General features: G+C 35.4%; 1 protein-coding gene and 1 long non-coding RNA gene across 2 annotated transcripts; both read right to left on the bottom strand.

Annotated features, from left to right (window-relative positions):
* Positions 1-34,302: 34,302 nt before the first annotated feature.
* LOC149800476 (von Willebrand factor D and EGF domain-containing protein-like) lies at positions 34,303-117,768 on the bottom strand. The gene is made up of 18 exons (XM_089960101.1): positions 117,609-117,768; positions 115,365-115,385; positions 114,131-114,302; positions 113,320-113,434; positions 110,870-110,956; positions 56,645-57,055; positions 56,129-56,211; positions 54,991-55,054; positions 53,605-53,784; positions 52,633-52,826; positions 51,807-52,164; positions 51,021-51,173; positions 50,241-50,412; positions 49,415-49,602; positions 45,300-45,575; positions 44,642-44,750; positions 37,942-38,089; positions 34,303-36,738 (listed from the first exon to the last, which is right to left on the bottom strand). Exons 4-18 carry the CDS (start codon positions 113,419-113,421, stop codon positions 36,627-36,629), a joined length of 2,637 nt encoding a protein of 878 aa, XP_089816227.1. The 5' UTR covers positions 113,422-113,434; positions 114,131-114,302; positions 115,365-115,385; positions 117,609-117,768; the 3' UTR covers positions 34,303-36,626.
* Positions 66,042-87,606, bottom strand: LOC149800477 (uncharacterized). Its single transcript, XR_016421389.1, has 5 exons — positions 87,192-87,606; positions 86,567-86,688; positions 76,073-76,187; positions 66,605-66,711; positions 66,042-66,152 (listed from the first exon to the last, which is right to left on the bottom strand). It is a non-coding gene; the product is annotated as an uncharacterized LOC149800477 (long non-coding RNA).
* Positions 117,769-129,251: the final 11,483 nt, after the last annotated feature.

The following is a 129,251-nucleotide window of genomic DNA, read 5'->3' as shown; positions in this document are numbered from 1 at the left end:
TAGAGATGTGATTATATATATATATATATATATATATATATATATATATATATATATATATATATATATATATATATATATCGACAATGCAGTATTGTCTGCAGTGATATACTGCATCGATATACGTATTACTTCTTCAAGATGTCAATTAATAATGCATCGCGGGCGTTTCAGCACAACGACATAGAAACACATGACATATAAACGGAACTATTACTGTCGAACTTTGTGCTTCTTTACTAAAATGTAAACTTTACTTCCCTCAATACGATAAGTCGTAATAGTTACATGTTGAATCACTCGATCCTCTACTGAAATGCAAAGTATGGTAAAGCAATGATTGTCATCCTGAATGTTTTCTTTCTTTAAAACCAATTTCTCGTTTTATATTATTTATTTGTGTGCAATGTGTTTCAGATGTATGTATTCTAGTTTGGTATCAGTATCAAGGTGAGTGGACGCGGTAGTAGTGGTAGCAGTACAACGGCAGGAAAGGATAGTATTAGTAAAAATAGTAACCATTGTGGTAGTAGTTGAAAGAGGATTAGTATTAATCGTGGCAGTAATAGTTCAAAGAAGATTTCCACATATGAGGTCGGATAACTTGCTGAATGGTGGTATTTCCAAAAATGAAGTGTGGTAAGTTGGAGGATGGTGATGTAGTGTTGAATCAGATGATAATTTAATGAAAATCCCACACTCCCGTAAAACATTTTTCTTCATACTTGATTTTTATTCTGGCAATATAATAATCAGCTGTAATTGTAGTCACATATTAGTTTATTTGTTTCCTGTACCACACATCCAGTTAATTATATTAATTACAGGATCTTTCAATTACAAGATTGGTTTTTTCTTCTATTGGTGTAAGCATTTACATGCTTCTTGCCAGTTTCAATACAATACATTATTCGGGTGAATCACACCAATATTAATGTGCCTAACATTGTTGTAAGGCAATGTCATTCACTTTATACGTAAACAACTTTCTATTTTATTCATTGTTAAAAAAATCTCCGTATCTCAATGTGCGTATCCCATTTTCTAGTGAGGATCTTGTACCTTTATCCATTGTACAAAAATTCATTGCAAGTCCTATAGCAATGTGCTGAGCAAAATAGCAAAATAAGCGTTTTGATGAATACGATTTGCTCAAGTAAGAAAGAGAGAGAGAGAGAGGATGGGTAAACAAAATACAAAATCTTGATAAAAATGATCATGGAAAATGCCAAACATTATCAAAGAAAATATATGCATTAATCACTTCAGTAAGTGGCCATATACCCATTAACTAATTCTATTTCTGAGTTGTCAATATCTTACACCGCAACTGAAATATTCTTCACATTTATACCGTAGTTACGTGAAGTAAATGGTGTGTATCGAGAGGTAACACAATATAAACGGTTTATTATGACACCAATTTACATCTTGCATTAAAACGATGAGTTATTTGAACATCTTTCTACGAAGTGTTTAACGTGCTAATTTGAATCTCTCAGTAGAAAAAATACTTGACAAATATATTTTATTTTATTTACAACAGGAACTTATAACTCCTTGCCTACAATGACAGTATTTATACACATATATATGTCCGTGCATATTTCCATTTAACACCACACCTTCTCACCCCTATCACCACCCTCTCTCCAAAACCATCCATGTTTTTCTCAGGTCAAGTTAAGAGGGCACATACACATTGAATTGTTCTGGTGGTGTTTTACAAGATGGTGAAAAATTGGTACTGAAAATATATTAGTCCCCCTGTTGGTATATTTTAGATTAAAACTGCTTTATCAATGTCTTTCTCTGGTACATTTTTTCAGTAAGTTTCCAAACATAAGACGAATTGATTTGCGATTTAACCTGTTGTTTGTGCTCATTTTTAACCGACTATTATAGTCCTTACACAATATAATATGATTCACATATATTGGTGTATGTGTACCTAAAAAATAATTTTTAAAAAATCAAATATACACCAGCTCGGATATGAAAATTTATGTATATTTCTTTTTTAAAAATATCTTCTATGTTTTATATTACGCAAGATGATTTTTCAAACTTTGAAAGAATTTGTTTTTAAGATAGGCTCTAACTTTTTGAAGACATCATGTATAAACCATTGCCATCAAGGAGATTGAAATATTATGTCTGTAAATGAAACAACTTATAATCTAAAACCTAATTCAGTTGCATCAGATTACAGAAAATGCTATCTCTCTGATTTTGATTACAATGTAACAAATTTAACAGAAAGTAGAAGTATGCAAGAAAAAAAATTCTTACAAGAAGACAAAATCTATGACTTTTCTTTAAAATATTCAGCAGTCATTACATTAGCGTTCTGGTCAGTAATAAAGTCATAATTAGGAATAGACTGCAATTCATGCTTTCACAGTCAGCCTTTTTCAAGTATAATGCATTGTGAATTAATGGCTTCAAAGTTTATGTGAAGTTATAAAAAAAACACTGTCACCCTGACAACTCAAGAAATACCGAAACTACTCCAATCAAATAAATCGTTGCATTATTTTCCTTCTTTTTATCGTATCTATCTATATGTCTGTCTGTCAATCTATCTATCTAGCTAGCTTGCTAGCTTTCTGTCTGGAATACACTGAAACATTTTTGCATACCTGAACTGAGTTTCTTAAGAACATAGTAGTTAACAAAGGATCTATAAATAGATGCTTAACATTCATTAATACTAGTCTTAATCATAAGATTTAATGGCGTATATGGCTGAAATTTTCAGTGGCTGATGGGGTTTCAGCGTTTCTAGAATAGTTATGTAACTTCCTATTGGTTCGTTTAAGTCATATCAATAGGCTATTTTCACGGGAAATAAGTAGTGTTACTTGTCAGTTGGGGTCTATTGTCAAATATAGTCGCAATAGACGGTGTAATAATTGATTAATCAGATTCATTCCGAATTAGGAGTCATTCTCATTACTTATATTCCTGTTGTAAGTATGCATACATATTTATCTTGTACTTAGAAATTGTTTGAGAGGGAAAACACTTGTTTGGAAAGTTCAGTGGAGATAGAAAGTGCCCATAATTTTGACTATAATATTATTCTAGGATTGTTAAAACTTATTCTAAGAAATTCTAGACATGGCCATCTTGATAACATCATGGCTCTTGTCCTCTCACTTTTTATTTATAACTTTATAACTTTGTTTATTAAATTGACTGTTTTAAACAGTTTGTTGTTTGCTTTATTTTGTTACTTTGTTTACCAAAGTGCCTTAACTATATATGTAAATATATATATATATATATATATATATATATATATATATATATATATATATATATATATATAAAGATGAGCGCGTATTTGGTACCGCTCAAAGGTTAGGATCTAACACATTTCGTATGCGTTTGGAACGAATGCCAAATAGGACCAACATATGGTATCTATCCAAAGTCATTGTATATTTCGTTTGATATTAGGTTGAAACATATGGGAACAATTTACCAGCTTGCGCAAGGTTATTGTTACGAGGATATTTCCAGCACACGTCTTTACTTGTGAGTGACAACAATGTGCAGTCTAGAAGGTAACCATTGTTAGGCACTTACTTAGTTACGCTTCTATCATTCAAGCAGATTTAACCGTATTAATCCAGACAGCATCTAGGTTTAAAACTCGACATATTATACATTTTCAGCAATAGCGATTATTAGGACGAAAACGTTCTAAGTGTTTGTGTTGTTTGGTTTAAAAGCGTTTTGACTGTTTTCGAAGCTCTATGTCGTATGTTGACATACAAAATAGGAAATATGAAAAGTTAATTCGTTGCCAATATGGATTTTAAGGCCATTTATAGTGTATGTAACTCAGCTTTTTTAAAACCGATTAGTGAAAACAGATAATTTTAATACAAGTCCTTTAGGTTCAAATAGTATGTCTCTGTCTTTTTCTGCAATGCGATTTCAAAATTGCAGTTAAAAAAGCACATTGAAATAGAACTAAGAGCGCTTCACCTTCATAAAAGATGATGGAAATCTAAAATCAAAAAGAGCAAATAGAAAAACCAATGCAAATGAGAAAAGAGATGGAAGACAGAGAAATAGAAGAAATGTTAATGAAAATGCAAATTGGGAATGAAGAAAGAGAAATGCAAATGAAAATGTATATGCAACCGAAGAAGAAAAAGGCAAAGAGAAAAAGGAGAATAGGAAATGCAATTTTGATTAACAGAATTAGAACTATAAAGCAATCCCCACTATGTTCAGATTCTAAAACCACCAAAATTATTAGGTTATCACCTTTTCAGCAAAGGACGTAGACCAATAATAGAAAATGTACAATGGCCAAAAGAGCGATGGACTTTGTTATCACAAAGTGTAGTTATTAGCAAAGCTCGTGTTATCAGTATTTTAGTGTCAGTAGAAAACAGTCCTAGTTATGATGTAGTTATATATCGTTTCTTGAAGGGATATTCGTTGATATTTAATGCATATTGATAACGTCTTACGAAAAGAATAAAATAAACTGGTCAAACCCATGTCGAATGTGTATGGGAAAAATAACAACCTTTCATAGGTGGCATTTATCCAAAAATGTTGATAAAGACAATGATAACCTCAGGTAACTTGTATATGCTGAAGAGTTCAAGACTTACGTCTATAGTGGCGTAAAGACATAGTTTGATGAGCAAAAGTAGAAACTTTATAAAGTTTAGTTCGTACAGCTAATGATTATTCCTTGACTAACAAAACTTCATTTATCACTAAAATTTCCTTTCAATAACAAGTTGGTACAACACCCAGCTTAGTTGTTAGAAGTCTCGATATGAACCAACCTATGTTCATCAAAATTATGTTAAGACCGATCAGAACTCCTTATCTCTTCCTACGCTGACTTATTGCAAGAAAATATGGCGCATTATTTTTAATTTTTATAAGTTGAAGGCGCGTTAATTCTGATCTTTATCAGTTGAAAAAAGAATCTACCAAATAAGGAAAAAACTATTCCTAATGTTTTTATTTTTTAGAGGTCATTGTCTCTTTCATGCAATACATTTTTGGGGGGTAAAACAAATCCCATACTGATTTTATTGTGGAGCATTGTAAACCAATCATGTCAAAGAAATCTATGTCACTTACTGAAAATTCTGAAAAGCTTATCCCTATTAAAATATTAAGATAAACAGGAGTTTATGATATTCTTTGATTATTAGGTCCATTGCCTTTCTTTGAAAAGTATTTTGGTGCAAGTGTTCTTATCAAGGGAGTAGAGTGCGACTTTGTTAATGTTCATCCCTATTGTGTAAATTTGTCATCCGATTAGGCTCAGAAAGCGTGGAGTCGGAACTCTGTATTTTTTGCCCATTATGTTTATTCATTTAGTGCTATGCAATGAATTAGTTGGAGATATGGTTGTGGCTAATCCATTTGTAACTGACAAGCCTTGTTTGGATAAAAACAAGTTGATTCTGTTCACACAGATTTATACCAGGCTTATGCAGTTACTAGATCTATGTTAAAATAAGCTCCTAAAAATGATGCTGATGAGGAAAGTATTCCTTTAACTGACACATATATTGATTAGTCTTTTGATGAGGTCACTTTTGATCCTAGTAGTGGGCAATCAAAATGTTTTGATCTCAATGGCCCTCACTGTGTTACACATTCTCTTTATTCTAATCAAGGTGAGAGAAAGACAATAACTTGTTGACAAAAAAGAAATGATTTTGGTATCACTCGTGTGTTTTAGAGGTCTATTATCTCCTGCGTGTTTCTGAGGTCTGCTATCTCCTGTGTGTTTTGGAGGTCTGTTAGTGAACATGAAGCTAAAAAGTACCAGTTTGTTATTTTGTGAAAAATGGAATCATTAGCGCAAAATAAAGACCACATGTGTGACCCGCTGATGACAAGTGATTAGTGATGTGTCAGATTGTTCTACTACAAAAGAATAGTCTAAGTCTATCCCATGACACTTAGGTAGCCTATCAGCTTGGAGATAGTAAGACTTTTCACAAGTTTTGGAACCGTTTTTATTGGCCGAAAATTAAATGGAATGTCTATAAATACTTTAGATCCTATCACATTTTTCATGTGATAGGAAAGCCCTATCAGAGGATGCATACAGCCCATCTGCTACTGTATCCTGTGTTTGACGAACTGCAAACTACATCCTTTATTTGACAAACTGCAAACTATATCCTGTATTTGACGAACTGCAAACTATATCCTCTATTTGACAAACTGCAAACTATATCCTGTATTTGACGAACTGCAAACTATATCCTGTATTTGACGAATTGCAAACTGTACCCTGTATTTGACAAACTGAAAACTATATCCTGTATTTGACGAACTGCAAACTATATCCTGTATCTGACGAACTGCAAACTATATCCTGTATTTGACGAACTGCAAACTGTATCCTGTATTTGACGAACTGAAAACTATATCCTGTATTTGACGAACTGCAAACTATATCCTGTATTTGAGGAACTGCAAATTATATCCTGTATATGACGAACTGAAAACTATATCATATATTTCATGAAATGGAAATTATATCCTGCATTTGACGAAATGTAAACTACTTTCTGCATTTGAGGAACAGTTCGTACAATAGAAGTGGACTGTGATTTGATACCAAGTCAGGCAACTAATACTTGATGACGAAATTGGGTACGTCCGCGAGATTTTCAAAGGCAATTCCTTTATGGTATATTAATATTTAAAACATAATAAACGATTCGATAGCAATTTTTACACCTTATTTTGCCTTCCCAAATCTATCCAATCATATCAATGGTCAAATTTAATGTCATGAATTGGACTTCAGTTATGTATTAATTAGGCATACAATTAAAAAGTTCTGCCTATCACCTTGAAAGTGAAGAGGTGATTTCATCTGACTCTAAATTATATGATTCGGTCACATTGACTTGACATCCTGATGAATTTGCTTGACATTCGAATGAATTTGCCTTGACATCCGGATGAATTTGCCTTGAAATCCGCACGCATTTGCCTTGACATCCAGATGAATTTGCCCTGACATCCGGCTACATTTGCCTTCACACCTGGATAAATATGCCTTCAGACCTGGATTAATTTGCCTTGACACCTGGATAAATTTGACTTCACACTTGGATAAATTTGCCTTCACACCCAGATAAATAGGAATTAAAGTGTTCATTTGTATTGGTTAGCATTTAAGGAATCAGTTGAAGAATGCATACGTTTTAGTCCGTTTGAACTAGTTCTGGACTTATTGCATAAGGACAACCTAAGTTGTTAAATGAAAACGTTTTTCAACTGAGAATTCAGAGAGTAAGCTTATTGATTATGTTTCTGATCTCAAATATAAATTATCAGAGGCTTGCGAGGTATGAAGAATTACTTTAGTGATCTGTTGCTCGTGTCCATCCCACGAAGTTCTTCTATACAGGCTCAATGAGATGGTCCTTGTACAGTAAGAAAGAACGTAAGTCACATAAGTTACATCAATAACACAGCTAGAGGCCGAAACAGATCTTCTATATAAATATGTTAAAGGATTATGTTGACAGAGATAGCCCTGCTAGTCATACAGTCAATATAATTGTACTAATCCCACACAGTGAGAGCTTTAACGGTGACATACGAATTAAGCAATCTTCAGATTCTGGACAGAAACATTCAGCTCTAGAGCAACAGGAAAACAGTAAACTAAAATAGTCTTTGTGTCAATGTGAGCACCTGTTTCCAAGTGGTTCTACACTAACAAATACAATCTATTTTGACGATGAATTTGTAGATTGTACAACGGTGGAGATGCATCCTTCAATAATGAATCCCCCAAATTGGTTTGTTCAACAAAGGACATTCTATATTTGCTGGAGAATGATTTTATTTAACCAAGGGTCTAATTTGATGTCTGGAATATTCCAGCAAGTTATGTACGAATTGGGTATTATACAATTCAAATAGTATACCGATCACACTGAGAGCAAAGGAGCATATGAAAGAGTTCATCAAACTTTGATAACTGTGATTTTGCCATATTATTTGATTCGGGTAAATTTTGGGATGTAGGCTTTCATTTCCTATTGTTTGCTGTTAGGAAATCAGTTCAAGAATCTTTAGGGTTCATTCCCTTTGAACTAGGTTTTGGTCATAATGTGCGTAAACCACTGAAACGTTTAAAAGAGAAAATATTATTGATGAAAATGCTAGAATTGAACTCATCGATTTTGTTTCCAATTTTAAGCATAAGTTTCCAAAGGCTCGTGATATTGCAAGTGCTAATCACAATTCTACTCAGTCAAATTTGAAATTAAGGTATGACAAAACTACACAGTAACGGACTTTTAACCTGGTGATGGAGTTCTGGCTCTCTTGTCCATGCCACAAAATCCGCTTCAGACCAAGTATTATGGTCCCTACACTGTTGGAAAGAAAGTAAACTATTTAAAGTATATAATAAAGACTCGCGGGAGGCGGAAAAAAGCAGCTTTGTCACATAAATATGTTAAAGGAGTATACTGACAGAGACAGCCAGATTAATCATGCAATTAAATTAGTTTTACCTGTTCCATTCACTCAGGATTTAAGCGAAAAAATACCATCATACTCTATTGATTTTGGAGTGAGAAATCTTCAGAATTCAGAAATTATGAAAAATCTGGACCAGCCACTTTCACATTTACAACAACAAGAAAGAAATGAACGTAAACAGCTATAACTTGAATTACGTATTTCCAGATGTTTCTACAAGAACAAACAATATTTACCATGACGCTGAAATGGTAAATAACACACCTGTGAAACAACACCCGTACAGAATAAGCCATCTCAAACAGGAATATTTGAAAACATAAATTCAGTATTTGCTGGAAATTGATTTCATAGAGCCGAGTAAAAGCGACTGGAGTTTACAATGAATAATTTTTACGAAATGAAACAAAACTTTCCGCATGTTCACTGATTATAGAAACGTAAACTGTGTGACTAAAACAGATTTACTTCCACCACCAAGAATAAAATTGAAAATGCAAGATATGTCACTGAATTTGACATTCTGAAAGGATTTTGGCAAATTCCACAGACGGAAAAGGCAAATAAAATTTCGACATTCTTGACTACAGATGGACGTTATCAATATAAAGTAATACCTTTCGTTATGAAGGATTTGCCAAGTACTTTTCAACATTTAATGAACCTGATTAAGTTCGATATAGGTAAGTATGACTCTTACATCGATTATGTCATCATCTACAACGACACCTGGATGAACATTTAGCGACAATTCGCAAATTAATTGACAGACTCACTGATGCAAGGCTGACAATTAATTTATCCAAAAGTGAGATTAGTCGTGCTTGTGTATTTTATCTTGGACATATAGTGAGGCATGGACAAGTTAACCTTATAGATGCTTAGGTCAAGGCTATTTCTAAGTTCCATGTGTCTATCATTAAAATGTAACTTATGCGATTTCTGTTTGATACTATCGGTATTTTTGTTTCATTTTGTCCATAATAGATGAACCCCTGAAAAAAAAATGTATTCAGCAAGAAAACCAAGTTTCACTAGACTATAAAACAACTTTATATTTCTTCTGGAAGAATGAACTTTTGACCCACATCCTGGAACCAGTGTTACGTTTAAGTTAGTCTTATAACCGATGTTATGATAATAATTATATCAGTCATGACTTAACACTTGTGGTGTCAAGTTATTTTATGTTGAGCCCAGTTATGGCTGATTTTTTATTTTCTTCAAATTAGTGAAACTCAAGTGATTTCTTCCCCCTGGAAATACAACATTGCATTGATAATAATTCTTGGATAAAGACATTCCCTGGAAATTATACAGAATTCAAAGACTGGATTAATATTTTTTGTGATTCAACAAGCGTCTGTATACACATCAATACAACTCTGAATATTACAGACGTCATAGCCTTCCATCTTGGATTTTCATCGGGATTTGAGCCATATTCACTTAGAACTTTTCATTGATATGCCTTGCAATTTTTAATTCTTGGATTATGTTTGAATTTAATTACCGTAAGTTCTTTTTTTTTCTCATTTTCTCACTTTTTATTCTACGGAAATAAATTAGTTGTTAAATTTTACAAAGCTTGTTGTCTTTATTCTTATCTGTTACATTGTTAAGAGCATAGACTCGTAACACCACTCACGAAAAGATGCTTAAGAAATGTCAGCATTTGCAACTCCAGATGGACTTTTCAATATAAAGCAATGCAATTTGATATGAAAATTTCTCCTGCTACATTTTAGCGCTTAATGAATATTATAACATCCGATAGTTGGTGATGCTAGCACCTGGAAAGATTACATGGAAACCATTCCGAAATAATTTTCACCGAATGAGTCTGAGAAACTGAAATGTTACACAAAATGATAAACTTTAGCAGATATTATAGGATGACAAAGAAGCTGTACATAATCCCGGTCGCATAATAATTATCCTACCCATGCCACACTTTCAGTGATATAACACTTACTGCATTTGCTCACAACCCCATCTGTATTCTCCAAACCAGGAAAGAAAAAGTATCTTGCTGGATACGCCGCCTTAAAACATTGAAATCAAGCGGTTTAAACCAAGAGGACTAGAAAAAGGACAACCATGCACAAATACAATTATCTTTTGCAGCCGACACATTTTCTTCGAAATAATTCTCTAAATTTGCATAATAACCTGTGACTACTACAATAATGAAATATCCGGGATATAATCGTCTCTTACATAAATTTACATATAATATCAGATGTCGTTATGGTTCATCAGTTTCTTGGTCATATATATATGTATTCCATACTTAATTCAGCCTTGTTCAATAATCATCACATGTTGATAGTCTTTTAAATATGTAATTGTAAATCACCCTTATCTGTAGATTAATCTTTTATTTTAAATTTGTAAAATTGATCACCTTATTTGTTTTTAGATTTTATTCATTCGTTCTCGTTGATTACTAATTTAAGCAATATGTTATGATTCGTTCGAGTTATTAACTTTATCACTTTCTTTATGTCAGTTTCTTAACTTAGTGCACGTCATTTTGTTAAATCCATTGCTTTATTGTTTGCGCATGAGTTTGTTTTCAGATTTAAGCCTTGCCAGACACGTTATAAATAAACTTTGTTCCAGGATACAACCTTTGCACATCATTTAATAGTTCAGGACATTTAATGTATTCCCTTAATTCATCTAGCTACCATAGCTCAGTTCCGTTCATGACAGAACACAGTACAGCGAGATTCATGTTTGTTCTCTGATTACCGGCACTAATTGTTCAAAAGCATAATCTGCTCTCGCCTCATATAATTAACAAAAAGACCTTTGCAGAGTGAACTAATAATCACTACCTTGCCAAATGTTGGAAAGATGTACACACACGGTCAAGAACAAAATCCAAATGTTCGCTACTGTCATTCAAAAGTTACGAAACCGATTCGTATGTTATGAGAATTCCTATATTACGTATGTTATGAGAATTCCTATATTACGTATGTTATGAGAATTCCTATATTACGTATGTTATGAGAATTCCTATATTACGTATGTTATGAGAATTCCTATATTACGTATGTTATGAGAATTCCTATATTACGTATGTTATGAGAATTCCTATATTACGTATGTTATGAGAATTCCTATATTACGTATGTTATGAGAATTCCTATATTACGTATGTTATGAGAATTCCTATATTACGTATGTTATGAGAATTCCTATATTACGTATGTTATGAGAATTCATATATTACGGATGTTATGAGAATTCCTATATTACGTATGTTATGAGAATTCCTATATTACGTATGTTATGAGAATTCATATATTACGGATGTTATGAGAATTCCTATATTACGTATGTTATGAGAATTCCTATATTACGTATGTTATGAGAATTCCTATATTACGTATGTTATGGGAATTCCTATATTACGTATGTTATGAGAATTCCTATATTACGTATGTTATGAGAATTCCTATATTACGTATGTTATGAGAATTCCTATATTACGTATGTTATGAGAATTCCTATATTACGTATGTTATGAGAATTCCTATATTACGTATGTTATGAGAATTCCTATATTACGTATGTTATGAGAATTCATATATTACGGATGTTATGAGAATTCCTATATTACGTATGTTATGAGAATTCCTATATTACGTATGTTATGAGAATTCCTATATTACGTATGTTATGAGAATTCCTATATTACGTATGTTATGAGAATTCCTATATTACGTATGTTATGAGAATTCCTATATTACGTATGTTATGAGAATTCCTATATTACGTATGTTATGAGAATTCCTATATTACGGATGTTATGAGAATTCCTATATTACGTATGTTATGAGAATTCCTATATTACGTATGTTATGAGAATTCCTATATTACGTATGTTATGAGAATTCATATATTACGGATGTTATGAGAATTCCTATATTACGTATGTTATGAGAATTCCTATATTACGTATGTTATGAGAATTCCTATATTACGTATGTTATGAGAATTCCTATATTACGTATGTTATGAGAATTCCTATATTACGTATGTTATGAGAATTCCTATATTACGTATGTTATGAGAATTCCTATATTACGTATGTTATGAGAATTCCTATATTACGTATGTTATGAGAATTCCTATATTACGTATGTTATGAGAATTCCTATATTACGTATGTTATGAGAATTCCTATATTACGTATGTTATGAGAATTCCTATATTACGGATGTTATGAGAATTCCTATATTACGTATGTTATGAGAATTCCTATATTACGTATGTTATGAGAATTCCTATATTACGTATGTTATGAGAATTCCTATATTACGTATGTTATGAGAATTCCTATATTACGTATGTTATGAGAATTCCTATATTACGTATGTTATGAGAATTCCTATATTACGTATGTTATGAGAATTCCTATATTACGTATGTTATGAGAATTCCTATATTACGTATGCAAATGAATTAAACTACATTCACTTCTTGTCTTTCTTACACAATTTGCTAGTTAGTCATTTTGTGCATGGTTTCCTACATACCTAATTATAGTCGATTCCTAGCATACCTAATTCGTATTACAGATACAAAATTAATTCAAACAATTATCGTAATACTCTTATAAGATATTAATGTACAAAGTAATCAGAATACATGGATCTTATAACATTCGAAAGAAATAAATACAAACAATTATAGTAAGACTCATGTCAAAGAAAAACTTATTTAAAACAAAGATACGTAAATTTTAAAAAAATATATTCAGACTAATATCAGAGGAATAGTGTAAGAAACTATCATACATACTTTCAAGCAATTATATTCAGGCTTTTTCTCAAAGAAAACTGAATGAAACTAAAATCCGGTAACCTGTTCTCTCGCCACTATACATAATCGTCTCACAAGACATACAATAATCGTCCTTGGACCTTTTTACGAAAACATTCATCTCTATTTTACTCGTGTTTCTCTCAGAAAACTTGAACTAATTTTACATCGTAAGACACTTGTAAAACATGGCACTTGACATGAAAATACATTGCTAGTTGTTAACTTTGCCATTCAGCATCTTAGGTTCATTTATCCGCCAGTATTAACATGTATTGTATGCTCATTTATTTCTCCGTTATCTTTACATTATCAGGTCGTTCAATATTACCCGAAACTGAACTCTCGTGCAAATACACATATTGCATTTACGTGGATAAAGGGAATACTTTCTGTTACAAACAAACGATGTGCGTAGACGCAAGCACTTTTGATTCGCAAACAAATCATGTACACTCGCGTAGTAGGCGCTTTACGTTGTGGTTGTTTAAATTTATTTCGGAGTGAACACAAGCAGCTGTTTCGTAGTCTGCCACATCCCAGATGCGTTGGTACATTCCGTGTTATCTTTGTTGATACAATGTTTAGGATTAAACTAGCTATAACACGGACGCAAGAATGGGTCCTTACAAATGACATACACGTGACAAGTCATTTGCTGTCTTCTTTAATTGGTGATAAGAATGGCAAAACATATGGTTGCAGTTTTACACCCTGCATTTCCTCTAAATGTACTTTCTCAGTTCTGCAAATGCAAATTACATGAGCCATGTCATAGGTTTTCAATCTTGATTACACATTTCGAAATTGTACTGTAATTTTGAATATAAATACAAATGCATCCTCCTTACTGCACTCAAAATGAAATAAGCATTACATTCCATAGCATCTTTTTGATATTTGCAGTTGAAAGACTGCATAGTTTTCCCACATTATGATTTCAAACATTCAACGACAGAAACAGAAACACATTGGAGATGTCAAAACGCTTCTACCTGGCTTCTTCAATCCCATATATTTCATATGAAATTCTCACATATAAATCCAGTCCATAATCACGAATTTTCGTACAATCGAGAAAGAAAAAATATATATTCATTCCAGACCAAATGGAAAAGGTCTTGCAATTCGCATTCATTCACAATATGACTCCAATTTTCAATTTTAACTAGACACGCAATATTCGTTCGACATTTATGTCTAGCACGCGACAAAGTTCGAATTTAATTGGGTGGAATAATGTGCGCAGTAATAATGTTGTTGTGTAATGATGAATATGCGCTTGTGTATTTAGTTTGGAACGCGGCATAGATTCAGTTACTTTGTTTCTTGAATGTATTTTGTTAATATAATGATGCATTAGTTACAATAAGTTTTTTTTTAGCATATAATAAAAAGATCACTTCATTTGTCTGAGAAAATATGAAATCGTTTTGTCGAATGGATATACTGCACTCCCAAGGTCGTGCAGTATTTCTTTCGGAAAACTCGTTTATATTTTCCGATGCAAATGTAGTAACCTATAAATCCTTTCCCACTTTCCTTAATAATCCGATCTCCGCTGATCTTTATTTTTTATTTAAGCAGGTTCTGAAACATTTAAACCATTGGCATTCTTGACAAACAACCAAAGCTTTCCCTGCTAACTTTATACAGGTACATGACGGACCCTACTAAGAACAAATCATCCTCCAATATAAACATTAGTGTACCATATCCTTTCCCCCTGTCGTGAATTTATTTCCGTGCAGATCACATACGTCAACATAAAATGGCTAGATATCCCGTTGATAGTTATAACGTTCACTTAGTTATGCTACCAGGACAATCTAAAAAATGCATTCTGTGACACAAACTTACGACATTATCAGACAGCTAGCATGTATATATGCAAATACACCCAGATGTAAAGGTAAATAAGATCGAAACTGTTATTAAAGGGATAAACTGGTATTACTTGACCATGAATCCAAACATAGCTTATATACATTTCTCAGAAGGGTTAATGCAGTAAATTGTTACAGTAATATTTTTCTCCTAATTTATTTATCTGTTCTGTAGGGAAATTCATAATAAGAGAAAAGAAAATCATTAAAAACAATAATGGATGCAAATATTGTCAAATGGGTACAGAAAATAGTTGCTGTATAAAACTTATGATATGCAAACGTTGAATCTAGTAGCAAGGCCCACAGCAACGTCGTCATTTCATGGCCCACGGCAACGTCATCATTACTGATGGATAGAGCCATATGTTACCAAAGCCAATTGATAATAATAATAATAATAATAATAATAGTAATAATGAAGACTTTGTATAGCGCCTAATATGTGGAAGCTCTAAGCGCATTACAACATTAGACAACACCTATAAGATAAAATACAACATTCATAATGATATGATTACAAACAGATACACTATGAAATTAGAAAACATAAAAAATATGCTGAGAATATTTAAGGTTGGAAATATTATTAGGTCTTTAAGATTGTTCTTGCTGTCAAAATAAGTGAGTTTTGAGAGCACTCTTGAATGTGATCACTGTGTCTTTGTGTCTAAGTTCAGTGGACAGTTCATTCCACCTTGCATGGCCCTGGTATGCAAAATAACGCTGTCTATATGACTTTGTTTTCATAGTGGGAATAATGAGTATACGATTGTCAGAAGAGGTGCGTAAGTATCTTGCTGGTGTTTACACATTGGTGAGGTCGGATAGGTATGTTCGACTAGAGTCCGTCAGTGAAATTATATACAGTACAGCCTTTCTGTAAACTACTCTCAACCCAATTTCTTCATTATTCGCCTCACAAGGTATTAAAACCTCATAAAAATGTCTTTTAGCGTAATAAACTGAATAATCTACATCTTATTACCACAACTTGATTATTTTTTACTCTTTCATACTTGACACTGATTATCCATGTTAGTCAAAATAAACAGCAGTATCGGCTATCGATAGCTAAACTTTGTAACTTCTTTGAATGATTGATATGTACTCTTTCTGTACATGTAGCTGGATTAAAATCACACACACATTTGCACCGTAATATGATACAATAAAGTACTGGTATAAAAAGTGACTTTTTCAGATGGTTTATTATGACGCATATCTATGAATTACATTAGTGGGTGTTTTTAACAATTTTCTAGGAAGTGTTTAACGTGCCCAAATTGAATTTCCCAGTAGAATGAAACACTAAACCGAAACACAGCTGATGGTATTTAAAACAGGGATTTGTCCCTGCTTACATCGTGTGTGTATATATATCTTACTACATAAATTGTACATTTCTTTGTAGACCACACACCCCTACACCAAACCACTCAACAAAAAAGCCCATCCACTTGCTTTTGAAGTTACCCTAGTAGGAAGAGAGCTAACAGACTTTTAATGTGGCGTCTGCTTTGTTGTTAATTATTTATTATGGGTTTTCGGTTCAATTGTTTAAGCAATGATATCATCGTGGGATCGACAGGCAGGTCATGTCCTTTATGTCTTAACAATCTTGATTGTTAGACGGTATCACAATAGTAAATCACAATACAATGCAGACACTCCATAGTCTCGTAATAAAACTTAATTACATTAAGTTACATTAGAAGCTATCGGCTGTCGAATAGAACTCCCTTCCATACAGATAATGCATCCATAGCCGGCATTATATAGTCTTGTTTAGTTGAGGGTGGTTGCACGACGGAGAGTTTGTGTTTTGTTAACGGATGATGGTTGTGTAATTGATACATAGCTAAAAAGAAATATACAAAAATAAACAACATATGCGCAGCTTTCTTGTTTTATTTCTTATACTTTATATATCATGCTGGATGACATTTCAACCGTTAAAAGGAGATTTTAAAGATAAACTAATCTGTAAGTTTTTGAACATATTGTATTTACACCGAAAATTGTAATGCACTGTCATCATGCATATTTAAACATCATATGTATACCAATAAAACTGTTTCAAATCTAAAACTAAATCCGGGTGCATACGATGACCCAAGACTCGCACTCTGGATTATAATTGTTCATGTTTAGGAGGAGTTTAGTGATAAAAGAAAAACTCTCTCACATAACAGAAGACAAATACTATCTACTCTTTCTATGTACTGTGGGGCAGTCATTATATGTGCGTATTATGGAGGTGTTTTTTAGTAATAAAGTATTGAACCAGTCAGAATCAGCTTATGCTTTTGTAGTAAACTCTTTCAAAGTAGACTGTATTGCGGATCAATAAATATAAATTATAACTGCCGTCAAATGAATAACTGTTTTGGAATGTACATATGAATCTACGAAATTGCTCCACTATATAAGCATTTGCATTAATATTTTTTTTAAACCCGTATGCATTAGTTTGAACAGCACGTCAGCACAATAAGGACTATATGGTGTCACTCAAACGTTCATATCTAACAAGTTTAATAAGTATTTGGAACAGAACTAAATGCAAGAAGCATATAGCATCAATCTAAAGATATGGTAACAAAAAAATTAAAATGTGACTCATGTATGGAACTTGTATTCAAAAAGCTCAATAAATAACACTTTTTTGCAAAATTGTCAGTTTTATAGTAAATGAAGAGTTACTGTTTGGTTGTTATAGCTTTATTGCTGTTTTGTGACCTATATACAACGTTGAAGAAACGACAAAGGAAATATAGCCTGAGGAATAGCTTTCATTGCCAACATGGCGTACAGGATTATCAATATTGATTACAGTCTATATATGTTCCCATAAACATGCATGTATTTGCTATTGTTTTGTTGTTGTTGTAGTTGTTGTTGTTCAGTCGTAGAGCTGTTTATAACTTTCTTTCATAATGCAGGAATTCGTATATCAGAATTTTTCAATGAAATGGTTCGATCAAAATGTTTCGATTATTTTCAAAGTGCAAGGGAATTTTTATGTTATACATATATACAGATTATATCCCTCATTCCTAATTTATACTCCTCCAACAGTAATATTCCGCACCTTAGATTACATCACCTTCACCCCCTCTCTCCCTTTCTTTCTTTCTCTCTCTCTCTCTCTCTCTCTCTCTCTCTCTCTCTCTCTGTTATTTTGAGGACGAATTACGTATTCGGTATTCAAAGCATCAATGAAGGACTCCTCCTTTATGCGGCAACTTTAAAACACACGAAGCAGATAGTCATGTGAATTTATCAATTTTGTGACAATAGGAAGTTAACTCATTTGATTTGGCTATTATATATGTATAGGCAATTCCGTCAAACTCAAGCACTTTTTTGCTGTATATTTGACAAAATCCCAGTAAAATATCATATATTTGATTCAGGAATCATAATGGGTCAGACCTGGGCCATTCAGTTAGATTAAACAGGGTTAAGTCAGATATACATTATTTTGTGCTAATTTCAATGTCGAATCGTTGATAGCTGGGAGCCATGTGAAAACATCATTCCATTCAAATGAATGATTTGTCAAAGATACCATTTTTGTTGTGTGCGATACAGCGCCTGAGTTGTTGTACATAAATAAGTTTTTCCGTAAGAGACGACGAAGAACACTACATATTTAGTAGTACTAAAACGCATCAAAACTTTACGTTTTTGAAACATGATGATTTTCTAGAAAGTGACAGAAGTGCAAAAATAGTACATTACATCACTGCTACAAAATCTGCTCGAATGACATGGGTGTAACTACTTAAGTGGGCTTGCAATGGTTATCCGCTAGACTGAATACACTGGTCAACAGTGAAATCATTACTGACTTGAAAAGGCCCTAATCTGTAGTATTTTGGTGTGCCGAACACGAATATAACCGTGAAAAATTTGTATTGGCTCTCGTTTTGAAGATATTCATATACCTCATTTTCTATGTTTCACTGTGTAAATTTCTCCAGTAGGACTGCAGCAACATCCGGAATAATGATGTAACATTGCATAATACCATCATGCTCACATCATCCACAGTTGATTGCATCATTTTCTGATGCAATGCAATACTAATGCCATGCGGCTGCTGAAGTAAGTTGACGTCAGCAGTGTACTATACATGTGTAGGCCTATTATACTAATGCCAGGCGGCTGCTGAAGCTGACGTAAGCAGTGTACTATATAAAGCCCAATCAGATAGGTTCAGCATTTAAAATATTTTAGACGTTGTGCGAGACAGTTCAAGCTACTGTTACATAAAACTTATTATTTTATCCATTTACGTACAATAAAGAACAGTAATGCCTCGAAAGTGTGTTAATACCGCGGACAATTTTTGCTATATTTGTGGGGAAGTGACATTTGCCAACCAGAAGAAAAGTATCAATTCTCAAGTGAAGAAGGCATATCATCTTTACTTCGGATGCAAGGTTGGTGACCAAGACAAGCCTTGGGCTCCGCATATATGCTGTGCTACATGTACAACACAGCTTTCACAGTGGTTGAATTGCAAAAGGTCATCAATGCCGTTTGCAGTCCCAATGGTGTGGAGAGAGCCAAGCAACCACCTAAATGACTGTTACTTCTGCTTGGTTCCTCCTCTTTCCGGCGGAATAACGAAGCGAAAGAAGTCGAGAATAGTCTACCCAAACATTCCGTCTGCATTGAGACCAGTTCCACATGGTGAGGGACTTCCTATTCCAGAACCTCCAGCAGAATATTCTCTTGATTCATCTGACGAAGACAAAGGTGAGTCGACCTGTTCTTCTCCTGGTCCATCAGCATGCAGTGATCCAGATTTTCACTGTGGTGCATCATCAACCCCACACAGAATAACACAGGAAGAACTAAATGACCTGATTCGTGATTTGGACTTATCAAAGAACAAGGCAGAATTGCTAGGATCAAGACTCCAACAATGGAATCTTCTAGAAGAAGATGTCACAATTACTGCATATCGAAAGCGCCACCAGCAATTGGAGCCTTTCTTCAGAAAGGAAAGTAATCTGATATTCTGTTCCGATATTGAGGGCCTCATGAATGCTTTAAAAATCACTCATGACCCACAAGAATGGAGACTATTTGTGGACTCTTCGAAACTGAGTCTCAAGGCTGTGCTTTTGCACAATGGAAACATTCTTCCATCTATTCCAGTAGCGTATGCTGTCCACATGAAAGAGACATACGATAACTTAAGGCAGCTACTGAATTCCATTGAGTATAACAAGTACAGCTGGCACCTCTGTGGTGATTTGAAGGTAGTTGCCCTTTTAATGGGACTGCAGCAAGGATATACAAAATACATGTGTTTCTTATGCGAGTGGGATAGCCGAGCAAGGGAAATGCACTACATGAGGAAGGAATGGACTCACAGGCAGAATGTAGCCATTGGAGAGAAGAATATCCAACACCCAGCTCTGGTTGAGGCTCAGAAAATCTTGCTACCACCCCTTCACATCAAACTAGGTTTGATGAAGAACTTCGTGAAAGCCATTGACCGGACTTTGCCAGCATTCCGATACCTGCATGAAAAATTCCCTCGACTCAGCGAAGCAAAGATTAAAGAGGGAGTTTTTGTGGGTCCTCAGATTCGAGAGCTTTTCAAAGATGACCGGTTCAACAACTTGCTGGAAGGTGACGCGAAACAAGCATGGAATGCTTTTCGCCTAGTTTCTACAAACTTCCTCGGAAATGTTAGGGCAGAAAACTATAAGGAACTAGTAGAAGACATGTTGATGAAGTATAAGAAACTTGGCTGCAATATGTCTCTAAAGATTCACTTCCTTCATTCCCATTTGGATTTCTTTCCTAGCAACTGTGGTATTGTTAGTGATGAACACGGCGAACGTTTTCATCAAGATATCGCAACAATGGAACAAAGATACCAGGGAAAATGGTCCACTACAATGCTGGCTGACTACTGCTGGACACTCCTCAGAGATGCTCCCGAACAGCTGTACAAGAGACAGGCGAAGAAATCTAAGATGTAGTCAATGACTTGATTTTTTATAGGTAGGCTATTACAGTTGACCTTTTACTATTGGAATGCATTTCGTTATGTAAACATTAATTTCTTGCAGATTACAAAAAAACTAGAGCCAATTTTGCAATTTGACTGTCATATTCGTGTTCAGCACATAAAAATTGATAAGAATTGACTAATTTTATTTCAGTAACATGACTTTTGTAAAAATTTGTTGTCCAGTGATATTGTTGTCAAGCACTCGTAGGAAGTGTGTTGGCAGTATTCTGGTAACAATATTCATACACTAGGGTAAATTATTAAGTCTGCCTGTAGATATTTTGTTTTCACGCTGTATAATGGAAGTGTGTCAGCAATGTTCTCGTAATCCTACAGCCACACGAGATGCCATTTTCTTTTTATGAAATAAACTCCACCTTCTAAAACCTCGTTCACCGAATTGCGCATTACATAATTTAAATGGGGTCATCCTATGTAAAAAAAAAAAACCCAACCCCCCCCCCCCCAAAAAGAACCCCACATTACTGCTGCAACGGAAGAAGAGTGTAAAGAATCCTACCTTGCGTGGTGAAGCATGTTGTCAAGTCTGTGGGACAGACATTATCCCGCCCTCAAGTACTTGTTTATCAAATTCGGATGAAATGGGGCCATTGTGTTTAGGAAATATTGTTAATATTATCAAGTGTGCCTGACATACCAATATTGTTTGGTTAAAAAAAAAATAAAAAAAAAAAATAAAAAAAATAAAAAATCGCCGTCTCTATAAGCGACAGTTTCATGCAATACTACTCGTCGGCTGGTCAGAAATCCATTCAAGTTGGTGTTATTACGTAGAGAATTAAGGGACAATGAATCCATTCACTAACTGTCTATTTCAAAAAGCTCAAGGACTATCTCAAAATTAATGTTGCACAAGCTAAATGTCATAGACCTTCGTACGAAATGTAGAAATGTGGTTTAATGTGGGTGACGGTATTTGGTAAACATTTATTGGGATCACACAGGTTTTCCGCTACAAGACACCACTCAGAACGCGTTCGGGGCTTTCCGCCAGTGAACGAAAAGCTTATCATCACTCATCACAGTGGGTTATCTCTCTTTCTAAGCAATACCCGAATATTCCCAAGAGTAGACATACTACAGTAGCCACCAATAAATTATTTTTAAACATGAACTCGCTAAAAACACGGTTGAACAAGAGCTCGCATAAACACATTTGTTTTCTGCTGATCTTGTGTAAATAATTATATAAAGATATCATGACACATTTGACACAAATGGGTTCACTACCGAGCTAATCACACAACACCTGTGGGTGTCTGCTTAAGATTGGTGTTGCCTTATTTCGTAGGACCTCAAGACAACATTCGTTGAAAACTGAAGAATTCCTAAACATACACATATCACAAGTATTTTCCCTCAATGAGCACATTGTCATTCATTCACAAGACCCTTATTTTACATGTACATGTTTTATGTCTGAAATTTGCATATCAGACAGTGTTTTTAAACCGCATAACGGCAATTTATGTCACGAACCAGCACTACCAAAACACCAAGCACTAAGAATTTCTCTATATCGAATTTTCAAATATTTATACTTAGAGATATCCAGAGAATTCGTTATTTCAAGAAATTAGGTAGTGTCTATTTACGAAACTAATTCATGCTAACACAAAATCTCGTGAACACTGTACAATGTTAGAAGCAGCTGGTTAATTACTCGGCTTGAGAAATATCTTCAGAACACCGCCCCCCCCCCCCCTTAATCAACCAGCTTACTATAATATACATACAAGCATACATATTAACACACACAGACACACGCATATATATATATATATATATATATATATATATATATATATATATATATATATATATGGGTGTTATAAAGATCCAAGAGGTTTTTTCTCTGTCTCTCTCATGTGTAAACTCATAACAAGTATATCAGGGATTTGACCTTTAGTACATGTTCTTTACTTTTTATATTTTCAAGATCACCTACAGTAAATATACTAGTGCACGCATATACAAACATGTTGCCTTTAAGAAAAGTTTAATAAACGAATAGGAGGACATAATTGAACTTCTTATAATAATTTATGAGAAAAATAAATAGGAATAATCCCTAGCTGAGATATAATAAAGAATTACAGGATAATACATTGTGTCACGTGCCCAATTTGCACTCCATTCCTTGGATCGGTCACAATAAATACATTGTCGATGTTGTTTATGGACAAATCGATGCATTGTCGATGTTGTTTATGGAATAATCGATGCATTGTCGATGCTGTTTATGGACTAATCGATGCATTATCGATGTTGTTTATGGACTAATCGATGCATTGTCGATGTTGTTTATGGAATAATCGATGCAACGTCGATGCTGTTTATGGAGTAATCAATACATTGTCGATGCTGTTTATGGACTAATATATACATTGTCGATGTTGTTTATGGACTAATCGATGCATTGTCGATGTTGTTTATGGAATAATCGATGCATTGTCGATGTTGTTTATGGACTAATCGATACATTGTCGATGTTGTTTATGGACTAATCGATGCAGATTGGATTGACATTAAGATAATACTTTACGCATAGATCTGTATCAAATATCTCATCCATAACAGTTTGGAATACAGTTTGCTTCACATAGTGTGGAAACAAAACAGTTTGTAATTATGATTTCTACACTTAGTGAGGAAGAAAAACTGATATATTCGGGACTATACAGGTATACGGTAACAAACCTATATTTGTACCCGATTTAACGACGCCAGTTCTATTTATTTGATTGTTGGGAATTACTAGAAAGTATGTCATTATGAACGTAGCCGATACACACACGACGATTATAGAATAATTTAATAATTATATTTTGAAAGGTCTCGCGTTTAGTTATGTCAGAAGGGGTCATTATAGCTCAGTTGGTAGAGTGTCGGACGCGTTAGTAATACGATCCTGGTTCGATACCCGAGCAGGCTACTTCGGTATGTCCTAGCTTACTTTCCTATCCATGATATAGACAATAATGTTCTAAGATGTAAAAAGCTAAGCGTGAACAGCGTGAAACAAACTTGAACCTTGTAGAACTCGCTAAGCCAGCGAATTGTGTGCCATCACGTTAGAGACATCAAGGTTCGTTTTTGATATAATGGAGAATAAATACTTCCTGAATGACGTCATCAGCAGCCATATTTGTGGTATGCTGGCAGATTTACCGTTGAACTAATATGTTGTTTGGAAGTTGAAATAAACTTATTGAATATCAAGATGCTGTTACAAAACATACACAATTAAACATAATGCAAACCAAGCTTTGTGTTAATATCTATATTTTTAATTTATAAGTTAATTTTGCTTTAGTGTGCCTTGTTCAAAATGGCCAATTTCGGTGGTTGCGTATACTAGAAACTGCCGGGTTGCACTTCATCCAGGTCACATAATATGCTAGCGACCTTATCCGGAAGTATTTATAATCACCACTGAAGATCAGCAGTTAGGGCGTTATGTGACGAAACTATGTGTCTATATGTTTCTTTAAAGAATTCGAGTTATAGATCACTATTCAGCAGTTACTGACTACTGTACTATTAGCGTTATTGACCACGCAATCTCATTACTTAGCGGCATTAGACTCCTACATCTATTTGTGTACTATTAGCATTATAGACCACACATTCTCACTACTCAGCGGAATTAGACTGCTACTGCATCTGCTACTAGTAGCGTTAAAAACCGCCCAGTCTCACTATTTAGCTTCATTAGAGCGATACTGCATGTACGATTGTTTTATTAGAGCTACAGACCGCCCGATCTCGATATTTAGCGGCAATACACTTCTTATAGACAACGCAATCGCACTGTTTAGCGGCATTAGACTTCAGGTTCATCTATGTACTGCTTCTAATTCTATTAAAGATCGTTTGTTTCACAAACTTTGACAAACACTACCATCACCACGATCGCCACCATCAAATCAATGACAACGACGAAATCTTTAGCCACAACTAACACCACTACAAAACGTTTACTACTACTACTGCTAATATCAACATTACCACCTCTAAAACCACAAAATCAGCAACGACAACAGCAACATTGATAACTGTAACCACTTCTACTACTGCTAATATTACTTCTGTCACCATAACAACAACAACGACAACAACTATTACAACAATAACTACAACTAGTATAAACCCTCCTACGTATTCCACTGGGCTTACTTTTAGCACCGTCAGTACCACTACCGCAACAACACCACCATTACCACCACAACAACAACAAGAGCGATGCATAGCAAAGCTTCTACTAATACCAGCACCATCACCAACACAACAACACCAATAATAAGTACTGCTATCGCTATCATCCCAACGACAATAATCAAATGTAAACACACACACACACAAACACACACGGAGAAATCATGGAATTATCTATTTGCAAGTATCTACTTGCCACATTCTTTTACTCGATACAAAATGCAGAGTAAAGGCAATTCCTCTGTTAAAATCAAAATATATATTGATTATTAGAGTCATCCATACAGTGTAGCCTTTCACGTCCTCTTGGCAATGTTTCAAAACTAATTGGTGAACAATAACCATTACAAATCTTCAAAACCCATAATAAGTTTAAAACTTCCTTGTATTTATAACACCGAATTAAATCTCGTATAAATCAAAGACTATTATTGTTATCAAAAATGTAATATAAGATTTCTAACCCACATTAAGTCAATTCATCACTTCGTAATAAACTGATATTCTTTTTAATACTGAAATTGTGATATCAATAATTCACTATAATTTATATTGTTTACTAAAATGAATGTTTACCAATAAATGGATATACATGGTATCGTTATAGCTCTTATTTCAACTGTATTCCATACCTCGGCATAACCTCACAAATGTAGTTTACTACACAAGACTGCTTCACTAGCTTTGGAGCCAACGGAGTCGAACGTTGACAACAACAACAACAACACAAAAAGAGACAGAAAAATGATTATTTTTATCATCGCCGTTACATCGATGGACAGTTAAGAATCTCTCTCTGACACACATACACACACACGCGCGCGCGCACACACACACACACATACCTGTGTGGTAGAAATTCAATATACTTTTATGGGGAAACGGCGGACAAGCATATACAAATGATATAACAATTTTTATCTTTATGTCTAATCTTATATTGATCTTTGCGTGCACATTGCCAATATATTTTCACGGACAATTGAAAAACTATAATTTATACCAAGATAATCAACGATACCCAACTGGACTGAAATCACTCTCGGAGATAGAAAGATAGAAATATAGATAGATAGATAGATAATTAAATGAAGTGTAACTAATATAAATTGATGCAGAATTTCAAGATCTCTCTCTCTCTCTCTCTCTCTCTCTCTCTCTCCCATGATAATAATAATAATAATGATGAGGACTTTGTATAGCACCTAATCTTTAGCAGCTCTAAGCGCTTTACAACATTGGACAACACTTCCATGAAATTGGAAAACAGGTGTGCTCTGATCGTGATACTCTAAGTATGATCCGAGCAGCTGTGTTTTAAACTTTTTAAAGTTTCTGGATTAGACATTGAGATGAACCAGACAGAACTGAGTTACAATAGTCCAGTCTTGAAAGTACTAATGAACACACAAGTGTTGTAGTGGCATCAACTGAAAGATATTTGCGAATGGAGCTGATGCGTCTCAGTTCAAGATATGCAGCCTTGCATATGTTCATGACATGTTGATGTAATACGAGAGTACTGTCCAGCGTAACAGCTAGGTTTCGTACTGATTGTGTGAATTTAATGTTGGTGTTGCTGATATTTGTTGTTTCTACACACAAACAACACTGACTACATAGGTGCATTATAATTTATTAAATTTTCAATTTATTTCAGTTTTTGATCCCAGTATGTTCACCAAGACGTCAACAACAATTTCAGCAGAACTCTCAACTACTCGACCACCCAGAACAGACGGAGGAGGCATACCCATTTTAAAGGTATTTTAAGATTCACAACAACACTCTAGTTCTAGTTCAACATGTCTGAAACTGTCAACCAGGGTATGAGACTCAATGCATGTATTTACCAGGGTATGAGACTCAATGCATGTATTTTGTAGGGGAACATGAAATAGATCATTCCAAAGTATGATCTAACCCATCAGACTGATGTGGTTTGGCGATGTTAAGTACATCAACAGATTATGTTTTTTAGTGTCGAAACAATACGGATAAAGTGCATTGATCGAAGCTTGATTGGAAACAAAACCCCTTCTGTCGCAACTTCGACAAAAAAGTTTTAAAGTACGCTAATATATTTTAGATAGGCCAGTCAGAACATGTCATCTATTGTAAACCATACTGAATGCCTCGTGCTATGACGTCACAATGAAGGCTCCACGTATTGGAATACATTTAATGGTTTATCTTGCCCAGTTTAGTTTCAGGACGGCATTGTAACAGACCATTACAATCGATAATTTTAGCCAGAAACATTTATTCTAACAAAAAGTTGTTGATCACTCAACTATCATGAATGAATATATTTGGTTAAATCAAATTAGTATTAACATTTCCAACAATGAGTTATATTTTATTTAAAATCGACGTTGGTCCCAATATGACCACGTTGACGAACATTTTAGAAAACAAACCTACATCTAACCATCATTTCATACCATAAATTAATTAAATTGGAGGCAATAATTGTAATATAACAGCCTTCCATCAAGTGGCGATATTTTATTAGTTATAATTAGTTATTATATATGAAGTATCGCCACTGTTTTCAACAGCATGTTAAATCCAAGTATTGAAGACTTTTTGTCGTTTAAATGGAGCATTAGTAATTTCTAATGAATATCGGACATGCCATATCATACAGACAGATACACGAAGAGAGAGAGAGAGAAAACACTCTCGAATGTAAATAATGGTAACCTTTACTGCCCTCAAGCCCTTGGTTGTTATTACGTCATAATTTTTTCACCGATGTCACAGTGACTAGATGACATAGAATCGCCAAAAGCCAATCGCCTAAGCAATAGTCTATGTTTATTAAAGTCGAAAGATTTCTTCCTTTGCGTTTCAGTCAAAAGTTACAGAAATAACATTAAAAACTCAAAGTGCTTAATTTGTTTTTTGTGATTTTGTGCACCAAACATTTTGTAAGTAGATATTGCAAACACATCTGGCCCGGTTTCCCTCAGCCATAATTGTATCCGTCCTGGCAATATCACAACCAGTTCCAATTAGATCCAGAGGGTCTAAAAAGTTCTCCTCACATCCCAAAGATACAAAAGCATTCAAAGTAAAGACCTATCGGATATAAATAGTGGACATTATGGGCATCATTCAAGCACGTGTATTGGCTCTGTGGAAAAGGCAGAGTACGTTCCAATTGTTTCCATACCTATATTTTTCGCAATCATACCAGATATTCGTTCGCCAAAACCCTACCAATTTGAGAAGTACCACTAAGATTAGCTCTGGGTGGCATTCATATAATCAGATATATTCAATTTGCACCAGCTGAGACTTTGATGTTCCCTTTTTCACTCTTCTGTTTTTGGGTTCAAACAATGAACCCATCATTGTCACTTACCGCATTTGATTTCACAGTGAATACGTCAATGCAACGATACTGATAATATTCGATGGATAGAATAAACTGTCAATCAATAATAATACACCTAACTTGACCTGAGGTGATAAATATAGTCTGATTGAAACTGAAAACCAATTTAGTTTATCAGCCATATATAGTTACAGTCACGCATGGAAAAGTTTCGACATTTTGCCGTTTAAATTGGCTTTTAATATGTTTGATGGTAAATACACATCGCTTCTTTCGTTTTGCAGAGACTGGGGTACTCAGCTGGACGATAGCTGTTATTGCCGCTGTATCCATTACTATCGTTTGTCTTGTAGCGATTATCGTTGCCATCTTCAGGTGGGTTGTTTGAATTCAGGATCTTGCATTTATATGATACAGTTCCTTTGAGAGGCATTTTGTCGATTGCAAATATTTATATTCATTTAGTTTTTATATGTTACTTTCATTTAGAGGACATATCTCTATGAAGTTAACACGTTTTTAAAATTGTAGCATCTGCAGGTGCCTCTGATCCTTTCATAAATCTGAAGCCAATAGTAGATACAATTAAGAAATTTCAGTCATTCAGGGAATGCAGCACTATTGATTATTTCCCTGTGTCTACATCAAAAACTTGTCAAACATATCCGCACAAGCTAGAAACACCTGCGAATTTTATCAGACCAATAAGTATAGGAATGATGAATTTATTTTCATTTTTACATAAACGTATGCTTGTCAATATTTTGAATCATTTTCAAACATTATTTAGCTTCTTACACATATACTCTAAAACGAAACACTGTGTCTTTCTTGACGTGACCCATAATGTTGCAGCCGTTTAGTGGAGAAAATGAGTTTTACTGTCACAGTAGCACACGATGTTGTTAAATAACTTTATATTTGCAGTAGCACATACTTTAGTTGGATTGTAGATTACATTTTGTTTTGCTAATTGGCTCCTTTGGCCTGATTGGTCAAGTAGATTTCTTTCTCAGCAGCATTGTCTCGAATATTACTGGGACTGTATTTGGCCTAGTACGTGATATAAAGACAGATCTGGAATTTCAATTTCCCGACATTTCTCTAATTATTTGTTTAATTACTCATTGTCCAATTTATGGCCAAAAAGGCAGCAATACATTTAAATTTCTTACCTTTGATGTCTGATTGCATATACGTATGTTTGCTGCAGAAGTAATCCTACCGTTCGCTGTAAATCCCTACCTTGATATAAATGTTCAACGAATCTTACGGGGAGCTTACTTGATTTTGATACCTTATAATCAATGCATTCTATAAAATGCATGCTGCAAACGTTCACTTGTTAGCGAACACAACATGTATATTTATAATCATATTACAATGGAGACTTTCGTTTGACAAGATGTTTAGATCATCCAATTGTTAGCGGACCATTAAAAAAAGCCTGGGACTTGATTATGAACAAAAGCGTTATGAACTCTATACAGAACTGAGCAAACTGGATGACAGCAATATTTATTTTATATTTTGTGAAAAGACTCTTCTGTGAGGACGTGATAAGACTTGCCAAGCGCCGACTTCTGTTATCAGTGAGACATCCTGTGCCTAAGAGAATAAGCTCATGCAGTTTCAATCTGTGATGATTGAAGAGCCAAAGCAAGAGGTCACTTCTACTCAAAGATTTACAAAGAGTCATTCAAAAATACACTTCCAATAGGACTTGTGAAGAAACCCTCAACTTCTCCCCTCAAGAAAAATGTAAAGATTATTGTTCTGCCTGTCAAAACTCTGAAAGGACAATCGGGCTACAAATTATCGACAACGGGATAAAAGGATCCTCTAAGAAAGGAGAGGAGAGAAACAAACATAACGATACCTGTTATCATTATCAAGAGAAAGGACACTGATGTAAAAGGTGTCTCAAGAGAGTAAAAAAAAAAAAATAATGGAAGGAGAAAATTTAGGAGGAAGAAATATAGGAACTCATTACATCAAAATAAATTTAAAGCAAAACAACCTGAAGAAACTACTGAAGTGATAAACTTAAAGAACGAAAAACAGCAAATGAAGAAAAATGGAATTTGTCGGTGTTTGAAATTTCATTCAGCAAATACAAAATTTGTACCGAAAGCCCGGTCAAAATCACACAGAATCTTACAAAGGAGAGATTTTCAAAAACACTTTCATGAATCTTTCTCCTTGCCTATTGCTTTTTGAGTTAGCGATGCCTATTAAAACATGTTAATTAGAAATAATTGTTTTTGACGTTTTGTGCGGCTTTATTTGCATATTCTACTCTCCCTTGCACTATCACTGGGGCCCGAGTGGCCGAGTGGTCTAAAGCGCTCTTCGTTACGGATCATTGCCATCTCACATGTCTGCGGCGGTTCAAATCTAAGATTCAGCCAATGTGGGTATGTGAGAAAGCTTGCCATTAGCTTCTCGTGGGTCGGTAGTTCTTTCTGGGGCTTTCCCGGGTTCTTCCTCCATCATTAATACTGGCCGCCATGTATAGCCTATCGTGTGCTGAAAAATGGAGTTAAACCCCACAACAACAACAACAACCCTTCCTCTCTCTCTCTCTCTCTCTCTCTCTCTCTCTCTCTTATTATCCGTCTCTTTCAGACACACACATGTCATTCGTCTGATTGCCACTATTAAAGAATAAAATCGTTTCTCTTTGATAAGGTGAGGTATCTATTTATTGACCATATGTTTACATCCTTACGTACCTCTTTTCCGCCTTTTGACCTTATAACTTAACCGACATGCTCACCTACCAACTACATGTCTGTGTGCACCCGTACACGCATGTATCCAGCCATCTATTCATCCATCCATCCCTCCATACACGCAAGCGCGCAAGCACACATACATACATACATACATGCATGAATATATACATACATACATCGCTCCATCCATGCATACATACGCACGTACACATGCATGCAGGCACACACACAGACATACATACATGCATACATCTATACATACATACATACATAAACGAACGCGCACACACCTACACACATACACACATCCATTCCTCTATCCATCCATCCGGTCATGCATACATACGCACACACACACGCATGCACACACACACACACACACATGCATACATACATTACGCACGCGCACACACATGCACACATCCATTCATCGATCCATCCATCCGGTCATACATACATACGCATGCAGACACACACATATACATACATACCTACACACATACATACATACATACATACATCGCTCCACGCACGCACGCGCGCACACACACATACACACAGACACACCCATCGATCCATCTATGCATACATACGCACGTACACATGCATGCAGGCACACATACATACATACATACATACATACATGCATACATACATACATACATACATACATGCATACATACATTCATACATACATACATACATGTATGCATACATTCATACATACATATGTTTCCCGAATTTTAAATACTGTCACATATGGAGAATTTAAAAATGGGCATTTGGGGGTGAAAGTGGATGTTAAACCTATGGGCGCTTTTAACATTAGAAGCCAAAGATCCCCACTGGTAAATTTCAGTTAGAAACCAGTGGGCCATTCTCATCTTAAATTCTTATCACTTTGATTAAATTCAGATTTACACTATCCTAAGCGATGATCTGACAGCGACCGCTTAGGGGGCGCTCACCAGTTATTATGTACTTTTGAGAGAGTGATATATAATGTGAAGCTGTTTGCATTTAAAACATGCACAATGGAGAGAATAGTGGCATACCTCTATTCTACATTAATGTAATGTGGATGATATTTCTTTGGATATTGTACTTTTGGAAATTGTACATGATTTAAGCACACTGCTAACTAAAATGACTGCTCCCTTGCGCTAAAAATCAGCCTGAATTAATCTAAAGTACACTATCCATAGCAGCTATTAAAATAGGGAAAATGAATTTTGCCCGACTAGACAATATCAGCTTCTGATAGTGCAATGAACGAATTACCAAATGTATAAAATGTGAAAAAAGTTATCGGCTCTTTTGTTCATACAATTTACCTCTGAAGTTCAGGAAGTGAAAATGACCAAGCAGAACTAGCATTTTTTTTAAATGTGCACATCTGGAGTAAGGCCAAGCTATATACTCTATAACCTATATTACACCCACAAATCATACATCAACATAAAGGGAATTAAAGGGTCTTTGAATTATACCTAAGATATGCAAGGTCTTTTTTAAATAGACAGTATAACCAGTGAGGAAAGCCGGGGAAATTCTTTCTCTTTAAAATCCTAACCTTATGCAAATTACGAAACTGTAGAGCACCACCTTAGGGTTCATGTTCTAGTGGCTTTTGAATTAGCCAAGGCAAATGCAGCTTTTAGATATCTGAAAGTGAATCAAATCGTTCAGCACACATTGATGCCCTTCAGCCATACTGCTCAGTCTCCCAAACTCGGTTGGCTGAAACAATCAGTGAATATTGTAATAACATATGTCACCAGAACATGACCCCTAAGTGGTCGTGATAAGTTCAATGCATGACAGTGGTGATCAGATTTTCATCTGATTTAGCTCTCATTATCCCCAGACAATCATCAGAAGTAACATTTATGGATACTTTTAATATTATAAACTATACGTCCCAAAATGGCGAATTATTACTGAGAGACTATTTACAAGTTTATAAAAGAAGAAAATTTTGAAGTTCTTAATATACATAATATGGCTGATTGTTGGAAAGTATTCAGCCAAAATAAGAACTGGAGTAAGGGGCTAGAGTGTCAGTTTTAGTGTCATATTTGAAATAGCCTCACTTTTAAATCTTTATAGGGGTCAAACAGTCGCAAATTGCTACTTTGTAACATTTCCCGCAAAACCGTACCCAGTAACATGCAAAAGCATCTCTCTCTCTCTCTCTCTCTCTCGTTATCTGTTCATTAGGCCCACATTTTGTTTCTTTCGAAATGATGCAGACATCTATGTATTTTAGGTCTGTATTTTACTCCAACTTGAAAAGAGATACGCTGAATTTTACAAACAGTCTAAACAACTTTAATTTGGATCAAAAGTGACTAATGAAGAAATAAAAGTACATCGTAAAAGCATTTTCACTGCCCAAAAAAATCTCTCCATTCAATAAACAAGAAAACAAATAAAACAGCCGTCTGTATGAATAGTTATAATCTAAGGTTGCATGATATTGGCCACGCTGCCTGAGTTAAAACCATAATATGTGTCCCTTGACACTTAATATATTTGGTAACACAATGTACTGAAAGCGAATCAGTGAAAGTGAAAATCGTTCACGCCAAATAACTACAATTTCACTCATCTTTATATATTTAGGACATACTATGTAACATAAAATAGTAATCAGTGCTAAGGTCGTCTAATTTAGAATCGCCACAACAGCAATATCTTCACTCCGCGCATCGAGTAAACTAATGGTTAAGTCATTGCTATGATTGACAATTTGCAAGATTTGTCATGAACTAATTAATGGAAAATTGCTAGACTTGATACTGAATTTTTTTAAAATGTCAATTTTCCTCTTGCCGAAAGAATCCCCCCACCCCCGAAACTAAATGGCTACCTAACGTTAATTGATTATGCCCTATAATTCACACATCTTGTCTAAAAGAGGATGTTCGTTTGGATCTCAATCGCACCACTATAATATTGATAATCGTTGATTGTGTTGCGATCTATATAGGCTTAGACAAGAAAGAGCAATACGAACAAGTTTTGTAAATTTAAAATAATAATTTATTTTCCTAAAATACAACGTGAAAGAATTAAAGATACAACGTGAAAGAATTAAAGATAACTTGCAGTATGGCGAGAATTCCTAAAATCATATCAATTCCAATAGATCCATGTAATCCAAATACGATCAAAGCTTTCACAGTGACTCCGTACAACTATTAATCTAAAAAGTCTATAAATGTTTCACAGCAAATCCGTACAGCTCTTAATATATCTCAAACAGTCGTTAAACATAAATGTTACAACGCATTAATTCCAACAAATGGTTATATTAAATAATGAATTTATCCTCTCACTATTCTTTCAAGACCAGTAAAAATGTCAGAATAAGAATTCTGCCGAATAATTCACCTATATTGTTAAATAACACACGATTGCCAGAACGTGATACAAAATTGTTGAAAATTACTGTAATAAATATTTTGAAATATAGATAGCAGTAGCAGGGGTCACGGGGTTTACTTTTAGATAATCAGGAACAAAGCCAGTCTGACCTTTTAGCAGTAACAATGTTCTTGTTAAATCACCTGACTTTTATTTGCGCTGGTACATCACATAGACCTTGGAATAACATGCATGAAATCGTACTAAGCACAATAGTATAACTCTTCTTTAAAAATATAAAACAACCATGTTAGAGTATTAGCAATAAAATGGCATCCACTAAATGACCCTTACGGAGACAATTATTATTGAAATAATATACATAATAAAGCTATACATAACAATTATTATCATTTAGTGTGCTTAGAATACGGCCAAGATAATAAGCATATTATACTAAACGCGTCTAACATTTCTAACGAAAAAAGTGTAAACAATATATGTTTCTTGTGGATATCGGATATCTAATTTTTGTACAACAAGATTTTGAGCCTACTGGTGGGGAATAAATAAAAAGAGTACGAAATAATTTGAAATGCACCCTTAGGTTAGACAACGGATATAACTGCTTAATTTTGTACTAGGGATTCAAATAAGCATAAGTTGGGAAAATAGTTACTAATATAGGCGATCTCGAGGATGCATCTTAACTCTCGCTCGGCAGTTCAACATACCCTTCTAAATGCACACAAACAAATGATATTTACCTTACAAGTTCACTTTCTCACAAGCTATCTGACGTTATTTATTTTGATGTGGAGGGCTCAGATTCCAACACAATTCACAAATGAACAGAACCTTAACATTAACAAAAGAAACACTGCAACATGCTGGCCCTGACAAATCTGTTAATAACGTGTCCGAGGGGAAAAAAATTGTTAAAAGTGTCTATGAGAGTGAACATGCATTTGAAATATTATAAGAAATACTCTCCAGAGATACTGACCAAAGTTAAAGAACTACATGTACAATATATTTTCATAGTCAGCTTTCTGCAAAGTGCTGATAGGAAGAGAATACAAATATTAATATATTTTACAATACATGTTGTACCGAAATCTCATGACAAAAGTTGGTGAGAACATAAACAGTAAATGTTGTCAACCTAAATCACAAGCCTCTGTAATATTTCCATTTTTCATACAAACATGTAACCTCTTCACTACTCATTTCAAAGAATAGCACATTCAAAAATAAAAATCGCAACTATTATCTTCTTAAACAATGCTCCCACACACAAAATATAATGAAACAAAGTTCATCAAGGCAATAATATTGCCTCTGATACTGATTTGGATACAACTTGACAGTATTGTGGTAGCTTATTCTACCTTTACATTTCAGTTTTACGTTTGCTATGATAGGTCTGAATCTATACTTATAGGGAGCAAAACCAGCTTCAACCAATCTCACGAGTGAACGTTTGTCCTCGGAAATCGTCCAGTAAGGTACAGGTGCACAGCAAGGATATATTTTACAGGCTTTGCTAAAAAGCATTTTATTACTGACATCAATATGATCAATGTCATTTTGAACTTTTTAGTTGATCATATGTATTAGGCAGATGACGTTTCAATCAATAGGTCGAAAATAAATCAATATTGTATCTGGCGCAGACAGCAGGCTGATGATGGTCTTTCGTTCGGAGCCGAAATTCTTTCCATGAACATTTCAGTATTGGTTTCGGATTCGGTATAGTCTCCAATTCTAAAGATAGCAAAATACATGGTATATATATATATATATATATATATATATATATATATATATATATATATATATATATATATATATATATATATATATCCGACTTTCTGAGAAAGTGATTTAAGAAGGCAGACAAAAATACAAATACTTTCATTTTAAGTCATCCTACAACCTTGAAATTGATAAATATAATTGAAAATAACTGCTTCTATTAATTCAGCTTGTATAGTTTCAATTCTCAACTACATATCGTATTAAAATACTACAACTTGCATAATTTGACGCATCTGAAATTGTATGTGTCAGAAAGTCTATGTCTTTCCTTTCTTCTTGATGTGGAATTATATATTAAGGTTATTTAAATGCCACCGTGGAGGTCAAAAAGATCTTTATTTTGTTTTAGAAAGGCATTTTTAGTTGAGTAGTAGCGCATGCTAATGTGTTAAGTATTTGTATTCCTTTGTAAGACAGAGGCATCCTAAGATGTTTAAGAGAACAGCTGTTTTATGTTTCAAGTTTACGTATTTTCTCAAGCCCAATAGATATTTTCTCGTTTGTTGAGTAAGTGTGGGTTATACTTACTGACACTCTTTCATAAATGTCTTCCCCGGGTGATGGCATACGATTAAAATGGTTTCCTGTCTATTGTATCAATAGCGTAGCTAGTTAATGGTAGGCTTGAGAATCAACACTTCCTTTTATTATCAGCAAGCTTTCTAATGTTAACATAATGTCTTTAAAATATAATGTAGGTCTAATATCCCAAATTTAATTACGGTGTAAGATTAAAACTTAAACAAAATTGATACAATAATTAACATTAACTCTGAAAATTCGACTACTATAAGGTACTGTTTTTTTATTTGGGGTTGGGTGGGTATGCAATGTCTTTCTTTTCAGCTGAGATGTATTATTTGATTTTGCCTATTGATAAGTATTTATCAAATAACATAATGGATATAATAAAGGCTTGATTTGATATAAACAAAAGCAATACGTATTTCTACATATTGACACATGGAAATTGTGAAGAAAACACGCCAGGCCCCCAATCTAGAACATTAAATTGTTGGTCCGAAATATATTGGAGGGATCCCGTGGTAAGTATCACGGTATGTTGAGAAACATAATCGAGCAGTATTCTGCTGGAATAATAAGTTATAAGCAAGGATGATAACCTATTTTGTCAAAAATAGTACTCACATTTGTGTCTTTTTTAGGCAATGTCGCATCACGATAACGAGTATTATAAGACCTAAAAGAACCGTTACAGTAGGCACAACAATTATCACAATAGAGGGATTATCTTCTTTTTGCTTGGGATTATTGCTGGGACTATCGCCTGGACAGGCTGAAAAAATACAAAGAAAACATATAGTCATGAAATGTGTTGTATTTAGTTTTCATACGAATTTGCAGTGAGTGGAAGAAAAGATGCATACATTATATCATCGCTGCTGAACAAATATTAACAGACCAAAGGTAATTTATATGTGCTTACATTTCTAATTAGCAATGGTTATAATAATTTAATTTTGTTAGACAGATACAAACTTTAATCACAGTGAAGCAGAATATTCCACTATTTGGTAATCGTCTTTAATTACTTTTCTGTGATTCAAAATATTGGTCGATATTGTTGCCAGCGAAATTATATTGGCTTGGTTTATCAGTATCAAGATTATATAACACTACATAAAGAGTCGTGGAGAAGTAGATGGTAGTATTATGTTGGTATAACAAATTACGAGTCAAATTATTTCTGTTGTCAACATTAGTCCCATGTCAAGGCTAACAATAGAGTTATGTATATCTATATTATGTGCTTCATTTTGTATTCATTAGTGTAGATTATATAGGGCATTTAGTAGGCAACATATTAAATAGCTAATTTTGTACATTGTGGATTTGTACTTTGGGATGAGATCATTTCATTTGAGTAATCATGTTTTGTGATATTTTGACCTTGGAAGGCAAAGACGTAACCTTCCTAATGAATGTAATGATATTTCATTTCAGGTCATTGGATTGCCCCTAGGAATCCTGACTCACTTAATTCTGGCAACCTTCGGCCTTGTTACGAAATTGTATCTTAGTTTTTTTTTTTTGTATGTTAGGTAGTGAATAACAGTAGTAGTATTATTCATATCTTAAACATCCTTATTTCAAATAGTCATTTAATCATGTTACATCTTCGCTTGCGAGGATTTATATATTTTAATTATTCATTGGAATTGAATGGTGCTCATAAAGCTTTAAGATTAGCTATATTGGAAATACTGTGAATGTTTTAAAGACGTCTTCGATTATATCATTGTGATACATCAAGACTGTTAGTATATCAACATAATTCAAAGACAGTGTTGATGCTCTAGTTGTTGTTGTAGGGTTTAACGCCATTTTTCAGAACAAGATAGGCTATACGTGGCGGCCAGTATAACTGGTGGAGGAACAACCTTGGAAAACCCCGGGAAGAACCACCGACCCACGAGAAGCCACTGGTAAATTTACGAGCGTATACACCTTAGCCGAGCCTGAGACTCGAACCCACACAGACAGAGGCGAGATGACAGTGACCCAAAACGTTGAGCGCTTTAGACCACTCGGCCACTCTGGGCCCCCTTAAAGATACTGACACATCAGTTCAATATAATGAATTTTATTCGGAACACAATACTGTAAGTAATTTTTAAATTTTCACCTTGTATTCTAGGCAGATAAATTATTTGTTGAATTTTATAAAATTGTTTGGTTTCGCTTTTTTGTTATTTAGTTTAAGACCATGTATTCGTGACAACAATGAAGATGACACCAACAATTGTTACAAGTTTCAATATTTGACAATCTTCTAACTATCGATCCATCCATCTCTCTCTCTCTCTCTCTCTCTCTCTCTCTCTCTCTCTCTATATATATATATATATATATATATATATATATATATATATATATATATATATATATATATACATATACATATACATATCTATCTATCTATCTATCCACCTACCTACCTACCGATCGGGGGCCCCGAGTGGCCGAGTGGTCTAAAGCGCTCTCCGTTACGGATCATTGCCACCTCACCTCTGTCTGCGTGGGTTCGAGTCTCGGATTCAACCAATATGGGTATGTGAGAAAGTTTGTCAGTAGCTTCTCGTAGGTCGGTGGTTCTTTCCGGGGTTTTCCCGGGTTCTTCCTCCACCATTAATACTGGCCGCCATGTATAGCATATCGTGTGCTGAAAAATGGCGTTAAACCCTACAAGAACAACCTACCAATCGATCTCTCTAAAAAACGATCAAACAAAGAATCACGCTGTCGGTTATTTCCTTGATATTAGAACATAATAGAATGACTGCAGGATATATTTTTTCTTTCAAAAAGCACAGACTTGTTGCGTTGCAACAAATACACGTGAAGCACCGTTTCTTGTAAGATAGTCGAATGCCGCTCGAAATCCATGCATTCTCCAAAACACATTCTTGCAAAATCTTGTAAGATGCTTTTGACTGAGTGTTATAAATTAAGTTTGCAGATCAACTATGAATGAGTAGACTTTATTGTATGAGTTCCAAATACACACTGATTTCAGTGGTCGTAACACCTTTTGCAAAGGTTTGCAGGTATTTTCCGCACCTAAAATTTCCCTACCGTTTCTGTGTGTTTAAATCGCCATTCGGACCCTTTTTCTGTTTCTTACCGTTTCTAACCCTATACCAGTTATCTCTTTTGTTTTCCTTGGAGTTTCGTACCATAACATTTCAAGATACTTTCTCAGGATGTCGCCGTCTGTAGATATTTCAGTTCGGTTTAATGCTTTGAGTCAGTTTAACAAAGTTTATCGATTCCTCGCAAACTTTTTACACACCATTCAGATCGTGTCTATATTATTGGGTCATTATACCGTTTCTCATTGTACCGTACTGTCTCGTATATGTCCCTTCAGTTCTGATTGCTTTTGTGAATCGTACTGCCTCGTTTTCGAATCGCTTATAACGTTTTTGTGCCATGAGCATAATGTATAATTAATAGTAGTTGAATAAATAAGTTACAAGTTCTACAACTGAACAATCATTCTAGCTGATTAACGATGTGTATATCCAGCTCTTCTAAACCAAGTTAAGTAACAATTTGCTCTCTGAAGAAGGTTGCAAACAAGACAGCCCCTTCGTAGACCATTCAATCAAAAAGTTTGGCCCGTTTTCCATTGCCCTTTTAGTAACGTTTGTTGGCGGAAAAATTAACAAAATTAACAAAAAGTTAACAAAATTAGTGTTAGATCCGCTGCTTTTAGCTTAAAATGCCTGTTTTTATTACATTTTTGAGAAGCTTGCATTTGTGCAAAAAATGTATGACCAAGTTATGGCGAGTTAAAAAAAGCGCTGTAAAGCTAATAATAAAGAGCACTCCTCAAACACACACACACACACACACACACACACACACAGAGACAGACACACACACGTGTACATGTTTGTAGACATGTTAGCTGATTAGTTCCGTTATATTTCTTTAAATGCTTTATGGTTCTCTTGTTCTTTTTTGACAGAATAATTTCTCAGAGCTAATAAATGATGGCATGCTAGACCACTTTGATACCTGTTGTATAATGTTGTATCATAGTACTTGCTCCATTGTGTAAGTCTTAGTCTGAAAGGCTTTATAAACCCACTCCACAGCCCACTCCACAGCCCACTCCACGCACACATGCACCGAAACATTTAAACAGAAGAGAATGGTGGAACTGATATGAAAGATGATTTACAAAGGAGAATGAAACTAATTTTACTGACTGATCATTCAGGTCAATTACGTAGTTGAATCAGATTAGTTTTGATGAGACAATATCATTTGAAACCTAAGAATCAGATTGAGCTAGTCAACTTTACATACTATGGTTGGCCTCTCCTAATTCTCCACTGTGAGGCTCATGAATAATAATATATATTATATTATAAATACACACCAGAGAGAACGTTAAGTTATATTCCTGGATTGTACAGGAGAATGCTTGATAATAGATAGAAATAACATTTCAATACAAAAATTATTATCAAAAAGGATAGATAATTTTTAATTCGTACTCTACGGAGGTTTGAACCTAGGTCCGCGGGTAAACGGCACCCATCGCTTTGCCTGAAAGCGCAATTCAATAATCTATGACGACTAAGCACACATTACAATAAAATACCGTGAGTATTATCAAACATTCTTCTGTAGAATCTATGGATAGCACTTCCGTTCTGTTTGGTGGATATTCGTAATTCTCTATAATCAATCCGATTAAGTGGCATTATTTTAGGGTGATGTATGCATTGTCGTGATGGGATATTGACTGGTACGTGCAGGCAAGGCGATGTGCCATTTACCTGCGGACCTGGCTTTGAATAGGGTTAGAGTACGAATTAAAAATTGTCTAACCTGTTGGAGAGTATGGTGGTGCTATGGGAAGAACATGGATGAACACTCCTATTCTTTAAAATATTGCATCATATTGAATTCTGACACTTACAGCCATAAGCCTAAATATGATTTTAAGGAACATACTGGATGTTTGACAATTATGGCAGAAACATTTGTTTAAATATATGATCATTCGAATTTGCATATGGTCTATAGTGACCTAAATGTTACGCTATACGGACTAAGAGAAGATGCCAGTGTCGACGCTCTTTCCTCTTCTAAATCATCGTGGTTTAAATCTTAGAAAACCACACCTAACAAGTTAATCGGATTTCTAGACCTATTTTACACATGGTGTGCAGTTCATATGTACGAGCATGTCAACAAGTTACTGAAATATGCCGATAGATTAATTCATGAAATCATAGTAGTAATTTCTTTAGATTCAAGACATTCTCCTCGCCACTTCAATTTCGTGAATGAGTATTTCAATTTGTGTGAAATAAATGTATTGGAATTAAGTCACAGTAAAAAAAAAAGTATGGAGAAAACAACCCAAACTTGGGTAACAGACCATTTACCCATATTATACAAGTTTAACCTCAATTTTTTTTTGTTGTTTAAAACCAGAAGTGATGCGAGGAAAGAGAAAACCAACAAACGGATATACATTATCTTGCATGAACGGATAATGGTACAATTCAAAGTCCCACCCACATATTTAAGCAGGAAAAAAAAACCCAGGCACTCAATAAAGTGCGTTATACCTTGCATATTACGCAATAGCAGAGTTTGCAAATGAGCACATTTCATTACATTGCATGATTTTCGTGGCTTTATAGAATTGGTAATAATAATAATAATAATAATAATGAGGACTTTGTATAGCGCCTAATCTTTAGAAGCTCTAAGCGCTTTACAACATTAGACAACACCTATAAGTAAGATAAAAAACATATAATGATATGATTACAAAAACAAACACAATGAAATTAGTAAACAAAAAAAACATACTGAAAATATTTAAGGTAGGAAACATTATGAGGTCTTTAAGTTTGGTCTTGCAGTCGAAATAAGTGAGTTTTGAGAAAACTCTTGAATGGGATCACTGTGTATTTGTGCCTAAGTTCAGTGGGCAATTCATTCCACGTTGCTGGGCCCTGGTATGCAAAAGAGCGTTGTCCATATGACTGTTTTCATAGCGGGAATAATGAGTATACGATTGTCAGAAGAGGAGCGTAAGTATCCTGCTGGTGTGTACACATGGGTGAGGTCGGATAGGTATGTTGGACTAGAGTCCGTCAGTGAAACGTAGCACAGAGAACAAATTTTGTATTTGATTATGGATCGAATGGAGAGCTAGTTTATGGTACAGAGCAGTGGGAAGCTGTGCTCTGATCGTGGTGCTGAGTTACAATAGTCAAGTCTTGAAAGTACTAATGAACAAACACGTGTTTTAGTGGCATCAACTGAAAGATATCTGCGAAATGAGCTGATGCGTCTCAGCTCAAGATATGCAGCCTTGCATATGTTCATGACATGTTGGTGTAATGTGAGAGTACTGTCCAGAGTAACTCCTAGGTTTCGTACTGACTGTGTGACTTTAATGTTGGTGTTGCTGATATTTATTCTTTAAGTTAAAGGATGTGAATGAGAAAGTCTCTGTGTTGTGATCAGAATGGCTTCAGTTTTATCATCATTCATCTGCAGCTTGTTACATGCCATCCATGATTACAAATCGGAAATGCACCTCTCTACGCCTTGGATGGTAGCATCAACTTCAGTTGGGTGGCTAGATTTGTATATTTGGGTGTCATCAGCGTATAGTTAGTGAGACACTGGATGATGATATATGACACTTGAGAGCGGCTGAGTGTATAGAATGAAGAGAACATGTCCAAGAACAGACCCCTCTAACAAGATAGATCAAGTGGGCTGCAGTGTATTCCATTTCCAGATACAGTTTGTGTCCTGTTGACCAAGTAGGACTTGAGCCACAGTAAGGCTGTATCATGAATGCCAAATACATGCTGGAGACGTTGAAGTAATATATCATGGTATATGGTGTCAAATGCTGCAGACAAATCAAGGAGGGTGAGGACTGTAATATTTCCGCTATCCAAAATCAGAGAGAATGTCATTAACTACTTTTAGAAGAGTAGTTTCAGTACTTTGCAAGGGCGATATGCAGATTGTATATTGCTAAAAAGATTGTTTGAATTCAGATGAGATACAAACTGGGATAGAACAACCTTTTCTATGATTTTTTTATATGAATGGGAGATTAGAAACTGGGCGGTAGTTCTTTAAATCGTTATGGTCTAGTGTTGGTTTCTTCAGCAGAGGCTTTACAATGACAGTTTTGAAAAATGATGGGGATTTTCCTGATGTATTAATAACATCAGTTAGCGAAGGCAATACTGGATCTACGCTCTCAAGCAGCAGTGATGTTGGAATTGTATCAAGTTCACACTAATTTAAGAAACAAAAGTGAACTCACCATTCGACCATTGATATTTATTGTCCATCGGGTTGCAAATGTTGCAAACGTTGGAAGCATCTTTCTCACCAGTGGAATAACAGACATCTGCTATAAAGCACTTGTTTACCTATGACATAAGATTGCATTCTCTTGAATGATTAGTTTACAATGCAAAGGCCATTTCATTATAAACGATATGAAATGAATACAAATGTTTTGTTTCATACTCTTTCAATAACCTGTATATAATCTATAAGACTGAGTGTATTATTCTTACAATATATATCGAATGTAAAGACCGTGCTCCCTATCAAAAGAATGGATATTCGTCTAAATCGGAGTATTTTGTTATTGTTTGTTTTAAATCTAGAATAAAAGTTTTTTTCTCACACTATTTATAACTTAACACTAAATCTGATTTAGATGCGTCGATTACGTTATTACATTGTCTTGGCTCGGTGCATGTGAACCAAGAGTACTACTACTACTACTACTACTACTACTACTAATAATAATAATAATAATTCATCTTCAACATAAAAACTCAGCAGCGTTCGGTGTTTCGCGATAGTATTACCTTGATTATTATAACGTCATATTTACTGAATTAGAGTAAAACAATGTAAACTTTCAAAGTATCCACGGATTTGCAAATTATAACGACATTTATAAATACCATTAGTGAAATGGAAACTTCCATGGATGTTATTGACACTTCTTGGCACTCTGAGTTGTATTCATAGAAAGATCTCTCTGTTCCATACGTTTGGTTATCGTTGGACAGGGACATTGTTATGCCTCTCGCAGCAACATCCCATGTATTGGTGTGCGCAAGTGCCTTTGCTTCATTTGTGCATAAGATTGATTTAATATAGGCAACGAATACATTTTCAACGTCTACGTCCAGTTGCACCTTTCCGCCGACGGTATGTTTAGAACCATCAACTGCTATCTAATTGTAAAAAAGGATAAACATGTTTAAAAGTATTGAGCGTTTGTGAACAGCCGGAGGTCTTTCTTTCATGTGCTGTTCCTAATAAAATATTACACTATACGTTACTTTATAGTTTAGATAATAGTGTTTCCATACAATATTGTCGATAAAAGCTCTCCAGAGACAAAATATTAAAGCCGTATTCCTTCTCTAAAGCTTGATATCTCAAATCTATAACAGCGCCCTATTAGAAGATAATTTTATCTTTACCTTTAGAATAATTTATCTACCTTATTATTGTATTTACTTAGTTACATTCATAACTATTCGTACTGGCGACAGTATAAGATCAGCAGCTGACAATCTTCTCTTTTATCAGATGCTTCTGGTACGCAAATGTGTAGCCAGTTTTGTACAATGATAGCAATTCAATTATTTTTTATGAAGCATCACATTCATTAGAATAAAATTTGTATCAAATCGAATATGTGAAGAACTGAGATTTGCTGCGATGAGAAGTGACCAGCAGACCTAATACATTCACTCTAGTAGTATGAATAGGATCGTTTATATTTTGGTGGCTGAGATAGCACAGTTTCTTCTAAACCCCATGAATTTTATATCAATCATAAGCGTATACTTGCACACCTGTGCATTGTAATCCCTGAAATGTACCAAACAGCGTCCATGTAAGAATGCAGTTATGTGGGACAAAATACAACCGATCTATATTATTAACCAATAAAATACTACTTAAATACATGTCATTGAGATTGCGACACAGAAAATACAAAGTACGGGGCTTGTTTTAGATATTTATATAAGTTTTCGCTTTAAAAAGAATTATCTCAACTTCTACTGTCTGTAAATAAACTATTCTTTCCCTCGCTTAGTTTTGTGTCCTTGTGCGGTGTTAAGCTGTTAATTTTACTTCAGCGTTGTATACCTCAGACAACGCTCTATCGTTTTAGCGTGCTAATGCAATGTGGCCATGCTGGTTTTGAGATAATATTGACACATTAGGGTGGCCCCAACTGCTTATTCCTATTTTGCCTTCAGCCAGATTATATCTGCGTATAACAGGGTTGGTTTTCACGTATAAATACATCAACAAGTGGAATAAAATCACAATGAATTTAGTATCACCTGTCGGCTGGTCCAAATCATAGCGTGCAACTTCAGCGATCAGAATCCACACATTGTAATACTGTATGTAATAGTGAAATTGAATCTTAAACACAAATGCCAAAGACCATTAAAACGTTTCAGGCTCATTTATCCTATTTGTATCTTTTCTTCCATTATTTGCTAATATTAAACGAACCTTCGGCCAAATAAGTTTTGAATGCGTATGACCTAAATGTAGTATTCCATTGATCTAATATTTAATTCACCCAGACGTTTATACAAATTAAACTTGGATACTTGTAACTGATGAGCCTTTGGTGTAGCCTCAGTAGTACGGTGACGGCAAGCTTGTTCACGAACATATGCAGCAGCTTTGGTAGCAATATCAGCTACAATACGACGACGATATTGTTCATGCTCTAATATCTAATAGTGTAGGCATGTCAGTTTTTGTCCTCCAAATGACACTTGATTATTACGCGTACGCACAAATTGTTTTAGTTGTTGTACTATCGTCGCTGCATTTAAAACCAGCAGTAGTTGATCATGGGTAACAAGTTGTGGTTCATTCGAGCGGTGCTAATATGCAAGTATTTCATCTTGTCTACTACAACTTGGTATTCGAATACAACGCACACACGCGTGCTGCCTTACGCGTGCTGTCTTGTCTTAATTACACTCGGCACTGTTATATAAAGGAAATCTTTCCTTAATTGTAAATCACGTCAAAATTCATTTCAGTAATTCAGTCTACCGTTTCATCTTTTTTGTCAACGTTGCAGGTGTTTATACAACATATGAGCTGGCAAATTTTCGTCATAGGGATCGATAAGATTTCCTAACAGATTACCTGATTTGATTCTGATATCGCATCTAAGTTATAGTTGAGGACCTATATCCACACGTCATGCGAGGAAATATGTTTAATAGTTTTCATATTGGCAAGATCTGCAGCAATGTTCACGATTTCCAAGGCACACACCATTTGCATGATTGTGTCCCAATGCCATTGATCTTTTTATATACGAAACCTTGAGTCTTGAAATGATTTAATCTTGCATCATTTTCTTATTTTATCCTTTACCTATTGTGGTATAAAAGAAAACATTTCATAATCTAGCATATAGCAGTAGATTTTACCGCCATATACGTTACTTTATTCCACTTAAGACGGTTAATGCTAAATTTAACTAGGCTTTGCTAACTAAATACGTTCATCCTCTCGTTCCGGGAGAAATATTTTAAGTCAAACTCAGATATAACTTCGTTCAGTATATATTTTCATCGGTTTGAATGCAAACCCAAACGAGCCCCTAGCGTGACAAACGACGCAGTAGAAGGCCCACAGGTTATTCAAACCAATTGCATCTCAATGATGCCCTCCTTGTAAGTTTAATAAAGAGCAGCCTTACACCATCGATTGACCTTCAATTTGTATGTGCAACCAACTCACAAGATATCCCATTTGTGAAGCATTATTTACATCCATATATACTCGAGAGATTACTTTCCTGGCCTGATGCTCTAAGTCTCTCAGACACTATCAAAACTTAACAAGGAAATGACAAATTTCATACTTGAAGTTAAAGGCTGATTTGAAAAATGCGTGCGCAGTCACCTCATAATTACCCAATATAAAAGTAACGCCACTTTGAAATAATATTACATGACTTATTATTACGTATCTATACATAGCCTGAAGAACGGTATTAGTATATTATTTTGGTCTTATAATTATCTCTGTTTTTCAAATATGTGGTAGTTCTTTCGTCACTTAAATAACTGGAGTAGCTCTTATACTGGCGAATACTGATTTCGGTTAACTATTGTATAACGACAAAAAATAAATTGGCTTTACACAAAAGGCATTCCGGAATTACTACACTGATTTTATTAAGTCATGACATTATTATTTCTCTTTTAAATGGCAAAAAAATAAAAATAAAAAAACAAATAAGCTAGCATTTTATTTATTCGATCTCCATGTCTAGTGACTAAAATCAGAGCGGAGTTTTTATGCCCGGTATAAATATGGATCCACCTGCGTCTTATCAACAACTTCTTAGATAACAGGAAACTATACTAAAGTTCATAAGTTGAATCTGTAATACACTCACACACAAAGGTTTTGTCTGTAATACCACCCGACAAAACATTTGGTATTCAAAATTAGTGGTATAACATCAGTTCTTTTGGTTACTGAGACATGTCAACAGTCTTTTACCCAACATGACCATCCTCTTGCACGTGTGTCTGAAGGTAACTTTCACGAATTACAGCTCACAGTTTTGTACACATAAGCTTGCGATTAAAACGATAAAATTGGGATATTTAGAAAGAGCCGAGAAATTTAGCCACTGTAATCTAAACACTAAATAATGATTAAAATATTTGAAATCAGCATTCACAATAATTCAGCGGTTTGCCAAAATAGGAGCTGCAGTGAATCTTGTCATGACAACGTCATACAAATATTTTCTTCATATTTACACAATATAGACTGAACACCTGCCGAATAAAGTTATCAAGCAAACACGCTAGATTTGTAATGTGTCTAATTTCAAAACAATATTTTCTGTCAGACATTTGAAATTAATATATATATACATGTATTAAAAAATCAGTATAGAAAATGTTATAATGTCTGCTAATTTCGAGCTAATGAAGAGTTCCGGAAACAACCACGACGATCTAAGATGGTTAATAAATAATTACACATAATTACTTACCTCCAATATCTGTACTTGAGCTTTAGTATGTCCGCGTCCGAAACCATCACCATAGAGCTTGATGCGACAACAGTCATCAACAAGAGGAGAACATATGCCCCCTCCTAAAATATCAGTTATTTCAGGAGCATCACTCAGAGATTGTGAACAATCCTGGAGAATATATCCTTCAAAGCAATAACACGTGCCTACAATGAAGATACATAAATTCAGTGTTTTTGTGAAAAAATAAAATTGATATAGCCATTGTCATAACTCAGGATGATTTAAGATAGATTTCACAAATAAAATGAATGATACGTTTCCTTCATCCGCAGCGTCTCTAAATGCTATACATTACACTATTGTTTTCTCGAATGACTGTACAAGAAAAGGAAGTAGACGACGTATCATGGATTTATTATGCACATTATAAACAAATTTGAAAGCATTGACGCAGATGCGTTTCAAGCGTTCATTAAATTAATTCTTTACGCCATAAAGGGTGATTATTGACCTTTGCCTGTCATATTATTAAGTGCTATCTGATATGGAATAACTTGCAAATTATTCATTTCATTTGTTGTTAAAATTTGGTAGTCATCAATTGAGACATTATCCAGCTAAAGACTTTATCAAACAAGCCTGACGACAGTCACTTCAAATTGTTCACAATGTTATCTATTGCTTTAATGGCTTCCATTTGCTAATTATACCACCCATATTTGATCAGGTTCATCGACATTTAATACTTCTGCATTCGTCTCACTTCAGGAAAGTATGATGTATCATATAATAATTTAAAATAGCAAGTTTGTTTTGAAATAAGATAATGAAAACCTGTTACCATGTTTGCACTGTCCGTGGCCGCTGCAATTCTTAGCACATGATACTTCTTGAAATTCCAGCACAGCAGTCACATTTTCTTGTCTAAACGCGACATCGTTTTGAATGATGTTGTCAACTTGTCTTGTTACTGACTCTATGTGCACACTAGTATAATAGGTCTCACCTGTGAGCTGAATGAAAAGAAACAAAATTTAATGATGATAGATGTACATCAAAATGTCACAACTATCAACATTATTAGCTAATGAAATATCTCCCTGATTTACCTCTAAGTACATTACAACCTTATGACGTTGTCTAAAATTGATTCTGAATTTGCACACACTGCTGCAGGTTTCGACACTTGTCGCGATTGATTTTATGGTTCAATACTTTGTATTCATATCCATTATTTGCAACCGATTTTGTAAAATTGAAATGAATTATATACTACATTTCTTGCAACTATTTTGTTTTTATATTTTCTGAAAATCTAAACGTTTGTACCATGTCAATATTTAATGACGTATCTTAACAATCTTTTCTCGTTGTTTCGTATGTTGCGTGGCAAAGTTCCAAGTTAGCTACTGGAATCAATAGAATAATAATGTAAAAAGACTTATTTGATTTTTCCTTCAACTTGTATCTATTTATTTTATAGAATCCGACCCAAAATATCCCAAAACTTAAGCTTTCAACGTCAAGAAAACTCCCTCTTTAAGTATAATTTATAGCAAGACATTTAGAAGACAAACGTTCTCAAAGGTAAAAATTGTATGCACCAAACCGTGATACGTACCATTATGTCCTGAACACACAGGGATATTGCACTCACTATGATGTCATCGGTGGTTAAAGGTAAATTGTCCTTCATCGTCACTACTGCAGAATTCTGAAACTCCTTTTCACAATATGTTTGGGCTTCCTCTTCTGTGTAACGCGATGAAGAACGCTGTAAATATATTGTATTTTCGATGATTTAGCTTACGTAAATTCTTTTAATCCTAATTACATCGAAGATTTAAATATGAATGGAATGCCAAGGTATTCATGTAATATATATTGTTCTACAAACAAACACACAATAATTAACAGTAAATGTGTCTTCGTAAATTTGTTTCTTTATTTAAACATTTTATGAAACTACAGCTGAAGCGGATTTAAGATTTCATATAGCATAAGGCTTAATGTCATCTATCACAGTGAAAGTAGTTACGTTATAAACATCTAATTGTTCGTATTCCACACTATTCAAGCAGGGATTTTGTATTGTGGTTTTACTGATAAAAATAGAGTTCAAGGCTTTTTATCTTTCACGTTTATTGTTTAAGACGTAATATCAATAGTCGTAATTTTATTTCAAAGTGTAACATAAAAATACAAGTATTTATGAACTCGTACCTTCCGTAAACAATGTAACGTCAGGGAAAACACGTTTGTATATGCAATCTTGCATGTTTCAAGTAAATTATCATGTGTATTTCTAAATCTTTTAATGTGTGATGTATAATTCACTCCAAGATGAATACAATATCGATAGCTACCATCAAATGACAAAAATGTAAACTATTTCTGTGAAGCCTACCTGTACAATATTATTTTCAGAGGAAGGAACCTCTTCTGGTGACATTGTGAACAGTCGTTGTATTTCTTTCCAGTGCGACCGCTCCGTCTGCCTAGTGGTTAGAGTGTCCGCCTCAGAAGATCTCTTAGTCATTTTCGGGCATGCATTTACAAGTCTCCTTCCTTTGTATGTAGCTTCGTTCTTGCATGACTGATATTGACTTGCGGAGCAGACAGTCACCGTTGAATCCTCCGCTGCATTGTTTGAGCTATTTGTAACATTACTAGCGATTGGGCAAATGCAGAATTTTTCCATTTCGTCCCAGATGACTTGCTTATGGTTAGCAGGGTTGAGAAATGAATCATTTGAATACTTAATTCTAAAAAAAACGAAAGTTTATCCATCACAGTTTAATCTGAAACTTGACAAAGAATACCTTAGTTGGTACTAATCAGGAAGATTCTATGCAACAGGGTAAATATTACAATCGCAGCACATTTACGTTTCCCCTAGGAAGAGTAGAAATGGCCTTATGAATATAATAACTGGTAGAACTATAAATTATACTACTTTACCTCCTGCTATTATTAGCAATATTACCTCTACTACTTGTACCAAATTCACTATAAACCTATTATCTATATTGCAACGTAGTTAATTTTCGATTTGTGATACCTTTGCTAATACTCCAATGTGTAGCCATTTTGTGTAACCTTTATAATTTTCATTGTACCTCTGAATATAAAGCCTGATTTTGAATCTGACATTAAAAGTGTTTTCATTGATAAATATATGACGTCAAAAATATTGTAAAATAAATCAAGAAATATTTTATTGCAATTCTTACCTCCACTTGTCCACAAAATTGCTGATCGATAAACCATCAAAATCATCCAATGAGTTTCCATTAAATTTCCCACACATTCCTGCTACTGAATTCAGATCTCTTACGGCGAGGTATATGTAGACATCCATTGTATTATGAAAAACGGGATGAGTGTGTATTGTAAGGGCAACTTTGGTTCCAATGGGCATGTAAATCTGCAAAAAATAAAAAACGTTTCTTCATTCTCAATTAAGTATGAAAGTTTGACAGATGTGTGACGCGAGAAAGAGGTTAAATATTGACTTTAAAATGAATGTTGCATATCAAAAAAATTCTAATATCACCTTCGTTTTTTATTTTAATTTTTCAATAAAACACTTTAAATTGATATATCTACTGATGTTATCACTATGCAAGTAACTGACAAACATTTTCTGCATCTGATACCGGGAATACTTGTGTCACCATTTTTTGCCAGACTATCAGGATTGTATCCTTCCTTTACATTTTGAATTTTCAGGAGATGCTAAACCAAATTGTAAATTATGGAAATTCACTATCTAAAATCGAACAACCTTCAGAATCAAATTCATTAGTATAATAAAGTATTTATGCAACAAAATTTAGTTTTGCTTTTGGTTTGTCCTTTAGACACTCATATGTAAACCTTTAACCCTTTTTCTATTGGAATCAGATATAGGCAGGTGGTATAGTGTCTATAACGCAAGACGAAGTAACAAAGAAACTGAAGAGAATGTTATGTATTCACGCAGAATTTGTCAAGTGATTTTTTTTAGACAGCTGAAAGAGGGGAAACAATCATATATATGTTTGATAAAACTGAACCAAATTGTATTTACAATGTTATTAAGGAAGCTTGCACTATCGTGTCTCAAAAGCTGAAAGATACTGAAAGTGTCAAAGCAGATAAAAAAAGCAAATTTTACAATAAAGGCAGGATAATTACAATGTGTCAATATTCCCTCCATTTACCTCAATATTGTGCTCCGTTACTTCCCGCACATCCAGGATGTCAACATTATTACAGGACACAAAACTAGCAAACCGTTTACCGTTGCAAAGATTTACAATGTACATGTCACCACCAGCTCGTACTGATACGGCACAAACACAAGTTGCAACACCATTGCAATACGTTGTTTTTATCTGGACCTACAATTGTCACAAGAATACTTAACGAGTTATAAAACATCAGATTGTAGAAACGGCGATAAAAATAGAATGATAGCTTTCATAGTAGGGGGACAAGTAAATAAATGAACATCTACGTAAACATTTTCCTTTTGTCCAATGAATGTGACCTATTAATGTACGTTTTAAAAATATTTGCAGATGCTTAAAACATCATCTACGCTAGCCAAAGTTCAGATATTATGAATTAAGTCTTCAATAATCCTAAAAGTTCTATCGCAACTTCAAAGCATAGATTGTTCCGAATGAGCTCTAAGCTTGAATATGTTGATGTACCAACAGTCTTGATGCATCATAATGTTATAATCCAGAATGTCTATTAATAAATTCAAAAAAAATCTCAGAATTGTGTTTAAGTCCAAACAGACAATGCGCACCTTTTAAATCCAGTAAATATTTTAAATAAATTATACGTCTCAAATTATATCTTTACTCAAGCAAAAGCGATTACTCAGACTGATATTAAAATACGAACGAATAATTCGTTTACCTCAGACTTATATAGCAACATAAAACACAATATAATAACTAGGATTTAAGTCTCAAGTTCGCTATTTAAAACATTCTAGTTGTTATTTATAAGGCCAGACAATGAACTCAGATATCAGTAAACAAATAATAAGACACGAGATTAGTCAGGTAAGCTCAAACTATACTCTTAATTAAGGAAAAAGCTCATTACAAATTAAATATACGCCTCACATACTGTTTTTTTTTTGCATTTAGAGCACTGGTATACAATTTTACACTATATATTTGTCAAAGGCAATTTGATAAAGTATGCTTCAGAAACACGTTGCAGCCATTTTCTCCGAGTTAAACTCCAGTTTCGTCGTTATGTGTACCTAGCCGGTTCCACAAAACTATCAACTTCAGATTGAATTTTTCAGAAGAAGGTAATTATGTCTTGGAAAGTACAAGTTTGCAAAGAAAGAGCTAAACGTCTAAGTAGAAAAGCTAATATTTATATTATAAAACACGTTGACTGAATTTAATAGAAGATGGACTGTCACAAACTTCGAATCTTTAAATGCACTAGTGGTGGGCATGGTGGAAAACGATTTTTTTTTAACTTAACCGATTCTTTTTTAAAACCATATACAGCTTATTAAATATATTAAATGTAATAGAAAGCATGTGGCATATTGAATTCGTTTTCACACTTACTTCTTGTTTGTTCTGGATGTTTCTATATAGAACATATTCGCCTGGTTGATGATGGTCATATATGCTGAACAATAAAAATTAACAGTTTTAAGAGTTATAAGAAATGTCTGGAAATGCATATATATATATATATATATATATATATATATATATATATATATATATATATATATACAGAGAGAGAGAGAGAGAGAGAGAGAGAGAGAGAGAGAGAGAGAATTATAAATATACACCAGACAGAATGGAAAGTGTTATCCGTGGATTCCTATAGAAGAATGCTTGATAATGGTCGGCATAATTAATATTTTAATACAAAAAATACTATCGTACAGATTAGATAATTTTCAATTCGTACTCTACTGAGATTCGAATCCAGGTCCGTGGGTAAATGGCACCCATCGCATTGCCTGAACACACGTGCCCATATTCCCTCACGATTAAGCCTTAATATGATTGGTATTTCAAATCTGAATATGTACATTACTAAATCTTAAAAAAAAATGTACATAAGGCAAAGAAACAGCATATAAAGAAACATATGATGTTAGCAGAGCAGTTGGAATATTACAAGGTGTCTTTTAGTTTGATTTCTGCATGTTTGTATACATTGACTATATAGACGAAAATAATTTAGCGCTATCCTTTGCATATTGAATTAAAAGGAGAGAGAGAGAGAGAGGAGAGAAGGGACTGTAAGACTGTTTTTCAGTTTCTACACAGTATTTTCAAATAGGAGAAAATCAGAAACACTTAGGGGGAAATCATTCTTAATAGTAGCTGCTTCACAGGTTCATGCCGATCACACTATTTAATTTGTATCATCTTCAGGTTTGTTTCCATTCAAGCTGATATGTTTCGTATTTTTCTCACTGACTTAAAAACGTCTTAAAATCTATGACACAAGAAATATATTAGAATCTTTGAATATTTTGTCAAGTACCGGGACATTATGTATATAAAAATATTATTTTGCCCAGCAATTCGAAATTAATACAAAGTCAGCTTAATACGGCGCGTTTGATAACAGGACATAAATCGTTGAATCGTTTCAGTAGAACTACGCACTATTAGTGTATGAAGTGTAGTGTATATCTTGTATTATAATTGTGTGGTGGAAGACCTTTGCTGTCATACTCACGATCCGTCTGCAGTCTTCATATGTGGATCCACACGTGCATAGCAAATCTTTCGCTCCCATACTTTATTATTATGAACTATCACCTGCTGAGTGAAACATACAGTTCCATTCATAAATTTGCCATGTTTCTAACTTATAAATGACGGTTGTATGTGTTTTCAGAGCAGAATTATACTATATAAAATAATGATTATATCCGATTTAAGTCGAAAGCATCAAATCAAATTTCTTTTAAATGTATTGAATTTTTTCAAAGAAGAAACTTTCAAGACAGTCTTCAGAATTTATTAAATATATTTACATGTAGTATTTGATTTTAAATATTGTTATAACAAATGAAGTGTACATCGATAAATGTTTTATCAAAATTAATTAAAACTATCTGGATGATTGCATGGCTATAAATTATGTTGTTTTTTTTAAAATTTATTTATCATTCAGAATTCCAAATTTATACTGACTGATCGATTTCGATTTATGCACTAAAATGGCAGTTACAATGGTTCAACTACTTACAGTAACATAATCCAGAGTATAGTTTTTTAATAATTCATGTCCGCTTGCAATGCTATCCGTCTTTAAAGTTATCTTGAATGTATCTGACACTCCAGGTATGTATTGGTCATCATTTTTGGTGGTAACTTTCATGCTAATATTTGCAATTTTGTTTTTCCATTCAGAGCCCGGGTATGTTGTAGCTGTAAAAGTCGTTCCACTTGTTTGGCATCTTTGGCTGTCTTTAACCGTTACAGTTGAACTATATGGATCGCATTTTCCCTCTTTCGGGTCGTACATAATAATAGGCAATAAACAATCCTTAACTGTGACAGTTCTGTTTTCTTGTGTTGTACAACCTGGCGGAATAGTTATGTCGAAGTAAATCATAGTGGTCTCACCTTTATTCATGTTGATTACTGGATTCAGAATCTGAAAAAAAAAATTTGTTATCATCGATCTAAATGTAGATCTTTACAAGGATGGCATACATCTCAGAAGAATCGCCAAATAGGTACCAAGGCTATATGATTCCTAAAGAAGGTTACATATTATGAACTTGTTATTATTATGCAATAGAGTTTAATTGCATTTTATCAACCGAAAAAGTATCAGAATATAATATTAGTCTCAATATATAATAATATCAAATAGTTTAAAGAAATACTCTTAATGTATGCGAGTTTCACTATATGTCGCCAGAGAACATACACTGTGCTGACGTTGAATTACACTCCACCCGAACAACGCATTATTTATTTTCTCTTATTTGGTTATGGACATATGCAAATGCCATCTTTGGACTATTTTAATATGTTCTTTTCTTATCGCTTTTAAAAAAATATGCGTCTCTTTGAGTGTTTATGTTCTTGTGATACATTTAACCATTTCCTAAAGTAACGTTATAAACGTCACACCTATCTTAGAAGAAATGCGCGTTAGCGTCTGTGCTACATGCAGAACATAAGATGCAATTCTCTACGAAGCTAATTGGTGCATATTCCTGACCACTAGTATTACGTTTTTTATATACTAAACTTTTCTGCGCACGTCTATCATTATTTTATTTTTAGTAATAACGGAAGTTTTCTTTTTTATTTTGTTTCTGCTTCCAAACACGTTGATACAATGTTCGTCAACTCAAAACCACGAGAATTGATGCCGTCGAAATTGTATCAATCCCCATCAAGAAGAAACAAATTCTCCTATGTCCTAAAAGACCAAACTATCACATTAGACAAACAGTTATTTAAATCTGATTCATGATTGCAAAACCAGTCTGTTTATTACCATAGCATTTGATCAGTCTTCCGCTACAATGCCCGTTATATAAGAAGATTGTATTAAGTCATTTTCTCGAAACCGAGTCAGCATGTATTCTCCTACAATTTTAATGCGAAGACGTCATGAACAATTTGGTTAGAAAGACTCTGCTCACAGAATTTAATTTTATACAGAACGTAGGAACTGCTATGTTACATATGTGGTTCCCAAGTTCCATCACTATTCGGCAAACGAGGCAAGGTCGTGGTGTTTCCTCAAATTAAGAACATGGGTGTAGAAAGCACACGAATAAATACAGCTTAGAAAGCAAACACACTTATATATATATATATATATATATATATATATATATATATATATATATATACACGTTTTAGGTGCGTTGTGGGCAGTCATCCCGAAAGTGGGTTTACGGGAAGGACATGATATAGTTTACATTTCAAATCAAAATACATATACATAGGTTGTATTTCTTACATAGTAATTATGTATATGTTGAAAATAAGTATATACACTTATGTTATAGTCCTATTCATGTTTTCGGTTCGTGGGCAGATATATATATTTCATGGGCAGTTTTGACCTTTAGGTTGAAGATGACAAAGTAACTGCCCAAAAATACGTTCACGAAGAACAAACATATAGCATTCTGCCCGTGAATACGGCCATAGGAACAATATATAGCGTACTGCCCACGAATACGTTCACAAGTAACAAATATATAGCATGACTTTCCGGTGTGCGCGCGCAAAATGGTTGTCAAGACACGACGATAAACATTAATCTATTAAGGCATCCTTTGCAATGGCCAGCGTACATATAGCGGACGTGAGGTTCGTTTTTCACAGCTTGTTTGAAATAAATGGATGATTATATATCCAGTGTAACAACTTGTCTTGACAGCTTATGGATGCTAATGTTTGACATTTATTGTGAAGATGATTGTTCACTGCTTGTTGATGAATTCGTAGCTTCTGTTAATCGATGCTATAGCTCAATTTAACTGTCATACACTGATATGTTTAAGTCTGCTTGCACAGTTAACTATGCAGAGTTATGGAAATATAACAAATTGGTTTTAATAACTTTCAGAGTTTGTTTTACTATTACTCAATATTTGTTTCAAGTACTATAAAGGCTGTGATAGGTTGGGTGGCTTAGATTACAAATCAGGCCCTTCTCACTTGGGGGTGGGGGGTGGGTACTGCCCATTATGAATATTACTGGTCCTAGATGTCCAACCTGATATTTATGACATATAGGTTCAACATCTTACTGCCAGCAGAAATGGTGTTCTGTAGTATTTTTCCCAGTCAATAGTTTATGGATATATTATGTCATGTACTATGCTTGTTTAATTCTCTCATCTCAGTTCTGACGTTACCATTGAATGCTATAATGTTCCCAGACATCCGGTATTCTTGGTTATTAAAATTATATATATACACAGATAACTGAAGGTGAGTTCTCATTATTCCCTAACAATTGTAATTAGTGGGGCTGTAGCAATTGATGGTCTGAGAATTCAAGTTAACTGGTTCAAAACTTGGGTAAACAACAAACTGTTTTCTTCCTTTGACAGGCATCATAAAGTTTTGCATCCTTGTCTCTCTGATGACTGTGGTACACAAGTTACAGACTTTGCCTTAGAATGAGCCTGATTTTTGATACTTGTTACTGAATGGGGTGGGGTAGGGAAGTAACAAAATTATTAAAGGTGGAATGTATGCAAACCATGCTGGAAATAGATATGTGCCAGCAACTGCAACATGTAAGCTTCAATCAATTTGGAAACTATAAGCTTTATCCTGTAAATATTAACAGTTCACACCCTGTATAAAAGGTGATTTTGTGTTTGATTAACTGGAACTGTTAATTTATTATGTTAAGGAATTTATTGTTTTAACCCTAGTAAATGTAATATAATTAGGTCAAAAGTTCCAGTTTGTTTATTGTTTCCAGAGTTGATTATTGTAACTGGAAGAACCTGTTTCTAAGTGTTAAATGAAACGAAAGAGATATTGTTTACTCAAGTGATATAAAATAAAAGTTTAAAATGAACTGAAAGAAATATTGTTTATTCAAGTGATACAAAATAAATGCAAAAGTGTATATTCATTAAGAAGTGTATTGTCAATTGCAAATAAATGAAGATTTATCTTATTTTGTTCTTTACTTGTGTACAAAATTATACCTGGATTGGGCAATAATTACTTGGACTCCATTTGGAAAAGAAAAATCTATATGTCCTAAATACCTAATGTTCATATCATAATGCTCTTTTAATGGATGATTATGCTTTTCAGCTGACGTTACCATATTGCCAAGTGAACTAATAGTATGGCCTTCGGTGTGGCCCACTAATCACATTTGTAAATGAATTATGCATACAATAGAGAAATAGCTCTTAAAATATCTTATGAGTTGAACAATCTGTGTACACAAATAAACTTGAAGCAAATCTTTGAACTTGTATGCCACACGTGCAAGTGAATTGGTGGTTTTCATATGTAACTTGTGTACTCTTATGGCTTTTGTCTATATTACTTTTAGCCATTTCTATTCACACACCAGAACACAACCTTTTTTGTCTGATTCAGGTACTAATGCAAAACTTATTTCAGCTGTAACTGAAGTATACAGAATTTTTCCTGACGTTGAGGCCTACTGTGTAGACAGTATAGCTGTAAGTCATCAAATCAAATGGAAGACAACAGTGTGCAGTTGAAGAAAATGATATATACCCAGTACCATTTAGAGTTATCTTAAAGAAAAGTCACAATGCACACTGATACAAGTAGTTTTAGAAAATGCATTTGTTCCACATACATTTTAACTTAACCCAAAAGTTCAGTCTCTTGCCTAAAATTCAATCAGATGTATGCATTTATTCCATAAAACACAAAGATATAATGAACCAAATCATTTTCATTATTGAGTTAGGTAGTAGGCTATGTTAAAGAGTGCAATCACTTTATCGATTTTTTTTTCCATTACATTTTTATTTATTATAAAATGACATTTCTTAGTGGAGTGCTAGCAACTGTAACTTGAGGAATATTTTGTACATGCTGGCCTAAGTGTCATGAATATACTGTGCTACATTTTGCTTTATTAGGTATAATACTATCATGAGACTTGCTTGATTAAATCCTGAATTTGTCAGTTACACTTACAAGTCCACTGGTAGAATTTAAAATCTGTGACAGTTTGGGAACTTTTTTTGCAGTAACTGCAAATCACTTTGCCTTCACAGTCAATGAATTCAAGCCATTGATAATTGTCAAACCATTGTGACTGAAAATGTGATTGTCTCTTAGTTGTGTCCTATTTGATAATTTTGCTGCCACAGAGTCTGGATTGTGTCTCTGAAGAAATAGTTCATCTAGACTCTGTTGCAGTATTACATTTTATATGTCCAATTTAATGAATTTTCTTTCTTTGAATCATTCTTATGTCATAACTTGCGAAAATAGTTTAGTTAACAATATTTATTCAAACAGAAAAGATAACCTCACTTGACAAATCATCCTACTAAAGTGATCATGGCATACACTTTTATCTTTGAAATTCAAATATTGCCCACTCGTTAATTAACATAACTAATATTGCACATTGAAGGTGATCATATGTATCATCAGTTTTAAAAAAATAAAGACATAATACTATCATTTAATCACTGCATACAGGAAACAGACACTTGTGTCTGTAAAATGCCTTTCATTGGATTACTTTGGTTTATTAAAACCAAACAGCAATCCACTCAGGATTTTCTAGGATAGATACAGAGAATATATTATGGTCATTCAGAACGCTATCAATACATCAGACCAGATTGTTTTTATTATTATTTAGGCAAAATAACTTAGTAAGTCAGATGGCAAACATGAGGATGGTGATAGGTTATGTGGAATTTGCATTGAATCATCTGATCCCAGAAGATTTGATACAATGTCACTGGCTGTGGTAATCATCAAGTGCAGTTGCACGGCACCATAAGACTTATCAAGATACCATAAGCTAGAAAGATGAAGAAAAAGAAAAACGATGACCCAAAGACAAATCCTGCAAACTGTGTGCAAAAATGATTCCACAGATTATAGATGAAAACTTTACTATATTTAGCTTCAAGATATTAATAAATTTGGATTACTTCCTCCAGTCTGCTACAGTAATTCATGCCCATTGCACTCATAAATTGATTATAGTCCTTGCAGTATTTTGTGTGGGCCACAATATTTTAATTGATGCAGCTGATGCTCCATTCTTCAGTTCAGTGTTGATTCAAACATAGCAATGTCCCTTTGGGATGTGTGCATAAATAAAGAATGCCTGTCCCTTCATTACCACACTTGTTGAATTTATCGTGTCTCTCTGAAAACTGTACCATGTGAGAAAGAATTTTATAAACAAACTGGACATAAGTATTGCTAGACATATACTCAGACCTGAGACTTCATAAAAGACTGCTTACTTGTGAGGCATTATTAGTGCTAGGGCTTGAGGTAATAACTTGCTATATGTTTGGTAAGGCAAAATAAGGGGCCTTATGACTTAAATTGAAACTGTGAAAAAACAAAAGGTTCAAATGCAATAAACTTTTGTTTTTCCTCATTTGTTATATTACAGTGCCATGAAAGGTCATTTCTTTTATCTTTTTAATCCCTTGCCAATTTTAAGTCATCATCACTAACCAAGTCTCTAAATCAATTCTTGGCATATTTAGCTAAAATGGTGTCTACTGTTCCATTATATCATTGATTGTTTAGCTTGCTTGTATGGAGCTTAACACAATTTTTCAGGACATCATAGACTTTACATGGCAGCCAACATATTTATTGGAAGAAATCAACACACATAACGCTACTGGCAAGCTTTCTCATATACACACATTGGTTGGACTAGAGAGAGTTGATTAGTGATGTGTATGCCTAGACCATTCTATAATCCAGGGCCCCATGATTGAATACAGCTTAAAGAAATTAACCCTAATTCAATTTCCTTGTTGCATTTAAATCATAACACCCACCATGCAAAGTGACACATGTCTCAAGATTTTCAAATTTGTATATGTTTTGCAACTTTTAATTCTGAGTTGATGCATGTGGATGTGGAAATTCAGTTACTGAATACTTAGCTACTTATATAAGGAGCTCTCACACTGGTAAAAGCATGCAATTGGGATTGTATTTGCAAGAGGGCAATTAATTGTTCAAAATACTGTTTTAGCTAACTACATATGCGAAGGGTTGATGTATAAAAAAGAGGATCAAGAAATCCTAGCTGGTAAAGATAATTGTATCCAACTTGACAGAAAGTGAGAAGGCCTTTTAATTTTGTACAGCAGTTTCATTAAGGAACCAACTATAATACCATTAGAAGTTTATGAGCAGCAAAAACCACATTTAGGACCAACTAGACATCAAAACCATATGCATAGTTCCATTTACGGCCAACCAGACATCAAATAGGTCATCTAGTGAAAGCACAATGTCAAAATGACCAGCCATCTAGGAGAAGTAGCAAGGAAGGGGTTTTCCAGATGCCCAGTAAAACAGCCATATTGGAGGTTAGATTGGCACTATTTTCATTTACGTCCAACTAGACATAAGAAGTCTTTCACTGATATGACGATTCATTCAGGAGAAGTAGTTATACCAAGATTTTCAGGATGGCCACATTGGTGGCCTTATAGGATGTCTGTACAGCACCATAATTCTCATTCAGGACCTGCTAGACATCAACATAAGTATTTTGTACACATGCTGACACGCTGACACAATTATCCATTCAGAAGTAGCGATAAAAAGTTTCTTAATATGGCTACTGTGGCAACCACATTGTATGTGTGAGTGGCACCATCTTGTTTTTTCTTCCAGATATTTTCACACAAATATCATATTTAAAGATAACATGAATTCATACAAGATCTTGTCAGTTTATTTCATAACAGACTTTTCCCTCATATTAATATAATCTTTTGAAAACATTTATACATTATAGTTCTAGAAATTTTTCATGCTCTCAGAAACTATTAAAATCACAGCAGAAAGTGTTATGTTATATCTTTATTCAGCACTGAAAAATATTTATGAACTCTTAAAGTTTTTTCCCCTATATTAACTTAATTTAATGAAGATTTTCAGACTATAACCTTTCCATTGGATTTATTTTTTCAAACATGGCGTAAAAAGTATGTTATAGTAACCAATTTTTACATTGCCTTCACCATTGCAGAAATCTCTATAATCAATTTCCTAGTAAAGAAAAGCCAAGAAAATAAATGGACAGTTAATATTCACTTCAGGATCACAGACCTGAGGCAAATATGTCATTGTTAAATCAAACATTTTTATTGTGTTTCCTTATACCTAAATATATATATATACTTGCTGTTACTCTAAACGAAGGCTGGTGATCCAGTTGATAACCTTTTGGGGGTTTTAAGGATGTCTTTAAAATTAAGGCCTTAAAAATGTTGAGATCTTATATTAAAAATGACAATTTGAGCCTTGCAGATTCATGTCCACAGGTGCCCAAATAAAATAAAAAGGGGGGGGGGTGCAAGGGGCAAGCTTGTTGGTGTGTTATAAAATAACTGACTTATCATCGGTGTGCTGACAGGTGATGTGTAATTAAATCACTGTTGTAATATTAATAATGAGTGAGTCTGCACAAAGGAATTTCATACAGCTAAACTAGCTCAACAACTAGAGGCAATTAAGAAATATATCCACATTCGTGATTCTGTCAAATGGCAGATACAACAGCATCAGGAAGCTCAAGTAGCATTTACAGAAGGTAAAGAGCCGCTATACTTGTTATCTTTTTAGGGATGTGCTTGGATTTTGCCCTCAAGCTGGAGCAGTCATAGGATATATAATAAATTGCCACGGTCGGAATTTATCCCCAAGCTGGGGTAATCGATGGGTAAAGTCTTATCCACAGTCGGGGTTTTATTCAAGCTTCAGGTGCAAGTTTTTGTGCATCTCCATGCCCTTGCATAAAACACAGTTACACGTTTTTTTATATAGATATTTTTCAGTTGTAGACAGGAATAATAAGTATTTGCGAGTGTTTGAAATGAATGGGTTCATTATGAATTGAGTGGCACTACATTTCAAAAGCAAAACTGGATTGAAATGCAAGAACTGTAGTACGGAATTAGTGTTGGTTCTGGATCGTAGAATGGAATTGTGTGTGTGTGATTGGATTTTTAACGTAGCTTGAATAATTTTTCAGTCATATTGCTACGATGTCTGCAGTGTGGCAGTTTATAGTGATGTATAGCACTGGTGCATCATGCTGCAAACATGTAGTATGATGTTGCACCCAGTCACATTATCCTGACACCAGGCCGATCAGTCCTAACACTAACCTCTTAATGCTGAGCGTCTAGCGAGGTAGCTGTTAATACCATTTTTGTAAGTCTTTGGTATGACTTGGCTGGGGTTTGAACCCATGACCTCCCGCTTCTGAGGCGGACGCTCTAACCACTAGGACACCGGAGTGGTCAGAATGGAATTGTAACAATTACAATGGAAGCAATTTGTATTATGCTTGTTGGGGCATTCCTCACTGATGGCTGTCAGTGACATCATCATGGGAATGTGTAACAGCCACATTTTGTAAGAACAAGGTGTAGTTGGTGAACAATACAGACACTTTTCTGCCATTTCCACTGGCATCATCTCATATGATGTTATTTAAAAAAACTTCCTACAACATACTCACAACATATAAAACCTATATGCAAATCTGATGAAAGCTGCTTGTGTTTCTGAAACACATATTCCATACTGGTGGCAAGAATGTCCAAATCTACATTACAAAAATGAAAACATTACCATCCATCTAGGAGTTGCAAATGTATGAAATCCTCTTGTTGGGTAGTTTTACTAACAGGCTTTACAGCAGGGCCTTCCATTAGATTTAAATGTGGCAGGTAAGTTGACAAAGTAGGGTGGGGGGTTGGGGGGACCTACCCCAATGGGGATAATTCATTTTTTTTTTTAAAGTAGCATGGTGTAAAGTAAAAGTAGATGGGCTGATAAGGAATCCACTGAATTTACAGACTAAAGGTTCAGACATTTGTTTTTAAGAGAAAAATGAAAGAAGGAAACAATACAACAGATATTTTAATATGACTTTAATGTTTATTTTCTAGATTTAATTAAGATTATGAATCAGAATCAGTCTCCAACTCCACTGTAAAGTTTATCTATTACTTCTTCTGCTCAGGCACCTGCAAATTAAAACAAAATTGTAATGCTTAAATAAAGTCATATCATCTCAGCACTAGTTACATATGCAGAAGTCATGTTAATCAGCATTATAAAAATGTATGAAATTTTCTTCACTGCACTTGTGCTTCCCTTACTATCGTTAAGCCATGATACAAGATAACTTTGCACTTACTTGTCATTTCTGGCAAGTGGATGGTGCAATCAATTTGCACAAAGATGAATTTATTTCATCCAAATATTTCATGTGAATAAAAATTCCAAATGGAGGCACTTGTCCGATCAGACAAGATATATGCATATTGTAGTTAGCTGGACTCTAGCTCTGATAGTCCTGGGCAATAGGATAAGCTGATTTTGTTATCAGTTTAGAAATGCATCCGCTTTGCAAATACTATGCTTTAAAAGATGAAACTGAATCCAATATTGATGAAATAAGAGTCATTTGGATTACCTTGTTTTTTATCATTCTGCGTTGGTTGGGTGCATATTTGAGGGTCTCTGATATGGTCTCTTCCATTCCATTTGCCTTTGCTTTGCCATTAGTTTTCAAGCAGGCTTCTGCATGAGTAATACAATGTTTTAAAATAAGTTTCACAACAAAGGATGCATTGCATTTTTCTAAATGCCAGCAATAATCAATGGAATATTTTTAAAACATGTACTTTGAAATGTGTCTCAAGTTACTTTATCAATTCATTTAAAAATCTCTGGCAAGTCACATGAAAAACACAATTTAAATCAAGCCATACTTACTTATCAAAGACTTTCTCATTCACATCCTTTACCTCACACAATAAATATCAGCAACACCAACATTAAATTCACACAATCAGTACAAAACCTAGGTGTTACTCTGGACAGTACTCTCACATTGCACCAACATGTCATGAACATATGCAAGGCTGCGTATCTTGAGCTGAGACGCATCAGCTCCATTCTCAGATATCTTTCAGTTGATGCCACTAAAACACTTGTGTGTTTATTACTGCTTTCAAGACTGGACTATGGTAACTCAATTCTGTCTGGTTCATCTTAATATCTACTGCAGAGACTTCAAAAAGTTCAAAACATAGCTGCTTGGATCATACTTAGAGTACCACAATCAGAGCACACCTCCCCGCTGCTCTGTACCCAACACTGGCTATCCATTCGATCCAGAATCAAACACAACATTAGTTCTCTGTGCTACGTTTCATTGACAGACTCTAGTCCAACATACCTATCCGACCTCACCTATGTGTACACACAAGCAAGATACTTACACTCCTCTTCCGACAATCATATACTCATTATTCTCACTATGAAAACAAAGTCACATGGACAGCATTCTTTTGCATACCAGGGCCCAGCAACATGGAATGAATTGCCCACTGAACTTAGACACAAAGACGCAGTGATCCCATTCAAGAGTGCTCTCAAAACTACTTATTCTGACTACAAAAACAAACTTAATGACTTAATAATGTTAACTACCTTAAATATTCTCAGCATGTTTTTTATGTTTTCTAATTTCATGGTGTTTGTTTTTGTAATCATATCATTGTGTATGTTTTTATGTTGTCTAATGTTGCAAAGCGCTTAGAGCTTCTAAAGATTAGGCGCTATACAAAGTCCTCATTATTATTATTATTATATTTAGCTTGGATGAATATTTTTTAAATCAGTGGCCATAACTAAAAGATGGGATTTTGTTTTATGATCATAAAAGTATGTTGGACACCATCCATGATGTACAATGCTGTCTGACATTTCTATGCACCTAAGGTTTCCATCTCAAATATTAAAGCAAAATGCATACCGAATTTGACAGATTGATGAAAATAAAAAAAAGCAATGCTTACCATTTGAAAAGAGGCAATTGTCACTAGAATATTCTATTCAAAATGATATTAATTTTGGACACAGGGGATACCACCCCCATGTTTTCCTGACTCGTGATATGTCGGCCTATTCTGTGCACAGCTTTAAAAGATGTAATGTTTATCCATCGAGCTATAGAAATGAAATACATTTACTGTAGACTGTTTCTGTCAGCAGTTAAGTTGAGTAATTAGGTCAGGTTTATAGCTAGTTTACAAAATTCAATGTAGAATGCCAATAAATGACAAGATATATTTTTGCAAACTAAAGTGATCTTGAAAAAAGATTAGTAAAGTTTAACATTTTATAAAAAATAAGCTATTATGTGGAAAAGAAACAACAATGAAATAGGATGCAATGTGTTTACGTCTAGTTTTGGAAGGTACCGTCATAATTGTACCGTAGTTTAATGGGTGGAAAGGCCATTGAAAGGTAAGGGCAGTGCGGAGACCATCGAGTATGTTCCAGAATAGCTGAATCTTTGTAGATACATAGATCCATTCGTAACTTCAGTCCGCAAGCAAAACACTGTACTTCGTATCCCAATCCTGACTCGGGTCCGAAGTAGACAAATCCTGTTCTAGCTAAAACATACGAAGAAGGTAATCCTTCCCTATCCGTAGGCCATTTTTGAAACGTGTCCAATCGACGGGCACAATCACAATAGTCAGGTAAGAAGACTGGAAAATGGTAGGGTTTGAACTTGGAGTTCTCACTGGATTTCTCACTCGATTCTTGCTGCGGCGAAGTCATCCTTCTGGTGGGTGGCTATCCTCTTACAACCAATGTTTTATACCGACATGTCCATACGGCAAAGTAAAGTGGGTGGGAAGCCGCACTCGCTTCTGCTACACGATTTGATAGACTTTTTCCAAGGGTCGACTGACGATGTGGTGTGTGGGTAAACGTACAATCTTGTTGGGTTGATAGGTGGTCACTTTCTCTAGACTGCAAGGCTTCTTTCAATATGCCAAAGTTGACCACTCGACTGGTACGATAATTCAGAGTAAGTCCTTTCACTTTACACTTCGTGTGCACTTCTCCTTGTTTGTCCCAGTATTCGTAGCCGTAATTTTTGGGACCACCACTAACGAAACTTAGAATCTTGTCATCGGGGTGCTTGTCTGTCCAGGCTCCTAAACGGTCTCCTTCGATGTCAGGGTGCTGTTGACTCGGGTGATCGATATAAATGCAACTGTCCATGTCAAAGTACAAGACACGTTCCCCTAACAGTTCTAAAGCTTCGTACAATTTTAAGCGAGCATGAGCTGTCATGTAAGCTGCAATGATGACATTTCCAAAGGGGTCATCTTCTACAAAGTTCAGATCTTCTTCGTAATTCACCAAGATCAAATCCTCACGAACGACGTCCACGTGTTTCATGAATTTGGCTTTGTCATGAATCATCTGAAAGTAGCGGGAAGGTTCGGTCAAATACTCCGTCTTGGGTAAACACGGTCATTGTGCCATTTTACCCCACAAGCAATTTAACATCACTTTGGCAAACGATCGCCTGCCTTCGTTTTTCTCAATGTGATTTAAAGTAATGCCTTCTTGTGCCCAGAATTTCTCTCTGAATGTCTTTTGGTCTTCGGGAGTGTGACACCAGGACAGATAGCCACTGGCTTCTTGCTCAGTTTCAAAAAGGCATCCACGTAGTCTGCGAAAATGCCTTTCTGTGTGGGGTCACCCTTGTGGAATTATTGTGTCTTGGGAAAGTGGCAAATTTCGTACACTTCTAACAGTTGGTATCCCATGTTCAGAGCTTTGAACAATTCTACGCTGACCCATGTCCCCGTCAAGGCCCGTTCTTCCTGGGTGTGATGACAAGGTTGATCTTGGTTGCACGTTTCAGCACAAGTACGGCACAAAGGAAACACAAGTTTGCCTTGGCAATGGCGAGGTAAGACGGGATGGTATAGGTTCGTGGGAGGCAAAACTTTGCACTTGATCAAGCCTTCGTATTGTCGAATGTTTTTTAGGTCGATGTGTTCGGTGAACAATTGTGGGTGCCCTGCAGGAAAGCAACAATATTTGCACACATAGGGATACAGTGAACACACGTCCAAGTATTTGATTTCTTCTCCTTTCTCTTCGTCAGCTTGGTACAGCAAACAGGTGGCATTGGTCCTTCCTCCGTACAAACTATTACTTGGGTTCAGGGGGTCCATGAACTGGTAACTTTCCATGAGGCGTTTAAACTCAGGATCGGTGTTCAAACGGTGATTGTATTTGTGTTCCCACATTTCCACCACTTGCTATCCTTCCTGTTCTAACTTTAGGCGTGGCTGACAAATGGCCTGGTACAAGTCTTCCATGGTTCGTTGTAAGAACTGATTTTTAGTGCCGCGGTCAGGGTAACAGACGGGACATCCGTGAAATAAGCAACCGTTAAACTCGTACATGATCTTGGGGTTTTCTAAGTCCCAGCCATTGACCGAATGCATTCCGATGATCTTTCGCCCTGTCCGTTGCGGGCATGCTGAATCCATTTGTCTTCCTTGTCGCACAAGTAATGCAACCAGCATGGGGCTTTGACCGAGTATTGACGTTTGACATAGTTGGTCGTTTGAGGACTGATGACAGCCACAGTGTTTTCAAGCATGAATCGTTGTCGGTAGACTAAGGAACACGCTTTGGCAATGGTGCAAGCCTCTTTTAAATGATCAACCCCTCCGTGTTCCATGAACAGTTCTCGAAATTTTCCACAGCATCGCCGTAAAATGTCCATGTTGGAACGACGATACTTTAGCATTTCTTCCTGAAAGTCGAAAGGGTCGGAGGCGTGAGCCTGGTACCAAGCGTAGAAAGTTTCTCGTTCAGTACGCATGTTGTCAGGGTCGTAATAGTGAGCCTGAGGCAAATGGGGTAGAACGGCGTGTTGATTGGCTTCTGTATTGAAAAAGTGTGGAAAGTACCCTTTAGCCATTTCTGTCATTCCAAACATTTTAGGCATTCGACTCAAAGGCATGGCTAAGTAGCTCATCGAATCTTTAAACTGCACTTGTCCCACTTGCATGAAAATGATTTTGGCTCCGTTCAAAGTGATTTTAGGACGCTCGATGCCACGTTCCATATAACATCTCAAAAGAAACTGTCCATCGTATCCGGAGAAATTGTGAGCCATCACCGTGGCATGGTGATGACAATCTCCATAATAATGTTCGATGTCCTCTTGGCTCCACGTCTTGTCGATGGGGTCTAAGACCCATTGTGTGAAATCGGCTAGTGTGTTCAGTCCTTGAAAGATTTTTTCACGCCCTCCAGGAATCTTACTGCAGTGAGGGCAATAACTCAAGATAGGTTCTTGAATCACTTCTCGCACGCTCAATGAGCCACGCAGAAATTAGGAATGTGAATACTGGTCTCTTGCATGCATTCGAAATCGAAAAAGATGAAATTGCCTTTCTTCTTCTTGTGACCATCCTCTTTCTCTGGTTGGGATTGGTATTTTTGTATGTAGCATTGGTGTTCCAAGTCCACAATGCAGTGACAAATGTGACATTTTTTCTTTCCTGAACATACCTGTGCCTTGGTACTGTTGATACATAGACCTTGTCCACACATTGGGCACAATCTCAGGAGTTGACAAGCACATTTCTTCTGTGAACCTTGCATCTTCAGATGTTGTTGGTAACAGGCAGGGCTGACAAATGTGCGCAGACAAGCAGGACAATGCACTGGTTCTTGCCCTTCGCTCAGACAGGGTTGAGAGGCCAAACATCCTGAGCATTTCGATCCACAATGTTTGTGTTGCTCTCGATTATTATAACCATCATAAGTCACATTTCTCACAGTAATATTTGTATCCCAGGAATCCAGTGATAGTGGTAATGGTATCGAAATGGTCATCGTGATGATAGAGGTGAATGTATTTTCCATCCTTAAAGTCTTTCCCTCGAAACAACAGAGACCCGCGCACTTCTTGAGGGTGCACTTTCAAGGTGTATCGTGGAGCTAGGGCATCTTGCAATTTTTGCATCTCAGGAATGCCACAGGATGTGTCTTTGGACAGGCATGCTTGTTGTAACAGAAGTTCTGCTTCATTTCGTTGTTTGGCTCGGTTCGATTTTCGAATGTTCTCCCAGGCTCTTTTCCATTCTACCGTGTCGTTCTTGTCGGCATAGGTTCATCCCACCACGATGGCTCGGGCTAAACACATGTGGTCTTGAAAATTGTTAATTTGGACAAGACTTGTTTTGGTAATGCGAAGGTTGTTGACCAATAAGGTCTTTCTGCATTGTCCGGTCCCTTGAGGAGGAGAGACGTGGGTCATGTCCAGTGTGGCTTTTCCATCGGTGATGTCAAACTGGTCATTAGATTGTTGCACGTGTTGAATCTTGTCCATGACTTTGGAAGTGGTCAATTCTGCAGGGCTGCTAAACTCGATCCAAACAGGGGATTTCAAGCCATCATGTTGTATGGAAAGTCTCAAGCGATCATCTTCTTTGGGTTGACATTGTCGCTTGAGTGTGGTGAGCAAAGAATCCCACATGTCGGTGATGAACCCTTTTGCTTTCTCTAACAGTACTTCAGACTTGAAATCTTTAAACTTCACTGTGTATTTGTAAGCCGTAGTTCTAAATTTTCTAGAGGGACGCTTTTCCGTCTCTCGAATGTCATAGTACTTTTCAGGGTTGACTAAGGGTGGTAAACTTTGTTTAGAGGGTTTGGATTCTGGTTCACTCATGTCCTCTTCAAAATCACTGGCATGAATTTGTGCCAAGACTTCAGCCCTAGTACGAGGCGATAGATCACGTTTCTGCCTCTTACTTTCTTCTTCTTTCTTCTCAAATGAATTGGATCATTTCATCTCGATAGCAAAAAGTCAAATGACTAAAGTTTAAACACCATGGATTAATTTATAGTCATAGCAGACCAGCGTATATAAAGGGTATGTGTCTTGTCCTTTCACTATTCATTTCACTCTCAAACTGAGCACAACAATGGAAGAGACTACCAAGATCGAACGTTTCATCAGAGCTTTGCGAGGGGTCATTAGAAAATTCTCTTCAGACCAGCCGAGGGACTACTCTCCTTCCTTTCAAGATAAAAGTCAAGATACTTGCTATATCTGTCAGAAGAAAGGGCATTGGTCTTCAGAGTGTCCAGACCGTCAAAAAAGAAAAAAAAGGGGTTAGAAGAGACAAAAGTCAAGATACCTGTTATTATTGTCAAGAAAAAGGACATTGGTCACCAGACTGCCCAAAAAAGAAACAAGAGGAGTCAGAAGAATAGAGGGATTCTTCAGAGGAAGAGGAAGAAGAAGAGGAAGAAAACAGACAGGTGAAGAAAAAGAAACAGGAGAAGAAAAGAAGGGAAGAAAGTGAAGAGGAAGAGGAGGAAAGGACTATGACGGTGAAGAAATTAAAAAAACAGAAAGTGAACAATGAGACAGAATAAGTCTATGAACTTTTTAAAGTGCTCTGTTGTGAATTGTGAATTGTAAATATTTATAAAAGAATAAATTAATTATAAAAGGTAAGTGTCTTTGGGTTTTGATTTTAAAATAAGAACCTACACTCACGCACACTCATACACAGACAGGTACTATTGGGTAAAATGGTTTTTATTAGTTATTGGCAATTGAAAGCCTATCTCTTTTCGAGAGACGTGGATGGCCCTGAAAAGGGCCTTTTTTGGTGTAAGGGGTGAGTTTAAACAATCAACTTTAACTGTCTTAAGCCTTTGCCATGGCCAAGGCCTACTTCTGGACTGCGTACTGTTGATGATGATTTCGTTGAAATCACTAAGGATGGTGCAGTAGGCGTAGTCACAGGGTTGGAGTGTTTAGCTTGGGAAGGTCGTATTCTCTTCGGCCGTAATAAAGAAGTCTGATACATCTGTTTCAGACTTCTTAACTAAAATGTCTAACAGTACCGTGACCGTTTGATTTTGACACCCTTGTTTCTTTGCTGCTGCGTCTTCTTCTTGTTGTTTTTTTCTTACCTCTTCTTCTTGCTGCTGTTGCTGTAGGAGAAAAGCTTGTTCCACTTCCTTTTGCTGTTGTATAAATTTCTCCAATTCTTCTTTCTGTCTCTGTCTAAAATTTTCCATGTGCGGTAATGAAGGAGAAGGTGACGAAGGTTCAGGAACAAATTCTTGCAAGGTAAAAAAATCCACAAAATCCCAATTCACCTCTTCTGAAAGTAAGTCTGGGTTCCCTTGGGTAGTCTCCACCATCAGTGCACCCAAACTGATCGTTTTCTGAGTTTCCGTCATGTTGAAAAACTGTCGCTTAGATTGACTACGCACAGGCGCTAGCGAATCTATATAGACTATGTGACGTCACAGACTGCTCTCTTCGGATTGGACGTGGGCTGACTGAATTTTGTAACGTGTGTTTGGATTGGTCAACAAACTCAATCCGTTTCAATCCTTCCTCCCCCTATAAATAAGTACAGTTCACTGCATTCCTTCACCTGTTACTCAGCACCCCAACATGTGGACCGATGTACAATCTTCAACGCTTGTGTCTTCGATGATGTTCCGGACGGACATATCAATGTATGTCCGATCCAACTGGACAGTTATCCACAGGACAGACACCAGCCTGTGGATGCGAAGAATCTTATGTGGAGCATCAAGGATGCCTCAAAAGAGTCTTAATCTATGGTCCTGCAGTCAGGCACAGCCTAAGGTCAAGAAGAAGATGTCACAGATGCCCTTTATGTTAAGGGTATATTAACATAAAACCAAAGGCCCTTTTCAGGGCCATTCCTATCTCTTGAAAAGATCTTGACTTTCAATTGCCTACCCCTTTTTTTATTTTTTTGTTTAAAAAAATAATAAAAAAATAGAGACCCCTCCCTGTTTCAATTTTCGCCTGTTCCATTTTCATAGACCCATCAGGTCGGGACCTTATTAAAATAGGGTCCCGACCCTGTTCCATTTCCCCTAGTCCCAAGACAGTCCCACGATTTATTCCCCATGTTCAATTTCCCTTGTCCCTAGAGTGAATAGTTTTTTTTCTTTCTCCCATGTTAAATTCCCCTTGTCCCTAGAATGGATATTTTTTTTTTTCTCCCATGTTAAATTACATAGTCCCCAGAGTGGATATACCCTTTTTAACATGGAAGTTCCCTAGTCCCTAGACCGTCCCTATTCACTACTACCATTGTCATTACCAGCCTGAAACCCAATTTAATGCCATTTGTATAAATTCATTTCAAATAAATATTATGATATAGTTGAAGTGTAAAGTCAAGCAAGTATTCTGTTTGCAGATTTTACATTTTAGATATTATAGTAAAGTCATATTTTCTCTTGTTTAGTAAACTTTATTGCAACTGGTTCCAAAATAGTAAATCTTATTTAATGTTCATTCACCAGAATAGGTATTAATACAATCCCGAATTAACTGTATGGTACTAAAATATACCCTGATCTTGTGTGAGATTGTAATATACAGAACTATACCTCAAGACAACAATAATATATTGAATTTATATTGTATCAAGACTGTCATGGTTATGAACTCCAACTTTATTCAGGTTTTTTCATAATAAATGATCATCTTGTGCTATGGTTGAAAAGAAATCAAAGTTCAGTTTAACTCCATTCTCTCCACATTTGTAAGTTGTTAAGAGGCATACTCATCCTCAGTGTTATAGTAAAATGTAATCTTATTTGGATCAATCTTGGTGGTGTAATATATGAATGGAGAAAGAATATTATCATCCAGATTAAAATATGTTTTATTCAGACTCTACTAAAATTTTTAGTTGGATATGGGTTACGGAGCCTGATGTGTACGAACAAGGCAATGTGTACCATGACCTTTTTAATTTAACATTTTAAACTCCTGCAGAAGAAAGAGATTTTTTAGATCCATTAATCTGTATTAACAAAAACATTTCTTCAGTATGATTTTCAATTACTTAGTATTGACAAAACTCATATTTTAAAGTTGTTGTTTTTTTGTGTTTGGTTTGGCCTTTTATGGTAAACCAACACAAGTAAGTTATTTAGTGCCAAGGCACTTTAAGTATAGTGCCTTGCCCAAGGACACACCATGGTAGCTAACCCAGGTTGGTCTGATGGTAGAATTTGAACCTACCTTATTTCACAGGTCCAGAAAGCTAACCACTGAGCCACTACAGCTCCCCATCTTATAGTGGAATGCTGGTATACTTTATGATCAAGAAGGATGGGTTGGGGTATGCATGTTGCATCTGAAAAAAGTGATGGAATTTTTGTTTACATAATATTTTAGTCATACAATATGAATCATTTTCTATAGATTTAAGATGTATCAGATCAAGTTAAGAAAAATCATATATTCTGTTTCCTGGGAATGTACTAAAATTCACTGTTATTGTTTGATTTTTTGGTAGTAAGCTTACTTGGTATTTTTTTCTTTTTAACTTGAATACCTAATTTGTTAACATCCTATTCTAAATCTTCAGAGTTCTGTCTATTAAGTGACAACTGTTGATACATGTAGGGAAGTTTTTGTTTATATCTTTTGATTTTTGTGATTCTGGAAGTTGCAGTATTTGTTGTTGTATTATAACCATTTCAGTAATTTAATGAATGCAGAGTATACTGCTCTATAAATGAAATTTAAGTGAAAATAATGTAAAAGTATGTTTCACTGCAAATATAAATTGTTTAAAATAATATATCATTTATCATATGACTATTCAATTGTGGTAACTAGTATTCCATCCAATATCTATATATTAAAATATGTCTTTTCATACAGCTGGTGATCATTTAGATACAAGTCCAATTGAACATAATCAAATTATCAATGCAGGTGTTTTTATTAGTAGTAGTATTGCAAGTATAAGTGTTAGTATTAAGATTTCATATACAGGTATGATAAGTGTATCATAATGTTTAAATGATGCTCCTTGTTACAACATAAAATATGTTCATTGAAACAAATGGTTCACTGGTAAATTGGCAGCAAAGGTCTTCACTGAATTATGTTGCATAAACTATTTTACAATAAAACATATATGATGCATCTCAATTATGATGAATGTGAGGAGGAGGATTAATAATAATGCAATTTAAGTTATCTTCATAACATAAGTTCTAGCAGATGTGTAATTTTTATGTGGTTCATCATCAGTTTGAAACTGGTCTGTGATTTCTGGATCTGGACATACCTGGTCCCCTGCTGTTGTGCTGCTATGGTCTTTACAGTTCATTAGGATATCAGTTACACTTGGTTTACATTTAGAACCCCATGGGATGGAATGCCCAGTTTGAAACTGAGAGAATGGTTAATTATCCATAATATAACTCCTGCAGTTATTATTAGGTTTGATATCAAGGTCTTTCTTTAAAAGCTTTTCAACTCAGGTTCTGTTCTACCATACAGATAAATAAAGTCAAATTCAAGGCTTTCAGATTTGTCCAGTTTGTTTCATGTGTTGCAGCAGACAGACTGTATATTGCCACTGTACCATATAAATATCAGTGCTTAGTCTGCTCTCAGTTGCTGTGGTTTGATTAGTTACAAGTTTCATCACATGTGACTAATTATTGACCAATGTAATGAAATTTGTATAATTAGAAGGCTGTATTTAAAAACTCTAAAGATCTTAAAAAGAAAATTGGATCGGGGTAAGTAAAACCTTTTACTTTGACCATTTGGCTAGAAAATAATTTTCAATAAGTTTAAATTGGATAATAGTAATATAATAATTAATTACACAAATCAGAATAAAAGCTATTTGCATATCCCCTTACAGCTGTTGCTTTTTCATAGTACTAAGTAGAATAAAGTATAGTTAAGACAGATAAAGAAATATCCCGTCATATATACCTTACATCAAATAAAGAAACTCAAGATGGATAACAACAAAATTAATGTCACATCATCAAATAGTTATCTCAGCTGCCTGGTCAACCTAAAGGCAGATAAACTAAGGCAAACTTACTCCGAAGCAGTCTCATCCCCCCTAAGAGAAAAACGACAGATACAGTTCTTAACGCCAATTTTCAACTCGACCCCAACTGACTCGATGAGTAGACTCTACCTGTCACCAAGCGTAAACGAGAATGTGGACAATCTACCGAGTAACCGCAAAACTACATCCGACATGAGTACCCAAACTGAGGAACAATACTCAACAAGCACAAAAACAACCCAGACCACGCTGGTTAAAAACACTAGCAGCCAGGGGACTCAAACTGAGAACCTACTAGATGAAACAGAACGCCCTCACCCTACCACAAATAAAGCAGTCACACACGACTCAACAAAAGGTAAGAATAATAGGAAAACCAAATCCCAAATACCAGTTAGAAAGAATAAGGAACACACTAACTGTCAATACAAGACCCAGCAAGCCGGTTATGGACAACGAAACAAAGTCAGCTAAAGAGACAAACACCAGGGGAAAAAAGACCAGTCTGCAAAATATCCAAAACAAGAAACACCCCGCTGAACTGACTCTCTTCGTCAAGGGAGTAAATTCCAAAATAACGAAGTTAGCCTTTAAAACCATAGCATGGCAATTGAACAAACATCACCAAGGAGAATTCACGCTTAAAAGCACTAGAGACGACTTGCTGATAATCAAATGCACCACTGAACAACAGATTGCCAAATATATGGAAATTGAAAGAATAGGCCAAATAAATGTTCAGGTCACTAGACACAACAGAACAAAACAACACATAGACCCAAACCCCCCAAAAACACACAACAAAGGAGTCATATACGTATCAACTCAAAATAAAACCAATGAAATAGTAGACTACATAAGGAGTAAAGGACAGGAAGTAGAGAAAGCAATCCGCCTAAAAACAAGAAGGGGAAAGGATAGCACTGCAGTGGTACTCTTTTTTAAGGGCGCCACCCCAGAAACTATCAAAATAGCCGAAAAACTCGAGGCTAAAAAAATTTTTGCTTTCAAAAACAAACCACAGTTCTGTGGCAACTGCAAAAATTGGGGGCATTACTCTAAGAGTTGCGGAAACCTATTCCGGTGCAATCAATGTGGTCTTCACCACCCAGACCGGAAAACATGTAGCGCCACCAATCAGCACTGCGCTAACTGTAGTGGTAACCACAAACCAAACCACGCAGAATGCCCCAGGGCTCTTAGAGAAGCCCTAATAGTCGAATATATGATCTCCCATGGGGTAAACTATAAGCAGGCCAAAACAAAAATCAGGATACCAAAAACAAAATAAATAGGTAGCACCCTCACTGGTAGGAAACACGCATAAAATGAAAACAACAGTAAATTAAACAAACTATTAAGACTTTTTGCACTAGAGATGGATTCCAGAGCAGAAATCAAAATATGGCAATGGAACGCACGCGGCCTTAGGGCCCACGCTGACCAACTAAATAACAAAATACTTGAACAGGAAAGAAAACCAGATGTTATATGCATACAGGACACCCACCTAAATGATACCTCACGTATCCCAAACATCATAGGCTACAACACCAAATACCTAAAGCATCAATCCCCCACAGCAAGAGGAGGGGGGTTAGCAACCTTTGTTAGAGATGGAATTACATCAGAAATGCATAAATTAACAGATAGTAGACCGCCCAATGACTTCGAAATACAGATAGTCAAAATAACCGCTCAAACTAAGCAGGTACTAATCGTTAACCTCTATGAAACAAATGAGCAGCGCAATTTAAGTGCAGACGAAACAATCAAAATGATTAAAGACTGTGGAGAATGGGTGGTAATATGCGGGGACTTCAATGCGCACAATGAACTATGGGGGAGTCAAAAGACGGACATTAAAGGAAAAATTGTAGAAAAATGGGCACAAAAATGCAACTTAGTTTTTCTAAACAACGGAATGCACACCCGGATAGATGACAGAACAGGCCACACATCAGCAATAGACCTATCTCTATGCACACCAAGATTAGCAGGCATTTCTGATTGGCAAGTTGATGAAAGCGACCCTATGGGAAGTGACCATTACCTTATAAATATAGAAATACAAATTAGAATACCTCAAAATAAAGCGTCCTTCACACCAAGATGGAAATACGAACAGGCCAACTGGATTAGGTTCAAACAGATAGGTGACTCAATCAACCCAGAAACCATATATCACCGGGACATTGACACCTTTAATGACAAATTAATAGAAACCATTAACACAATGGCCCAAGAAACAATTCCTAAAACTAAAGGAGTAGCACCCAAACCCACGGTGCCCTGGTGGAATAATGAATGTAAAATAGCAATTAAAGAGAAAAAAAGAGCTCTAAACAAATTCAAAAGAACTAAAAATAATAGGGACTTTAACTACTACAAGGAAAAGGAAAAAACTGCCAAACAAACTATTATGATAGCTAAACAAAACTCATGGAGAGAATTCTGCTCAAAACTAGATATTAACACAAAATCGAAGGAGGTGTGGCAAAGAATTAAAAAAATGAGAGGCAAAACTAAATCAATAACCCCCAACATACCTGGACAAAACAACAAACATAAGGCAGAATTATTCGCAAACTATTTCGCCAACATGTGTAGCAATACCAACTTAGAGGATAAGTTTAAAAATCATAAAAGGCAATTTGAGGAAAGCAACTCTGACAACATAAAGGAAGCAGGAAATAATGACGGCCCACTAAACCTTCCGTTTACAGAAGCCGAATGGAGAAAGGCCCTCGCCGGCAAAAAGACCACATCCCCCGGGGAGGACACTTTGGGGTATGAAATGTACAAGAACCTACCCAAAAAACTTGTCACAATTGCACTTAACCTCATTAATAAAATATGGGAAACCGGTACCATACCTATAAGATGGAAAAAGGCAGTAGTGGTCCCGATTCTTAAGCCTGGAAAACCCTCAAGCGATATAAAATCATACAGGCCCATATCACTAACAGACAATATATGTAAAATAATTGAAATTATGGTAAACAACAGGCTGAAATACCATTTAGAAAGCAAAGGACTACTAGCTAATACACAGAGCGGGTTTCGCAACTACCGAAGCACAATAGACCAACTCATGAGACTAGAAACCGCTGTCAAATTAGCATCTAGAGAAAAATTTTAAAAATCCAGATATGTTACAGCCATCTTCTTAGACATGGAAAAAGTATATGATCTAATGTGGACTAAGGGACTGATAAGTAAACTTAAACCATACGGAAGAACTGGCAATATATACAAATTTATTGCTAACTTCCTAACCGATAGAAAGATACAAGTCAGACTAGGACAAGACTACTCCGAACGATACAAACTGGAAAATGCCACGCCACAATGAAGCGTAATCAGCCCAACTTTATTTAATATAATGATAAACGACCTGGAAACAGCGGTAAAACCCAACCACCTTGACTTATCCCAATTCGCCGATGACAGCGCCGTATGGAAAACTGGCAACCCGGCCAGCAGAGAAACGACCAAGCACTTACAAAAAGGACTAAACGATATAGGAAATTGGACAGATAAATGGGGATTTAAATTGTCACCTCTAAAAACAGTAGGCATAGTTTCCCCCCACCCACTCCAAACTTAACCCTAAAGGGGGTACCCATCAAATTCGAAAAACAAGCGACACTCCTAGGTATGGTATTCGACCACGAACTCACGTGGGCAGCTCATATCCAAGAACTCGTAACGAAGTGCAAACGAGACATCAACCTCCACAGAAACCTCAGAGGGGTGAATTGGGGGGGTTGATCAAAAAACACTCGTTACCCTATATAGAGCACTTATAAGAGCAAAATTGGACTACGGTTGCCAGGTATATGGAGCGGCGAACGCCACGTTACTAAAGAAACTAGACACAGTCCAATCAAAAGCGCTAAGGGTATGCACCGGCGTCCTAAATGGTACCCCCACACAAGATATCTTAATAATAGTAGGAGAACCCCCGCTAGACCTAAGGCGGAAGGAATTGATGCTGCGATACTCGACTCGAATATCAATACACCAACCCAACCACCTCACGCTACAAGCCCTCTTAGCATGCGACAAACCATTCGATACAAAAGGAAAAAATAAAAAATACCTAGTGGGAAAATAATTATAGAATTAAAAAGGAAATTTCAAATCGCAAATATCAACCCAGAAAAAATAAGGTACTACCCAGACCCCCCGTGGACCTGTCCCACACCACAAATAGATCTTAGCTTACGTAAACTAGGACAAAAACAAAATGACCCGATAGGACTAAGAGCATCAATACTAACGTACATTGACAACAAATACGAGACATACACGCAAATCTTCGCAGATGGATCAAAAACCAAAAATCCAAATAAAACTGCAGCAGGGATAGTGATCCCAAAATTAGATGTCACCGTTGGAAAAAGACTCCCAGACCAATGCGCTATATACACGGTAGAATTCATGGCAATACTAATGGCATTAACATACGTCAAAACATACCCCACAACTAAGGCAGTCATTCTAAGCGACTCTTACAGTGTACTACAATCGTTAGCAACGGACCAATCCAAGAGCAGACCTAATATGATTAATCATGCAAGATCGCTACTTAAAGAGATTGAAAAAAACAACAAACACGTTGAATTCGTATGGATACCCTCTCACATCCATAATCCCAGGCAATGACAAAGCAGATGCAGAAGCAAAAAACGCCACAAACGAACCAAAAGCCCAAAATATAGCATACAGCGTCACTGAAATCAATAACATGGGACAAGATCAATGACATGTGGCAAGAGCTATGGGAAAAATCGGATGCAAACAGTCTAATACACACGATGATGAAAAAAGTAAGTAGAAAAGTCGAAAGTCCGACCTTCAAAAATCCATACGATATAACAATAATAAATAGAATAAGAACAGGTAAAACACTATTGGCAGGATGCGCAGGGAAACACATAAAAAGGGGACCAACTGAAAACTGCCCCTACTGCCCAACTCCAGAAACAATCGCACACTTAATAAATATATGCCCCAAATACAACCAGGAAAGGGCCGAACTAAAATCTCAACAGGAACAAATAGGAGAACGGTGGACATACCCGGAGTTACTTGTGGCAAAAAACAATAACATAGGAATGACCTATAATAACATCATGACATTCATTAACAAAATAGGCAAAAGGGGACAAATCTAAACCGAATGAAGGGTTGGGTATAAAGAGAGACCATGTAAAGAAATTAAAACCAATAAACCTAAAAGATCGAACCAAAAAAGAAAAAAACCAATCAAAATATTACAAATCACTGTTTGGGAATTGTGACGGCCGGCTCGGGCTAGTGGGTTCACAGACTGACACCGCCGCTCATAACCCGAACAATAAAAACCAGATAAGGACGAATATTACAAAATCACTGTTTTGGAATTATAATGGCATGCTAGGCCCCGTAGGTTCAAAAAAAAAAAAAAAATATAAAAAAATAAAAATAAAAAAAATATACATTAAAATAAATCACAAATAGCTAAGCTAAACAAAAATAACAGGTAAATAGCCAAGTGGTCAAAGCGAAGGGAAACAAAGGCAATCAAACCACCTCCCTCGAAGAAAACATCTCACGGCGAACATGGCAGTATCAAAAGGACGAGAAGACCAAAACAGAAACGGACACGGGATAAGGCAGAAAGAGCTGAAATAAAGAAGAGCAGGAAAAGGCACAGAATGAAGTTAAACGTCCTAAGGCAGTAAAAGAAGAAAGAACAGGACACTTGCAGACCTTGGGGAATGAAGGCAGAAACAATGAAAAGAGTATGCCTCAAATAATCAAACCACCCCCACCCCCCAGTATGAAAAGAATTGCCTTCCCGAAATCAAACAAAATAAATAAGGCCACCCCCCCCCACATCTACTTATAAGTGTGAATGAGAAAGTGAGCGTGAATGTGTGTTGTCGGGATATGTGGGAAAAGCAGAAAAACGAACAAAAATGTCTATAGCCATCACACAAATATAGCATACACACTCCCTACCCACCTTTTTTTTCTTTTCTTTTCTTTTTTTTTTTCTTTTTTACAAACAAATTTTACCACATAGGGCTTTCATTCTGACCCACGAAAGCCCTCTTTTGACCAACAACTTACTGGCCCTGAAACACACTGATTGGTTTAAAGCCACACGTACGAAATACTTAACCAAATTGAGATCTCCAAAACAAAATAAAGGGCTACTAAAAGCCTACTAGATGTGAAAAAATTTCCGGAAAATTCAAGTACGCAAAGTACACAAAATTTAATAGACCTTACAAAAGATAGGAAAATTCACAACTCAGGAATATCTGAAGCGTATGTGACAATCACATGTTTGGCAAGATAGTACAGGAATAGCCCAATAAATATAGGGAACTGGGCATTGATTGCAACGAAAATTTAATAATACTGCTGCTGGTGTGCTTCGGTTACTGCCTGAAATAAGAGAGGAAGGAGATGCAGGATGCAGAAACAGACCACCAACGGAGTACAACGATGGAGAAGGTTGCAGCGACGAGAGCCTGGGCGGGACCTTTTGGGGCACCTGGGCTTCGGCTTGCTTGCTTGGGGGCATTGTATAAGTTAATCGCTAAATTCAAAAAGTACACAAACGTGTACAAACTAAACAGTCGCACATACCGAAAGGTGCACGTGACTTTAATCCAATGAATGAATGAAATGTGTGCTAGAGGGTAGGGTTAGCAGTTATACTCCCAATTATGTTTGTGATGAGCAAAAGCAGCTGCACAAATTTGAGCTTTTAGTTTGGTTCTGGTAGGGTCAAAGGATGCAGGTACATTTTACATTAATTTTTTACTAGAAATAGCTATTTTCAATATTTTTCTGCGACAAGGCAACTAAAAGAATCAGTATGTGCCTTATGCATGAATAAAGTTCACTAGTACTATAACAAATTAGCATACTTTTCATCACCCCTCTACCATCAAGATTTTTTTATATTTACCTCTGTAGCAGACACAAATAAAAGTCGGCAGCTCATTTGCAGACTAAGTTACGCATATGATCTCCAATGCTCATCTAACTGTGACAGGCAGTCACCAACAAGCCAACCTATTTCCATGCCTAACTCGAAGTAAATCTGAACCACATTATAGATTTAGCTTATGTGTAAATTTATAAATGCTAGGCTTGTGATAATTAGGTTCATGCCTTCTACCTTAAAAATTAGAGGGATGTCAAAATACGAAACTATCCAGTGAGACCTATGATGTTAATTTTAATCCCTATGGGATTTGTGACATAAAAAACCCAAATGCTTTATGTATTAAAAGGTAACTAATGGGGGCAGGATCTGCAGTGAATCAATGGTTAGTATGCTAGACTCCTGATAAAAATGTTTGTGTTAAAATCCTGTTATCAAGTCAACCAGGTTACCTACTGCAATGTACCCTTGCCTTACTCCAATTCCCTCAGTACTCAGTAAACAACTAGTGTTGCTGTACATAACAAAACCAGTCCATATTGATTTTACATATTTTACTAAATCCTGACAAAAATAATTCTCTAAATAAAGAATGATTAATATGTGATGGTCTCGCATGTAATCAAACTCTTCCAAGCTTTTAATGATATGAACCGATTTATCAATGTTTATCAAATTTGCATGAAAAACTATTTCTTATTTGTCATCAAATATGTTCAATGTTTTGATCATATAAGCATTTCTGCTACATTAAATCAAAATAATCTTTTTGTCAGATATAGAGCCCTTATAGTATTTGCAAGGTCAACCAATCAGATGCAGAATTTGAGTTTAATATGAATGAATATTTTTTTTACAAAATTGCTCTTTTGCTATATCTTGATGAAATAAATCTATTCACCAAGTCTGATGAAATTAATGAGAAATAGTTTTAAGAGCAGTAGCAAGAATGGCTAGTGAGATGTAGAACCACCACATTATATGCATAGATTTTGCTTATAGCCTCAGACATACAAGCAAATAATTAAACAAGTCAGATCTAAATTGGATCATAAACACTGTTGTGCAAATCATAAGAAACTCTGCCAATCGGATGCAAGGTCACTTCACTACCATACCTTTATCACACTCATAATAAGCATCATTGTGAAACTTGACTCTATAAGCCCAATGGCCAAGCATGATCAAACTTGAATCAGCAGTAGTGGTTATAACCTCATGTATTTGTATGCATCTTCACTTCTTCAATCTAGATCTCATTTATATAAGCATGTATTCTACGTTTAGTAAAAACTGCACTACATGTATAAATATTGCATGCGGTGGTAACATACTCAGATGAAAGATCACCTTATTATTATTAATGGTTAACACTCATCAAACTTCAAGGACAACTTAATGATTTTAGCCTATATTGTGAAAGTATGGCTTTTAGGCTGGTTAAAAAACTCAACTAATCTTATACATGATCACATGTATATACTTGGATTTTCCTCATTATTAGATTTATCCAAGATGTTGATTTAAGCCCAAAACCAAGTTTTATATAAACAAATTGATCAGAACTATGGACTCCAAAGTAGCTAATTTCTTACTGTTGAAAGACAGAAGGGGATGTGAAATAAATAACACACTCTGGACCATTACATAAACCCACTTAGCCTTTTGACCAGTTGAGATAAAATATCAACAATAATGTTAAATAAGATTGATAAATTATGTTTTCTCACATTACCTCTAGCCCTTTTCAACATGGATGGTATTTTTCTTCCACATATGTCAGCTCTTAATTAGTGGCCCTTTCCCATCATGAATGTTGTAGGTGAAACTCTCAGAATTAGGCTTTTTAATTTATATCTGTAGAAGAAAAAAACTATTGGTCTGCATATATCAATGTCACCATTTCTGTATTAGATTAAAATACCATATGTGTGTGTGTGTGTGTGTGTGTTAATTTTAGAATTTAAGCAAACTTGTCTCCATGTGTTTATTTTAAAACTGATGATGATAACACATAACAGGTTCAATGGATAAAATGTTATTTCTTACTTCTTACAACTGCTCATTATATCTGAATTTACATTCAATGTTTGTTTTAATTAACATATTTGGGATATTGGGCAAATTATTTATTTTGTAGTTTATCATTATATCATTTACCAGTCTTTTATCATTCAAATATGTAATATAGTACCATTATACTGACTTCATATTCTATATGATATCCCAGCAATACATATTAAGCAGATAAGTGCAAATAAAAATGTTCAGAATGTAAAATTTACTCCAAGCTCAAAGAAGATCAGCAAAAGATAATATCCAACAAATTACCAAACAAAAAGCGAAGTTAACGCAGTTACCTTTATTATGATGTCTCCAACACCAACGGTACTGTACAGCTACGTCTTCTGAGTTTTACCGTCATCTTGTCTTTCAAACCAGAATTAATTTCTTGAGCTCTTACAAAATGAAGAAACTTTTAAATACTATAATTTAAGCAGATTCTTTACATGCCATCAGATAAATTATGGCACAGTGTTATGTCTGTCAGCAAAACGCAACTTCACATTTGGACGGCGCGCTGTGTGGGCATCGCCGACACAGCAACTGACATGAATTCTCTATTAGCAGACAATGATTCGGAATAAATCCTTCGCAAATCTAACATTCTCGATTTTTCATAGTTCCACTTTTCACTGTTGCATCTGTTTGATTGTACAATTGCTAATGATGTTCAATGAATCAACTTCAATTCATCTGCTGTCTGAAATCCCGGTTCAGTTGGTATTTTCTTCCGCGCATGATGCCGTGTAAATAAAAGATACGGTCGACATTCAAAGTGGTTTAGGTTAATTTATTATTTTTCTTTATTAAGGTCATTTGCAGAAAGTGTTTCGCTAGGGTGAGAAAAAAAAATATAACAAAAAGAAAACTTTCTTTTCCAACGCTAATACTGTATATATTTCAATTTGTGATTGATGCTATAAATAAAAAAAAATGATAATAAAGCATTTTAGCCCGTGGCTTCGGCACGGCACTCGTTTTTGTGGGTTTTTTAAAATGTTGTTAGTGTTGTTTTGGGGTTGTTTTTTGTGTGTGTACCACACTAAAAAACATACCAGGTATTAGGCCTAACGTAGGAAAAGAAATTATCCTCTATTTATTACTATTCTTACTGTCAAATGACGCAAAAGTGATCAAATTGCTATTAAGATTTTGTTTTGTATAACACTTACCGCTCGTTTTCCTCGAGATAAAGCAGCCACTTCAAAATGATTATAAAATCTGTGACAGATGAAAAACGTGGTTTAAATAATTCGTAATCGCCTGCCTTAAAATACTGTAGGAATTTGCTAATGTATTTCATGGCCCTCGTTTGAATAGATACCAACGATCATGTATATCGACCAAATTTTGTATATTCCTGCCCACAATCATGTATTTTGTATTAAACCGTATATTACACGAGCGCTCTGTGGCAAACTCGGGGAGGGGGGGGGGGGCGGGTCTCTATTATACCCAGAGGCGTAGCTATGATATTTTGCGCCCGGGGACGAACTATAAAATTGGCGCCCCAGCCCCCTCCCCGTTTAATCACATTTTTGAATATTACCCTTGTTTACTTATTATAATGTAACGTTGTAAGCCTCATTTTGGCGCCCCTGTACCTTGGCGCCCGGGGACATATGTACTCCCCTTCCCCCCCCCCCCCCCCCCCCAGCTACGCCTCTGATTATACCTGCTGTATCAGTTGAGAAATATATTGAACAGATCAGGCCCCAATACTCTCGCTCTGAAAAACATTAAAATAATTATATGCAGAATATCGGTAGGTCTCCCTCTTGCCAAAAATGTCAGCACCATATATATTTTGCAAGTAATGTAATGGGTATAATAACACACACACACACACACACACACACACTTTTTTTTTTGGGGGGGGGGGCAACGGACAGATGCCCCCATTTCCCCAAAAAAATAAAAAGTATTTTATATTTGTGTATTTCCCCCTCAGATGTGTTCTACGTTTTATTAAAACAAAATTTTATATAAAAAATTTAGTTTTTAGAATTTTTGATGGGGTATTTATGTTTCCATAGTGTTATCTAAAGGGTTGTTCGTCCGAGTCTGGTTTCCCTCACCTTGCTCGAAGTTCATTCCCTTGAAATGTTTTGTAACCTTTGCTATATGTCGCCTAGGTCTCAGTGTTTGCTATATGTAATGGTGTTATATTGTGTGTATGCTATATTTTCTTTATGTTTGAGACAGCAAGTATAGATCAAATATCTTTCCCAGTTGTATTTCTTCCTTTATGATGTTATATTGTATCTTTTAATTTGTTTTATGGTTTTCTAATTTTGACGATGGAATGGTGTACTATTTAGATTTTGTTTAAAAAAATAATTTCCTATTTTATTATTCGAGTGATAATATGTGTCGTTCCTCATAATAGTCTTTAAAGATGTTGATAGGTAGGTTACGCTCGATCCAAGGTTCACGCTTCTTTATTCTCTATGTGTTTTTCCTGGGTCGCGTTAGGCCTCCTTTATTTAGTTTATCTGATTATGCTTTATTGAAAGATCCAAACGTATTTATGAGACCACATTATTCTATAGTGGTCAACCATGCAGTGCGGGAGAAGTTAGTAGGGTTTTAAACTAAGTGTTATACAGTATGTATTTGTGTCTTTATTTTGTCTGTTTATGTTCTACATTGGGTGTTTTCAAAGACTCATGATGGGCCTATGCACTTCACTGAGCCCTGTGACTTAGCCCCATGATGTCATCGCCATTTACTCCCCCCTTATATTTTCCCTGTATCCCTTCTTATATATGTCTTTAGAATTTTCTTTCAGAGAAAGAAGAAAAAAAATTAAATTACAAAATTCTTTTATTTTTTTCTTTCTTCCTTTCTTCCCTTTTCTCTTTTAAAAAAAAAAAAGTTATATGGGTTTCTTTGAAATATTTGAAATAGAATTTGAAATTTTCTTTGAAATATGGCTGTTGTGGGGTGCGAGGAGGGGGTATGGGTATGGCATCAGCTCGCAATTGCGCTACGCGACCCTTCGGTCTGTAATACCTATTCCTCCCTCCCCCTCTCTCCCCCAATTCCAACATCAATTGCGTTATATCAACCTGACGGTAAGTATCTATTCGTCGTAAGACGTACTGAGTTCTTGTTGTGGTTAATATTCTTATTTTTACCACGTATCTTATTTAAAAATCTTTATCACCTGTCCACAGGATATCATCGTAGTTACTATATAGTCTATACATTTTAGAACGATTTTGTTTTCGTAGTCTAAATCTATGAATAAAATGTTATTTTTGTTATACTTATATTTTTTGCAAATTTTCATTATTAACTTTATCCTATTATGTTTAGTTTTATCACATTGGACAATCGTATGTAGTTTGGTGAAGTTCGCTGTTTTACATAAAGGGCATTTCGGCATTATCCTCAGCATACGATGTTTGATTGTTTCTTCGCCTGTTAGCCAGGTGTTGTGCAGGTATTTAAAAATTATACTTTGTGTTTTGACAGATCTTATTTTCCCCAATTTTTCCAATTTTTTTGTCCAATTTACACCCTCAGTTGTCCTGCTCTACTCTACATTTTATATTTTTGGTTACCTCCTCCCTAATCCAAGCGTGACTTTTACTTATTAAATTTTGCATAAATCTGTTTTGTCTCTATATTTTAAAATTAGTTCTCATATGTTTGCGTGGCACTTCGATTTTTTTATATTAATTTGTTATTTTTGTATATCTCTGGTCGGTTTCTCAAGGTGAAGCCGAACCAGTAGATGTACGGTGCTTCTCACGCTGTAGCCGGGTCTGAGTGCATTTTTTTTTTTAATCTATTGATTATGTTAGTTAATTATAGTAGTAGAGGGCTCGGCAACCCCAAGCCCCCTCTACTTTTGGCCCTATATAATGTCTCTTTTTTTACATGATGCATTTTATGATTCCATATATAATCTATTATTTCGTTGTCTGTTTTGTTTAAAATTGTATTATCCATATCTATGGATTTAATTATGTAGTTAATATTTGAGTATAAATAAGTCTTGGCCACTTGGGCCCGCTCCATGATAGGTAATGGCGCCATGGCCAGATTTTCACATTTTCTCTTATTTTATTGATAATATGTTCATAATTTTCTACAGCTTCTTTTTTTTATTACCAAAGTAAACCCCTAGAGCCTTTACAGTGTCTCTCAGTAAGTGTGTGTGTGTGGGGGGGGGGGGGGGCGATAATCCAGGGTGGTTGCCCCTCCAGTTAACTATTTTTAAGATTTCGTGCTTGTTGTGGTTTATTTTGGAACCCGACGCTTATAGCATTTCCCCTCTCTTCTAAAGATGTTGCAATCATATGCATGTTAGAGCATTTTTTAATTCTTTTTTAGGTTTGGTATTTGTATGCCTTGTATAATCAGGGGCGGATTAAGGCTCACTGGTGCCCTAAGCACTGACAAATCTTGGCGCGCCCCTCTTTTCCACGTACACCTGAGAAGATAACCCTAGGGTGTACCATGATCAAGAAACAGAACATCATGATCAATTTGCACTAGTTGTATCAGTTTTTTTTACAAATCTTCATTCTTTTTTCTTTCTTTCTTTTCACCCTTTTCTCAACTTTGTGGTGCCCCCTTTGGCCCTGGTGTCCTATGCACGTGCTTAGTCTGCTTAATGGTTAATACGCCCCTGCTTGCACATCTGGGTTGTTTCTTATCGTGTGACGTAGGATTTATATTGCCATTACGTATTCTAGCATTGATAGTGGACATCCTTGTATCACTGATCGTTGTATTTCAAATTCTTTCGTGCATTTCCCGTTTAATTATCCCAGTGTGTAGGATTTTGGTCCATTTTGGAAATTGGGTCCGAAACCAAATTTTTTAAAAACATTCTTTATACAGTTTTGTTCAAATCAGTCGAAAGCTTTCTCCTGGTCGAAGAGTACCATAGCACTCATCATACCAGTTTCATTTATGTAGTTAATTATAGTTTTAATGTTTAAAATATTGTTTTGTATATCCCTCCCCCACAAGTTTGATTTACATTAATTATCTTGTTTATCCTACCCTTTACTGTATTTGTTAAAATCCTACTTAAAATCTTATAGTCCGTGTTTAAAAGTGATATAGGCCTCCAGTTTTTAATCTCGTCTCTATTCCCTTTCCCTTTGTATATAATTGTGATAACTCCCTCCCTCATAGATTTAGTCATTTTATTTTTACTTAAAACTATATTATTATACAAAGCGTTTAAGATCGGCGTCAGTTCACCGTGGAACTTTTGGTAGAATTCCACGATGAGTCCATCTTTCCCTGGTGACTTTTGTGAGTGTTGATATACTTTTTGTGATTTCTTCATCTGAGATGACATCATCACATTGGTCTCTATGTACTGCTGATGTCATCTCACAGTCGACATTTTTTAAGTAGCTGTCGATTGTGCTGAAGTATATGTTCTGTGTGGTGTGTGGTGTATAGTTCTTTATAATATTTGGAAATATTATTTAGGATATCTTCTTTTACAGTATGGGTTACATTGTTTATTTTGATATTGTTTAAAATTGTATCGCCCCCTTTTCTAAATTCTTCTCGCTTATATACGTTTTTTGCCTCGTTGTAGATCTTTGTAAATTTTCCCGCCCTTATTATTCTCCCCTGATTTTCGTCTTCTTCAACGATTTTAATTTTGTCTGTCAATCGTTTTTTTTTTTTCTTTCTCCATCGTCGTTTGTTGTTTTGCTTAGTTCTAATTTGAGTTCGTGTTTGTCTTTTTTTTCTGGGGTTTTTCCGCCCTCTATTTGAGTACTGAATATTTATTCCTTTTATTTTGTTTTTTAAAACATCCCAATCAATTATTATATTACTATTTTCTTCATTTTTGACGGTTTCAATTTCTTTTTTTAATTATTATTTCGACATATTCTTTGTCATTTAAAATCTTATTATTTAGTTTCCATAGTCCTGACCCACATTTTTCTATTTTTTTCATTTTTAGGTCAATAGTGAGCATGAAATGGTCTGATAGCTTTTGGTTGGTTATTGCAGTATTAATATATATTAATGGATCATAAAAATTTCCGTAAAATTTATCAATCCTGCTAGACTGGTTTAATTTATAGTTACCCAGTTGAAATCTCCCCCTATGATTAGATTTTCCATCGAATATTGTTGTAGGTAGGTGTATAAGTTTTCTTTAAAATTAGTTTCTTATTTCTATTAGCTGGCATGTACACATTTATAATATGCCAATTAAACATTTTAACACGTAGCAACCGTCCCTTAAAAAATTCCCCCCTCCTCAAACCTTTCCCAGCTTTTTAAAAATATTATTGTTGCAACCAACTCTAATATCATTATTTGCAAAATTGTTGCATATCTTTATTGCGTTAAGTTTGTCTTCTACTAAAATTTCGAACTCTGGCTTAATTCTATAGTGTGTTTCTTGTATCATTATTACACCAAAGTTTGTTTCTTTGGCTACTTTGTCTGCTTTCGCTTTGTCTATCCCATTGCTGTTGATAGTAGCGATCCGGAAATTTGTTTCTTCCATTTTTGCTTTACTCCCAGGTGCCGCATCACTTTTATATAGAATTTAATTGTATATATTTCAGTTAAAGTTATTATATTCCATTTGTTTTTGTACACACACACCAGCACGCTCGACAAAGAGCGCTTCAGTAATATACAGTTTGATACATCCTACATGGTAGTGGGCAGGAATACATATATTGGTCGTTATCCTTCTCGACCGAAGTAGTAACATTGTTCCAATGCTAACACTCGACGTCCTCGATTTGTGCTTCATCGTATTTGCAGTCTATACACTTAAAGTTACAATGGAAAAGTGTACATGAACATATTTATACCATAGACAGAGCCTTGAAGTACTACTTTTTTCGGTCTAAAACTGTCCCCAAAAAAAAAGAAAAAAAACCCAGCATGTAATAGTTCATTTCGATACAGTTGCACAGAGCATTTGACGTTCATTTTGATGTCAATATATATTGATATCGATTAAGTGCGATTTGTTTTCACAGCTGCTTTATTGCTGGTAGTGCTTCTGTTTTCAAGTTCGATATATAATATACCCATGGAGCAGTAGTAATACAGAAATCAGAACAACAGCCATCATCATCATCATCGGGAGTATTATTATCGTATATGTTGGTCACATCGATGATCATTAATAAAAAACGGTTGAAATATGAACAATATTCCATCTCTTCAAATAGCAAATAACTAAGCAAAGTGTGTGTGTGTGTGTGTGTGTGTGTAATTTTTAACGTAGCTTTAAAAAAAAATGCAATCATATCGCTACCATGTCTGCATTGTGACAGTTTATAATGATGTCTAGCAATGTGGCATCATGCCACAAACATACAGCATTTTGTCCCACCCAATCACATTATCCTCACACCAATATCTTAATGATGGGCGCCAAAAGAGGCAGCTGCTAGTACCATTTTTATGTCTTTAGTGTGATTCGGCAGGGGTTTGAATCCGCGACCTCTCGCATCCAAGGCGGACGCTCTGTACAGACACTGCACCACCTGAGCGATCGCTTAGCAAAGAATGTACGATACTGTTTCCTGTTGTTCATAACAACTCGACCTGGAGACCCACCTGACGGAAAATGAAAGCGCATTATAACGTTATAATATACGAATCCGGAATTTTTTTTTGATTATTATAATTTTCAAGAAAGTTAGTGCCTTTTAGCATTTGACAAAGTGTGCTTGCAGTTGCATACTAAGGGGAGGGGGAGTTTACAACATACTTCGATGCTGACTACTGATTTGAAGCATAAAATTAAAACTAAACAACAGCATAACATGTTTATATATCTTATTAAATACGTCTTCATTTGTCTTTCCGTGCGCCAAAATGCCTTCCTACACGAACATGTTCCATATAGGTAAATAAGTTGTACCAATCGTAAACAACCACCGATTTCGACATATATGATATCAATTTATAGGTTTCTCATCAGTTTAAATCGATCTGTGCAAAAAAAAAAAAAAAAAAAAAAAAAAAAATAATTAAAAAAAATGTGTGAAAATGAATAATAAAAAAGTTGCCATTTGCGACTCATTGTCGCTTGCGATTTTACCCATCTTCGTATCCTTGATGCTTCCATCCTTCCCGTTTAGGGATGGTAGCACCTACTTGGATGCTAATACTATAGATTTGAAGCATATAATTAAAGCTGTACAACAGTAAATAATATGTTTATGTATCTTCTTATTAAGTACGTCTTCATAATGTATGTTCGTGCGCCCAATGCCTTCCTCTACGAACGGTTTCGATATACACGAATAAGTCATACCAATAGTAAATAAACACCGATTTTGACAAATTTCATATTAATATATAGGTTTCTCATCTGTCAAACTCGATCTGTGCCAACAGACATGTGTGAACATGCAGAATACAAAAAAGTGTACTTTTTACTGAATATTGGGTTCGACTTTACTGATCTTCATATCCTTGCTACGTTCATATACCGTTCCCGTTCTGCGATGGTAGCACATACGTCCATGCTAATACTATAGATCTGAAGCATAGAATTAAAGCTGTACATAATTATAAAATATGTGTATGTATCTTATTAAGCACGTCTTTATCTGTCTTTCCGTGTGCCTACATCTGACCTATACGAAAGTTTTCCATATGGGCGAATAAGTCATACCAATCGCAAAGAACGATTTTGACACGTTTGATATCAGTTGATAAATTTTTATCAGTCTAAATAGATCTGTGCCAATATAAATGGGTGAAAATGCAAAATAGAAAAGTTGGTATTTTTCACTCAGTATCGCTTGCAACGTTACCGGTCATCGTATCCTTGCTACGTCCATCTGCCATTCCCGTTTTGCGATCGTATCACATTTTTTCGATGCTAATTCTATAAACCTGACACATATAATAAAAGCTGTTCAACGGTAAATAATGTGTATGCGTCTTATGAAGTACGTCTTCATTTGTACGTCCTTGCGTTTAGTGCCTTCCTAACCGAATATTTTCCATATAGGCGAATAAGTCATACCAATCGCAAACAACCAACGATGTTGACAAGTTTGATATCAATTGATACGTTTCTCATGATTCTGAGTCGATCTCTGCCAATAGACATGTGTGAAAATGCAAAATAAAAAAGATTGTTCTTTTTACTGAATATCGGGTGCGACATTACCGATCTTCATATCCTTGGTACGTGAAACTACCATTGCCGTTTTGCGATTGTACCACATATTTCGATACTAATACTATAAATTTGAAGAATATAATTAAAGCTGTACAACAGTAAATAATATGTGTGTGTATCTTATTAAGTACGTCTTCATTTGTCTGTCTTTTCTCCTAATGTCTTCTATACGATCGTTTAACAAACAGGTGAATAAGTCATTACAATAGTAATAAACACCGATTTAGCAAAATTTGATATCAATTGTTAGGTTTCTCGTCAGTCTAAATCGATATGTGCCAACAGAAATGTGTGAAAATGAAAATAAAATAGTTTGTATTTTTGACTCGATATCGGTTGCGACTTATACGTGCCTCTACCATTGCAGTTTGCCACGGTACCACATATTTCAATTTTAATGTTATAGATCTCAAACATATAAGGAAAGCTATACAACAATATATAATATGTGTATGCATCTTATAAAGTACATCTTTGTGTGTCTGTATGTCCGCTCAATGTCTTCCTCAATGAGCGTTTTCCATATAGGCAAATAAGTTATAACATTAGTAATTTTTTAAAAACGCGATTTAGACGAATTTGATATCAATTGATAGGTTTCTCATCAGTCTAAATTGATCTGTGAAATATATAAATGTGTGAAAATGCAAGTAAAAAAGTTGATATTTTTTACTTGGTGTCGCTTGCGATATTACGGATCATCAACGGATCATCATATTCTATATTCTACCTACGTGCCTCTACCCTTGCCGCTTTGAGATGGTACCATATAATTCGATGATAATCATTTGAATGTTAGTGCTCCTAGATCTTTACAACACGAACGTTTATCTTAGAGTCGAATAAGTCATACCAATCGTAAGCACACACAGATTTTGACAAATCTGGTATTATTTGGTAGGTTTCTCATCAGTCTAAATTGATCTATGCCTACAGAAATGTGTGAAAATGCAACCTAGAAAAGTTTATATATTTTACCCAGTATCCTTTGCGACTTTACCATTACCAATCTTCATATCCTTGTTACGTGCCTCTAGTATTGCTGTTTTGCGATGGTATCACATACCTCGATGCTGATACTAGTGATATGAAGCATATACTTAAGCAATAAAACAGTAAAATTTATGTGTATGTATCTTATTAAGTACATCTTCATTTCTCTGTCCGTGCGCCTATATCCGTGCAACATGATCGTTTTCTATAAGGCTAAATATGTCATGTTAATCGTAAAAAAAGCTACAAAGATTTGGACCTATTTGATATCCAGTCATTGGTTTCTCATTAGTCTAAAACGACCCGTGTCAATATAAATGTGTGAAAATGCTACCTTGAAAGTTGCCTTTTTTGTCTCGGTATTGCTTGCGACTTACCGATCTTCATATCTTTGCTACCCGCTTCTACCCTTGCCGTTTTTTGATGGTTTGTATATAACCAAATAAGTCATGCCAATTGTAAAGAACCACCGATGTTAACACATTTGATATTAGTTTATAGGTTTCTCATCCTCCAAATCTTTCTGTTTTTAAGAAACGTTTTTCTAATTCAACTAACGGGTCATCACGCTAAAATTACGCTACTGACAAATGTCACCTTAATATCCTACATACTAAACTTAGACAAGCAGGTAGTCTCCTGAAATCCGACCTTTACATGGTGAATTTAGTTAACTCTTTCACGTGTGCATGTGCTTATGATAATGAAGAAGTTGAACACTTTGTCTATTGCCCCTTACCTAATGCCAAAGATCCCAGCTCTTTCGCTCTACCTTTCAATACACTTCTTGGTTAAGTCTAGCTTTATCATTGAAAAGTGACGTGACTACTCACCTACAATAAGATGTCTTTCTGCTTGTGTGATGACCCGTTAGTTAAATTAGAGAAACGTTTCTTAAAAATAGAAAGATTTGGAGGATTTCGGATATCATCAGGCAGAGAGTTCTAAAGACGAATCGTATATGGTAAAAGGTCGTGTGAAAATATAAAGTTTGGTTGAGATTGGTGTGATACTTTGAGAGTAACGTAGACGATAATTAGATGCCTCATATCTCCTTTGTGGAAGAAGTTCGTTTAAATAGTTAGGTACTTGAGTATTTATAATCGAATACATAATGTATAATCTCTTCCTTTTCCTTCGTTGTGCAAACCAAGCAGTTTCCGCATAAAGAGACTATCTAGAAGAATTAATGGGTATAGATCTGGAACGATCCGTGCATCTTCCATCTGATTTTCCCCCCTTTATTCTGATCTTTCCGAATCTTCAATAGAACAATTATCCCAGACTCCAGAAGTATATTCTAAGGTTGGACTTATGAATAGTGTATATAATTTAGCTGAAGTCAACAATTAGTCTGCATTTAGACGGTAGTGTTTTATCTCCTTTCTTATACATCGGTATGTCATACGCTAGCTTGCACTGTGTTAGGAACACGCTGGCTGGGAGTGATTTATTTAAATGTATTTGCAATGGAACATACATTTCTTCAACTATACTTGTACAAGTTTATTACTTATTGGATTGGTTCCAGCGGTTTTGTTTAGGTCAAGACTAGTTACTACATCTATAATTTCTTGTTTATATATAATGATGGCAGAAATAAAAGTTTCATTTCTAACTTCAAAATGCGGTAACTGTTTATCATAATTTTTTAAACGTGTAACATATCAAACTTCCGAGTTCAACAGGTCGCACTTCTCCTGATCACTTGTTGCAAATTTAGATGATCATTTCGTACGTTTCAGTGGAGGTAATAGGTTCCATGTCTTTGTAGAATGTACTTGTTATCTCATTATTTTCCAATAAGGTCGAGGATTTGATCCGATGGCAGGGGTTGAACCTGCATCCTTTCGGTCGCAGGTCTGAGACGCTAACCACTGAGCCAATGTTGCTCCTCTTAAGATTAATATACCCATATGATATTTTCCAGTATCATACGTAACTATATGATACGTTTAATAACACCCAGTAACTCAGCAAATGCCGGCATGACGACATATGAATTGAAGGTGTAATGACGAATGTAATTTAAAGTCAATTATGTAACCTATTTTTATGCTTTTTATTGAATATCATTTCTGTCATGTGATACACATAACATAATCTTACATTTAAGTTTATTTAAAATGAAATTTATGAAATTCGTTAAATAGTTTCAATCTTTTGCGACTCTCGTGAAAAGATCCTTCATTGCTGTTCATATAATTTTACATGTCATTATATTTCTTTATTGATTTGCACTTTGGTTACAAAAGAGACAACTTTTGCAATTTAAAACTTATTTCATCTATACTACACTAGTATAGCTCATGAAATGAAGGCAGTTTACTTGGCCTCTAATTCATCTATAGGGAATGATACCTGCGGGAGACTGCTCTATCTGACCAGTGTGTAACTATGGAAACGGTAATTTAGTGACCTCTTCTCCAGCCTCGAGCTTTAGGTTAAGACTGAAATTCGCTGTCTTATGTAATGTTCTGTATCTGTAGTTTAAAGCTGGGAGAATTATACAAAGAGAATAGCAAGTAAACCCTTCTGTAAATGGAGCAAACTCGCACTTTTACACTGTAAAACTAATTTATCTTACAATCATTTATGAATAATTAAAAATTACTGAGTAGTAACTAAGAATATATAAATTCTTTAGATGGAGACCCAAATTTCATTTTTTAAATTATCGTATTTTTTATGTTTACTTTCCAGATACATTTTTAAAAAAATTCTCAAGAAAATATGAAATCTGACAAAAGATAACGAAAGTCTTATTATTTTGATTTTTTGTAAAGAGCAAAGAAAGAAAACTATTAATGACATAAGCTTTCATCATGACATATACACACTAGCCTCCACAGAAGTACCTTTATGACAGTACGGTTAAAATAGAAATAAATATGCATATACAGTTGTAAACTTTCCCGATTTATGACTAAACATTTATACTGTGATAGGGTATTCTTAGTAAGTAAAATGTGTATTATACAATGAATGAATAGGAGGTATTCGATGAATGGACTGCACGCATTTCAGGTGCAGTGGCTACTCAAGATTATTTACTGATGCACAAACTAGTTATAGTTGTCATACTGGTTGTCATTCCAGGGATACTGACAGTCAGTGATTTCCACCTTGTAAAATCTTTCCTCTAGGGCGGACAATAATAATAGTTTCTGAAGCTGATTTTATTAGCAATGGTTTGCAAAATAACAACAAATATCCTTGTGTTTTATCAACTCATTATGGTTCCGCTGCTTTGGTAGAACAAAAAGGAATGTTCTTTATTGTTTTATGAATTTTATGCCCTGTGACAATGGCCAACATTTTGTAGGTCACGATCACTTTGGCATAAACTTATTTTATGCATGGCAGTTGGAAACTACGAAAATCTTCTTAGAGGCGAGCTGTATAATCGGCAGTTACATTGTTATTCTGAAAGAGTTCTGATAACTAAATAAATAAGTAAATAAATAAAAACACCATCTTTTATCATTAAAAGTTGCCAAGTGTTGTTTATACATTGTACGTGGCGTAATTCGTAAGTTTACTCGGCATATTTTCAACTCGGTAACGCCTGGTAACGGTCATACTTTTACCTAAATATGTGGGTCCTTTGAGAGCATCGTAAATGTATGGAGGAAAAGAAATAATTGTATTTTATGCTCATCTCAAAAGATTTGTTTGTATTTCTGCGAAATAGTCATGCCTAACCAGATAATAGCACAGACCCCCCCCCCCACCACTGTAACTACAAAGCCTTGAGCAAGTGCGAAGTTACCAGTTAATTTTATTGTTTGTTTCTATTTTTCAAGTTGTCTTCGTGTGTGCGCGCGTAAATTGAAAGCTTGTTATTACCAGTCAATATCGTCAATCATATTTGCTCCATTATTCCATGCAGATAAGAAAGGAACTAATTTTGTGTTGAATTTGTGCCCCCCCCCCCCCCCCATCCCACCCCGCCCCGGCACGGTACAATAAACAAACACTTGATTGAAAATAAAATAAAAGAAACTAACCTTGCATTGTTATAATGTATTCCTTCTTTTTTCATCATGCGAAATTTACAGAACAAAATATATCAACGAACTCCGTAAATGTAGCGGATGCCGGCATGCGTATGCATCCTTACTGTGTGTGTATCGCTAATGTCAGAAAAAAAAATATCGCAAAAGAGACGAAAATATCACCAGATTGCTTGAAGGCGCCTGCCATTCACGCATGATAAGTTTCAAGGTGCAAACGGACCAAGATTATATTGTATCCAGGTTAACTATACGACGATATCTCGCAAATAAAAAAAAAAAATCATTATTTTAAAGAACATACAATGTGAGTGCAAATGATAATCTTTCGCAGGTATGAGTTACGAAAGTATCATGGGGGGGGGGGGCACCAGACAGATGACCCCCACCACACAAAAAATAAAGTGTTTTCATGTACTCTTGTATACCCCAAGATGTGTGTGCTTGTTTAAAGTTTAAAAAAGGAATTTTGATCAAACTTTTAGTTTATAATTAGTCCTAGTGTTTTCTAAAGGGTAGTAGTCTGAAACATGGGTCTTATTCCCATTTTCAGATTTCATATCCTTGATTTTTAGTGATCTTTGTCAAGAATTTTCTATGTTCCGTGTATGCTATGTGTATCAATGCTATGGTGTGTGTATGCTATATAGTCTGTGTGTAGGGACAGCAATACTATGTCAAATTTGTCTCTGTTGTCTTAATATATATTTTTCTATGGACTTTTCAAATTTATTTGTTTGTCCTGGTATAAATTTAGTTGCTTTTGAATTAATTTGCAATTTAGAATTCCGGCGAGATGAACGGTATACTACCATTTGAAATTAAAATAAAACCTTTTGTTTTATGTGATTGACTATGGTGTGGTGTTTCTCACATTAAAGTCTATTTTCAAAATGAGGTAGGCTGTATTCGAGTCAGGGTCCGCACTTTCTTTCTTTATTTATTTGTGTTTCTCCCGATTCGAGTTAGGCCTCCTCTCTAGTATTTAATTTATAATGTAAAAGAAGTAAATATCCAACCCAAAACCCCTTAGGAAGCTTTATACATTTACTGGTTTGGTTTTAGCATGAAAAACATAAGTGACATCTACAAAAATAATAAACTGGTAAAAAGACTAGAAACAACAAGGACCTTTAGAAGTATAAAGGAACTTTTATGTAAATATAGGGAAAATGAGGAACTTTGGGGAATTGAAACTAAGGAAACATATAATTGGATAAGGGAAAATTTAACCTCTAAAATTAAAAATAAAGTAGAGGAGGAAATATCTCGGTTAATTGGGACAGACCTTAGAGGTACTGGACCAACATCGGCTCTCCAAAAATACAAAGCTTGATATTCAGATATCTACACGACATATGCATACATGTAAATTATCTCATGTGCAAATGTGCGAACTTCACAAAATATCATGCGATGGCACAGTGCGAGTTTAGGAAACAAGACAGGATACAATTAATTATGGAGATATCCAAGAAATAAAAATACAGAAGAAACCAAGTTTTATATCAAGACGGCAACTTTAACAAAACTTTAATAGGAAAAATAACAGATAACATAACTAAAACCATGATGGCGTGTGACCAAGTCATAAACATAAAAAAAATGAATAGGCAAATGTTTTTGTAATCCTTTCAAATTAATTAGAAAAAAGAACTTCTAGGAAGATTTGTGAATGGGAGGGACGGGGCTGCAAAGGGTGAAAAGAAGGGGAGGGAGATGGGGCAATGGATAATCTCCCCTTAAAGGGGACCATCACAAAGTGAACCCTTGCCCTCATACCCCCACCCCGGATTGGAATCTGCTGTAGCCGCCACCCTTTTAGATTCTTATAAATTTTCCTAAACAGCTTCAGTTTCTTTTTATTATCCATTACAATTAAAATTAAACAATTAAATAGACTTTAATTATATTACGTAAACTATCACAAATCCTAATTATCGGGACAGAGAAACTATATGGGAAAAGAACGAGATAATGACGTCATGGGGCTATGAAAGAGTCGGGAAAAACACCACATATAGGAAACTTTACATACATACACGAAAACAAAGGATCTAATAAGTCTCTCTTCTAATTCTATTTGCTCAAAATGTGCAGCTCTCGCACTGCACGGTAAATCCCCACTGTGTGTGTGTATGTGTGTGTGTGTGTGTGTGTGTGGGAAGAACAACCATTTTTAGAGATTTTGGCAGAAATCCAATAAATAATTTGAGACGGCCTAACTCTAGGTGGGAGAAATACAAGCAAATAAAAAAGTGTATGGACTCCAACTCGAGTACAGCGGATTTCAATTTACAAATCCAATATGTGAATAATGACACAATATATTTGCACACAGAACACATTAAGTTTTTTTTTCTTAATTAAATTATAATACACCGTTACTTAGCCAAAATTCAAAAATATATTAAATAAATAAAAATAAACCTTTTCTTGATCCGATTATAAGGTCCTAAGATTACTGGGGAGATTTGGGAAAAAATAAAGGCTATCCCAACATGGAAGCAAAATATAGCATACACAAACTATAGCATATATATATATAGCACACACGGGATATAGGCAACCTCTAGCCAAGGTCAACCAAGAGTATAGCGAAGGGATTTCAAGTCAGGTGATGGAAAGATAGAAACCTATTCGGAAAAACAACCCTATAGATAAAACTAGGTTTTAAAAGAAATACCCCGTTAAAAAGGAGAATTAAATTTTTTTGACCTAAATTCTTTTGCATAATATAAAACATACAACACATGGGGGTGGTGGTGGATAAATACACATAAAACACTATAATGTTTTGGAAAAGTGGGGTGGGGGGTCTGTCTGGTGCCGGCCCCCCCCCCCCCCCCCCAGTACTTCGTCTTGTGGGGATAAATGTACGTCATTTCCTGCTGGCGTCCTCTATAGGTGGAAAATCGTATCTAAGTAACAGTGATGTATACTTTTATTTCGAGAAATTAAATTATTTTTTCTGTACACTTTATAGGTTTTTTTTGGTTCTTTTTGTTAAAGTATAACTACTTTTAATCATGTTATGCAAATCTGATGTATAAAGAAAAATGTTGGTGCATGGCCGGTAACTTTTATACGTCATGGCAACGGAAAATAAATTCTGCGCATGCGCATTTTGTGTGGGAGCACCAAAAAAAAACCCACACAAAAACAAGCAATCTACTAAAACAAGCCATTACGTGAGAACTTGGCCTGAAAAGAGCAAATATAGGTACTATAAAATATTGCTAGTCTCGGATTTGACAAGCCTTAGTTTTTTATGCTGATGAAACATTTTTCAGTAGAATTTTTGTTCCTACAGTTTAAATGCCTAATTTTACTGTTTATAATCATACATGTTCAAATGTACTGGTCACATATAACAATATCGTCGAAATATTAACTGATACCATGCTGGATTTATATAGAATGTCTAAATAATCATAAAACTAAAGGTGTAATTGATTATAACCAATATATATTTTTTGCAATAACAAGATAATGAGATCCGAACATTGACCAAACAGTACTTAGAGAAATTCAATATCGATTAGTTCATCCTCAACCTCCAACTGATATACTTTATTGCAAGGGGTAAATGGTACCGTATTGAAAGACGTGTTAGGAAAAAGATACCGTTGTTAAAGAATATCCTGACCGACTGAGATCTTAACATCGTACATCATAGCTGCAAACAGTGCAAGCCAATATACACATTTGCATTATGCTCACGCAAGAAATATTGTATCAACCAAATGGGTTTCTTGACCGAGCGATGTCAAGCCCTTGCGCGAATCCCGCTACGAGTCATAGGTTTCCCCGATTCAAAGGAATCCTGTACAACTACTTCTGCAAACTGGAAAGTCCAACGCGTCCAATCTATCAGTAATGTTACTCTAATTAATACATGACCACAAATCCCAACTTCCCAATTGTATGTCAATGTCACAACTGCAAAGCTTCTCTTCGTTAACTTTCCGTAACTTACCGCCAGTATTTCACGCCGTGAAACTACACAACTCAACAACCTAATACAGGGAACCGTTTTTACTACGCCACCTTAGGCCTTTTAAATCATGATTTTTAGCTTCATTTCGCCTGTAACTTTGTAACATATTTACCACCACAGCAACAATAAATGGCGCCCGCCGACGGCGGAACAGTCCTTTTCTGTTGATTCCATTGTATAATTTACCAATCTCCAGTCATAAATACTGCACCTGGAGTCACACGATCAATTCACGCAATTAGATTTGAATAGGGACTACTGAGTGACAGGGATACTCATGCGGCTCTTACCTGAATTCACCAAAAGTAAACCATGTCATCTTGAAACTCACTTACACTTCACTCCGTAACGTTTGCCCCTAGTAATTGGCTAATTATTTTGGTCTAAAGACTATAATCCCAGCACCGACTTCCCATATTCAAGCAAGTATATAAGGAATCCTTAAAATGGAGAGCGGTAAACAAATGCGCATACTCCAAAATATATTACAATATTATACATACCTTGGAATTTTATTAACTATTTTTGTTTACATATTTTCATTGTACTCGTGGATGGGTAATGTGATTTTGCGTTCTGCCTTGCTTATAAAATGTATTGTCTTTGGTCAACAAAAGTTGATTTAGAGAGGATAAGAAAAGAAGTTTTGTTAAACGATGATGGAATTAAATAAACACTGGGGACAATATCGTACGTTGCACATAAATCGCAGAGATTAATTGAGATTTTGCTTAACGGTCAATCAGTCCGCACTCGAAGTAGGGAAATAAGCGAATAGTGCAAAAGCCGACCATTGTCTGATAATCGACGTACATCTGCCACAGCCATATATTGTAAAAATCCCATTACTACAGGTAAAAAAGAATTAACTACAACTGCTTCTTTGGGGCGTCATGTGTGACCAGTGTATATTAGTACTGTGTTAGAAAAATATTGCGACAAACCAAAGTAAAGAAAACAGTCACTTTTATCAATCAGTCCATATCGTTTTACAAATTATACTGAATAACTGACTTCAGTAGAACTCAGAAGAATGTATTCCTGTAAGCACATCACGATTGCGGTGTTTGTACATTTATATAAAGTGGGATCATTTTACAAGCAAAGTATACATTTAAAAATTAACACTACAAATGAGACAACGCTTAAGTACATACGGATTATAATCGTGAGATGGCAAAGAATGGTTCATATGTTGAGAGGTAACCAATACACCAACAAAATAAGAGTTTGTAAGAACATCTTATTTCCTTCTTAGATATACTTAGCCATAATGCAAATTGTTTCCTAATATGAAACATGTAAACATATTCCGACCATGCTGGAAACAAAAATAGTAAATTTAATTTAGTTCAGCGTAAACTGTAAGTTAGTTCTTTCCTTTTGGCATGGTGTCTGAATAAAAAAGTATATTTCTCAAATTTGCTAACCACTACACTGTCATTATGTAATTAGATACCTAATTGATGTACCATGGTTGTATACATATATCTATAAATATATATAGTTTTGTGGACATGTACGGTTGAATAATACCATCCCGTGTTTGTGTAGGGAAATGCGTACATCACAATCGCACTCGTAAATTTGAATCAATACCATCTCATGAATGGTTAGGGGCCGTCCATTTAGTATGTACGCATAGAAGGGTGGGGTGGGGGTAACCCAAATGCATAGGCTTGAGCATGGAGGTATACTGATAATATATGTACGCATTTAAAGGGGGGGGGGGGCGCTGAAACCTCGAAAATAAGTTGTATAATACGTAACCTGTTCGACTTGGTTCAGTAGGCTTTTGCATTTTAGCGGACATAAGACAAACTTGTCCCACCCAGTCACACTATCCTGACACCAGGCCGACTAATCCGAACACTAACCTCTTAATGATCGGCACCAAAAGAGGCAGCTGCTAGTACCATTTTTATGTCTTTAGTATGATTCGGCCGGGGTTTGAATACGCGACCCCTCGCATCCGAGGCGGACGCTCTATAGACACATTGCACCATCGGAGAAGTCGCTTAGTAAAGAATGTACGATACTGGTTCCTGTTTTTCATGACAACTCGACCTGGAGACCTACCTGATGGAAAATGAAGGCGCATTATAAGGTTATAATATACGAGTCCATAAATACATAAATATTTTTTAAATTATAATTTTCGAGCAATTAGTGTCTCTTAGCATTTAACAAAGTCTGCTTGCAGTAGCGTACTAAGGGGAGGGGGGTTACAACATACTTCGATGCTAATACTACTGATTTCAAGCATAAAATTAAAGCTAAACAACAGCATATAACATGTTTACATATATTATTAAGTACGTCTTCATTTGTCTTTCCGTGCGCCAAATACCTTCCAACACAAAGATTTTCCATATAGGTAAATTAGTTGTACCAATCTTAAACAACCATATATTTCGACATATATAATATCAATGTATAGGTTTCTCATCAGTTTAAATCGATCTGTGCCAAAAAAAGTCGAGAAAATTAATAACAAAAAAGTTGGTATTTATGACTCATTATTGCTTGCGACTTTACCGATCTTCATATCCTTGATATGTGCATCTACCCTTCCCGTTTTGCGATAGTAGCACATACTTGGATGCTAATACTATAGATTTGAAGCATATAATTTAAGATGTACAACATTAAATAATATGTGTATGTATCTTATTAAGTACGGTTTCATATGTCTGTTTGTGCACCCGATGCCTTCCTATTTGAACGGTTTCCATATAGGTGAATAATTTATACCAATAGTAAACAAACACAGCTTTTGACAAATTTCATATTAATATATAGGTTCTCATCTGCCTAAATCGATTTGTGCCAATAGACGTGTGTGAAAATACAAAATAAAAAAGTTCCACTTTTTACGGAATATCGGGTGCGACTTTACCGATCTTCATATGCTTGCTACTTTAATACACCCTTCCCGTTTTGTGATTGTAGCACATACTTCGATGCTAATATTAGAGATCTGAAGTATAGAATTAAAACTATACAATATTATAAAATGTGTGTATATATCTTAATAAGCACGTCTTTATTTGTCTGTCCGTGCGCCTAGATCCGACCTATACGAAAGTTTTTCATATGGGCGAATAAGTCATAACAATCGCAAAAACAACGGTTTTGACACATTTGATATCAGATGACAAATCTGATTTTAATTGATATGTTTCTAATCATACTAAATCGATCTGTGCCAATAGACATGTGTGAAAATGCAAAATAGAAGGTTTTGTTCTTTTTACTGAATATCGGGTGCGACTTTACCGATCTGCATATCCTTGCTACGTGAATCTACCATTGCCGTTTTGCGATCGTACTACATATTTCGATGCTATTGCTATATATCTAAAGCATATAATTAAAGCCGTACAACTGTAAATAGTATGTGTATGTATCTTATTAAGTATATCTTCCTTTGTCTGTCATTTCGCCTAATGTCTTCCTATACGATCGTTTTCCATACAGGTGAATAACTCATAACAATAGTAAATAAACCCCGATTTTGACAAATTTGATATAAATTGATAGGTTTCGCATCAGTCTAAATCGATCTGTGATAGTAGAAATGTAAGAAAATGCAATATGAAAGTTTTGGTATATTTGACTCTGTATCGCTTGTGAATTTAACAATCTTCATAACCTTGATACGTGCATCTTCCATTGCCGTTTGTCTCGGTATCACAAACTTCAATGTTTATAGTATAAATCTGAAGCATACAAGGAGAGCTATACAACAGTATATAATATGTGTATGAATCTTATTAAATACATCTTGATGTGTCTGTATGTCCGCCCAATGTCTTCCACAGCGAGCGTTTTCCATATTGTGTATTGTTCCACTTCCTATTTTTACACTACCTAATTTTGACCTAGTTTAATAAACACCCATTTCTACAGAGGACACATCTGTCGCAGCCTCGACATTTTTTTACACTTATCAGCATTGAGTCACTCGGACAAAAAGATTTGTCAAAAGTCATATCATTATTATTAATGAAGTGAAACAAGGACACATACGATGAAAAAAATAATACATTTCTCCAATTCACTTTTTTCCAACCAGGAAGTCCTCTTAAAATCTTTACCAACTATTCTGACAAGGCAAATACAATTCGTTCCATACCAATCATCCAGTCTGCTACTCAACATGTGTTAGCTATGTGACTCACAGCTGATAACTGCATCTCCATCACTTTTTTAGAATTGTGTTTTGTGTTTTACGTGAATATGTCATTACTGATTTTCTGAGGTGGTTCTTGGGTATTTTACTTTGGAGTAATGAACATGAAACACACGTTTATGGTATATTTCATAAATAAATCAGCATCCTCTACATTACTGCTAATTTAAATAAAATTACGTGTATTACTATTAGGATTTTTCTCTCAAAAAAAGGCAATTTTACTTTAATAGTAAATTTTCAAACGTCCATTAAACTAATCTTGATATTTAACTTATTTTGACAAATTAATTCTTTCTAAATGTCTTCTGTCTCCTATTATTTGCACTATTAGAGAAATAAGTTATGAAGTATGCAAAACAGTTTTGTACCTTAAACAGTACATGTACATTAAAGAATTGGGGTTCTGCATATTCACAATGCCATTTAATTATTGCAAGGATGTTGTACACTAAATCCAGTATTCTTTTATTATAAGTAAACAATTGTATTATTATACCATCATGATTTTCCCCCAATTTTATTCTTTCAGCTTTTCCAACAAAATATCTGTTCCAAAACAAATTTTTTGATAAATATAGGAACAAATTCTGAGTAAACACCATTTTTCTTTTGTTGTCGTTGTTAATGGTAGACTGAGAGAAGAAAATGCAGCAGCATATAATATGAACTTAAGTGAAGTTATGAACTTACTAAGCCTGGATTTAAATAAATGGTATCACTTGTATTTCTAATGACAGCCACAATCCTCTTAGTTTGGGCTCAAGACCAGCAATAGTGAATAGAGGTATTTCGAAAGACATATAACAGCTCACTCATTATAATGTTACTAATTAGCATTATTGAAAACTTCTTAGATATCAAAATAAATAGTATATATGTATGGTGCTTGTTGGCGACATTGGCAGATTATTCACTCCACATCCTGGTTCCCGGGCAGTTTTGATCTCTCACAATAATAATCACGGGCATAGTGGCTCGTTACAAAGAAAATCAACAGATTTGGGTTCTAACCTGTAACACTATTAACATATTATATTGTTACAGGTTAGAACCCCATCCCTTGATTTTCTTTGTAACGACCCCCTGTCATCATGGGCAGTAAATTTGAAACATACTACTTCCGGGTCAATCTATTTTTAAGGTGCAATATATACTAGTACATAATGGGAGGTAACTCAAGTTGTGCTATTCAATTCAATTCATTAATGAAAAAATGGAAATAAATAGGTAAAAAGGCAATTATTTATTTTGCAGATGAATATTTATCGAATATTTAACATTCAGCAGCGTAAATATGCATTTATTTTATTGATATTTGTGGCAAGAGTGCAGAAAAGGACGACGTGCTTCGTGGGCAGATGGAAATCTGCCCACGAACTTTTATCTGCCCACGAAACCGTCTGAGGACGACAAAACTGCCCACGACCCACCTTAAATAATAGTATATATATATATATATATATATATATATATATATATATATATATATATGAGTGTTTGTGCTTTCTATCTATATCGGTGTTGCTAGGTATTTGTCATACAATTAGAAAAAATATCTTGTATGAATACATTATTAAGACTTCTAATTCTTTTTTAAACGTACGAACCCTGATTCCTATCCAGTACCCAGAGCTGGCTGTGATATTCCCTAATGCTCCCGTCCTGGAATAACTGGCTTGAACTGTACACTTAAGCTGAAAATATGCGGTCATAATAAATAATTGATATATATTTACATAGACAGATAAAAGCTGCAAAATGCACTTAATTTAGGATCAGCTTCAAAGATGTTAAATTGCATCTGGTCATAACCGTTCCCGTTCTTGAAATGATACAAAGGAAAACCATTTCGAAAACTCAAATCGCGGTACCATTCTGAGTTAATTTTGCATAAAATAGTCTTTCACTGAAATTCACACGTTACAACCGGCATTTTAAAGTCTTTATGGTGTAGTCTCCAAACGGTAGAAATTCTGCGTGAATTTCAGAGGAGACTGAAATATGACACAATCCTAATTCCTCTAGAAATAAACCAGATAGATTTTACCTAGGACAACAAGATTAATTTCCGTTGAAATTTATTGAACTGTCTAATTTTCTCAAGCTTATGTATGTTCCGTTTTGAACCAAGCAATGTACACAATACATGGATATTAGTAAAACTGATTGGTGAGAACATGCCCCATGTGGTGTACTGGCTTCGCAACCTTGAAAGAAAATAGATTTCGTACACGAAGCTCCGTATCAAATTAATGATAATATTTTTAGCTGTGTTATTGACTTCTAGTAGAACATAAATGGGCAGTAATATAATATTTAGGCTGGAAAAATAACAGATTTCTCAATTTCACTGTGATTGTTTAGAATTTATGGAAACCGAAATTGCATATATGCATACATATAGTGTTCAGATTTATTAATTCACCAGAACCCAGAAGCTGACTTAGGTATAACATTATATCACCGTCACTGGTGATACGGTACTTCAAGGGTTCACCTGAAGGCCAAATGTTCGACTTCATTCTTCCTCAAACATAATAGATAATATGAAGTCAGAGACGGACATGGCTGATAATAAATGAGTTGAAAGTCAACTGCATGGGGTATTCCATATTTCTCAAATGGCACCTGGAATCAGCCATTTGTGACAGAATGTTTTCCTTATGATCATTCTGATAAATGCTCCTTTCATCAGATATCATTGACTGGCTTTTTTGCACTGCCGACGAGGACATATGATTTACATCGACACAAATAGAAGAAAAAGATGACGATGATGTGTTCGTTGGTAGGATCACTAGAAAACAGATTAATTATGCTTTATCTGGAAGTACCGGTTCATATTTGCGGAAAGTTATCAGTAAAGTTCGATTAATGTGTAAATACTTTGCATGCTTGACAAGGACATTGTGTAGTCTCAGTGTTCCTCTGCCTTGTACATGTAACCATTGTAAACAAAATCTGTCGCTTGCTTTGAATGGCAGTCTCTAATATTAACATCGTTACTCTAATTTACGCCATTTTGTCTTCGATAAAAGTTCTCCATTCTGCTGAGGCAATGTTATTAAACATGTTTCATTCATCGCATATTTACTAAAATGAACGCAATATAAGTTTTCACCTTAGCATTCTGTGAAAAGGGTATGTTGTTGCCATGTTGGATTAATATGAGCTAATCAGGGTCATCCAAGCTTGTTCCAGACCATATTGTTGGCAAAGCAATTATTGTTTTATATTTCTGTTAGCGAAGAAATGTATTATCTATTAATTTCAGAATTGTATATTAGCGACCTATTTTATTAAAAATTGGCATAGCACATTGAAAGTCAAGATTCTGTATAATAGGCAGTGTATTAATATGAGTAGCCCACTTAATAAATCTACATGGTAGATACAAACTTGTCTGAAGCAAATGGAAACATGTGTATCATTTTCAAAGTTAGTCATGAGAAGACGATACATATTGTCTGTTTTAACGTTTTATTGTGGATATATATATAGGGTCCTTACATCATATTTCCGCGGTAATCACGGTTCAACTTATGCAAACAAGCCTTAATGACTATAACACATTTCATACAGTGTCCTTAAAATGATTAACTGATGAAGTAATAGGTTAGTACTGATTAAACATATGCTTTGCAATTTAATATAAACGCCGCTTTACGTTTTATCGAGGATTGCGATAATGGTAGTAGTGAGAAATCAAATGAAAAGGTAACATATAAAAATGAAATTGAAGGTCATATTATAAATCAAGTTTTGACTTTGTTATATATCCTCTTGTTTGATATATATTCCAAGTGGCATACATGGTTTCATCAAGTCCATAAAAATAATACCATAAGCGAACGTCCTCCGTAAATAACGCTTTACTTTCACTGACAACGCCTTGCAACAATGTCATTCAATTTTAATATATTTATGCATACGCATATCATATCTAAGACCGCATGTTATTTAACAAGGTGAATTGAATAAATTATGTGTAAATGAAGGAGGTAAAAATAAGCACGTCTGGTTACGCATTGTTGGAATGAAATTTATGTTTCATTACCGTTGTACCCATCTTATACCCGGCTCCTATAAACTCTTTTTCGCTTAGGTTGGACTCATTAATTCTTGAATATTCCATCCGTTCACTTGTCTTTATAATCATATCATTTGCATACCTGAAACGAATAAATTCAAGCGGAATAAAAGCTCGAAGAATATAGTATTGCAACAGAACATTTTTACTTCATTTGACATGTGACTGATATACGTTTAATGGGATAACATTGCGACTGATATACGTTTAATTTGATAACATTGTGACTGATATAGGTTTAATGGGATAACAATACGACTGATACATATTGAATGGGATAACAATGCGACTTATAGGCTTAATGGGATAACAATGCGACTGATATATGTTTAATGGGATAACAATGCGACTAATATATATTTAGGGATAACAACCCTCATCGCCTCCTTAACTTGATTGATATATAAGAACTCGTGTTCAGCACGTTTGTATTTCTTCTTCGACGTACTGACTCTCTATTCGTAATCTCTCAAATAAAAGGCTTTGGTCGAAGACGTGGTACCTAACATCTTTATAGTCTTGAATGGGTTGATAATACAGCTTTAGTGCCATTCATACATTGTTTATAATATCATGAGCGTAGAATGACATGTAGTGAAACTCAATAACATTTGCGATATGGCGACGCCTTACGTTTCTTCGATTTAAATTGCATGCAAAACCAAACAATTTATCTAAGAAATGTTTCTTTCCCTAAATTTAGTAAACAATGCACACAATCGTTTACGACAATGTTTAATTAGGTTTCATTTTTAAATATCACGTAAGAGAACATTACCATGATACTGTATATAGTAAAGATTCTTGTTTGCTCTCCGAAAAAATGCACACGAAATCAGTGTAAGGCTTGTTTATAGTTGCATTTCCTCTCGCTGACAGTGTCTGATTGAATTTCAGGTCAGGTACGACCTGTATTTCTTTGGGCTTGTAGCCGGGCGTTGTTTGGTTACCTAATGGCAAGAAATATTAATATTGAAAACGTCATCATTTTCATTTTCATGAATGTATGCATCAACTACTGTTTCGTTATCAAATGTATTAAAAATACTAATCCTCTGCAAGTGTAACAAGATCAAGTGAGAGTATACACTGAGCTCGATATTGGACTGGTATAGTTTTTAATATAGTATATTAGTTGATTTTCATGTTAACCTTCGGACTTTGTCAAAATTAAATTATATTTATCCTTCCTCGAAAATAGTCCCCTATCAATTATTTTCCTCATTTCTTAAAAATCACAACGCATATTTACTGATAACAAAAGATAAAATACGACTTCAACATATCAAATTCAAGCAATTTTTTTTTAAAACAATATTAAACTCGTTTATATATATATTATTTATATATGAATTCGCAATTAATGATTAGAAAGCAATTCTGTGAAATTTGACTATTAAGAGATATTTAAATGAAATACTGGATTTTGTTTCTTTAATTCGGTACACATTGGTATGAATATTTTAGTATACGTGGTCGTAAATTGCTATATTTATAATTATTTGAAGTGTTTCATTCCGTATCCGTACGTCAGTACCGTGATTGCTTTGAAGTTGTGGAGCAACCATGTCCTCTATCACGTTATTATTTTTATATTATATGTTTTTCAAAAGTTCTAGCTGCCCCCCGCCCCCCCCCCCCCCCCCCCCCCCGTTGCATTTCACTCAACTCTAATGCACAGTTTTGGTAGCTCGGTAGAAGTTGCCAATTGTATGAAAACTATTTTATGTTATGGCTACAAAGTAAAACGTTGACAAGGTCAAGCTAAATGAAGTAAAACGAAATATCGCTATCATTCAATACTTATGAAACGGATCAAAAGCGAGGTAACTTTAGCAAAAGCCATGCAGATAAACCTTCTGAATTTGATTTACTTTAGAAAAAAAGTGTCTTTTATGACGAATACATTTTGTTTATCAAATATGTAATTTTATGATTTAATGTGTTTGTAAAAGACTGTGTCTCTGTTCATGCGCCTTGAATGCAAATGTTGCGGCTACTGTTTTGCTTACCTGGATTGTCTTCAAAAGAATCTAAAAAGAAAATTGATTTAACTTAGATGAACCAGAGTTTATATATTTTGTTTGGCAAAAGTATTTGTAGCCTGACAAGGTTTCATTAACGCGTGCAAAATAAAGATTACCGAACAAATCAAATATAAATGTTATCCCTATACTGAGTATGAACTAGTTCAAAATGGTATTAATTTTCAAATGTTCTAGCGGATAACCACTTTTTAGACTGTATTTGGTTCCAGCAATCATTTTAAAAAAGACGAATTCACATATTGTAAAAGATAATTGCAATTCGCAAAGTATGTAAAATGAATGAGAGTCCACGACGTTTTGCATTTCTCGCGCAAAGTATGTAAAATGAATGAGAGTCCACGACGTTTTGCATTTCTCGCGCAAAGTATGTAAAATGAAAGAGAGTCCACGACGTTTTGCATTTCTCGCGCAAAGTATGTAAAATGAATGAGAGTCCACGACGTTTTGCATTTCTCGCGCAAAGTATGTAAAATGAATGAGAGTCCACGACGTTTTGCATTTCTCGCGCAAAGTATGTAAATGAATGAGAGTCCACGACGTTTTGCATTTCTCGCGCAAAGTATGTAAATGAATGAGAGTCCACGACTTTTTGCATTTCTCGCGCAAAGTATGTAAAATGAATGAGAGTCCACGACGTTTTGCATTTCTCGCGCAAAGTATGTAAAATGAATGAGAGTCCACGACGTTTTGCATTTCTCGCGCAAAGTATGTAAATGAATGAGAGTCCACGACGTTTTGCATTTCTCGCGCAAAGTATGTAAATGAATGAGAGTCCACGACTTTTTGCATTTCTCGCGCAAAGTATGTAAAATGAATGAGAGTCCACGACTTTTTGCATTTCTCGCGCAAAGTATGTAAAATGAATGAGAGTCCACGACGTTTTGCATTTCTCGCGCAAAGTATGTAAAATGAATGAGAGTCCACGACGTTTTGCATTTCTCGCGCAAAGTATGTAAATGAATGAGAGTCCACGACGTTTTGCATTTCTCGCGCAAAGTATGTAAATGAATGAGAGTCCACGACTTTTTGCATTTCTCGCGCAAAGTATGTAAAATGAATGAGAGTCCACGACGTTTTGCATTTCTCGCGCAAAGTATGTAAATGAATGAGAGTCCACGACTTTTTGCATTTCTCGCGCAAAGTAAGCATTATGAGTTGGATAAGAATCATATGCAAGAATAAAAAAAAAAAATACGTGTTGGCACTTCTCAAAGAAATATACCTTGGACGAAGTCAAATCATTGAAAACAATATTGGTCTGCCGTATCACGCATTTAATTTTCACTAAGGGTCACTTCTATGTAAAATCTGATAAATACAGGACAAACTATATTCGTACAACAATTCATTCTTGGTGTAACAGTCAATGTAATCTGGGCAAAATTATAAATTGAATCTATGTAGACAGAGAAATGTTTGTGAAGGTAACATTATTAGATTGTGCAATTATTATAAATCAAAGCGTCCAGCGCTTGCGCATTTTCAACCAAAGGCAGTACACTTATACGGCCTGATCCAAACGATGAATCGGAACGTTTGACTGAATGCTCGGTATTGACATGATAATTCTTTTATAGCATGCATGGACACCATTTTATTCTAAAAAGAGTTATTTGAATTGGTTTTGGTTTTATCCAGTGGTTAGGTGGTTGCTACATACCAGTAATTTAATTATGCAAATAACAGTATGTTTTCCTATTTAAATAGAGGAGCATCTATCCATTCCTCGAAGTTAAGTAGTAACACCGCATTATGGTTATGAAAAGCGGAGGAAATGGGAGCTAAGTGCCTTTCCCAAGGACATGGCCAGGCAGCTGACCTTGATTGACCTGTGTGTTTACCAAACCATTACATTTGCACTAAGAGTTCACCACTATACCAACTGAGCTGCCCCTGCCTAATTTGCCCTATATGTTATCGGCGAGAAAATATATATCCCACCTTCCACTTCTGTTGATGGATTTACTTATGCGGTTGTTTATTACCCTCTAAAACAAAAGGACATTAAGTCATCTAAGACTATGAAATAAATAATCAGAAGTGACATGATTTCCTTAATTAGAGTGTGAACCGATGATTTGAACCAAATACTATTACCAGCTCTATATCGATCTAAACTAGGGATAATACTCCTAAATTTCTACACACAGGTCCAATTAAAAAAGAGTTATGGAAAATTACAGGAACATAAACTGTGTGTTTGCTTACCAAAACAATAACCACTACTAATGCTGTGTGTTGGAATCAGTTTGTACAAGATATGAGTACTGCAATTCAGCACCCATATAGTATTTTCCAATACACAGTCTGAGTCGTACCCAACTGTGCAAACGGTTCGTTGAACAGCACCGTCAGCTACTGATGGAATTGAACCTTAAATATATATTTAAAAAGAAAAAGTTTTATAAAATGTGTAAAAGCCTTTTCAAAGATCAGGGAATAATAAACAATGAAGTCTGTCTAAAGAAGTCACTCAAGCGACAAAACTAATTTCTCATTCTTGGACGTCTTTGCTTAATAAAATGACTAAAATTGTATGTATTACGAAGCACATTTTAAATGATACACGTATTGCAAATGTGATTTTTGTATCACCTTATTATTAAAATGTATGGATTTTCATGTATATCCGATCAGATATTTTTCGTACTCTGCTATAAACATTGATTACTCACATATGCGTGTCTTTTTTCAAAATATCAATATACTTAATTAAAGAGTCTGTTATCTGGGTGGGGGGATTGCACTATAATGATTTCTCAAAGAAATTCATTCCTATTTTGTCTCTGATTTTGCTTGGAGATTTGCTGATCATTAAAGATTGTAACATGTATTTAGTACAACAAAGCATTAAAGCCAGAAAATAAAGGAAAAATGTGTATGGAGTTCATCACCTTGGCGTCAGATTACGAAACAAAATGGTGTGATTTGCCAGGTTCCAGAAATGTTATTAGCACCAAAACTTCCCTTCATTTAATTTCAATTAAAAATTATTTATGAGACTTTAGCTAGGTTTTCTGACAGAAAAAAGATAGTGTTGGTCCATTTAAACTAATAACTTAAGCACTCGACTTTTTCAACAGCATCTGCAAATGAAGAAAATATAAAGGTATCTAATTAGTGACGAAATACTTATAATAACATCAGAAAAGAATGTCATCGGTTAAAATATTACTTTTGTAATTTTGTATAATATGCATTCATATAAAATTAATGGGTGCATGTAAACATTTAAATAAGTACATATTTAAAGAAAGCAACGCAATTTGTTCGGGCTGGAGGAAGTTGCCCATTTTATAGATGAGTAAAGTTACCTTTAGAGTAGATTTTGTTTTAAAAAAGTACATTACTATACATATTAATTTGTCATGTAAAGTCATAATTTTGCATGCATTTACTGCAAAAAAAGACGTTATTTTTATTTTTCTTCGCCATCTGGTATTATTAGTGTCAGTAGGACACACTCTGATATTTTCGGTCTTCCGATTCGATGGCACCAAGGTTTAGGTCATACGGCAGTGGCACCGTAACTGTAGAAATGCTTAACCTTAACCTGACTTCGCAAATATTGTTAGCAAATTATTTGTCGTGTGCTATAGAAAATATATTGATTTGTCAGTTCAGCATGGGCAGCTATGTTAAGGGATCTGTTATTGATACTGATCACCTCATTTGTGAAGAATAAAATATTTATTTGGCTTTGCAGGACAAAATTGCTTAATTCACCATTCTCAATAGTTTCAAAGTCATGTTACAATCGTAAGCCAACTTTGATACTTTCTTTTATTCCATTGTGTATAGATAACTGCTACATATGCGGTTTCGAAACGGGTCAATAATTTCAAGGTTCTCTTACTTGACGTTAAGTACACGAAAAGTGAAACACTTTTTCTCATACTCTTTATATAAGGAAAACTAGTTTGATCATGATATAGGGAACCATGGCGTTTAAAATGTAGTCATTTACTTTTTTGCAGTGAAGATGAAACGATCGCATCATTTCGTGGGGAACGGATAAAAGAGTATGAGGCAGAAACGGGATTTGCCACCTCTCACAGTAGCTGAAGTCTTGGTTCAAACTGATGCCAGCGATTTTGAAGATGACATGAGTGAGCTCGAATCCAGACCCAGATAGTCTATACTCAACCAAAGTCCAACATTGCCACCAGCAAACCCTGAAAAGCACTACCAAATTTGAGAGAAGGAAAAGCGCTCCTTTAGAACCACAGCCTACACATACACAGTGAAGTTGAGCTATTTCAAGTCCGACGTACCTTTAGACAAAGCAGACGAGTTCATCACCGATGTAAGATATTCTTTGTTAATCACTGAAACAGCAATGTGGAACCAAAGACGACGATGGTTTGAGACTTTCCATTCATCACATCAGTTTCACAGCAGTCCAGCAGATTTGACACCTTCCAAAGTCATCTAGAAGATTCAATACGTGCAACAATCCAAGGAACCTTTCACATCACAGGCGGAAAAGGGATACTGTTCGTAACACATGTGTCTGTTCCCTAAGAGATAGTACGCAAAAAGGTGTTATTGGTGAACGAACGGCTTAGCAGCAAGCGTAGCCTCATTCAAATTAATACGACTCAAGACCAGTTGTGTTTAACCCGTGCCATCATGGTGGGACGAATGTATACGAAAATGGCGACACGACAAAATGTAAAGAGACTCCAAAGGTACGTCAGACTTGAAATCGCTAAACTTCACCGTGTATGTGTAGGCTGTGGTTCTAAAGAAGCGCTATCCCTCGATCGGTCCGAGCAAAACAAAACGAAGAGAAGCAGAACTACTGTTACACTAAGCGGGAATATCCGAAGACACACCCTGTGGAATTCCTGAAATGATACAGTTCCAAACCTCTTAGCTCCACGATACACCTTGAAAGTACACCCTCAAGAACACGGAAATTACATTCACGTTTATTATCATCATTAACATTTCGATGCTATCACCAGCATTGCCCCATTTATGGCATACAGTTATTATTGTGAGAAATGTGACTATGGCTATAACAATCAAGAGCAACACATTGCGATTGTGGATCAAAATGCTCGGCATGTTTGGCCTCTCAACCCTGTCTGGACGAAGGACAATAATGAGTGCATTGCTCTGCTTGTCAGCGAACGTTTGTCAGCCCTACATGTTATCAACACCATCTGAAGGCGCAGGGTTCACAGAAGAAAACTGCTTGTCAACTGTTGAGATTGTGCCCCACTTGTGGACAAAGCATCCATACCAACAGTGTCAAGGCACAAATTGTCGAGGACAAAAGAGATGTCACATTTGTCATCAAATCGTCGACTCGGTACGCGAAAGCTACATTGAAAAATACCACTCCAAACATAAAGGGGAAGATGACCGGAAGAAAGATAATTTCAACTTTTTCGATTTTTAATGCATGACAGAGATCGAGTTTAACGATTGCTTGTTTCATGGATGTTCCCTCTCCTATCATCAACATGAAACGAAAATTGGTTTTTACAAAGTACCATGGAAGACTTGTACAAGGAACCTTGTCACCATATCCGGAAGTTATAACAACAAGGATACCAAGTGGTGGAAATAGTAAAACAAGAGCACGATCACCGTGTGAAAACTGATCCTGAGTTTAAACGCATCATGGAAAATTACAAGGTGGTGGAACCACTGAACCAGAGGGACAGTTTGCACGAAGGAAGGAGGAATCCCATCTGTTTGCTGTACCTAGCCGACGAGGAGAAAGGATAAGAAACCAAATACTTGGACGTGTGTTCGCTGTATCATTACGTGTGCAAATATTGCCACTTTGCAGCAGAGAATCCTCAATTGCTGACGGAACACATCGACCTGGACAACATTTGACAAAAGGAAGGATTGATCAAGTGCAAAGTCGTGCTTCACACCGACTTGTACAATCCTGTTTTACCGTACCAATGTCAAGGAAATATGTCTGTCCTGCCCAACGGTCCTTCACCCATGCAAAAACAACTCATTCAAACTGCCTTCAAAAATATCATTGGTACCGTGAGCGATATTTGTCTGAATGTCTTGAAATGCACAATACCTTGTTTCCATATCAGAGAAAATGCTTAGCCAAACATCGACACGTTGATCGCCCAATGGTCCAGAAGACAATACCCATACAAAAGAAAAAGTTGATGGTGCAACGCGGAGGATTTATTTTAGGACTTCTTGTCAAAGGAATAGCGGCAGCCATGCTGGGAGGACTCCTGGGAGGTGTTTTACCCATGGGTCCCAGATAAAATGATCAAGAAAAAAGGGACGTCACCTGTGGAATCGAATGAAAGGACGAAAACTGGCTGTATTGCGTTACATAGGATAGATGAAATATGATCGTAGGCAAGAACATCGGACCCCAATATTTGCCCCGCCCCCATCTTCATTGGACCGAGATGTTCCAGTTGCAGCACGAATTCCAATCGTCCAATGCCTTATCTAAAAGATTTTAAGGCCCTTATTAAATGTCCATCACCGTCACTGGCAACACCACCACCTTCAGTAGTCACGACAGGCAGTGTCGCGAATGCCTGTGGAAGAAGAGGTTCAAGAAGTTTTTCAAACACCGTCAACAGCTCTTATTCCTAATAAGATTGCAGCGTCTTTTTTGACCCCATCCCCCATTCCCCAACGAGAAGAAATAAAACGTGGGTAAACATGATGATGTCCACTCCTCCTCCAACAGAAGTGAAAAGCAAAGAAAGGAAACCAAAAATAAAATGGAAAGAAGACCAAAGCCATCCCATTACCACCTCTACCAATGCCACCACTACCCTCGACGTCTACTCCAGTGGCACATCGGAGATGTATAGCCGTTTCCAAACCACCATTTCGCACCATCCAAAGTACCATCAGCAAAGAGTGGGTATCTTATTAAAATGGAGAAGGTGTTAGGCAGCATTTACTATGACCCAGCCTATCCTGTAGGTTATGCAGGAGGTCAGAAATTGTATCGTGCTGTCAAAACCAGTCTGAAAAGTCTCCTTTTCTCTCAAGTGGTTACAAGAACAAGCCACGTTCTATTTACACAAGCCCATTTAACGGAAACATTCTCGAAGTCGCACCCGAATGGAGGGCATCGATCATCAATGGCAAACCGATTTAGCTTATATCTCTCATTTGGCCTCCTACAGTCGTGGTTACAAATATTTGTTTCGTGTCTTCGACGTCTTTTCCAAATTTGCGTGTAACGTGCCATTGAGTTCCAAATCGAGCAGTGAGTTAGTGCAAGCCAGCAAACTGGTGGCAAAACAAAGCGGTTTACACCCTCCCCGATGGCAAACCGAGAAAGGCACCAAATTTATCAACCAGCCTTTTGAAAACGAATTAAAGAAACGAGACATTCATTTTTTCACCATCGACAATCCCGAAACAAAAGCCACTATTGTGGAAGGTTTTCAACGCACCTTGAAAGAACGCATGTTTAAACATTTTACGCATCAACACAGTCTCAAGTATATCGACGTCTTACCCCACTTGTTTAAAGCGTACAAACAATCTTTCCATCGGATCATCGGGTGTGTAACCCCGAAGGAAGTGACTCCCGACAGCGAAGTGACTGTTTTTGAAAGCCTATTTGGTATGTCCCCGACGGTGGCTGTCTCCATGAAATGTGGAGTGTTGTGAGCCTGATTTTAGTGACGAGAAGAAGAATTGCTTGAGATCGTACTTGTACGAAGCCATGGGACAGTTAGGAACCAACACCAGTCACGGCATTATTTACGATGATTATGGCGAAGGTTACATTTTGTGCGACCTTGCTTTCACTCCAGACCAAGGCAGTGGCGAGGGACATTTCTACCCTATACAATCCGACCAAATTTATGCGGGACTTCAGTTTGCCGTAAACAACACGGTGAACGTCATCTTGTGTGCCGAATGTGAGATTACCATACAAAATCAAGAGTTTAAGAAAAGTCATACCAGATTATAATGGGAGGATACCGTAGAAACAGAATCCCAAGACAAAGACGAGGAGGACATAGTGATGAAGTCCAGATGGTCAGAACAAGAACAACATTTAGTCTCCTGTTATGCCAAACACCTGGCGAATAAAATTACGGAATTGATCAAAAAAGATTGCTATAGATGTCACAATGATCATCCCAGTCTAATTCAACACGATAAATGTCTGATGATGAGTTAATAAGAAAATTTCGACGAGTATCTGGAGGACGCTTAGGGTCTCATCTAAGAAGAAGCTGTGTTGCATCGGTGGTATAATGACTTGCGTGATCATACCAACCTCCATTGATGACCCTAGCAGCTTCGGAAAGTATATAGGACCACAACCACACAACCCTACCTGCTATCACTGCCGGGTCCAAGAAGACTTAGAGCATTTTTTTAACAACTGCCACAGACTTAAAAAGGAAAGGGCTACATTTTAAGTTAAACAAAGTATGATTGGATCCCCAGCCACTTACCAATAATTCTTGATGAATATAAATCCAAATATTAAAATATCATAAGTTTCATACACGAAGAAAATTTTATTTAAAAAATTCTAAAAAGCAAATTAAGACCAGTCATAAATTATTTAAAACCTCACTGGTTGGGAACTTGGGAAATCAGGATTATTAACTAGGGAACCCAGATCAGTTGTCTTTGAGCGTCCAAAAGGACCCGAAAGCTTGGCAAAGACAACTATCTGGAACACAAATATTACATGGGAAAAAAAATCTAAATATCTCATCCAGAAAAATAAATAGCAATCAAAGTATAAATCAAGTAAATCAAAACTAAATAATAAACCCAATAAGAAGTTCAATAAATATAGAATATCAAGCTTAAAGAAAAATATAGGAAAAGAAGTTATAATCAAGTTAAACATAAATAAACAAAAATCCAATTAATGGCTCACTAAATTTAAGTAAAAACTGAACAATTAAAAATAGCATCCCAAATTTATCAATATAGGAAAAACAAGCTAATTAGAAAAGGACCTCCTGGATCAGGTGTCTTTGAGCGTCTTCCTAACACCCGAAAGCTTGGCAAAGACACCAATCTGGAACCTAATTATGACTAGCCTGTAGTTCTAATTATCTAATTAATCAGAAATAGAACCTCAAACTTTAAGTTAATTATACAAATACAAAAAAAAAAAAATTAATTTTAAATTATCAAAGTAAAATTTTAAATTTTAACAAAAGAAAACATAAAATAAAAAAATTATTCTTTTTTTCTCTTTATATCTCTTGAATCTGTCTCTTAAACAACATCGTAACACCTTCGCATGAATTAACACCTCTGTGAATCCACTGATTCAACCCAGGTGACAGCCATAAAAATACAAGTACCTAGAATTACCAACATGACCCAAAAACTAGATAATCTAAGGTGGTCTTGAACCCAGACCATCATGACCGTCCACACTAAGTGGCTCAACTTTAACTGATGTAGGAACCAAGACCCCAAAGTATGATATATAAAGTGGTCTAAACTCCAAAGACCATCAGGTTCTGCAGCACAAGCCTGCAAAACAAAAACTCAGACTTAGGAAATATAACCCCAAATTAACACGCATAAGGTGGCCTAGCTGCAGCACAACAAGCACTGATAGACCGCTAAGACTCTAAAACCAGTACCAACCAAGGTGGTCTCATATACCCAAGACCATCAGGGCCCGCCACACAAGTTGGCATTATCAAAACCTATGGCTGTCAACCTGGGTATCTATCGTTAACCAACTCTAAACAGCACAGAGTTATCCTGAAAATTAAACAGGACGACACTTTTAGAAAATAAACGCTGGAATCTAGAAAGGCCCAACTGTGATATGAACAGCCCCCAACCCATAAACATTACCTCATCTACCACGGCCGGACATCCAAACACCACGCGTGCAGTGCACGCACAAAACTAGCAGTATACACGAGTGAGCGTTGGGTCTAATTCCACTCGTCTCAATCAGCAAAACAATGCAACTTAAGTAATGAGTGCGCGTTGGGTCCAATCCCAGTCACTTCGGCCATTCATTCAGATCGCTAGGAAGTAATTAGTACCTCGATCTGACAGCCTAAGTGTTCCATGAACACATAACATCCTGGGGGATGTGGGTCTCCTTCCTTCCCCCAGAAGCAATTAAATAGCACGCCGTGCGTGCAGAAAACAGTGATACATGCTCCACTGGAGCGAAACTCACTTTAATCCAACTAAGTAAGTAGGTAATTCGCGCCATTCAACATTGAATAATCTAAGAAGATGGATTCAAACACAACGGATGAAATAAAGATGTTGCTTGAGGTCGTGGACAGTTTTTGTGATGATAGAAGAGATGCTGGTCAAATTGAAAAGGGATTACTATTATTATAGCCCACATCGAGTCAAAATGGAAATAAACAATTTGAGAAAGTCTAAGGAAACACTAAAGGAGCTGATACAGGCCCAATATTCCCCATGTTAAATTTCCATTGACGGTATACAGTCCTAGGGGTCATTAAACGTATTGAAGCTAATACAGCCCAACGACCTTTTTGACAGGGATTTTCATTGACGCTAAATATCCCCCTATCTCTACTCATGAAGATGATTTTTAGATCTGCCATCATAGTTCTTAAATACTATGCCTACGCCTACCACTAGGAGTATATGCATTTTTTAGAACGATTCAATAAAAATATACTTCATACAAATTATTCTATGGTCCCAAAAGGATGCAAATATCTCTCATTAAGACTTTAAATAAATTTGAAAGTCTGGGACTACATGCAATTTAAATTTTACCAATATGCAAAGGAAGATAGCTTACTACTGAATATTATACTTAACACGCTGGACATATGTCTTTCTTGCTGCTATCTGTTTCCGAACGCTAATATTCTTATCACTGATCGTCAAATGATGCCTCATTAAAGATGACCGAACTCATGATAGCTACGTTACCCAAGATGGACATGTATTTATTGCACTAGAGTACCAAGAGTGGAAAATAGAATATCCCTAATAGGTATACAGAGGTTAATAACAAACACTTCGTTTATAACTATGGAAGTGCGGATATAATAGGCAATATGATAACATGAATACAAAGTCCTATAACACATGACTCGATCCTAAAAATCACAGCAGATTAGAGAACAGTCCAAGTAATCACTCTAAAGAACACAAAGGGAATGATGGTAACTTATACATCATATTTAAATAAACCAAAAGTGAAGTTACGCATACGTTCCACGCCAAGTTGAATTACTTCCCATTAACACCCGTAGACCACATACATGTCGGTATCTACTAAAATTGATCTCCAAAGATCGTGAAAACAAATTAACTCATATGTACGACAAAGAGGCGTATAGTATAGTATCAACGCTTGACATTCGACATCAGTCATGGTCCTCGATACAGATTCAATATTCATCCTGTTTGAACAGAAGAGATAATGAAAATTTCTTTCATCCAATCAATATGTCATTGATACTAAATTCCCGACAACGCACAAAGGCAAATAACAATTCTGAGAGTAAATTTTACAAGTTGTACACTAACTATGCCTTTGCATGAATACTGAAAATCATATAAAACGGAGGACTATAAGAATAACTACTGACACTGATTGATTTGATAAGTACCAGTTTCATCCCAATTACAGGGGCTGATCGACCATTGACGAGAAAATTGTACTGGTTGAAATGAGCTGATAGAAGATTACTGCTGATAAGCCCAACTGCGCAGAAACAAAGTCAATGGGTTATCGAAACTCTTCATGTGGTCCTTATACAAGGGTGCTTTAAACCAAGGTATATGAATATGTTACAATTACTCATGGCTGACACTGATTAGTTACTGATACGCACTGAAACGAATTAATTTAATAAGGCGTTGGTTACCACCAACCGCAAAAATGATACTGTATCAAAATCAAATTCTACAGGTGAGTAAAATGTGCAAGGGATATTTAAAAATGAGATGAATTATATTTCATATTGGACAATTCTTCGATTTCGTATCCAAAATATATGCAATCCTTAAGAGAGATCAGAGCACGTTTTTTTTTAAAAAAGGTGTTAATATGCGTTTGATTAGACAAAATATACATTTAACGACTCAAAATATTATTTCTTCAATGTTACACAGTACGCTCTCTATAATATTTGTGGCTGCATTTCTCTTTACCATTGTGTCCATGTATTCCAGCTTGCTACATAAGCGACTAGATAAACATATAATTTAATTGCCTTCATTTATTTTCAACGACAATCTGTATCGAATAATTTTAATTGAGGGACAGTATATCCAAGGGATCTATCATGCTGCCTGGACTTCATTTGTTCATCTCGTCCATGTCGTCCGCGCGCCAGGTAACATACGTGTGGGAAATTAGAAAATTTAATTACAGTCGTTTTGGAAATTAGATGGTAAATTAAAGAGAGTAGAAAACATACTAAACTTTCTCGTACGCTGGATACGAATAGCTATTGAATACACAGAGTATATTAATCAATGGTCAGATAAAATACAAGACGGATTATCTGGGTTTGCTAGTACCAACGACGGGAAAGTCAAAACACTAAAGGGCAAGCCCACTCTGCTTAGTAAAGAAAATGAATTTTAAAAAATGCAGATTTGCACACTCTTACAAGAGGTGAAGGGCATGTGCTAAATACAATTTTCGAGGCACTAACTCACTGTTTGTTATTGATGAAGCTTGAACCTCAAAACTGAAACAGGCCATCAACGTAACCAAGTTACACACTTAGAAAGGTTTCAAAGTTATAATTTACCCAAAGTATTTATTCTAAACGCCAGACGACAAGGTAAACCACCTGGATACAATCTTCTTAGTTTTCAATAATTGGCACTTTATTGATTTTGTTCCCGCATCTCTCTAGTCGGAAAAAATATGTTTTCAACAGAATCTTTGATAATACAGTCAAATACACGATGTACATTTGAAAACTTAAAATTTAAATATTTTGTTGGTATTTATCTTTCTAAGTAGTATATATTAGGTAATTGAGAACTGGATTACTGATATTGCATATGATCTAGATAAGCCTTGGTGTACACCAGATTTCTTTACGATTAGAGAAAACAGAAACAATGCGCAAAGTGTCATTATGTTTGAAGAGCTATGACATCAGTGAATACTAAGTTGAAACTGAAAATAAATTGTACTGTGTACCCTAATGCGCTTAGAATCATCTCAAAAGGTCAAACGTAGGTAACAAGAAAAGTCAAATAGTCTTGAATACCTAATATAATTGATATTATTAGCCTGCACAAGTCTTGAAAACCAGCACGACTTTCCAATTAACGAGATGTACGGCTCCTACACAAAACGTGCAGCCCTTGCACTGACAAAATTATCTCAATTTCGAACAATTTCGGAAGTAAAAATAGAGGCAAATAAATGGCTCTTGATGAGCTAATAACAGTCATTTTAGAGTCATCCACTAAGGAGTAGAAAAGCGGAACTGAAAACAATTTACAGAACAACGAAATAATCGAGACAGATAATGTTTAGCTTTACCCTTCATCTAAATGGCATACGCTGTTCCACAGCTGTACATAAAAATGTTACTACCGTCAGTTGGCATTCTCCGGTTTTTGACATAGTACCATTCTTCAATAAGGAAAGCGTCACTTACATATGGTTCATTTTTACCACAGATATAGTTTGTGCCCCTTCTTTCAAGGTCGTGTAATGTTCTAATGTGGTCGCTGCAATTTTGTGCTGTAGAAAAATGAGGTAAAACAACTTACATTATCGAAAAAATGAAATGAATCGTAAATCTTATATATTGCTTGACTGAAAATTTTGGAACAGTTCTCTAGTGTGCCTTACCTAACTTCTCACGGGTATCGCCCCGTTTTATCATTTTTATAACATGGATACTA

This window comes from Sinohyriopsis cumingii, chromosome 5 (assembly GCF_028554795.1).
Source record: "Sinohyriopsis cumingii isolate HCF-2022 chromosome 5, ASM2855479v2, whole genome shotgun sequence".
Taxonomy (NCBI): Eukaryota; Metazoa; Mollusca; class Bivalvia; order Unionida; family Unionidae; genus Sinohyriopsis; species Sinohyriopsis cumingii.
The sequence above is the reverse complement of the archived record's forward strand: the minus strand, read 5'-3'. Positions and strand labels throughout refer to the sequence as shown.

Coding starts and splice junctions, on each gene's coding strand:
- LOC149800476 (XM_089960101.1), bottom strand. CDS start 113,421: ATGATTATAAAGACAAGTGAACGGATGGAATATTCAAGAATTAATGAG. Junction 56,212..56,644: donor ATACTCTGGATTATGTTACT/GTAAGTAGTTGA, acceptor TTCACTCAGCAG/GTGATAGTTCATAATAATAA. Junction 36,739..37,941: donor TGCCTAAAAAAGACACAAAT/GTGAGTACTATT, acceptor TGCTATCTTTAG/AATTGGAGACTATACCGAAT.